Raw genomic sequence first — 119,722 nt, forward strand, 5'->3', positions numbered from 1 at the left:
GATGTTTAGTGATGGTAACAAAGCTATGGTGTTCTTAGTGTTTGCCTCACACACGAAATTGCTCAAACTTTGAGAGATCACACCAGCTACTAAAGGCCTTTGGATGCCTTGGTTAGTAAGTTTGAGGGAAACACTGAAACTGAGAAACAACAGGAAAGGCATGCTAAAGGGTGAGTTTAACATGTTCAACCATGTGTAAGAAGAATCGGTTACAAGCCTCATCCATAGATTTGAAACATTGATTACCAAGATCAAGAGTGCTGGAATTGATTATGACTAGATTGAAATCAATGCCAAGTTGTTAAACTCCCTTCCCCGTATACCTGGAATAGCAGTGTGATCACAATTAAGAGGACAACCAACCTCGAGATCACTACTCTTGTTGATTTAACATACAACATTAAGTCATTTGAGATGGATGACAAACTCAAAATGGGTAATCACATCAGTTCTCATAATCAGGCAGGAATATCCACTGGGTCTGGAGTAAGTACAACTTTTCTGACATGCACACCCTAATGTTCACGCTGTTAATGGATTCAACAAATTAAAGTCAGCCAGCTTTTAACTCTGCCTACAAGACCACTGCAACTCCTCAAGCACCTTCACGTTCAAGCTCTTTCAAGAAGCGGTTGATAAAGCTGCTGAACAAGCTTTGAGAGTCCATAGGATCAAGAAACCTGTTAGGCCCCGTTACCGGTGCCCTACATTTGGTGTTGGATTCCATCATAAACACAGTTCTTAAATATCATAGTTGATTAAAACATTCACGGAATATTAAAAACTTTCATAAACATTACAATCAAATCCATTACTTTGCCTTTAACGAACATATTGTCTTTCGAATCAAAAATTAACTAAAAACGTCTTAGGTCTTCAGATGCCAGACTCTTATTCTTCTGCCATGTGCCCCCGCTCAAGCGAGCTGTCTAATTCTACTCACCTGCGTGCATACTAAAAGTCAGCTACGCTGAGTGAGTTCTAGTTAATCATACCACATATAACACATTCATAACTACATACTTTCGTACATACTTCATACTTTCATATTTGCATAACCATACCTTACGTTTTAAAAAGCATTACGCCCCTATAACCTTCGCATATATTATTAGGGTATGCAACCCTTTAACCTTCGCATATATTATTAGGGTGTGCAACCCTTTAACCTTCGCATATATTATTAGGGTATACGTCCCTTTAACCTTCTCATATATTATTAGGGTATGCAAACCCTTTAACCTTCGCATATATTATTAGGGTATACGTCCCTTTAACCTTCTCATATATTATTAGGGTATGCAACCCTTTAACCTTCGCATATATTATTAGGGTATGCAACCCTTTAACCTTCGCATATATTATTAGGGTATGCAACACTTTAACCTTACCTTACCTTTCATTATCATATCCATACATTTAATATCATACATATCATTGTCGTACATACTTCCTTATTCACATACACATATCATACATACTACACTATACTTGCCTTATCAATATGTGCAATACCCGGAGGTCGCTCACGTACTGTCAAGCATACATACATAACTATCACAATCGTCATTAAGACATACACTTACCATTTAAGGTAAGTGTATTAACATTCACATCAAGTATGCACACAGCCCCGAAAAAATAACAAGGAAATGGGGCTAGAAACTCACCTGAATGCGGTTACGTTCGTCGTTTATGGTTATTCCTTTCTTGAGCTGTGCACGACTAATTGTATAAAAATTACACGTATCAATTAACTATCACTACCCATATCGTCTTTCTAGTCTTAATTATTACCCTCAACGAACGGGGTCCGAGGGCAGCGTCCCTGACAGCAGGTTTCTAGGGGCGGCCGCCACTAGCGGGTCCAAGAGGCAGAGCCCCTGGATGTGGTTAAGCTGTCAGGTCAGCTTGGAAAAATTTTATTTCTATTAACTGTCTAAACATATTTTCCATTAGGATTTTGAATAATTTTATAATTCATTAACTTCTTTGCTATAACGAATTAAGCTTGATTCGTTAACTAATTCATTACTTTCATAATCTAGTTCGTTAACTGATTCGTCATCTGATGATCATCTGATTCGTCATTCCAATTGGTTATCTGAACAAACTGTTGGTGCATGATGTCAGTAGTTCAGTGTCGAGTATCTGTAATCGTGTTAGTTAGATTTGAGTTTTTGTATGTAAGCGAAGTTACTAACAAGTTCGCTTATATGGGCGAACTTGTTAGACAAGCGAAGTTAGGGACAACTTCGCCTGAACATGCCAGGAGAAGTTGTCGTGTCTATATAAGCTAATTGTTTACGGCTTATTCGATGATTAGAGTTTATTCGTATATTCGAGTCAGAGAGTTTTGTATCAGTGATCATAGTATCACGTGTTTATGGTTGGAATACAACGTGTGTTTGATTATCGTATCGTGTGTAGCTCGTATTGTTTTCTATACTCGTAACGTCTTACGTAGGGATCCGCACCTACGTAGAACGCGATATCTCGTATGGATCCGGCTGGGAACCTACAATTGGTATCAGAGCATTTGCTCGATTGTGTGGTTCGGGATTATCACGCGGGTATAGAAATCGTTCCGTTCGACTTTTCGCGGGACGAGTCTTCTGAGTTTTTGTGCTATACTCTCCTACTACAATCATAAACAACCCATAACACCTTCACAAACCTCGAAAAACCCAGAAATCTAATCTGCAGAAAGTTCGTGTTCATCAGGCGAAGTTGCCGTCACTGTTAGTAGGGTTTCGGCGAAGATATAAGGTTAAGCGAAGTTATCCACAACTTCGCCTACCTCTTCAAGTTCGCTTACCTCAAGCGAAGTTACCCACAACTTCGCCTACCTCCCAAGTTCGCTCAACTTAAGCGAAGTTATTCTCAAGTTCGCCAATCCGGCGAATTTAAGAAAGTGAGCGAAGTTACAAATTCACGCGAAGTTAAGTTTTAAGCGAAGTTATCCACAACTTCGCCTACAGTGCTGTTTGAAAATAAAATTTTTATTTTCGGATTTCTTTGAGTTTAGAAAAAGATGTCTTCGATAAACATTACCGAACTGGTAAAGATGGAAGTAGAAGCGGGTTCAGCTACAAAGGCACCTAAGATGCTTAAGAAAACTGATTACGTAGCGTGGAAAGATCGTTTCGAACAATATGTCAAGTATCAAGATGCCAAGATGTGGGTGTGCATACAAGATGGTTACATTCCACCTACTGATGAGTATGAGGGTCGTGATCAGATCAAGAAATACAAAGAGATGGAAGAAGAAGAGAAGAAAATGTATGAGGCAGAAAGCAAAGCTCATGCAGCAATTACAATGGCTCTTCAACAAGAGATACTTCACACCTTCCGAAAGTATAAAACTGCTAGAGAGCTTTGGGAAGCACTTGAGAACCGGTTTGAGGGCAATGTGGGAATTCGTGCCTCGAAAATTAAACTTCTAAAAACCCAATTCTCGGTCTTCAAGTATCTGAAACATGAATCACTTGATAATATCATCACTAGATATTATCATCTGATGACTGAACTCAGCAACTATTCAATTGCTTACAAAGAAGATGAGATTGTTGAAAAGCTTCTTGATGCTCTCCCACCGAAATGGGAGATGTACACTGTGTTGATGAGAGAAGACAAAGACTTTGCTGACTATGACCTGGAGACAGCAGTTAACAAGCTAAGAACGTTTGAACTGAACATGGTACGAAAGGAGACACCTACCGATCAGGTTCAAGATCCGGGTATGTATGGTGCAAAGGTTAACTCTGGATCAAGTTCGAAAACTGAATCATCTGCTTATTACTCTAAGGGAGAGTCAGGCGCTAGCTCAACACATGAAGGACATGTATCTCTCAACATGAACGGTGATATGTGCTTTGTAGCTGGAGGATCAAATGCTTCTCAACCTCAAGCGACCAAGAGTAGTTTTTCCCCAAGTGTGTCAAACAACAACTACTCGAAGATGCCCATGAGTGTTAAATCTACTGAACAGCAGTTTGTTCTCTATGCATCTTTTATTGCTTCGTATGAGAACTACATTCAGGGTAAGATTGTTGATCCTGCAATTTTGGATGAAGATTATGATCAGATCGATGCTGATGATCTGGAGGAGATGGATCTGCTGTGGCAGATGGCTATGATTGTCAGAAGAGTTAAGAGGTTCATGAAGGAGACTGGCAGGAAGTTTGTCGGAGAGAGGCCAGGGTTTGATAAGTCGAAGGTACGCTGTTACAACTGTCAGCAGAATGGCCACTTTGCAAAAGAATGCAAAAATGAACGTGTAGAACGCAGTCAAAACAGATCTACACAGCAAAGTGGTAGTGGTAATGACTATAGAGCCATGATTTCCAGACAGAATGAGGAGTACAACTGGAATCTGCATGTTGAAGAAGTATTTGAACAGGCCAATTTGGCAAACATCGAAACTGCAGATAGTGAGAAGAAGGGAACTGGTGAAAATGAAGCTTACATGGCAGATGTGGCAGACCAGCTCTCCGAGGTAAGTACCGAACTCTCTTGTACTAAGTGTGAACATCTGTCTGAACAACTTGAACAACTGACAACTATAACTGATCAGTTTGTTAGTTTGGATGCGCAATTTAAAACTTTAAAAGAAGATCATCATTTCACTAAAGCTAGAGAAAATAGTTACAAAGTAAAAATTAAAGCTAGTGAGAAGGATATTAAAAGTCTTAAAGCAAAGCTTGCTGAAAAAATTCAAGTGAATGATCTTAGCTATGAAGTTCTAGAAGAGAAAACCAAACTAATAGCTGAAAGGGAAAAACAGATAGCTGATCACCAGGTAAAAGTGGTAGAACTTAACCGGAAACTTGAGCAATTCAGAAATTCCTCCGCTATACTTGATCACCTTGTTAGTGATCAAGGTTCTCCAAAAAGGGGAGGAATTGGTTATCATGAAGTTCCACCACCTTTCAATCATAATTACACTTATGACCCTAGTAATCAGAAATCTGTTGATGTTGACTATGGTCAGACAGTTCCAGTTCAAGTTACTACTAAAGAACCAGAAGTTAGTAAGCCTGTTGCAAGTGTTAAGATTTCTTCTCCGAGTCCTGTCTCATCTAACTCAGACAAGTCCTCTGAGTCGTGTGAGACAAAACAAGAGGAAGTGTTACCGAAAAGTGGAGAGAAAAGTAAAACACCTGAAAAGAAGTCTCCACTAAACCTGTATGTCCCACCATATGTGAGACAAACGGGCAGTAATACAGCCTCAACATCTAAGACAACTATTGATAAGAAAGTTGAACACAGGAGTTGTTTTAGATGTAATCAAATAGGACACCTTGTTGCTGATTGCCCTCTGAAGCAGAAATTCAGAGGTGTGAGGACTTCAAAATCTGAGAAAAGAACTAACGGTAATCAATATAATGGTAAAAATGAAAACCCATCAAATTTCAGAAAATGGACTAATTCAGGTTTTCAAAAAAATAGATCTCAGTTTTACACTGCTAACAACCAAACCTTAAGTAATAATTCTTTTAATTCACGAAGATTTGGATGGCCTCATAGTCAATCCACAAGAAGGTATCCTGTTAGGACTCACAGAAATTATTATGATACTAACTTTAGACAGCCAAGGTACGGAATGTATCGACCCAAGACCAATCGGTCTTGGGTCCCCAGATTTTAATCATCTGCTTTAATCGTGCAGGAATAGTTGAACAGGGCTGCCAACAATCAATGGGTTGTGGATAGCGGCTGTTCCTGGCACATGACGGGTAACAAGAAATTGTTACACGACTTGAAACCTGTTCAAGGAGGAAGAGTGAGTTTCGCAGGAGAGAGCGGTGGAAGAATTACAGGAATAAGGACGGTGTCGAATGGAAAGATGACATTGGAGAAAGTAAATTTTTTTGAAGAACTGAAGCACAATCTGCTGAGTGTTTCGCAGATTTGTGACAAAGACTACACCGTACATTTTACAAAGAATGAAGCGATTGTGTTGTATCCTGGTTTTAAGATACCAGAGGATTGGATTGTTATGAAGGCTCCAAGAGTGAAGAATACGTATATCATAGATATGAGATCGACTGAGATGGCCACAGAAGAATCGTGTCTTCTGTCAAAAGCAACTGAATCGGAGTCCGAGTTGTGGCATAGGAGAATGGGGCACATTCATCTTCGGAAAATGAACTACCTTGTCAAAAATGGGCTTGTGCTGGGTGTTCCCTTGAAGAATTTCAACTTTGAAGACAAATGCCTATCATGCAAAAAGGGAAAGCAACACAAGAAATCCCATCACACCAAGAAGGTCAATTCAATTGTCAGTACCCTAAAATTACTTCACATGGATCTCTTCGGTCCCGTGAATGTAAGAAGTCTATGAGGAACATCGTATTGCTTGGTGATCACTGATGATTTCTCTCGATATTCCTGGGTATATTTCCTGAAGTCAAAGGATGAAACAGTGCAGATGGTAAAGAATTTGATTACCAAGGTTGAGAATATCATGGGGAAACGGGTTAAATTCATCAGGAGTGACAATGGAACTGAGTTCAAGAACTATGAGATGGAGATCTTCTGCTTACAGAAGGGGATAGAACACCAATACAGCGCACCGTATATACCGCTACAAAATGGAGTGGCTGAGAGGAAGAACAGAACCTTAATTGAAGGAGCCAGAACCATGCTGGCTGATTCGAAACTTCCCGTGGTGTTCTGGGCTGAAGCTGTTGCTACAGCCTATTATATCCTTAATAGAGTGCTAACTGTTAAAAGATTAAATAAAACCTGTTATGAACTTATGCATGGGAGAAAGCCAAACTTGAGTGGTCTTGAACCATTCGGGTCCCCATGTTCGATATTAAAGACCAATTCTAAATTTGGTGAAGTAGCCGACGAAGGAATCTTAGTCGGATACGTTGTTGGGACTCCCACAGACGAGTCTTTAATACATCGAACAGCAAGGTTGAGGTGGTGTGTAACACTGAAATCACAAGTTACAAATCACCAAAACCAAGCTCGGGACCCGCTGGGGTTTTCGACTATGATAGACTTTTTAAATCTTTTAACATATCTTATCTGGATTTTGCAGAAGTTGAGGAAAGAATTGCTACGAAGATGATATGCGATGAGGAAGACACTTTGGTGCAACGACCACAGTATGATGAATGTCAGCCTTCCTCGTCAAATACTGTCAATACCCCTGCTGCCTCTACTGAAGAGGAATTCATCAATCCGTTTCACTCTCAACATCAATCACCCATTGATGAGCTATCTTCGAACTTGGAAGATAATCTGAATGTCAGTTCGGTTCCGACTACGAGAATTCACAAAGATCATCCTTTGGAGAATGTGATAGGTGATCTGTCCGCCGGTGTACAAACAAGACAAAGCTTGAATGAGCACACCTGTGTTTACACAAGCATTAAAGAATCAGGCATAATCAACGAGTGCTTGTACACCTGCTTTATCAGCCAGATTGAACCAAAGAACTATCAAATGGCTCTTAAGGACAGCTCGTGGGTCGAAGCCATGCAAGAAGAGTTAGCTCAATTTAAGAAAATGGAAGTATGGAACTTGGTTGCAAAACCAAGAAGTGTGCATGCGATTGGCACGAAATGGGTCTTCAAATGTAAGAGAGATGAGAAAGGGATTGTTATCAGGAACAAGACGAGGCTGGTTGTTAAAGGTTTTAATCAGCAAGAGGGGATTGATTACAATGAGGTGTTTGCTCCTGTGGCAAGATTGGAAGCCATTCGGCTGTTTTTGGCATTTGCTGCTCATAAGGAGATGAAGGTCTTTCAGTTGGATGTGAAGAGCGCGTTCCTAAACGGTAAAGTCGATGAGGTTGTGTATGTTGAGCAACCTCCGGGTTTTCCTGACCCTGACTTTCCCGATCACGTGTACAAGCTAAGTAAAGCGCTGTATGGACTACATCAGGCACCTCGTGCCTGGTATTCAACCTTATCAGATTACTTGCTTGAGAATGAGTTTGAAAGAGGTAAAATTGATAGCACATTGTTCTTCAAGAGAAAGGGTAGCGACTTTCTGCTGGTGCAAGTCTACGTGGACGACATTATCTTTGCTGCATCAAAGGTCGCCATGTGTCAGGAGTTTGAGGCCGTCATGAAGAAGAGATTTGAAATGAGTGCTATGGGTGAACTAACCTTCTTTTTAGGATTGCAGGTTGATCAGAGGAAAGATGGGATGTTCATTCATCAGACGAAGTATGTCCATGATGTTCTCAAACGCTTCAAGATGGAGGACAGCACTCCATATGATACTCCAGTCTGCGTCAATCACAAATTGGGTGCTGATTCAGACAACGATGCAGACGTGGACCCAACCCAACATCGGGCTATTATAGGTTCTTTAATGTACTTAACTGCTTCAAGGCCTGATATAATGTTTGCTGTTTGTCTTTGTGCACGCTTTCAGGCAAACCCAAAAGAATCTCATTTGAAGGGTGCGAAGAGGATACTGCGGTATCTCAAAGGCAAGCCGAAGCTGGGGTTGTGGTACTCGAGAGGAGGAGACTTGGAGCTAGTCGCTTACACAGATTCTGATTATGGAGGGTGCAATCAGAGTCGGAAGTCTACAACTGGTGGATGTCAGTTTCTTGGTGGCAGACTAGTGTCGTGGCAATGCAAGAAGCAGACCTCAGTCGCAATTTCAACCTGTGAAGCAGAATACATGGCAGCATCCAACTGCTGCTCCCAGGTTCTTTGGATTCAACAACAGTTGCGCGATTATGGTCTGAATTTCTCACTTACTCCTATTTGCATTGATAACACTGCTGCTATCTCAGTAACTAACAATCCCGTGAAGCACAGTAAAACTAAACATATTGACATACGTCATCATTTTATACGGGATTGTGCTGAGAAGAAACTGATTGAGCTCGAAAAGGTTGACACGTTAGATAATTTTGCTGACTTGTTCATGAAAGCATTTGACAAAACTAGATTTCAAAACCTTGTTGAGCTGAATGGGATGATCAATCCCGAGTAACCATGTCATATCGCTTAGACTTATGTCACTATCGCTTAGACTTATGTCGGTTGCCTCAGTTTGAAGGACATGTCTTCGGATATGTTTGATCCACATTTCTACTTGTAGAATATGAGGATAGCCATTAACCAGATGACTGAAAGTGACCACGGCGGTTTATGATGAGTTTTCATTCTTTCGCTGAAAATTAGTCGATCATACTTAGTTAGAAGGACACATACTAGTATGTGGTCGGTCCAGCTGATCCATTGGATCTTCGGGATAGCCGTTCACCTGAAGACTTTGATTTGGTCGGGGCGATTGATGTTAAAATTTTTTCTTTTCGGGAGATGAAATTATTTTTCAAGTCTACTACTTCGTAAGAAGTTACTTTACTATGATTAACAGAAAATTGATCCAACCTTGGAAAATGATAGATATACTGATTCTGTGTGCTTAACTAGTGAAGTTATTAGGCCTAAAAGACTTTAGAACAGTCATTGTATGTCATGGTAGCTTTTTATGGTGCGTAAAAGTAGAAGTGATACTAACTAAATCTACTCGATTTTATGTGGAAACTCCTTAAGAGTTGTGCATGTCTTCATACATATCTTTCCAAATGATAGGCAGAAAAGCGATTACCCAGTCATACACGAGCCCGTGAGTGTTCTGATTCCCGTGAAGATAGAGTGTCAAGACGCTGCAGTGATCCAGATTCGAGACTTGCAGTTATTTTCTACTTGAAGTTGTGTATATACATGTTAAAAAAAAAAAAAAAAAAAAAAAAACTTCTAGAGTTCATAATGTTAATGATTGTCAATCAAGACGCAAGAAGATGAACGGGAAGCAGAGTCTAAGATCGAAGAGTAATTACTACTTAATCAGACACTACGGGTCGAGGTCAATTCGGGGTGACTTGGGGAAAGCCAAATACGCCTTGAGAATAGATAGGAGGCATCATAATCTCTGAGTTGTTGCCCACTTATGTTTTTGAGCTTAATTGAACCTAACTCGTATCACAGAAATGAAAACCATTTTAAGTAGATTACCTGCTTACAACCTGTTTCTTTATGTCATAATACAGCTGAACACGGATCTGTGTGACAGTCACGTAATTAGTATGATTCCTGTTCGGATCTTCTCTAAAACATGGTAGTCCCTGTCGAGACTGAAATTTGATCCCGTGTACATTAATTTTTCAAATTTTCGTTACTTATGTAGTGGTATGATTTTATACGTGGTTACTTGGTCTTGATCGTATCATTTAACGCTTTAAAGGATGTTTTTAAAACTTTATTGAAAATTGTTAAAAGTATAGGGGTTTGTTTTGTAAATACAGGCGAACTTGTTCATAACTTCGCCTGGAATAGGCGAAGTTATCGTTAACTTCGCCTGTACTAACTTTGACCCTATATAAAGAAGTTTATAGGTCAAACAGTTTCATTATTCCACATTCAGCGAACTTATACTCTCTGAAACATCAGCGAACTTATCGATATCAATCATCTGTTTTTGTTACTTCGATTCTAATCAAATTCAAGGTGTGTAGGGTTTGTTTATCATATTATCAATGTCTTTTGAGGTTAATCATCGGTTGTTTCGACTCGATTCTCGACCTCGTCTTTCGAAACCTTAAACACCCGATTTCAAACTTGTTTTTACGTGATAGTAAACTACTTGAACGTCTAAAACTTCATAAATTCATGTATTTCGGAGTCCTCGATCTCCGAAATCATCATCTACACGTCGTTCGTAAATCCTAACTGTTGCCGATTCAAATTCGGCGAAGTTACAGTTTAGGCGAAGTTATCCGTAACTTCGCCTGAGGTTTAACTTCGCCTGATTATTAATTTTTGAAACAGTTTATGAGGCGATGTTGTGATTAGGCGAAGTTATCAGTAACTTCGCCTGGACCATTTTACTTAACTATTATCAGACGAAGTTCAAGTTGAAGCGAATTTGTTTCCCAACTTCGCCTCACCTTTAACTTCGCCTATACAGAATTGATCACAACTTCGCTCATGGTAACAGGCGAACTTGTGATTCGCTTTGACGTTTATCTAACTTAACTTGTTTGTTGCAGATATGGCTGCTGTTGCTGGAGCAGGTGGTGCAGGCGGTGATGACGGAGGTGATCACCAGAGACAGTTCTTCCCGGGTCATAACATGTACATTACATTAGACCCGGAGGCGAGCGGAGTTGATGATTTCCGCGAAATCATCACATTTCTTTTACGCTCGAGGATATTCCACGCTATTACTACAACTCTGCCAATATCCTTGCCCAATATTGAGGATTTTTGGCAGACCGTGGAATACGATTGTAGGGTCGAGCCCCCGGTGATGCACGCAACAGTCAACAATCAGATTGTTCAGTTCTCTTCTGAACAAATCCGGGCGGCTTTACGATTTGGGAATGAGACAAGGGATGACCCAACAGAGTTTGTAGCTCCTTTCCGTGATGGAGCGTTTTTGAGAATGGGATACTCTGGTCCCTTGGGGGATACGCAGAGGAGGAAAGGCTTTTTACTTGACCAGTGGCGCTTTCTCATGCATGTCATGATTGTATGCATGTCAGGGAGAAAGGCGGGCACTGATGGCATGGGCGCGACCATGCAGTCAGCGATGACTGCTCTGACTTACAACAAACGATTCAGCTTTAGTCAGATGGTCTTTTATGAGATTGATCGTCAAAGAAGAGCGATGGCGCGTGAGCGATTCATCATGTATCCAAGATTCTTACAAATAATCTTGAATCATGTTGCTCTAACGCTTCCTCAGCGCCGTCCGATCCGATACGTTGAGAGTGTGAACAAACGGATCTTCGCCCAATGTAGATCCTCCAGTGCGAGGAGCAAACCTGAGCTCCGTCCTCGACATACTCCACTCTTTGGGTACTTGATCAACCCGGGGTATGTGCCTGCACGAGGGGACGAGTTTAGCGACCCGGCACCACAACAGGCAGGAGCACCTCAAGTTATACCTGCTGCACATGTTGTGTCACCGGAGGAGAACGTGGACCTTGATGCAGAATTTGGTGGTCAAGGCTTCGTTGATATGGATCGGGTGGATCCAGAGGAGAACGTACAGGTTCCGGTTGAACGTGCTTCGACTGTGAATGTTACTAGGACAGCTGCTACGGTGGCTGGTTCTGATTCTGATGATGAAGTGGCAGAGGCAAGAAGGATTATGGTAACTCGAGAAAGACTACATGGGAAGAGAAAGAGAACTGTTGATGACAGCGAGTCTGATTATGAGGAAGAGGTACAACAGTTGATCCGGAGGTCAAGAAGGGAACGGATAGGTGCAGGATCAGGATCCGGTGAGAGCTCTAGGGTGGTACGTTTCACTCCACCAGCACTATCCGGTATGACAATGGTTCCCTCATCACTACAGGTTACAAGGCCAAGCGCTACGGGTGTTCCCGTGGTGGCAACCTCGTCTACTTTTGGCTTCCCACCCACTACCTTCCAACTTTCGACTCCTGAGATCGTTTCATTGCCGCCTCCGACCGTTACTCCATCGGAGGTCGTGGCACAATTTATAGAGTCGACTGTTGTGGCCACTGCAGGGCTATCGGTGACGATACCACCTGCGGTTACGTCTATTTCTACTTCTGAGGTCCCGGTGACATCGGAAATCCCTCCTCAGTACACTCAAGATACATCACATATGAGGTTCGATTTCGATGCAACCCTATCAGACTCTGAACGAATAGCAGCACTGGAAAGGGTCGTGGCAGAGCAGTCAAGGATTAATCTTATCCAGACCCAGGCTATTCAGCGCCTAGTTGTAGAGAATCAGATGCAGTCGTCCCTGCTGGTACAACATGGTAAAATCATAGATGCTTTCAAGGAGTTCTTGGCATCTCAGGGGGAGACGAGCTGTAAAGGCGATGAGTTGAGGACCAAGAGACGAAATGATAGAGACGATGATCCCAATGCATCGAAAGATGCAGGTGGTGAGTTGCCAAGAACTGATCAAGCTCTTGGAACTTCCACAACTCAGGGGGAGTCGACAACTGCAGCTGGTGGTGATGATGTGGTGGTGGTGGATGTAGAGGAGATGGATGATGTTTTGGTTGGTGATGATGATGTACTACCGAGTGATGTGATAGAGAAGATTGGTGAAGAGATTGTGATTGATACAGAGATAGAAGAGGGAGAGATAGTAGAGGATAATGTGGAGCATGAGATACCGCAAGTCGAGAACGTAGATATGAGTCAACAGATTGGGAATGATGAGTCTGAATGGGAAGAGCAGCCTAGATGGAAGGAAGGCTATGCTCAGTGGTTCGTCAAAACGAAGAAACCGGCGGTTCCTACAATGTTTAAGAAGAGTTACAACATTAAAGGCTATGCTGAAGCGAAGAAAGGAGTTATTTGCTGGATATATGATGAGCAGTTGAGGCTCTTCGTGATTAAAAGGTATGACGGTGTTCAGTACTTTAGAAGGATGTTAAGATCGTTGAATACACTGCCAGAATGTGAAGTGAAAGACTTAGCCAGATTGGGATTGATAAACAGAAGTGGCGATAATATAGCTAGAGTCATTGGGAAAATTGTGTGGAAAGAGAGTATAAAAGAGAAGAAATTTGAGCTGTTGAAACCACAAAAGGGAAAACTTGTTGAAGACAAGGATGGAGGTTTGAGAGCTGATGGAAAGCCTTGGATGATTATGAAGTATAAACCGATCCGGTGTTTGAAAGAAGTACCAATGAAGCCAATGCCCAAGGATGTGCTTAAAGACCTGAAGTGGTGGTTTGTAGATTGTGAGACAGCTGAGGCAGTGATGGAAGACGAAGATGAACAAGAGCTGCTTAGAGTGTACGATCCGATGCAATTGGTAAACTTATCGCAAGCTGATTTGCAGGTGTTGAATGACAAGAAGATATTTTATATTCCTGCTTGGAAAGACGAAGCGAGGAAATATCAAAGAGTTGTCTCGGTTTGTGTTCGAGAAGGAGTGCATGCTTGAAGATAGAAGATTGAAGATTACAAGACACGTGTTTGAAGCTAAAGAGATGAAGCTACTGCCAAGGGGGAGTCTGTTGGTGCATGATGTCAGTAGTTCAGTGTCGAGTGTCTGTAATCGTGTTAGTTAGATTTGAGTTTTGTATGTAAGCGAAGTTACTAACAAGTTCGCTTATATGGGCGAACTTGTTAGACAAGCGAAGTTAGGGACAACTTCGCCTGAACATGCCAGGCGAAGTTGTCGTGTCTATATAAGCTAATTGTTTACGGCTTATTCGATGATTAGAGTTTATTCGTATATTCGAGTCAGAGAGTTTTGTATCAGTGATCATAGTATCACGTGTTTACGGTTGGAATACAACGTGTGTTTGATTATCGTATCGTGTGTTAGCTCGTATTGTTTCCTATACTCGTAACGTCTTACGTAGGGATTCCGCACCTACGTAGAACGCGATATCTCGTGTGGATCCGGCTGGGAACCTACACAAACCCCGATTCGCTACCTTATTCTTAATGAATTGGCGAGTAACGAATCACTTGATTCGTTATCTGGTTCGTTAGCTGATTCGTGATTTGGTTCGCTGTCTAGTTCCTTATTTGGGCATAACGAATGGGTGAACTGATTCGTTGTTTGAACATAACGAATTGGCAACTGATTCGTTATCTTGCCTTAACGAATTGGTTAGTTGATTTGTTACCTTACACCAATCTTATCCAGACTTTGACTCAGGGTCAAAATCAAAATTGCCAAGAACACCATAACAGTCAACAGATTTCAGATTTGTGATTAAACCCCTAATTCTTAACGAAATAACATGATTTCGGTCTCGTTGAACTCGCAATCCTATCGCCTACAAAACCCAGTCACCCAAACACCCAAATACTGCGTTCTAATGGGTGCGATTAATGCATTCATATTACGAGTTCTATTAGGTTATCAATTAACCTAGCAAACGTTTTTGGATTTCAGTAGGATTTGTTGTGTTGGATTCGTTTTTAACATACTAAAACAGATCTATGATTTCCCAAACCAATCCGAGTCTAAACGAATGATTTCTAGTTATATACGTACCTTAAATTAACGAGTTGAACTACGAACACAAGGTGATCCTTGATGTAGGTTTGGTTCGTCACAACGTTCTAGCACCAAAATCTCGGTTTTCAACTTCGGTTCTAGGCTTGGATTAAAGGAAAATGTTTGTGTGTGTTTTACAAGGTGTAGGCTATGGTGTAGAGATGGATAAAATGGAAAGGATTAGGGTTTAAGGGTATTTATACTCCCTTAAGCCTATGGACCTAAAGCCCATTCCATCTCTTATTCCATCTTCTAAAGTCCAAGCCCGCCTTCTATTAGTTGATTGTCTAAACCAATAAACGACACACTATCAAATAACGAAATTTCATTTATTATTATAACCGAAAGTAGGTAGTTACACCCCCCCCCCCCCCCCACAAGCAGCTCATCCTACACTACTCCTCAAACTCATCAAGTTGATGACTCCAATTTGGCACTGCTTCAGCCTTTATGGCAAGCCATGAGGATTTGTTGCAAGGAAAACTGCTTCCTTCCTTGTACGAATGTTTGGAAGATCTTCTCAACACAAATCTCTCTCAAATTACGAATATGAAATGGACGGATGAGTTACTAGACATATCTGTCAAGTTCTTGGACATTTGCAGCAATACAACTGATGTTTTGTCACGGATTAAACAACACGTGAGTGAATCAGGGTGTGATCTTAGGAGACATGGAGTGTGCAGCATTGAAAGCATCACTGTCAGATACATTGCATTCAGAAATAAACTGAAGAAGGACATCAAAGAATCAATGGCTTATCTAAAGCAAGTGGAAAGCATTATATGCAGCTGTCCCTTCATGGTATTTAAGGAAGTTGCAGAATGCAACGCTGTTATTTTCCTGCTCTTTCTTGAGTTCTTGGCTGAGCCGCTTTTGAAGACAAACCGAAAATGTTGATGGAAAGCCGTCTCAAGATTTCTATCCAGTGGTAAAGTGCTACCAGAAGAGAAAGCTTATACACATGTCAATGAGTTGCAAAGCCTTGATGATGCGCGCACTATTGAGATGCAGTACAAGTGAGAAACATGAATTTATTCAACTTCTACCCAACAAGCTAGAGGCCTTGGAGGCAACACTTGAAGGCATCGACTGTCACCTACAACTGTTGTCAAGACGCCTAATTGCAACCCGAGTCTCTCTTCTTAACATGGTCTCTTTTTACTAATCGAAACCTTGCTATCTCATTATAATTTAGGGTGCCTATTTGTATGTACATATATTTTGGATGCTAGATTGAATCATTCGAGTATAAATAGGATCCCAATTTGGGATGTAAGTCTCGCATAAACATTTTTTGATGTACTTAACCAACACATTTTGATCCTCCAGCTTGTGTATAGCATTTTGCCTTTGTTAATTTCCAATTCATCTATTACTTACCTTTCCCAAGGCTATCTTTTTGTTGTTAGCATGATCCAGCCCTTAGAACACTATGGGCACAGCCAAATGAAACTTTGAAGATGTCTTATTGATGTTGTCACGAAAAGCTCATATCTAATGGATTACTTAAGATAAAAAAAAGATATCTAAATAAACATGAATTTAATTGTGGCAGTATACTTAAATAATTATTAACTGCAAAATCATATCCAAAATGGTTTGCATAGGGTCAGATATCACCTTATATGTTTGATTACTAACTAACTGACTAATTGTAATACATACTTAATAAACTTCAGCAATCCGTAAAGGGTGAACGGCAAATATACATATTCATAATCAACTTGGTTAATCAAGATTAGGTTTGTGTATATGTATATTGGTTAAATGATTAACCAATCTAAACACAATGGAACCCAATGTTTAACTTTCCAAAGTCAAACAGTGACTTTGTACAAGATTAACCAAGTTGATTATGTATATGTATATTGGTTAAATGATTAATCAATGTAAACACAACTTTTGACTTTCCTAAATCAAACTATGACTTTGTTTGATTTTAGGTTTGACTTTCCTAAGTCAATCTTAAACTTTGTACAAATGCAGTTTCTTATTAAACTCAAATTCATACATACATATATGCATGCACACATACATACACACAAATTCATATATACCACACAGATACACATATACATTTATATACATATGCATATACATACATACATACATACATACATACATACATACATACATACATACATATATTTACACAGTCACAAATGAATAGACAATAATGCCCCTGACACACATGTACATACATTAACATTGCTTAAAAAAATCTAATAGTTAACTATTTATCAAATGAGTTTATTGTTATCTACTAAATAATGCTGCACATACATAAACAAGCATACACACACAGACACACATGTGCATGCAGAGACACACAACATAAAGATTGTCATTGCACTTATAAAATAACTAAAGATTGCACATATAGATGGCAGTCAACATCAAGTGAAGCAAAAATACTAATAGAGGGTGAATCTGGGTTGTGAATTGAGCCACGTCATATATCAATTTAGAAGTAATGCTAATTTTGCACACCGATTGTACGAACAACATACAACTTTTATTACCTGAACATGTGTGTGATGTTTAAGAACATGGATGGATATATTAGTCTTCATTAACGTCAAAGGACATGTATTTCATTAGTATTGCATTTGGTGTTCACATAAAGGAGCATATTTATTCACGTACTATTTGATAAACATATGCGCATTAGACTTGCTTTTTCAATACCATTTCAATGCAAACATTCTAGCAATACATTTCATGTTATCACATAGGTAATAATACATGATAATATTTATTGGTTGTCATGACTTGAGATTGTTAAGCATGATCAAATTTGCATTTAGGTAATTGCAACTCAATGTATAACTTGATTTTTTTTATTACTTCTCTAGTATGTTCTTTCTCGAGGTATCCTTCAACTCGTTTGACCTGAACAAATTTGATACTTTTTTTTTCTAGAACGGGCCATTTTGACTCAAAATCATTTTGCTCAAACTCATTCTAACTCACCGTCAAACCTACAAATTCCTACAAAACCGGTTCAACAGATATCTTCAAAATTCTTTCTCCAGAGTCCAAACTAGTTGGAAAGGGCATTCCTATATTTGAAGAGTTCAATATAATTTGAGCATAAATACTATTAGTTGCAATTAAATAAACAAAACAATTATTGACACACAATCTAATCTATTTATATCAATATTGTTCATTGTTAAAAAACATTGCTTATTCAACCTTAAAACATGTAGTTAAAACAACAGCTTGTTCAACATGTTTTTCTAATTAGAACTGCTTGTTCAACCATAAAAAAACACTGATATGTTTTTTGTTAAAACATCAACCAGTTTTGACACTTTTTGGGATAAAACACTAACCCATTTCAACCTATGAAACAACACGTTTCCAGTTTTTTTTTTTAATTTACGCATATAGAAACCATCTTGACATGTTTCTGGTTAAAACATTGTTGGTAAACCATAACAGATTAACAGGGGAGGCTCGGAGGGTGTGCGATGCACCATCGGCCGGGACACATAAGTTTCAGGGGCACAATTTTTTTTATACATATTACATATATACGTTATTTTGCAATGGTTTATTAGATAATTACATGCTCGGTCGATAAAAGTTTTATCCATGTATGTTAGCGAATAAAAAAATTTCATTAAGGCCTACGAGCCTTTTTATTTTGGCCCGACCGAGGTATTTAAATTTTCAGAGATGACCCTACAGATTAAACAAGATGAAAGATGATGAAAAAAATATTACTACTAACCTTGTTCTTCATTCAGCTTTTGTGGAATTCGGAAACCATTAAAATCGGTGAGTATAAATGGATTGGAATAAATTAAAAAAATCCAACTTGTTTTATTGGGTTAAATCTTTAAGTTGGCAAATGGAGAAGGTTGATGTGCGATTAGTTCCAGGGATGAAAGAAACTGAAAAATATACCAAACAACAAAGTAATCTCATAGTCATAACTGTAATGATATGAAAATCTATTTTCTTGAATATGTGTTTGTACAAATCTTTTTTTAATGGTTTCACAACCCCAACAGTATTTCCATTGCTTGAATTAAAAATCTATGTTAGATGCGAATGAAAACATTAAGGGACAAATGTACCTTCACAAATTCCAAGTTGAGCGTAAGAAATTTGACATTATGGAACTGTTGAAGCAGACGGACAATTTTATGTACCTTATCTTCACGGGAACGTTGAGCACATATATCCACCTTCTCCAAATGAAGAAGGTCTGTAGAAAACTCGAAAGATAAATTACCACCTCCACAATGCAAAGAGTAAAGGTTGGGTGCAGTAACTAGATATATTATTGCCAAAGATGTTATACTCAGATTTTTAAGTTGAGGTGTAACCTCATTGACACCCTTACAACCGCCGTTTCCTTCAAGTACTGTTAGACTAGTTAATCCAGGATGACATATATTGAAGTCATACGAGCTCGTCATATTGCAACTTTTTAAGATTAGATTCTTCAAGTTTGCACAGTTAGAGAAAACACCATCACGCAATGCAACTTTATGTAGATCCAGTGTTGTTAAAGTTGTTGCCTCCCAAGTAGGTAGGGTCAAGGTGAAAAATCCGCTCAAAGTGAGATGTTTGAGGGACTGAGAACTAAAGGTTGAAAGAGGGAATTCAAAAGACTTTCTACGCAAGCAAGTAATACTCAATTGTTGGACATTGTGGGAGATTGCAAAGTCGATAATTCTTTTGATAAGCACATGGCTAACAGTGTTATGAAAAATGACACTGATAGAATGCACGTCTGTTTGATTATTGCGTTTGGATAGGACATGTCTAATAAACTGGGAAAACTTGGAATACGTATGAAAATCCTCACTTGAGAAACTGAGACATGGCATTGAAGTCCACGTATACTTCCATCTAGATGACAACACACTTGTTCCGATTGTTTTTTTAATGCCATTCAAAGCAAGGATTTTATGGATAAGATCATCCGGCAAGCAAGTAATACTCACCTTCGACATTTATTCTATTTGTATCATGCCCAAAATCCATTCTCTCCCGTACCTTGACAAATGTACCTTCACAAATTCCAAGTTGAGCGTAAGAAGCAGACGGACAATTTTATGTACCTTATCTTCACGGGAATGTTGAGCACATATATCCACCTTCTCCAAATGAAGAAGGTCTGTAGAAAACTCGAAAGATAAATTACCACCTCCACAATGCAAAGAGTAAAGGTTGGGTGCAGTAACTAGATATATTATTGCCAAAGATGTTATACTCAGATTTTTAAGTTGAGGTGTAACCTCATTGACACCCTTACAACCGCCGTTTCCTTCAAGTACTGTTAGACTAGTTAATCCAGGATGACATATATTGAAGTCATACGAGCTCGTTATATTGCAACTTTTTAAGATTATATTCTTCAAGTTTTTAATAATAATAATAATAATAATAATAATAATAATTCATACTCCAAATGAAAATGAAAATGAAAACTAGTGGTTTTTTTCACACGAAGCCTAAAACCAATTATTTTGGTGGCACCTTTGAAAATAAATTAAATTGTGGCGGCGACTGAGGTTTTATTTTTAGGAAAATCACATGTTTTTTTGTAGTGAGAAACTGAAAATACCCTTACTTAATTGCAAAATCATTTTCAAACTCGTTTTCTCCGTCATTTATTATTTTCACAACACGTTTGGCCTCAGACACGTTTTTGACTACCTATGATACGACCTGTATACCCGCTGACCCAATCCAGCAGACCCGGCCCAATGACTCAGTTAAAAAAGAGTGAATTAGTCAACAATCATTCCCTTAAATCATGCATGCATTATAAGATTAGATATGCATGTTTACATTTTCTCCTTGTTTAGTTTATTCACATGCTTGCATTATCTCCATGTTCCACCATTCACGTTATTTACATTCTGCATTCCTTAACGTATTTAAGTTGAGTTTAAGTTAATGAAAACAAGAGAAAATTGTTCCAAAAATCTTGTCTTCGAATTTCTTATTTATCTTGGAGGTTGACCCACTCAAGGGTTACACTGACCTCAAACGCATCTTTGACAACGTGTTTGACCTCAAACTCGCCTTCCATGGCATGTTTGGCATATTATTTTTATGTATATTATATTATTATAATTAAAATTTACTTATATTTGGTTTTTTATATAACTTTAAATATATGAAGTTTTATAAAATTCTGAATATACCGTGGAGACGTTTTTATCTAAGTGCAAACATAAATTTTGTTCAAAACCGAGCCGGATCAGATTCATATTGAGATGTTTAATAAAAATTGACCCAAATCGGTTTTAAGTAAAATTTATACAACGTGTGAATGAAAAGAAGCATGTCTCAACAGTATATTCAAAATTTTATAAAATTTTATATTTTAAAAGTTATAAAAAAGAACTAAACATGAGTAAAATGAAATAACATTATATTATATTCAAAGTTAAAACTTCAAAATTTTGGAATCAAGTCATGAACGCCGGAATTGAGTTCGAAATTGGTCGAGGACACAACTTTTTAAGCTAGCCAACATGTTATAGTTGGTTTACAAACGAGGCGGCGGGAATAACAAACACGATGTGGACGAACACAAAAGGATATTTTGAGAATATTCTCTTTATTTCCTATGAAGTTAAAGTATCGTGTCCATGGTTTGCTTTGATTCTATATCTAGTTCTAGTTAAAAATAATATTTTTTTTACCTTTTTAGGGTAGTTTTCTTTTTTCTTCATTCATTCAATAACTTAACACCGTTAGTTGTTGTTGTTAACTTTCATCAATATGTCACTCACATGATTGGTATCTTTGTAATTTGAATTTCCCCTTATTTATTTAATATTAACATTAGTTTATCCTAACCACAGTAACCTTGTTTTATCTTTTTTTATTTACAATAAAACCCTAACATATGTTTAAGACTCTCATCTTGTAAATTTTGTCCCTCTTCTCACATGCCAAAATGAATTTTAGGCTGCATTTTTGTAGCAATTTAGCTAGGCCAGTAAACGAACCATACGAACATAAACATTGTCATGATTGCGTTCGTTCATTTAACTTTAAACGATCACAAATAGATAATCGAACAAATATTTTGTAAGTTTATCTAGTTTGTTTGCATGTTTAGAAGTTAGGAATCTGATTAAGTGTATGTCTAGTTTGAGTACAATTAGTAAGGCTGATTTTAGTATAAAATATATATGTTATGGGTTATTGTAAGTTGTTTAAAAATAATAACAAACAAAAAGAGTCGGTTTTGGTTGAGATAAAATTTTGTGTTCATGTTCTTGGGTGTGGCCTAATTTCCAACAATGAAATTATAAAGCTTTTTAGTTTTGCAAAAAACTCATTCGCCTAAACGCAGGTGCTAATTCGATTACCGTTCGGTCAATTTGGTTATTTACTCACCAGTCATACAGACTTAAATATAAATGCATGTAATATGAAATTTTGGACATGGTGATGTTCACATAAATATCCATAACTATGTTTAAGAACATTGATACATTAGTCATTACTTATGGCCAAGGACATGTATATCACTAGTTATGCATATTTGTGTTTAAATAAAGGAGTCTTTGTGGTTTGCGAAAAACTTGCTTTCGCAATTCCAATTCGTTGCGAAAAACTTAGCAAGACATTTCATGTTATCACATAGGTAATAATCATTATGTTATGACCTTCAACATATGTCGTCGGGACCAATAATATTTGGATAAATAAAACAGCAACACAAACTTGGTAACTGGAACGAGTCATTGACACTGACCATTCTCGGTTAGTCAAATAAAAAAACAATGTTTGTGTTTATTTATGTTCGCATGTCCGATAAAAGCTTTAACAACAAACATGAAAAGGCTTTGTCCGCTTCGGTTTGGTTCGTTTACAGCAGCAAGACCGTATATTTTTTCAATGATGAAAAAAACACACAGAAACCGAATTCCCCAACTTAATTAAAAATAAGCAATTGATTATGAAGCAATCGAACAATGAACAAAAATCAAATGATTACGTACCTTAATAATAATAATAATAACAATAATAATAATAGATCAGACTTGGAACTGGTCTCATACTTCAAATGGAAATGAAAATGAAAACTAGTGGGTGTTTTTCACACGAAGCAGAAAATCAATTATTTTGGTAGCACCGTTCAAAACAAAATTAAATTGTGGCGGCATCTGAGGTTTTTTTTTGTTGAAAATTACCCACTTTTTTTGTAGGGAGAAACTGAAAATGCCCTTAATTGCAAAATCATTTTTAAACTCGTTGTCTCCGTCATTTTTTATTTTCAAACATGTTTGGCTAGACACGTTTTTGACGACCTATGATACGACCCGTATACCCGCTGACCCAATCCGCAGACCCGACCCAGTGACTCAGTTAAAAATGAGTGAAGAAGTCAACAATCATTCCCTAAAATCATGCATGTATTATAGGATTAGATATTGTACGTCCCAAAAAGACCACGAACGAATTTTGCACTTAATAAATGTTCGAGACGGGTGCGGTAAATCACACGACCGATCATAAATAATATAAAGATAACATATAAATGACTTATCTCGTTGTCGGTTCAAAGATTGATTACATTAATCATGAACCGACCCACCCAGGGTGATCTCCCTTTGTGTGGATGATTTACACCATGAAAAACACACACGTACAATAATACATAAGACTTATATTTATAGCTTAACATTATCTTCAAGAAGCCTTATCCCTATTGAAGCTAAGCGTGTGTCATGAAGCTCTCGCTCTCATTTCGTGTCTGGTTTTCTCGTCGGCTTTAATTATTAGCTTGACCATAAAATATATAACGGGTTTCGTAATTTGATACCGTTAGTCATAACTTTTTGGCCTTACAATCACCCCTTGACTTATGATATCAAAAACTTTGTTGAACCATGTCTCCCATTTTCGCAAATCAACCCAATAAAGCCGAAGCCTCTTCAATCACCCCTTAAATGTATGATCCACCTAATTCATTCATGAAGCAGTGAACGCTTTTTTATCCATCTCGTATCTTTAAGCAGTATAGGTTCGGAAGAAGTACCGGGGACAACGATCAAATGACAAAGCTTATTATTTACCCTTTTAAGCGCTTTGAAAATAATATGGAAATAAATGTTTTGAACACGGTCCAACAATGACGAAAACCAGAACGCATTTGACTTTTTTCAGTTTGGTCAACCCCGAACATATAATTATTTTCTTGGCCAAAAAAAGATTTTTTTCACAAACACATGCCCCATTCTCACAGCATACCAACTACTTTAGGCCCAGATCAGTTTTGATGAAATCCAGCCCGAACCAAGTAAAAACAAATCACATATGACCCAAAAGTTGGTCCATATGTGGCAGCACACATATGTTTTGAGAGCCCAACGTGTAATAACAACAAAATACCAATGTGATATATTATTTTGAGCAGTTGCTGCTTACTAGCCGCCACAAACATTATGAACCCTTCTTGTCGGAAAACCGGGTTTTAGTGCCGGCTACCGGATAAAAAACGGATTCCGGCCATCTCCAAACATGTCCACTATCCTTCAACACATCAACACCATTTCCAGCCGCCACAACCATTACCCCAGCCACCTTCGCACGGCCGGAAAAGAAATAAAAAGGGCTACTAGAAAAGTGTTGTCGCCGGAAAGACGACTTCGGCCACCACCGCTGTCATGTTCCACCTGCAGCCGTCGTTCTTCATCACCTACAAACGTCGCCATCTTCTTCTTCTTCCTTTCTTTCTCGCCGAAAAAATGTTGGCCGGAAAAACGTTTTCTCCAGAAATTGAAACCCTGATAGCCATCATATACTACCGCCAGCAGTTACCGAAAACCCGTCGATCACATCTTCATCCATTAGTTTCTATGACCCGAAATAACCGAGACTCGTGCGTTGGAGTTTGATATCTTACATCTTCAACTTCAAACTTGTCTCTGAGAAGAACCATAGGGTCGCTGGATTTTCGGCGTATGGCAGAACGGTTCCCGAAACTCCCGGATTGGGCACTTGTAGATCCAGAACATCCGAATCTACAAGAAGAAGCTTCAAACACGTTTATTTCCCACTTTATTATCAAACTTTAACAGGTTTTAACGTCTTAGTTCGGGTAATAGCGGAAGTAGAACCTGAATATCAAGAGCAAAGTTGAGTCATAAAATTCGACTTGCTCAGGTACCAATTCTAGGTTCCAAAACGAACACTAACGGATTTTTCACTTGATAAAGGTTCGAGACGGGTACGGTAAATCAAACGACCGTACATAAATAATATAAAGATAAGATATAAATGAACGATCTCGTTTTCGGTTAAAAGATTGATAGCATTAATGAAGAACCGACCCACCCAAGGTGAGCTCCCCTTGTGTGGATGATTAACACATAGAAAATACACACATACAATAATACATAAGACTCATATTTATAGCCTAACACTATCTTCTAGAAGCCTTATCCCCATTGAAATTAAGCACGCGTCCCGAAGCTCTCGCTCTCGATTCGTGTCTGGTTTTCTCGTCGGCTTTAATTATTAGCTTGACCATAAAATATATAACGGGTTTGGTAATTTGATATCGTAAGTTATAACTTTTTGGCCTTACAAATATGCACGTTTACAATATTATTTGATTGGATTCATCCATTTGATTAGATTATTGTGCCATTCGATTACTTTACACTTAAACATTTTTTCACAGAAGCTGCTTAGTCATTCAATTACTTGGTCATTCGATTACTTTGTATTCGATTACTTTGGACTTTTTTTTACCAGAAACTGTTTGAACTTTGTGTTGATCATGAGATTGTTTTAGCAATGGCTAATGCAAATGAGGAAGTTAAGAATGAGGCTATAAGGAGTTACATGATATGTGAGAATGAGGCTGGAACTACAACTAAGCCTCCTAAGCTACTAGGATGGGACAATGCTTTTGAAGAATTCAAGCAGTGTTTCAAAAACTACTTCAGAATCCTTGATTATGGACTTCTTAGACCCATTGAGAATGGTTCACATATTCCCATGTCTACCATAGCTGATAGCCAAGTTCCTAAGCTTGTGACTGCTTATGATGATGAAGATAAAAAGATGTTTAGTGATGATAACAAAGCTTATGGTGTTCTTAGTGTTTGCCTCTCACACGAAATTGCTCGAACTTTGAGAGATCACACCACTACTAAAGGCCTTTGGATGCCTTGGTTAGTAAGTTTGAGGGAAACACTGAAATGAGAAACAACAGGAATGGCATGCTAAAGGGTGAGTTTAACATGTTCAACCATGTGTAAGAAGAATCGGTTACAAGCCTCATCCATAGATTTGAAACATTGATTACCAAGATCAAGAGTGCTGGAATTGATTATGATTAGATTGAAATCAATGCCAAGTTGTTAAACTCCCTTCCCCGTATACCTGGAATAGCAGTGTGATCACAATTAAGAGGACAACCAACCTCGAGATCACTACTCTTGTTGATTTAATATACAACATTAAGTCATTTCAGATGGATGACAAACTCAAAATGGGTAATCACATCAGTTCTCATAATCAGGCAGGAATATCCACTGGGTCTGGAGTAAGTACAACTTTTCTGAGCCATGCACACCCTAATGTTCACGCTGTTAATGGATTCAACAAATTTAAAAGTCAGCCAGCTTTTAACTCTGCCTACAAGACCACTGCAACTCCTCAAGCACCTTCACGTTCAAGCTCTTTTCAAGAAGCGGTTGATAAAGCTGCTGAACAAGCTTTGAGAGTCCATAGGATCAAGAAACCTGTTAGGCCCCGTTACCGGTGCCCTACATTTGGTGTTGGATTCACTCATAAACACAGTTCTTAAATATCATAGTTGATTAAAACATTCACGGAATATTAAAAACTTTCATAAACATTACAATCAAATCCATTACTTTGCCTTTAACGAACATATTGTCTTTCGAATCAAAAATTAACTAAAAACGTCTTAGGTCTTCAGATGCCAGACTCTTATTCTTCTGCCATGTGCCCCCGCTCAAGCGAGCTGTCTAATTCTACTCACCTGCGTGCATACTAAAAGTCAGCTACGCTGAGTGAGTTCTAGTTAATCATACCACATATAACACATTCATAACTACATACTTTCGTACATACTTCATACTTTCATATTTGCATAACCATACCTTACGTTTTAAAAAGCATTACGCCCTATAACCTTCGCATATATTATTAGGGTATGCAACCCTTTAACCTTCGCATATATTATTAGGGTGTGCAACCCTTTAACCTTCGCATATATTATTAGGGTATACGTCCCTTTAACCTTCTCATATATTATTAGGGTATGCAACCCTTTAACCTTCGCATATATTATTAGGGTATGCAACCCTTTAACCTTCGCATATATTATTAGGGTATGCAACACTTTAACCTTACCTTACCTTTCATTATCATATCCATACATTTAATACCATACATATCATGGTCGTACATACTTCCTTATTCACATACACATATCATACATACAACACTATACTTGCCTTAACAATATGTGCAATACCCGGAGGTCGCTCACGTACTGTCAAGCATACATACATAACTATCACAATCGTCATTAAGACATACACTTACCATTTAAGGTAAGTGTATTAACATTCACATCGAGTATGCACACAGCCCCGAAAACATAACAAGGAAATGGGGCTAGAAACTCACCTGAATGCGGTTACGTTCGCCGTTTATGGTTATTCCTTTCTTGAGCTGTACACGACTAATTGTATAACAATTACACGTATCAATTAACTATCACTACCCATATCGTCTTTCTAGTCTTAATTATTACCCTCAACGAACGGGGTCCGAGGGCAGCGTCCCTGGCAGCAGGTTTCCAGGGGCGGCCGCCACTAGCGGGTCCAAGAGGCAGAGCCCCTGGATGGGGTTAAGCTGCCAGGTCAGCTTGGAAAAATTTTATTTCTATTAACTATCTTAACACATTTTCCATTAGGATTTTGATTAATTTTATAATTCATTAACTTCTTTGATATAACGAATTAAGCTTGATTCGTTAACTAATTCGTTACTTTCATAATCTAGTTCGTTAACTGATTCGTCATCTGATTCGTCATTCCAATTGGTTATCTGAACAAACCCCGATTCGCTACCTTATTCTTAACGAATTGGCAAGTAAGAATCACTTGATTCGTTATCTGGTTCGTTAGCTGATTCGTGATTTGGTTCGCTGTCTAGTTCCTTATTTGGGCATAACGAATCGGTGAACTGATTCGTTGTTTGAACATAACGAATTGGCAACTGATTCGTTATCTTGCCTTAACGAATTGGTTAGTTGATTCGTTACCTTACACCAATCTTATCCAGACTTTGACTCAGGGTCAAAATCAAAATTGCCAAGAACACCATAACAGTCAACAGATTTCAGATTTGCTATTAAACCCCTAATTCTTAACGAAATAACATGATTTCGGTCTCGTTAAACTCGCAATCCTATCGCCTACAAAACCCAGTCAGCCAAACACCCAAATATTGCGTTCTAATGGGTGCGATTAATGCATTCATATTACGAGTTCTATTAGGTTATCAATTAACCTAGCAAAAGTTTTCGGATTTCAGTAGGATTTGTTGTGTTGGATTCGTTTTTAACATACTAAAACAGATCTATGATTTCCCAAACCAATTCGAGTCTAAACGAACGATTTCTAGTTATATACGTACCTTAAATTAACGAGTTAAACTACGAACACAAGGTGATCCTTGATGTAGGTTTGGTTCATCACAACGTTCTAGCACCAAAATCTCGGGTTTTCAACTTCGGTTCTAGGCTTGGATTAAAGGAAAATGTTTGTGTGTGTTTTACAAGGTGTAGGCTATGGTGTAGAGATGGATAAAATGGAAAGGATTAGGGTTTAAGGGTATTTATACTCCCTTAAGCCTATGGACCTAAGGCCCATTCCATCTCTTATTCCATCTTCTAAAGTCCAAGCCCGCCTTCTATTAGTTGATTGTCTAAACCAATAAACGACACACTATCAAATAACGAAATTTCATTTATTATTATAACCGAAAGTAGGTAGTTACACCCCCCCCCCCCACAAGCAGCTCATCCTACACTACTCCTCAAACTCATCAAGTTGATGACTCCAATTTGGCACTGCTTCAGCCTTTATGGCAAGCCATGAGGATTTGTTGCAAGGAAAACTGCTTCCTTCCTTGTACGAATGTTTGGAAGATCTTCTCAACACAAATCTCTCTCAAATTACGAACATGAAATGGACGGATGAGTTACTAGACATATCTGTCAAGTTCTTGGACATTTGCAGCAATACAACTGATGTTTTGTCACGGATTAAACAACACGTGAGTGAATCAGGGTGTGATCTTAGGAGACATGGAGTGTGCAGCATTGAAAGCATCACTGTCAGATACATTGCATTCAGAAATAAACTGAAGAAGGACATCAAAGAATCAATGGCTTATCTAAAGCAAGTGGAAAGCATTATATGCAGCTATCCCTTCATGGTATTTAAGGAAGTTGCAGAATGCAACGCTGTTATTTTCCTGCTCTTTCTTGAGTTCTTGGCTGAGCCGCTTTTGAAGACAAACCGAAAATGTTGATGGAAAGCCGTCTCAAGATTTCTATCCAGTGGTAAAGTGCTACCAGAAGAGAAAGCTTATACACATGTCAATGAGTTGCAAATCCTTGATGATGCGCGCACTATTGAGATGCAGTACAAGTGCGAAACATGAATTTATTCAACTTCTACCCAACAAGCTAGAGGCCTTGGAGGCAACACTTGAAGGCATCGACTGTCACCTACAACTGTTGTCAAGACGCCTAATTGCAACCTGAGTCTCTCTTCTTAACATGGTCTCTTTTTACTAATCGAAACCTAGCTATCTCATTATAATTTAGGGTGCCTATTTGTATGTACATATATTTTGGATGCTAGATTGAAGCATTCGAGTATAAATAGGATCCCAATTTGGGATGTAAGTCTCGCATAAACATTTTTTGATGTACTTAACCAACACATTTTGATCCTCCAGCTTGTGTATAGCATTTTGCCTTTGTTAATTTCCAATTCATCTATTACTTACCTTCCCCAAGGCTATCTTTTTGTTGTTAGCATGATCCAGCCCTTAGAACACTATGGGCACAGCCAAATGAAACTTTGAAGATGTCTTATTGATGTTGTCACGAAAAGCTCATATCTAATGGATTACTTAAGATAAAAAAAAAAGATATCTAAATAAACATGAATTTAATTGTGGCAGTATATTTAAATAATTATTAACTGCAAAATCATATCCAAAATGGTTTGCATAGGGTCAGATATCACCTTATATGTTTGATTACTAACTAACTGACTAATTGTAATACATACTTAATAAACTTCAGCAATCCGTAAAGGGTGAACGGCAAGTATACATATTCATAATCAACTTGGTTAATCAAGATTAGGTTTGTGTATATGTATATTGGTTAAATGATTAACCAATCTAAACACAATGGAACCCAATGTTTAACTTTCCAAAGTCAAACAGTGACTTTGTACAAGATTAACCAAGTTGATTATGTATATGTATATTGGTTAAATGATTAATCAATGTAAACACAACTTTTGACTTTCCTAAATCAAACTATGACTTTGTTTGATTTTAGGTTTGACTTTCCTAAGTCAATCTTAAACTTTGTACAAATGCAGTTTCTTATTAAACTCAAATTCATACATACATATATGCATGCACACATACATACACACAAATTCATATATACCACACAGATACACATATACATTTATATACATATGCATATACATACATACATACATACATATATTTACACAGTCACAAATGAATAGACAATAATGCCCCTGACACACATGTACATACATTAACATTGCTTAAAAAAATCTAATAGTTAACTATTTATCAAATGAGTTTATTGTTATCTACTAAATAATGCTGCACATACATAAACAAGCATACACACACAGACACACATGTGCATGCAGAGACACACAACATAAAGATTGTCATTGCACTTATAAAATAACTAAAGATTGCACATATAGATGGCAGTCAACATCAAGTGAAGCAAAAATACTAATAGAGGGGGAATCTGGGTTGTGAATTGAGCCACGTCATATATCAATTTAGAAGTAATGCTAATTTTGCACACCGATTGTACGAACAACATACAACTTTTATTACCTGAACATGTGTGTGATGTTTAAGAACATGGATGGATATATTAGTCTTCATTAACGTCAAAGGACATGTATTTCATTAGTATTGCATTTGGTGTTCACATAAAGGAGCATATTTATTCACGTACTATTTGATAAACATATGCGCATTAGACTTGCTTTTTCAATACCATTTCAATGCAAACATTCTAGCAATACATTTCATGTTATCACATAGGTAATAATACATGATAATATTTATTGGTTGTCATGACTTGAGATTGTTAAGCATGATCAAATTTGCATTTAGGTAATTGCAACTCAATGTATAACTTGATTTTTTTTATTACTTCTCTAGTATGTTCTTTCTCGAGGTATCCTTCAACTCGTTTGACCTGAACAAATTTGATACTTTTTTTTTCTAGAATGGGCCATTTTGACTCAAAATCATTTTGCTCAAACTCATTCTAACTCACCGTCAAACCTACAAATTCCTACAAAACCGGTTCAACAGATATCTACAAAATTCTTTCTCCAGAGTCCAAACTAGTTGGAAAGGGCAATCCTATATTTGAAGAGTTCAATATAATTTGAGCATAAATACTATTAGTTGCAATTAAATAAACAAAACAATTATTGACACACAATCTAATCTATTTATATCAATATTGTTCATTGTTAAAAAACATTGCTTATTCAACCTTAAAACATGTAGTTAAAACAGCAGCTTGTTCAACATGTCTTTCTAATTAGAACTGCTTGTTCAACCATAAAAAAACACTGATATGTTTTTTGTTAAAACATCAACCAGTTTTGACACTTTTTGGGATAAAACACTAACCCATTTCAACCTATGAAACAGCACGTTTCCAGTTTTTTTTTTTAATTTACGCATATAGAAACCATCTTGACATGTTTCTGGTTAAAACATTGTTGGTAAACCATAACAGATTAACAGGGGAGGCTCGGAGGGTGTGCGATGCACCATCGGCCGGGACACATAAGTTTCAGGGGCACAATTTTTTTTATACATATTACATATATACGTTATTTTGCAATGGTTTATTAGATAATTACATGCTCAGAATGGTTTTTGCTTATATTAAATCGGTCGATAAAAGTTTTATCCATGTATGTTAGCGAATAAAAAAATTTCATTAAGGCCTACGAGCCTTTTTATTTTGGCCCGACCGAGGTATTTAAATTTTCAGAGATGACCCTGCAGATTAAACAAGATGAAAGATGATGAAAAAAATATTACTACTAACCTTGTTCTTCATTCAGCTTTTGTGGAATTCGGAAACCATTAAAATCGGTGAGTATATAAATGGATTGGAATAAATTAAAAAAATCCAACTTGTTTTATTGGGTAAATCTTATAAATAGGTTAGTGTTAAATCAAAATAACTCGAAACAAATCAAAAAAACTAAAATAGCTCCTTAAAATTCGACTTGATCCATAAACGGGGAAACATCGTCTCGCCACAAATATAGCGCCTCTGCGCACGCCCTGAATGCTTACTGTGTGTCAAAGCCTTTCATATAAGTATCACAAATATATCCTAAATAAGAACAAGTTTGAAAGGATCAAATATCACCTTACACATTACTAACTAACTGTAAAACGTACTTATTAAAATTCAACGTTCCAAAAGGGCGAACTTTAGGGAAATTGATGGAACCTGAAAACAAATCACCATGAAATTAGGGTTAAAAGTAAAAGTTTTATATAATAGTAGTAATTTCATTTTTCAAATGCTGAAAAGTGGAATTTGAAATAAACAATTTGTCAAGAAGACGGTTGTGATGTGGTAGCAGGTTGATGAACGTAGAGTCTTGGTTTCTTGTCACATTGGATCTTCACATGATCCGCCATATCATCCAAGAGAGTCTCAGCATCATCACACAGCCTAGAAAAACTTGCTACCAACTTAGATTGATGTGATGATGTAGGTATCTTTGTAAGTATTCCTTCAGTCTCCCGCAGGGTAGAAACTATACTTTTATACACTTTAGCAAATTGCTCATTGTTATCTGTCATCCTTAACCAAAAATTCCATTTCATATTCGTGACTAGTGGTTCTCAGCTTCTATTGGTGCCTTGTCTTGCTTCAAATGAGTTGTGTTTGTTTCACTATTTTCTTTCCATTGATATATTAGATGATAAATTAAACTTAATATTATACTTATGTTATTATTATTATTATTGTTATTATTATTAGATAGATATATAGATAGAATATGGCGGCTGGCTGTGTAACCGGTTATAAACGGTTAACCGCCATTTTGCTTGTGTATAAATATGTCTATTGTAATAATGTATCAGGCACCAAGATATTCAATAATATCCACTTTCTTCGTATATCATTTTGTACATTATCTGTTTGTTCACACACACACATTCATACACAGAAACATGAACAACACGAATTCAATTATGATGTTAACGATGATAACGGCTTCCGCTAATATGATATAGTAGCACCTGCAGTTCTCTCATAAGCATGCGCGCTAATGCAATATTCTGCACAGTCTTAGCCTCCTGCCCGGATCATATAATATGCATGAAGCATACAGATAGCTCCTAAATAAAATATCATTTCTTGTGGAACGTATGAAAGATAAGAATATACCTCATGTGAAACCATTGTGATGGTGGCACCCGGAGAACCATCTAACAAATAGTTTTTGACTTCCATAGACATGCTTACTTCCGTTCGTTCTTGCTCGTTCAGAGAAACATAATTGGGATAAATCTTTAAAATCTTTAAGTTGGCAAATGGAGAAGGTTGATGTGCGATTAGTTCCAGGGATGAAAGAAACTGAAAAATATACCAAACAACAAAGTAATCTCATAGTCATAACTGTAATGATATGAAAATCTATTTTCTTGAATATGTGTTTGTACAAATCTTTTTTTAATGGTTTCACAACCCCAACAGTATTTCCATTGCTTGAATTAAAAATCTATGTTAGATGCGAATGAAAACATTAAGGGACAAATGTACCTTCACAAATTCCAAGTTGAGCGTAAGAAATTTGACATTATGGAACTGTTGAAGCAGACGGACAATTTTATGTACCTTATCTTCACGGGAACGTTGAGCACATATATCCACCTTCTCCAAATGAAGAAGGTCTGTAGAAAACTCGAAAGATAAATTACCACCTCCACAATGCAAAGAGTAAAGGTTGGGTGCAGTAACTAGATATATTATTGCCAAAGATGTTATACTCAGATTTTTAAGTTGAGGTGTAACCTCATTGACACCCTTACAACCGCCGTTTCCTTCAAGTACTGTTAGACTAGTTAATCCAGGATGACATATATTGAAGTCATACGAGCTCGTCATATTGCAACTTTTTAAGATTAGATTCTTCAAGTTTGCACAGTTAGAGAAAACACCATCACGCAATGCAACTTTATGTAGATCCAGTGTTGTTAAAGTTGTTGCCTCCCAAGTAGGTAGGGTCAAGGTGAAAAATCCGCTCAAAGTGAGATGTTTGAGGGACTGAGAACTAAAGGTTGAAAGAGGGAATTCAAAAGACTTTCTACGCAAGCAAGTAATACTCAATTGTTGGACATTGTGGGAGATTGCAAAGTCGATAATTCTTTTGATAAGCACATGGCTAACAGTGTTATGAAAAATGACACTGATAGAATGCACGTCTGTTTGATTATTGCGTTTGGATAGGACATGTCTAATAAACTGGGAAAACTTGGAATACGTATGAAAATCCTCACTTGAGAAACTGAGACATGGCATTGAAGTCCACGTATACTTCCATCTAGATGACAACACACTTGTTCCGATTGTTTTTTTAATGCCATTCAAAGCAAGGATTTTATGGATAAGATCATCCGGCAAGCAAGTAATACTCACCTTCGACATTTATTCTATTTGTATCATGCCCAAAATCCATTCTCTCCCGTACCTTGACAGAAGCTGCAATTTGATGGTGTGCAACAGTTAGCACATATATAATACAAACTAAACACTCGAAGATACAAGGGTTATCATACTTACATTATTTAAAATTTAGAGAAAGTTCACTTTTAGTTTCTATAAGTAAACCTTTCATTTTTACTTTGACTGAAAATTGCAACATTAATATTAGACTACAATTAACTGTTTGATTAGTTATATGAATTTGGGAAACTGCCTAAACATCCAATTTGTGGTAACAATTGTGGGCTGTAAACTAGGAAGCATGGGAATGGTAGTTTACCTGGAGTATCCGTCCCGGATCGAGTTAATGGGGATAGATCCAAAATGTTTTCGGGTTAATGGGGACAGATCCAAATCATTTTGGGGACATTTCTATTTATTTTTAGTGCTAGCCAGAGAAAAAGTGTACCTGAACATCCGCGGGAGGGGGGGGGTTCAATTTCTGCTAGAAAGAGAAAGAATAAGAAACGGCCGAAAATGAAGAAGATGGAAGAGAGCGGCGTATTGAAGTCTTAACCTTCGTTTTGTTATTTTTAGGGTTATTTAGCGTTTTTTTAACAATTAGCCTCGCTCTTTCACTCGTTACATTTAGTACCTCAAGTTTATTAACTTTTACCTAAAACTATTAAAAAGTGTAAAATAAACTTGTGTATTTTAACAATTAACCCCTTATATTTTCACTAGTTTACATTTGATTCTTAACCTTATAAATTATAAAAAAATATTAAAGTAACATTATATATTTAAATTTTTATCTTCTTGTTGTCATACATCTATCTTGGAATTTTGATTTTTCTGTTCTCGTACCCGTATCGTCCCCGTACCCGTTCCCACGCTACATTTCAGCAAACTGTTTGTTAACTGTTCGGCGGGAACTTCGTTTATGTCCGTCCGTTTAATAATTGAATAAACATGAACAAGAAATTACATTCGATTAACAAAATGAATGAATAGTTCAGTTGTGTTCATGAAAGTGAAATAAGGTGTTCGTTTAAATCCATTGATGTTTGCCTGTTTTATGTTTGTTGATTAAAAGTACTTTGTATATTTTTTTTAATGATTTTTCTATTCTCATCAAATAAATATAAGCAAAATTAACTATTGGAAGAATATACGAGTTTGGGGTGTGCATAAACCAAAAACCAAAAACCAACCTGAAATCGAAAAACCAAAAAAAAAACAAACCAAAAGAAAAAACGAAGGTTTGGTTTTATGTTTTTGTAAAAAAGCAAACCGAATTAACAAATTTTCATTTTTTATTTTAATTAATTTATAAGAATTAACAAATATGTAAGTCAAATATTTTTAGCCTAAATGTATAATAATAAATTAGTTATTAATTAAGAAAATGATTTGTGCCCAAATTCATTGATTTAGGCCAATTGTTTTTTTCCAGCTCAAATTTTTAAGCTCAAATGATAATCTAAGATGAAAATCAAAAAACCCAGAAACCAAACGGTTTTCAAAAATTCAAAAACCAAAGGTTTAGTTTTAGTCTAAAACCAAACCATGCACGCCTCTTATATGAGTTGTAAATAATTACCTTAAATGTAGATTAACATATGAATAAATAAAACACCAACACAAACTTGGTAACCGGAACGAACCATTGACACTGACCATTCTGGGTTAGCCAAATTAAACAAAACATTGTTTGTGTTTATTTGTGTTCGCTTGTCCAATAAAAGCTTAAACGTCAAAACATGAACAACGCTTTGTCTGGTTAATTTGATGGTTTGTTTACAGCAAGACCGTGTATTTTTTCAATGATGAAAAACACACAGAAACCGATTTCCCCAACTTAACTAAAAATAAGCAACTGATTATGAAGCAATCGAACAAGGACAAAAAATCAAATGATTACGTACCTCGATGATGATGATGATAATAATAATAATAATAATAATTCATACTCCAAATGAAAATGAAAATGAAAACTAGTGGTTTTTTTCACACGAAGCCTAAAACCAATTATTTTGGTGGCACCTTTGAAAACAAATTAAATTGTGGCGGCGACTGAGGTTTTATTTTTAGGAAAATCACATGTTTTTTTGTAGTGAGAAACTGAAAATACCCTTACTTAATTGCAAAATAATTTTCAAACTCGTTTTCTCCGTCATTTATTATTTTCACAACACGTTTGGCCTCAGACACGTTTTTGACTACCTATGATACGACCCGTATACCCGCTGACCCAATCCAGCAGACCCGGCCCAATGACTCAGTTAAAAAAGAGTGAATTTGTCAACAATCATTCCCTTAAATCATGCATGAATTATAAGATTAGATATGCATGTTTACATTTTCTCCTTGTTTAGTTTATTCACATGCTTGCATTATCTCCATGTTCCACCATTCACGTTATTTACATTCTGCATTCCTTAACGTATTTAAGTTGAGTTTAAGTTAATGAAAACAAGAGAAAATTGTTCCAAAAATCTTGTCTTCCAATTTCTTATTTATCTTGGAGGTTGAACCACTCAAGGGTTACACTAACCTCAAACGCATCTTTGACAACGTGTTTTACCTCAAACTCGCCTTCCATGGCATGTTTGGCATATTATTTTTATGTATATTATATTATTATAATTAAATTTTACTTATATTTGGTTTTTTATATAACTTTAAATATATGAAGTTTTTTAAAATTCTGAATATACCGTGGAGACGTTTTTATCTGAGTGCCGACATAAATTTTGTTCAAAACCGAGCCGGATCAGATTCATATTGAGATGTTTAATAAAAATTGACCCAAATCGGTTTTAAGTAAAATTTATACAACGTGTGAATGAAAAGAAGCATGTCTCAACAGTATATTCAAAATTTTATAAAATTTTATATTTTAAAAGTTATAAAAAAGAACTAAACATGAGTAAAATGAAATAACATTATATTATATTCAAAGATAAAACTTCAAAATTTTGGAATCAAGTCATGAACGCCGGAATTGAGTTCGAAATTGGTCGGGGACACAACTTTTTAAGCTAGCCACATGTTATAGTTGGTTTACAAACGAGGCGGCGGGAATAACAAACATGATGTGGACGAACACAAAAGGATATTTTGAGAATATTCTCTTTATTTCCTATGAAGTTAAAGTATCGTGTCCATGGTTTGCTTTGATTCTATATCTAGTTCTAGTTAAAAATAATATTTTTTTTACCTTTTTAGGATAGTTTTCTTTTTTCTTCATTCATCCAATAACATAACACCGTTAGTTGTTGTTGTTAACTTTCATCAATATGTCACTCACATGATTGGTATCTTTGTAATTTGAATTTCACCTTATTTATTTAATATTAACATTAGTTTATCCTAACCACAGTAACCTTGTTTTATCTTTTTTTATTTACAACAAAACCCTAACATATGTTTAAGACTCTCATCTTGTAAATTTTGTCCCTCTTCTCACATGCCAAAATGAATTTTAGGCTGCATTTTTGTAGCAATTTAGCTAGGCCAGTAAACGAGCCATACGAACATAAACATTTTTGTAGCAATTGCGTTCGTTCATTTAACTTTAAACGATCACAAATAGATAATCGAACAAATATTTTGTAAGTTTATCTAGTTCGTTTGCATGTTTAGAAGTTAGGAATCTGATTAAGTGTATGTCTAGTTTGAGTACAATTAGTAAGGCTGATTTTAGTATAAAATATATATGTTATGGGTTATTGTAAGTTGTTTAAAAATAATAACAAACAAAAAGAGTCGGTTTTGGTTGAGATAAAATTTTGTGTTCATGTTCTTGGGTGTGGCCTAATTTCCAACAATGAAATTATAAAGCTTTTTAGTTTTGCAAAAAACTCATTCGCCTAAACACAGGTGCTAATTCGATTACCGTTCGGTCAATTTGGTTATTTACTCACCAGCCATACAGACTTAAATATAAATGCATGTAATATGAAATTTTGGACATGGTGATGTTCACATAAATATCCATAACTATGTTTAAGAACATTGATACATTAGTCTTTACTTATGGCCAAGGACATGTATATCACTAGTTATGCATATTTGTGTTTAAATAAAGGAGTCTTTGTGGTTTGCGAAAAACTTGCTTTCGCAATTCCAATTCGATGCGAAAAACTTAGCAAGACATTTCATGTTATCACATAGGTAATAATCATTATGTTATGACCTTCAACATATGTCGTCGGGACCAATAATATTTGGATAAATAAAACAGCAACACAAACTTGGTAACTGGAACGAGTCATTGACACTGACCATTCTCGCTTAGTCAAATTAAAAAAACAATGTTTGTGTTTATTTATGTTCGCATGTCCGATAAAAGCTTTAACAACAAACATGAAAAGGCTTTGTCCGCTTCGGTTTGGTTCGTTTACAGCAGCAAGACCGTATATTTTTTCAATGATGAAAAAAACACACAGAAACCGAATTCCCCAACTTAATTAAAAATAAGCAATTGATTATGAAGCAATCGAACAATGAACAAAAATCAAATGATTACGTACCTTAATAATAATAATAATAATAACAATAATAATAATAGATCAGACTTGGAACTGGTCTCATACTTCAAATGGAAATGAAAATGAAAACTAGTGGGTGTTTTTCACACGAAGCCTAAAATCAATTATTTTGGTAGCACCGTTCAAAACAAAATTAAATTGTGGCGGCATCTGAGGTTTTTTTTGTTGAAAATTACCCACTTTTTTTGTAGTGAGAAACTGAAAATGCCCTTACTTAATTGCAAAATCATTTTCAAACTCGTTGTCTCCGTCATTTTTTATTTTCAAACATGTTTGGCTAGACACGTTTTTGACGACCTATGATACGACCCGTATACCCGCTGACCTAATCCGCAGACCCGACCCAGTGACTCAGTTAAAAATGAGTGAAGAAGTCAACAATCATTCCCTAAAATCATGCATGTATTATAGGATTAAATATTGTACGTCCCAAAACGACCACGAACGAATTTTGCACTTAATAAATGTTCGAGACGGGTACTGTAAATCACACGACCGATCATAAATAATATAAAGATAACATATAAATGACTTATCTCGTTGTCGGTTCAAAGATTGATTACATTAATCATGAACCGACCCACCCAGGGTGATCTCCCTTTGTGTGGATGATTTACACCATGAAAAACACACACGTACAATAATACATAAGACTTCTATTTATAGCTTAACATTATCTTTAAGAAGCCTTATCCGTATTGAAGCTAAGCGTGTGTCATGAAGCTCTCGCTCTCATTTCGTGTCTGGTTTTCTCGTCGGCTTTAATTATTAGCTTGACCATAAAATATATAACGGGTTTCGTAATTTGATACCGTTAGTCATAACTTTTTGGCCTTACAATCACCCCTTGACTTATGATATCAAAAACTTTGTTGAACCATGTCTCCCATTTTCGCAAATCAACCCAATAAAGCCAAAGCCTCTTCAATCACCCCTAAAATGTATGATCCACCTAATTCATTCATGAAGCAGTGAACGCTTTTTTATCCATCTCGTATCTTTAAGCAGTTTCCTTCAACACATCAACACCATGTCCACTATCCTTCAACACATCAACACCGTTTCCAGCCGCCACAACCATTACCCCAGCCACCTTCGCACGGCAGGAAAAGAAATAAAAAGGGCTACCAGAAAAGTGTTGTCGCCGGAAAGACGACTTCGGCCACCGCCGTTGTCATGTTCCACCTGCAGCCGTCGTTCTTCATCCCCTACAAACGTCGCCATCTTCTTCTTCTTCCTTTCTATCTCGCCGAAAAAATGTTGGCCGGAAAAACGTTTTCTCCCGAAATTGAAACCCTGATAGCCATCATATACTACCGCCAGCAGTTACCGAAAACCCGTCGATCACATCTTCATCCATTAGTTTCTATGACCCGAAATAACCAAGACTCGTGCGTTGGAGTTTGATATCTTACATCTTCAACTTCAAACTTGTCTCTGAGAAGAACCATAGGGTCGCTGGATTTTCGGCGTATGGCAGAACGGTTCCCGAAACTCCCGGATTGGGCACTTGTAGATCCAGAACATCCGAATCTACAAGGAGAAAGCTTCAAACACGCTTATTTTCCACTTTATTATCAAACTTTAACAGGTTTTAACGTCTTAGTTCGGGTAATAGCGGAAGTAGAACCTGAATATCAAGAGCAAAGTTGAGTCATAAAATTCGACTTGCTCAGGTACCAATTCTAGGTTCCAAAACGACCACTAACGGATTTTTCACTTGATAAAGGTTCGAGACGGGTACGGTAAATCAAACGACCGTACATAAATAATATAAAGATAAGATATAAATGAACGATCTCGTTTTCGGTTAAAAGATTGATAACATTAATGAAGAACCGACCCACCCAAGGTGAGCTCCCCTTGTGTGGATGATTAACACATAGAAAATAAACACATACAATAATACATAAGACTCATATTTATAGCCTAACACTATCTTTTAGAAGCCTTATCCCCAATGAAACTAAGCACGCGTCCCGAAGCCCTCGCTCTCGATTCGTGTCTGGTTTTCTTGTCGGCTTTAATTATTAGCTTGACCATAAAATATATAACGGGTTTGGTAATTTGATATCGTAAGTTATAACTTTTTGGCCTTACAAATATGCACGTTTACAATGTTCGCATTATCTCCATGTTCCACTATTCACGTTATTTACTTTCTGCATTCCTTCATGTATTTAAGTTGAGTTTGAATTAATGAAAAAAAGAAGAGAAAATTGTTCCAAAAATCTTGTTTGCCTATTTCTTATTAATCTTGGAGGTTAACCCACTCAAGGGTTACTTTGACCTCAAATGCGTCTTTGACAACTTGTTTGACCTTAAACTCGTCTTCCAAAACATGTTTGGCATATTATTTTTTATGTATATTATATTACTTGGTTATGTACTGTGTGTAACACGGGTTGAAATAAAGAAATTTATTCAAAACTATACAATTTGAAATACAAAATATATGTTAAAGTTATAGAAAATGCATTATACACTATAATAAATTACACCAGGCTCCATTGGATTATACACGTTGTCCCTGGTATATAAATTTCTATCTCCACTACTAATACTTTTATCTTTATTAGACCCAAATTTATAACAAATTAAAAGATGACCATACATCTGTAGAACTATAGGTATCCAAATGATTGATAACATGATTCACGTGAATTGGCCATCAAAACTGGCGTATCATAGACTACTGATGTGCTAAAAGTAGTCAAATAAAAATACGCTAAACTGAAACTAAGTAATACTCTAGTCTCGTAAACTTAACTTTAACTACTAACCGGCAAGTGTACCGGTCGACTCTAGTACAGCCAAATAAGTCATGATATCGAACCCATGAGACTATTTAAATTACCAATCTAGCAAATTAGACTCAACTAAATGACACGACTATTTATTAATATTGTCTAAGGGGGGGGGGGGGTTAAACTAAATAATACTAAACTATAAACTAAACCCTAATTAATTAAATAGTAATAAACTCTAATGATTACTTAAACCTGATTAATTATTATATTAATAAACTTAAAACCATAATTAATTAAAATATAATAAACTATTAAATTACTTAGATTAATTAAGATGATGAAAGTAACTACCTAGCCTAGAATCTCCTAAGTTACGGCTATCAATTAACTGTGAAACTTAAGTTATGGAGCTGGGCTCGTAAGATAAACCCTTGACAGGAAACCCGAACAGGACCCTTGAACCTTCAAGAAGAAACCTATGAGTTTCTATAAGTTTTAAGACACACCAGTTTTATATATTAAACTTCCTTACGGTTATTTAATTGTTTTATGTCTAAGTATCTTTATGGTGAAATCCTACCTTACAGCGCAGAAATCAAAGATAGCTAAGCACAACTGACTTAATAGACTAAGTTGACAATCAAACCTAGACGGACTCCTTACGACGAACTAAATCTAGCAATCCTGACCAACAAAGATCTATCAATAACCTATCACCTTACTAGGGTTGTTCAAAACCGGATATCCGAACTTTCGGATATCCAAAACTGGATATCTGAACCTTTCGGATAGTGAAAATCACTATCCGAATCTAAATCCGAAACTTCGGATATCCGAGGTTTGGATATCCGAACCTTGAATATCCGAATATCCGAAAAGGGACTGACAAAAACGGTGGCTGACTGGACGATGGTGGATGGCGACGGTGGCTGACTGGACGATGGTGGATGGCGACGGTGGCTGACTGGACGATGGTGGATGGCGACAGTGGCTGACCATAAGATGGTGGATAGCGACGGTGGGTGACTGTAAGATGGTGGATGGCGACGGTGGCTGGCTGTAAGATGGTGGATGGCGACGGTAGCTGGCTGTAAGATGGTGGATAGCGAAGGTGGGTGGCTTTAAGATGGTGGATGGCGAAGGTGGCTGGATGTACGATGACGGATGGCGACGGTGGCTGGTTGTACGTTGGCGGATGGCGACGGTGGATGACTGTACGATGGTGGATAGCGGTGGTGGCTGACTTTACGATGGTGGATGGCGGCGGTGGCTGACGGCCCGTGACTCATGAAGATTAGTGTGTGAGAGAATGAGAGGAGAGGCTGCTCTGTTTGTTTGTTATGTTATATTGTTATGTAGGGTTTTGTTATTTGGCATTATATAAAATATAATTAAAAAATATTAAAATTAAAATACCGGATAATTCAGATATATCGGATATCCAAAAAATCTGAAAACTGCTATCCGAATCCGAATCCGAATTTTTGGATATCCGAAAATTCGGATAGTTCGGATACAGATAGTCGGATAATTCGGATACCCATTCGGAATCGGATAATTTTGAACACCTCTACACCTTACAGCTTTCTAGGCTAGCAGCTCACTTTTATTTATTTAATTAGTTTTATTGTTTTTATGATCTTATTCGAATTCAATCACAAGCTTTTCAAGAACACACAGTAAATGATCTAACAAAACCCTATCCTATAAAACGATCAACAAGGGCAATGTGAAACAATAAATCAAAGCAAATAAAACCAAGTAATCAATACACATCAATTCATGAAACTCAACAATTTACTTAAAGCATAAAATCCATAACGAACAAAATCCCAATTAAAATCAAACCAAACAAAGGTTCATCACGACTTAGGTAGTTTATAAAGTTTAGCCTAGCATCATGTAATCAAAATCAAACAAAGTAAATAAATCCGAAAACATGGTGAAATAATGAGAAACGAAAGATTAAAGGCGATAAAACCCGTAGTCTTCGATCTTGAACGTATATCTCTTCACCGGATGCTCTCGTGCCTTCAAAAACCACCAAGAAACTCGAATAATAGCTCTCATATATTCTAAATTCGTTTGGTGGCACCAGGGTCTTGTTCAGGTTAAGATTAGGGGTGTTTATATACTGAAATAGGGCCCAACACTGAACAAATACGCAAAACTTTTTTGGAAATAATAGGTGTAGGCGCCGCGTGGCCATGGTGTGCCCCCATGGTCGCGCGGCGCGGCTTCTGGGGGTGGGGGCGGTCAGACCGGCCTGGTCTAACCGGTTCTCTTTCCGGTTCCTTCCTAACGTGTTCCGATTTCTCGTACTGGCTCGTTTTGACTCGTGTTTCGCTCTTTTGATCACGATCAACTCACAAAGCCTACAAAACATAATAATGTTAGTAGTATACAAATATTTACTAAAAACAAAAAAAAAACTAAATAAATATTAAACAAAATATACACGGAAAATATGTATATTTAGCATTATATCAAAATCCTCACACTTATTCTTTTTCCGTCCCTGAAAAAGTCTAATGCAGTTGGATCAGAATCGAAAAATACAGTCTTAAAAACATATAAATTAATGTAAAGCTCGGATAAACGCAAAAACCTTGATCACCAATATTGTTGTCCACTTAAACCCATGCCTTAATATTTACCGGGACAAATAAGATCCACAATTATAATTACTCAGTGGCTCACACAATTAACACTCGCTTATTTTCGGCTTTTACCTAACCAGACCACCCCAACTTGACTTAAACCTCAAAATTAGCAGATTTAAAAATTTTATTGCTCTATTTTTTTACATGAATAGTTAAGACGATCAAGTGTATTATTTATCCACCTAAGTTTAAGCATCAAAGTCTACCAAGCAACCATTAGATACGATTAAGGTATAATTAATCAATAGCTAGTGTTTCCCACAACATGACATACCCCCGTTATCAAGCAACACCCCAAACCATCACCATAGGTGAGCATGCAATTTCATCTATAGGGTTTACATGTAGCATGTACCTTGCGGTCCGTTTCTTAATGGTAATTAGACGCGAGCAAGGGGACCCCACATGGCTAATAGCGTGGATGATCAAGTCACTAGTGTATTTGTACTTTAAGTACGTAGTGATCATGTTTATTGACTTATGTGGCATAAAACTGCAGGTTTGCTCTTTTTTAGATTTATTTTAAATATTCACAGCCCCACTTAGGAATTGTGAATACCCAGATGAATAGATTGCATACAGACCCATGGTCTCCGGACCCGAGGCATCCCATCAGTACAGGAATTAAAGTTATAAAACCATACGCCAATGAAGTGTAAAACTCTAAAACTAAGCAGTTTAAGATTTATATTAACGTTAAACCTACCCAAGCATCATATGATAATGTATTCAAATTTTTAAAATTCATAATATTTTCACATTTCATACCAAAAATTGAGGCTTGAGTATGACCCGAACTTTCATTACTTATCTTTCACGGACAAAACGTTTTACCCACAAAAGATTTCCGTTTACCCATTTTATTAAATTGCCCTTTCATTCTCAAGGCTGAGCCTACCAATACATCCCAAGTAAAGTGCATTTTCTTTTATATTATCTCATATTATTAGTAGTTTGAAAAACAAAATTTCCGATAAGCATCATCATCTCCCACTTTAACGCAGAAAACTATATTCAAGGGACATTTTTTTAAAATATTTTTCACAATTTTTTTAAACCAACATCATCTCACAATTTTTTAAACGCGAGCAAGGGGACCCCACATGGCTAATAGCGTGGATGATCAAGTCAGTAGTGTATTTGTACTTTAAGTACGTAGTGATCATGTTTATTGACTTATGTGGCATAAAACTGCAGGTTTGCTCTTTTTTAGATTTATTTTAAACATTCACAGCCTCACTTAGGAATTGTGAATACCCAGATGAATAGATTGCATACAGACCCATGGTCTCCGGACCCAAGGCATCCCATCAGTACAGGAATTAAGGTTATAAAACCATACGCCAATGAAGTGTAAAACACTAAAACTAAGCAGTTTAAGATTTATATTAACGTTAAACCTACCCAAGCATCATATGATAATGTATTCAAATTTTTAAAATTCATAATATTTTCACATTTCATACCAAAAATTGAGGCTTGAGTATGACCCGAACTTTCATTACTTATCTTCCACGGACAAAACGCTTTACCCACAAAAGATTTCCGTTTACCCATTTTATTAAATTGCCCTTTCATTCTCAAGGCTGAGCCTACCAACACATCCCAAGTAAAGTGCATTTTCTTTTATATTATCTCATATTATTAGTAGTTTGAAAAACCAATTTCCGATAAGCATCATCATCTCCCACTTTAACGCGGAAAACTATATTCAAGGGACATTTTTTTAAAATATTTTTCACAATTTTTTTAAACCAACATCATCTCACAATTTTTTTAACGCGAGCAAGGGGACCCCACATGGCTAATAGTGTGGATGATCAAGTCAGTAGTGTATTTGTACTTTAAGTACGTAGTGATCATGTTTATTGACTTATGTGACATAAAACTGCGGGTTTGCTCTTTTTTAGATTTTTTTTAAATATTCACAGCCCCACTTAGGAATTGTGAATACCCAGATGAATAGATTGCATACAGACCCGTGGTCTCCGGACCCGAGGCATCCCATCAGTACAGGAATTAAAGTTATAAAACCATACGCCAATGAAGTGTAAAACACTAAAACTAAGCAGTTTAAGATTTATATTAACGTTAAACCTACCCAAGCATCATATGATAATGTATTCAAATTTTTAAAATTCATAATATTTTCACATTTCATACCAAAAATTGAGGCTTGAGTATGACCCGAACTTTCATTACTTATCTTTCACGGAAAAACGTTTTACCCACAAAAGATTTCCGTTTACCCATTTTATTAAATTGCCCTTTCATTCTCAAGGCTGAGCCTACCAACACATCCCAAGTAAAGTGCATTTTCTTTTATATTATCTCATATTATTAGTAGTTTGAAAAACAAAATTTCCGATAAGCATCATCATCTCCCACTTTAACGCAGAAAACTATATTCAAGGGACATTTTTTTAAAATATTTTTCACAATTTTTTTAAACCAACATCATCTCACAATTTTTTAAACGCGAGCAAGGGGACCCCACATGGCTAATAGCGTGGATGATCAAGTCAGTAGTGTATTTGTACTTTAAGTACTTAGTGATCATGTTTATTGACTTATGTGGCATAAAACTGCAGGTTTGCTCTTTTTTAGATTTATTTTAAACATTCACAGCCTCACTTAGGAATTGTGAATACCCAGATGAATAGATTGCATACAGACCCATGGTCTCCGGACCCAAGGCATCCCATCAGTACAGGAACTAAGGTTATAAAACCATACGCCAATGAAGTGTAAAACACTAAAACTAAGCAGTTTAAGATTTATATTAACGTTAAACCTACCCAAGCATCATATGATAATGTATTCAAATTTTTAAAATTCATAATATTTTCACATTTCATACCAAAAATTGAGGCTTGAGTATGACCCGAACTTTCATTACTTATCTTCCACGGACAAAACGCTTTACCCACAAAAGATTTCCGTTTACCCATTTTATTAAATTGCCCTTTCATTCTCAAGGCTGAGCCTACCAACACATCCCAAGTAAAGTGCATTTTCTTTTATATTATCTCATATTATTAGTAGTTTGAAAAACCAATTTCCGATAAGCATCATCATCTCCCACTTTAACGCGGAAAACTATATTCAAGGGACATTTTTTTAAAATATTTTTCACAATTTTTTTAAACCAACATCATCTCACAATTTTTTAAATTCGAGAAAGGGGATCCCACATGGCTAATAGTGTGGATGATCAAGTCAGTAGTGTATTTGTACTTTAAGTACGTAGTGATCATGTTTATTGACTTATGTGACATAAAACTGCGGGTTTGCTCTTTTTTAGATTTTTTTTAAATATTCACAGCCCCACTTAGGAATTGTGAATACCCAGATGAATAGATTGCATACAGACCCATGGTCTCCGGACCCGAGGCATCCCATCAGTACAGGAATTAAAGTTATAAAACCATACGCCAATGAAGTGTAAAACACTAAAACTAAGCAGTTTAAGATTTATATTAACGTTAAACCTACCCAAGCATCATATGATAATGTATTCAAATTTTTAAAATTCATAATATTTTCACATTTCATACCAAAAATTGAGGCTTGAGTATGACCCGAACTTTCATTACTTATCTTCCACGGACAAAACGCTTTACCCACAAAAGATTTCCGTTTACCCATTTTATTAAATTGCCCTTTCATTCTCAAGGCTAAGCCTACCAACACATCCCAAGTAAAGTGCATATTCTTTTATATTATCTCATATTATTAGTAGTTTGAAAAAACAATTTCCGATAAGCATCATCATCTCCCACTTTAACGCAGAAAACTATATTCAAGGGACATTTTTTTAAAATATTTTTCACAATTTTTTTAAACCAAACAAGGTTAGTTAAACTTGTGTCCCATCCCCACACTTAAATTTTGCATTGTCCCTAATGTAGGCATGGGAAAACGAATCAATAAAAATAAAAAAAAAAACCTTAAAAATATAAAAGAAAAACAAAAACCTAAAAAATAAAAACATAAAAAAAATAAAAAATAAAAAAACAAAAAAACAAAGTACAATGGAAAAGACTTAGCTGGTAATATGCGAAACTATCAAAGTGCCAGTCTATTTCCATTGGTGCTCTCCTTACCGGCCACTCACCATGATTTAGCAACTTATTCTCTCTTTCTGAACAGACACAGTCACTCCTCTCGACATACCTAAGTGACATCAAACACAATATCTAGAAAATAAAGGTTACTTATAAGTCTCAAACAGTCACCATACTCCAACCCTCCGAACCAACCAACTAGTCTAGAATTATATTGACGAAATAAAAATAAAAACATCATAAAAAGAAAAAAATAAAAAGATCCTAAATAGATAAAAGATACAAACTCCCAAAGCTGGTGCGTCGTCCCCTCACTTAGTCTTCGTCCTCTTCCTCCTCCTCCTCTTCTTCCTCCTTTGAACTCTGCTCATACGTCTAAAACGGCTCTGCATTATCATAACCCGAACCACCCGGGGCACTCGAACTACTTGGAACCGCAACCTCTGGCTGTTGAAGATAATCAGGCAAACCAATGCTCAACCCAGTTATCAAGTGTCTCAACGTGTCATCCTGCCTCTGCTAATTTTCTCTCATAATCCGCCTCAAATCATCGCACTGTTCAGTCATATATCCTTCATCTGGTCAAACCCAGACTTCATCCAGTCATACAACGACTCTGTAGTAATCGTCTCATGGTGAGGCTCTCTAATCGGAAACTGAATACCCGGGCTCTCAAACCTATGTAACGGCCTCTGATTTCGTGTGAGCAAACCGACTCTCATAGCCGCAGCAGCCTCGGTATCTGGCGGTGGATGAACTTGTGGACCCGCTTTAATATCTTCACACGCTAACGAGTCACTCAGCTTCAAAATCCATGTATTCCTCAAATCTTTGACTCAACAAACTCCTTCGCGGGCCCCTTTCTCATATAATCTGATTTAAACGTCGGAACACGCCCAAATTTCTTGCAATAACTGTGATATACGGGCCCATATCAACCTTTAACCTTTGCTTTGTTTCACCTCGTCTCGCGCGATGAAAAGACCATGCCAAAATACTAGCATAATTAACTAGCCCTTTTTCCACCATCGCTAACAAACAAAACAAATCTAACAAATTCACCTTATTCTCACCCGAAACTCGACCAATAAGCGTGTTCACCAAAATCCGATGAATATAACGAAGCACTGGGTCTCGAATATCCGAACTCACCATACTACCCGAAAACGTACAAATCGCAATTTTATCCCAAAATCTAGCCAATTTCACCTTATTAAAACTTGTTGGTCTTGGTTTCGAGAAAGCACCCCGTATACTCGTCCTAAACACCGGAAATTGAACCTCCTCAACCGAGTAAAAACCACTCGCTATCCTAAACTACAATATATTCATCTCATACGTCTTCCTACCAAGAGCAAACGAAACCGCATTCAGTTGATCAAAATTACCATCCTTATATTGAAAAAGTACTTAAAAACTCCAACGTCAATTCATGGTATTGCGGCTCGTTAAGACACAACATCACCTTAAACTTAGGACCCAACAACTCCTCCACGCATTCTCTATGACCAATAACATCCAATCGATAGTCTTGAAAGTGAAAATATCCGAATTAATGAGATTATTCATTCCAATATATTCCGGTGAATCTTCCGCAAATTTAAGTAAAGAACTATCGCAAAGATTTTGACTTTTTCTTCTCGTCTCGATCGTGTTACTTTGATACTCAATACGATGAGTATTCTGCTTAGCAAAACCACCTCGGCCGGCCTCGTGGCCACAGAGCCGGACCTCTTTTTCGCTTTCCCGCTGCTTTCAACACTTCCATATCTGACATCCTAGAACACAATTAAACAAGTAAACAAACAATGGGAGTAAGTAGGCAAACAAATAAAAATAAAATATTGTTGTAATTTTCGGATTATTTTTTTACTTAAAAACTGAAAATAAATAAAGTTTGAAAATCCGGGTTATAAAATATTTCAAACCGAACTCGTCTGAATGGGAATTGAGTACGAACGAAAGGTTTTATTTTCTAATAAAGTTAACAGAAAACCAAATTTAAAAGACTTAGTTAGTTTGCAAAACCCCAAAAAGAATACAACAAAGACTCAATGTACACTGCCTCCTCCCGGCACTTTAATTGTCCCAATTAAGCCCAAGTGCCAACAACCTGAACATTGAGTCAAAAAACGAGCGGGGAAACCAAAAATTTGGCAAAATATATATTTAATAAAAATCGTTTTCCATCTCGTTTTGACCACTAAAACCTTTATGTCTAACATCCCAAACTAAAACCCCAACACTAGATACACTCGGTTAAACCCAAACTGACCCAACCGCAACCGTGAAAACAATCTTTCAACAATTTTCAACCGCACCCAACAAACTGAAACAATCTACTAAACCTTACCAACCTGCACCCAAAAACTAATTCTTACAACTAGTTCCTTACCAAACCTGACAACTAATTAACCAAAATAAAGTAAAAACTAACACTACATATACATAAAAATTACAAGAATACAAGAAACCATACCTTTGAGTGATGTAAAACAAGGATTAAAGTTGCAAAGGTTGGAATTCAAGTGTGTGCAAATGACTTGATTGGTGAAAAATGGGTTAAAATTAATGGTGGGTTATGATAATGTGATGATATTATGATGATTTGAAGGTTTAAGTTGGTAAAAAATGGTGAAAAAATGATGGATTTGATGAAGAAAGGGGTTAAGGTTCGTGGATTTTGGGTGAGGAAGAAATGGGTTTTGAAAATTAGGTGTAAAAATGTTATAATATGGTTTAAAAAGAAAAAAAAATCTGATATATGCATATAAGGCCGTGCCGCGCGACCTAGGAGAGCCCAGGGTCGCGTAGCGCGGTGCCCTCCTTAGCCGTCCCTCCGTCTCCGCGTTGCGTGGGCAGTGGTCACATACCTCGTCGCAGCGCAACAAGGTGTTTTTAACAGAAAGTTTTGAGAATTTGAAGCCTCTTTGCCTTAGAAAAAAATTTTCAAAAAATCTACCAAGTCTTTTTATGCTCATTTTATGTCATTTTTACATGCAAAACTTACCTAACCTCTTGAATTCTCGTCAAATCCTCTCTCCAGGATGGTGATGATTCCTTGAAATGGCCCAACGACACAACAAAACTAAAAAAAACTAGTGTTAGTGACTCAGGGGAAATAAAATAAAATAAAGTAAATTATTCAAACTCTACACTTGAGTTTTCACTTAAGAACCCCTTCGATGATTTAATTCAATGGATCGAGGGGAGTTTCCTCTACCTCAATTGAATCATATGGCTCTCCAAGATAATGCTTTAAACGATGGTTGTTTACTTTATCTAACCCCTCGTCATGAACATGTTTCGGAATATCCAACCCCCACACATCTTCTAAGAATCCGGTCACCACCAATCTTAAAAACAAAAGGATCATCCCAAGCATACCGAGTCACATTCCGATAAAACTTTTTATATTGTTGCGTAGTCATCCCCTTCAACACAAGCCCAGTAGATAAATAATTTGAAAAATCAGTGAACCATGGCATACCTTGCTTTTCAGACGCAACAAAATCAATCGACTCATGTGGGAATCTATCTCCAATCTCTTCCTCACGAATCTATTCTCTCTTCGGATCTTCTAAACGGGAAAGATGATCCGCCGTAACATTCTCCGCCCCCGTCTTGTCTTTGATTTCTATGTCAAACTCGGAAAGTAAAACAATTCACCGTATGAGAAGAGGCTTTGCATCTTTCTTGTGAAAAAGAAAAGGCAAAGCTGCATGATCGGTAAAAATGGTGGTCTATGAAAGCACAAGGTAGGACCGAAACTTGTCAAATGCAAACACAACGGCTAAAAGTTCCTTATCGGTGGTAATGTAGCTCTCTTGGGCATCATTCAACGTCTGTCTTGCATAATAAATTTGGTGAAAATGTTTTCACGCCTTTGCCCCAAAACTGCCCCTACAGTATAATCACTCGCATCGCACATGAGCTCAAAAGGCAAGTTCTAGTTGGGAGGCACGAGAATAGGGGCACTCATGAGTTGCTCTTTCAAGAACTTGAACGCCTTCAAACACTCTTCATCGAACACAAAAGGAACATCTTTCTCTAATAATGAGGTCATCGGGCGGGTAATTTTTGAAAAGTCTTAAATAAACCGCCGGTAAAAACCCGCATGACCAAGAAAACTTTATATAGCCTTAACACTTATCGGTGGAGGAAGTCACTAATCATATCAATCTTCGCCCGATCCACCTCTATACCATCTCTTGAAATCTTATGACCCAACACTATCCCTTCCGGCACCATAAAGTGACACGTTTTCAATTCAACATCAACTTCGTCTCAATGCACCGTTTCAACATCCTCTCAAGATTAACCAAACACCGATCAAAAGAATTACCATACACCGAAAAATCATCCATAATTACCTCCATGGGCGTCTCTGTCATATCCTGAAAAATTGCCACCATATAACGCTGAAAGGTAGCCTGAGCATTACACAACCCAAACGGCATGAGACGATACGCATATTGCCATACGGACATGTAAAAGTTGTCTTCTCTTGGTCTTCCGGTGCGATTGGAATCTGAAAGCAACCTGAAAAACCATCAAGAAAACAATAAAATTGCTGACCTACGAGAAAACATTTGATCAATAAATGGCAACGGGAAATGGTCCTTCCCAGTGGCATCATTCAACCTCCGATAATCAATACACACGCCAACCGGTAACCGTACGCGAAGGGATAAGTTCATTCTTTTCATTCATGACAACCGTCATCCCCCCTTTCTTTGGAACAACTTGGGTCGGACTTACCCATGGAGAATCCGAGATCGGGTAAATCATCCCGTCATCCATCAACTCAAGAACCTCTTTCATGACAACCTCTTGCACATTTGGGTTAAGACGCCTTTGGGGTTAAACCACTGGTTTATACTCATCTTCCATCAAAATCTGGTGGGTACAATAAGCAGGGCTAATACCTTGAATATCTGAAAGTCTCCATGCGATCGCCCCTTTATGAAAATTCAACATCTCTATCAACTTTGACTTCTCTTCCTCTGTCAACTTAGAAGAAACAATAACAGGCAAATTCGATCCCTCTTCAAGGTAAGCATATTCCAAATGTGACCGAAGAACCATTAATTCCAACGGAGTGGGTTTTTCTCCATCTTTTTCACAAATTACCTCACTAACCTCCACAATCTCCACCAAGTAAGAAACATCATCCACTACCTCCTCCTCCAACTTTTTATCCATATCCATCCCAGCAAGATCATCCCCCACAAATATAATCAAGACACGTATCAAAACCTGGAATAAAAGAGTTAAGAAAGTAAACCGAATGGCATGGACCATTAAAATCGTCATGATCACCCGGGTACTTCATTGACTTAGCAACATCGTAGGTAACACTCTCATCATCAACCCTAAGCGTGATCCTTCCATCATACACATCAATAAGAGCCTTCGCCGTTCTTAAAAATGGGCGACCAAGAATAATGGGGACCCTTTCATCGGCATCCATATCGAGGACCAAAAAATCCACCGAAAAAACAAATTTGTCCACTTTCACAAGTAAATTCTCAACAATTTCCCGCGGAAATTTGACCGAACGATCCACCAATGACAACGACATGTGAGTCGATGTAAGCTCTCCCAACTCCAACTTCTCATATAACGAATATGGCATAAGATTAATACTAGCACCCAAATCCGCCACCGCTTAACTCATCATATCACTTCCGAACATACACGAGATCGTAAACACACCCGGATCCGACAACTTTTCCCGGACCCGATTCAACACTACCGCCGAACAATCCCTGCTAAGTGGAATAGATGAAACTTCACCCAACCGATCTTTTCTCTTGAGCGAATCTTTCAAAAATTTAGCATACTTTGGCATGTGTTGGAGAGCTTGAATAAACGGAAGACTGATCTTCAACTGCCGGAACATATCTAGAAAATGCATGTATTCCCTCGTGTACCTTTGATGCTTTAGACGAGCGGGATACGGGACATGGCAAGATCAATAATGGGTGGTGGCCGGACTTCAACCGGCTTTTTCTGAACTTGTGGCTCAATGATTGGTGTTTTACCTTGTATATTACCTGGAACTTCCATCACAATCTCTTCATCTACCCCTTCCTCCTCTTCAACTCCAACCCTTTCTTTAACCACCTTGGGACCCAAAACCCTTCAGCTACGAGTAGCAATGGCTTTCAATTGTGCGGCTGGATTCGGTTGCGTAGTACCAGAAAACTGTCCATGAGGCCTTTCCTCAAGACGCCGAGCAGTATCGCCCACGGACCTTTGAAGGTCAAGCAACGATGATTGTTGATTCTTGAAGAGTAGGTCGTGCTTGAAAAACTTTTTCTGTGTAGCTTAATCTCTCTCCAAGATTTGCTTCATCATATCCTCTAATCGTCCCAATCCACCATTCGAATCCTGCACATTATTTTGAACATTAGTACCATTGTTATTATTATTATTATTGAAATACTGACCTTTTCCTTGATTATAAAAACTTTGAAAGCCAGCTGGTACTCCGAACGAACGCCAGTTGGAGTTGTTCTGATTTGGGTTCTCGTAGGTGTTCCAATTTTGATTGTTGTTGTAATTGTTGTGAAACCTATTCTGACCAGCAAAAAAATCGACCTCTTTATTCATTAACGGACACTCCAAAGTACCATGCCTGCCCCTACAAAACTCGCACTTATCCACCTTTGTCTTAAGTTCCTTCACATCTCTAGTTAGTAATTCCAAAGCAGCAGCCACACTAGTATCCAGATTAACCTGGTGTACACCTCGAGCAGATGAGGATGTGCTAGTGACGGGAGTGGAATTCCCACGATGTGGCCCTTTGTCGTATTCCGATTGAGCAAAGCTTTCAAACATCTCATTACATTCGGTGACATTATTCTTAGCCATTAGATTACCATCCACTGCTGTGTCGAAACGAACTTGGGTTTCGTGGTTCAGCCCATTGTAAAATTTCTCCACGAGAGCCCATGGTGTGAGACCATTCTGTGAAAGGTGTGGATCTGCTCACGAAGATACGCTACTTTAGCAAGTGGGAAGTATTTCTTGATAAAAGCTTAACGCAGAGCTTCCCAAGTGGTGGACGTGCCATGTGGCTGAGTGTCAAGCCAAAGAGTTGCCTTACCTAGAAGTGAAAAAGGAAAGAGATGTAAGAAAATAGCATCTTCAGTAGCACCATGAAAATTAAAAAGTTTTAAAACGCGGTGGAGCCGGTTAATGTGCGCGGGTGCATCCTCGTCATCACGCCCATGAAATTGGTTATTTTGAATGATAGAATTCATGACGTATGACGGAATCTGCCACGAGTTGGGATTGTTGATCTCGGGAATGATGATGCATGATAGGTTTCCGGTTAAGCCATCGAAGGCTTGTGCAACAATCGTTCAATCCTCGGCTATTTGAACTTCTGGTTGACTTCTCGGACTTTCTGGTGGTTTACTATGTGGTGATGACTTTGATGTAGAACCAGCTTCTGACGGTTGTTTCTCTACTGACGAACTAGCCTCGGTCTTCAACGGAGAAAATCCTGAAAAACGCAACAGACCAAGTAAGTAGACTAAAAATAAAAATTAAAAAAAAATTAACTAAAATTAAATTAGACTCCTACGACTCAAACGAAACTAAAACAAATAGCACGTATGTAGCAAGTAAAGTCCAATCAAAGCTAATAACGCAATCACCAAGAGTCCCCGGCAACGACGCCAAAAACTTGATGTGCTAAAAGTAGTCAAATAATTATTAACTAAAATTACGCTAATCTAGATACTAAGTAATACTCTAGACTCTTAATCTTAACTTAAACTACTAACCGGAAAGTGTACCGGTCGACTCTAGTACAGCTAAATAAGTCCAGATATCGAACCCACAAGACTCTTTAAATTACGAAACTAGAAAAATAGACTCGACTAAATGACACGGCTATTTATTTATATTTTTAAGGGGGGTTTTAAACTAAATAATATTAAACTAAAATCAAACCCGAATTAATTAAATAATAATAAACTAGAATGATTACTTAACCCTAATGATTATTATATTAATAAACTTAAACCCTAATTAATTAAAATATAAATAAGCTAATAAAATACTTAGTTTTATTCAGATGATGAAAGTAACAACCTAGGCTAGAATCCCCTAACTTATAGCTATCAATTAACTAGAAAAACTAAGTTATGGAACTGGGATCGTAAGATAAACCGTTGACAGAAAATCCGAACAGGACCCTTGACCCTTCAAGAAGACACATATGAGTTTCTAACAAATTTTAAGACACACCTGTTTTGAATATTAAACTTCCTTACGGTTATTTAATTGTTTATATCTAAGTATCTTTATGGTGGAATCCTACCTTGCAACGTGGAAATCAAAGATAGCTAAGTAGACACAATTGACTTAATAGACTAAGTTGGCAATCAAACCTAGGCGGACTCCATACGAAGAACTAAATCTAGCCTAACCAACAAAGATCTATCAATAACCTATCACCTTACAGCTTTCTAGGCTAGCGGCTCACTTTTATTTATTTAATTAGTTTTATTGTTGATATTAGGGATGAGCAGAAAACCGAAAATACGGAACCGAAACCGAATTAACCGAAAAAACCGAACCGAAGCATTAACTGACGGTTTTTTTGGTTTTTCTGAAAAACCGAAATTTCGGTTTCGGTTCGGTTACCCATTTCAAAAATACCGAAAAAACCGAACCGAACCGATTAACTTTAAATATTAAAATAAATAATTTAAATGATTGTTAATATATTTATACTAAGCCATATGCGACAACAACCGAAACAAATTAGGAGTTTGTTGGTTCAATAGATTTGTAAGGGAAATTAGAGTTTGTAAAAGGAATAGTAAATGTTAATATGTATTTTTGTACGTAGGAACTAGTCGCATAAAACAATTAATAGAAAAAAAAACAAAACAAAAAAAATAAAAAAAACGAATATAACCGAACCGAAACCGAAATACCGAAAACCAAAAAACCGAAAAACCGAAACCGAACGGTTTGTATATATGAAAAAACCGAATTTTCGGTTTCGGTTTCGGTTTCACCCAAAAATCGAACCGTGCTCAGCCCTAGTTGATATGGTTTTATTCAAATTCAATCACAAACTACTCAAGAACACACAGTAAATGATCTAAAAAAACCTTATCCTATGAAACAATCAGCAAGGGTAATGTGAAACAATAAACATAAGCAAATAAAACAAAGTAATCATACGCATCAATTTATCAAACTCAACAATTTACTTAAAACATAAAATCCGTAACGAAAAATAATCCCAATCATAATCAAACCAAACAAAGGTTCGTCACCTGAGGTAGTTTATAAAGGTTAGCCTAGCATCATGTAATCAAAATCAAATAAAGTAGATAAATAAGAAAACATGGTGAAAATATGAGAAACGGAAAATTAAAGGTGATAAAACTCGTAATCTTCACTCTTGAACTTATGTCTCTTCGCCGGATGCTCTCTTTCCTTCAAAACCGCCAAAAAAAAACTCGAATAATAGCTCCCGTATACTCCAAATTCGTCTGTTGGCACTAGGGTATTGTTCAGGTTAAGAGTAGGGGTGTTTATATACTTAAACAGGGCTCAACACTGAACAAAAACGTAAAACATTCTGGAAATACAAGGGCTATACGTAGCGCGGCCATGGTGTGCCCCCATGGTCGCGCAGCACGACGCATAAGGAGAGGGAGGCCGGTCAAACCGGCCTGGTCTAACCGGTTCTTCTTCGGTTCCTTCCTTCCGCGTTCCGGGTTCTCGTTTTGACTTGTTTTTCGCCCTTTTCGATCACGATCAACTTCCGGAACCTACAAAATATAATAATGATAGTAGTATAGAAATCTTGACTAAAAACGAACAAAAGCAAATTAAATTTAAATAAAATATACAAGGGAAATACACACACATATATATATGTATCACACCATGTGAACATGGATGGGGGGCGAATGCGGAGGAGGATGAGCATCCAGACCATGTAGTTGAGGCATGTTTTCTTACCGTTTAAATTAGTCTGTATCTTCTAAATATCAATGTTTACTTATCGTGTTGATATCAACCACGGGTGCCGCATCACGTTCCGCGTACATATCGCACCGTGTGTTTAGATGCTGCGACTGACGCCCGACTATAGAGCTTAGAGCAGAGGATGCAGCGTCAGATGACCTGGGTTGTTGATGTTTTGGATGTCGGCCAGTGTGGTGAGGTGTACAGAGTACCACCGCCACCTTTTAACCACGAGACGAGCTCATCAGGCGCTAGAATTAGTCGCGAGGACGACGAAGACGCTTATGACAAACCGGGCGCCAGACGATGCTGACGACGCCGACACTGGTGACGTTGCCATTTAGATAGATTTTTACATTTTGTTTTTATTTGTATGAACTTGTTATAATGGTTGTGTATCTATATATAAATATCGTTTTATTTATATTGTTTTGTTAGAATTTTAAAATCGAGCCAATTATTGATAAAAAAAATGTATACCCGATTGTTTAAGCTAAAAATAATTAAAAAACTATTTTTTAAAATCTAATTATTGGTAAAAAAACAAAAAAAAAACAGAAAAACACAAAAAAAAATCCTCTTGAGGAGACATCGGCCAATACGCGGCACTACATGATTATACACCACGTACTGACCGATGTTTTCCAAAAAGGGTCAGTATCCGGAGAAAATCCCTTTATTTAACCTACCAAATAGGGTTCTCTATATTTTTCTTTAACCCATTCACAAACACTATTTTTTATGTTTCTTAAACACTCACTTTAGAGATCACGAATAGATTATCAATATTTTAAACATTCACAACATATATTTTATAATATGTAAGTGGGTTCTCTATATTATATAAAGTGGTTGTGAATGGATGAGATGGAAAACGTTACTGTTTATAAGTAAATTTGAAAAATCACTTATTCACACTCTATATTTTTTTTAATAATTGTTGAAGTGGTTACAAGTGGAGCAACAAATTGTTACGAGTGGAGGGTGATGGTCGGTTAATTTGTATATGTTTTAGTTCGTTTATTATTTAGTTTTAACTGTCTATTCGAGAACTATCGATACTTCATACGTGTTTTATTGGATTTAAGGTCATAGGCGTTAAAGTACTCAGTATGGACCTGTTGTGACACGGAATGAAGACCCGGGATGTCCAGCACGCAAAACGAGAAAAAGAATGAAGTTTGATGTTCCAGAGTCCCATCGCGGTACGCTATGGGTTTGCTGAAGTCCCCATCCCGCACCGCGATGGGTGATAAAAAATATGTTGACTCAGGGGTTAATCGCGGTACGCGATCGACTCATAAGAAGACCCGTCGCGTACCGCGACGGGAGTGCAGACGGGATTTTTAGTTTATAACTTCTTTTTCATCAAGAAAAAACCCTAACTCCGTTTTGACGAACGATAGACGATTCCAGCAGCTCCAAGAGGCGATTTCCACCATTATAGCTCGTGCCAAGACCTTCCACATGATCCATATCATCCGTATCGAAGATTTGATGATGTCGCGGCTCGGCTAATCTCCTAGAATCGCACCCGGGATGTATAGTTTGTAACCATTTACAGTTTTTCTCATGTGATTAAGAATACTTATGTTTTGATTATTGAAGATTGATATATGATTATTGATGTTTAGTATTTCTGTGTGTTCGGTCGGTTTAGGTTTACGTTGGTCTGAACGATCTGTTACCAGTTGCTAGGTAATTAGTCATATAACTGTTTGGTTAGATTGAATACGATAAAACGTACAATTACCCTTAACTGAGTCACACTGGCAAGGACTGTTTGATAACCAGTGTCGTGTGTAAAGTAATTGTTGACGTCTAAGGTTTTGTCTGGTTGATCAGTTTTTAGTTAATAGTTAATAATAAATCTGTTAGGTTGCATGAGATACTGTTTGGTTGCTTACTTGAATTCCCGGGTGTGGTTTGCTTTGTTAACTGCTTATTACTCGTTTACTTATTCGTTGTTTAGTTCTTTTAATTCAAACTATTGCTTGTGTGATCAGCACTAAAACTTGTTACTTCATAATATAAATTTGTTACACGAATTGCATTGACCACATACTCCTTGTGATACGATACCCGTATTCGCACTTGATTGATTTTTCGGCTGTTGGCGGGTCTATTGGTGATGGTACGTTCGATCAGAATGAAGTCCGGTTGCGGTTATTCCAGTTCTCATTAAAAGACAAAGCGAAACTGTGGTTTAACTCGTTACCAACACACAAAATCAGAAACTGGGCCGAGATGCAACAAGTCTTCCTAAACGAGTTTTATTCATAGTAGAGGACTACCGAGGCCCGTTCAGACATTTGTCACTTTTCACAGTTACCAGGTGAGTTATTCCATGAAGCTTTTACCATGTATAAGGATATGATCAGAAAATGCCCACATCACCAAATCAAACTGTGGGAACTGGTAAAGTGCTTTGTTAACGGTTTGACATACGAGGACCGAAAGCATTTTAAGGCCTCGTGTAATAGTCAGTTGTTGAATCAGCCTGAGGAAGATGATTGGGAATATTTAGAGTTCATGTGTGAAGATTCCAAGGCAGAAGCAGCAGCTGAAAGACGAAGACGTGGTAATTCATCCAGATCGGTTAAGTCAGTCACGAGTGAGTCTGAAAGAATTGCTGAGTTAGAACGTGAACTGGCTGGGTACATAAAGGGTAAGAAGAAAGAGGTCGGGAAAGTTGGTGTTAAATTCCCGGTTTGTGAAGATTGTGGTGAACTCGGGCATAAGGCAGAAAATTGCCCCGAGTTTGATGATGATGAGGAGGATGACACCGAGGAGGTTAATTATGCTTACGGGGATTCCAAAGGCCAAGGATTCAATTCGAACACATATCACCCGGGCCTGAGGAACCACCCGAACTTTTGTTACGGAAACGCGTCTTCTCAGTTGAACCCGAACTTTCAAGGATCGAGCCAGAACGGGTCGCAGGGTAATTACCACCAGGGTGGTTATCAGCAGCAGCAAGGTTCGTATGATCAGAATCGGGGGTATAACGGAGATGGTAACCGGGGTGGAAATTCATCGGGAAATCAGGACCAGCAGAGGGGGTCCTCGAGAAATGCAGATGAGTCGGTACACTCAAAGTTGGATGCATTGATGAAGTTTATGACATATCATAAGGATGAAACGAAGAAACAGTTTGAGTTACATGATAAGTCAGCAGGGGCAATGTCAAAGCAAATTGGTCAGCTCGCAGCAGATATGGCAAAGTTGCAAAAGAGTGCAGGTCAACTCCCGAGTGATACTACAGTCAACCCGAACCATTACTACTCAAGCTCCAAGAAGGGAAACAATGTACACATCAATGTTGTAAGTCTTTTACCTCATTTTGAAATTTCTAGTGTTGAAGTGGATTCACCACCACAATTTGTTGAGGGGGGGGTGGTGGAAGATGTTAGTGGTGAGAGTGATTGTGTCGGTCAAAATGAATCAATTTTCCAAAATGAATCAGAATGAAAAACATATGAAATGTCTTTTTGTGAAAATTGCACATTTGAAAAATGTTTAAATGGTAAATTGACCAACATGAGAGATGAAGGGGTGGAGAATAATACCACCTCAAGTAAACTCCAAGACCTGGGAGTGCCGCTTTTATCTATTCAAATTGGGGAATTTAAAACTGATCGTGCACTTTTAGATCTTGGAGCATTTGTTAGTATCATGCCTGGTAGTTTATATGATCAGTATGAATTTGGCCCGTTAGAAAGGGTAAACACCACCGTGGTGTTGGCAGACTAAACTCATACACTTCCTCGAGGCATGGTGACTAATGTCATGGTTCAGGTGGAAGAATTTTTCTACCCAGTTGACTTTCTTGTACTTGACTATTCAAAACGTGTGAATAATACACAACCACAAGTCATATTGGGTAGGCCATTTCTTGCCACAACACATGCGGTAATTGATTGTGCTAAGGGGGTTTTGAGAATCAAGTGTGGAGACCGTGATAAACGGTTATTATTGTTTGAAAATGCTATTAACCCTCTTGTTGACAAGTGTGTATCCTTGGACAAGGATCACACAAAAGAGGAATGCTTTGTGATTGACAGGATAGATAAGAAGGGATTTGAGAAACAACATAGTGAGAAGGTGGAAGAGAAAGGTAACCGACCAAAGAAGAAGAAAGTGAGACATCCACCCGACCAAAATGATCAAGAGTGGAGATCGAGGATGTTCGAGCCAGATCATGGCCTATCGGAAGACTGGCAACAAATGATTGAAGAAAAGCGTGCCTATAATGAGAAGGTTGCACGGGAGCGGGCCAGACGCCCACCTTGAATGCCATAAACGTTTCAAAAGGGTGGTAATTGTACATTTTGTATATTTTTAGTTTTGCATTTTGTTTTAGTTTTCATATTACTATTTGTATTTTAAGTGTACCATCATAGCAAAAGCTAAGTGTGGGGATAACTCACAAAAAAGTTTGGATTTTGAGGTGTCGATAAAGTATTTGTCAGAAAACGAGGTTTCAGTTCAGTTAAGTGGCCCAGAGTGCTTTCATGTTCATTTTGCTGTGGTTAATCCAGGTACGTGTATATTTTGGTATATTTGGAACTTTGTGGGTGTAGTTCACTATAAACCCTCACGAGACCCCACTCGTCCTCTCGGGCTACCGGGGGGTTTACAGGGCTTGTTGCATATGCTAAATGCAATCGTGATTCCTACGAAAGTGAGTTAGGTCTTTTAACGTTTTTAACTAACTTAACAGAATTTATTATGAAACGAATTAATTTGGCTCGGTAATTTTTTTAATAAAATTAACACATATTCATTTGCATAACTCTTAAAAGACCTATGTCTTACACTTGTGAGAAGCTTGCTTCTACACATCTCGAGATTTTGCAGGTTCGATTGTCAGTTTGGTAATTGGATGAGACGAGAGTACACGAGTGTTTTTGAGAGTTCACGAGCCGACTGGTCCTTCTCCAGTCACGTTGATATCAGGTGATTTCGGTTTCATAATTTCATTTTGTTTATTATTTTTAAACGTTAAAAGTGTAATTGTATAATTGTTAGTAGAACCGCCTCACATAAGCCCCGAAATTTATAAATTGCTTAATAGTCAAAAGGTCAATTTCAGCCTCGTCCCTCAAATGTTCATTAATCGTTATATCATATTTAACTTTGAGGACAATGTTAAGTATTCTTACATTGAGGACAATGTAAACCTCAAGTGTGGGGATGGGGGAAATTTGAAAAATTTTAAGCCCGATAGTACCTCGAAGAGTGTTCAGAAACCAAAGTTGTTAACTGTTAATTATTGCCATTAATGCCAAGTCATAGGTTTCTGGTCATGGTTGGTTTTTCAGCGTCTCATTAGTCTTACTCACAAATATTTTATAACGAGAAGTTGAAAACGCGGTCGTTTAGGCGGGGATAACGAGTCATGGGGACAGGTACACATGTTTATATCGTCAACCCTATTCCTCCGGTACGTGTGTGAGTTGACCCAAATATATATAATACACATATAATATATAGTACACACATGTCATTTGAGTGCTTTCACTGATGTTCATGGATTACGGGATCACAGTTGGCAAAATGCAAAAGTGATAGAGGCAACTAGGTTAAGCCTCGTCTGGATGAGCGTGAGTGTGGGTACTGGGGGGTTGGGGCCTCATTATTACACATATGAGGTGAGGTTAATGTGAGGGGCGGGGGGTTGGGTCCCTTAGAAAACATTTCTTGGACTTATTTTTTTCGTTTGTTTAACCCCGACATTATGTTACGAGACGATCCGGCTTACTAGGTTTATTTGTATTCGTAATTGTATTTGCTTTTGTTTTGTATTTGTATTTATCTCATTGTTAAGCATCACATTATTATGCTTAAAAAAATGAGAAAAAGACAAAAAGATGTCTGTTTATATTCTGTTATGTATTCTAGAGTTCGTTCGTTAAAGTTCGTTTATGTAAAAAAAATGTGAAATCAGTATGTTGATAGTTTGCTTATTTAGATGTTTATAATCAGTCAGTTAGTTGTAAAGTTGTTTCGTTTATTTAGATGTTTTGTAATAAGCCGGGTCGGATCGTTTGAGCTACTTAAATATTTCCCTTCCATGCCCTTACACCTGGCCCTGTTACAACCCTTTTAAAGACCTCTTGATTTGCATTTGTGCCAAAGCAGCTTGATGGATTAATATGTACTTATGAGTGATATTGAGAGCTGAGTGATACTGGCACATCTTTTGCTAGTCCATATATTAAACCGAGAGGAGAGATGTTATATTACGAGTGGTATGAGCATGTGTGCCTTAACTGGAAACAAAGTACACCTGTCTGGGCGGCTCTATTGTTTTAGTATAGCATTTAACCGTATTTGTGAGATGTCAATCTAAAAACAGTGTCAGTTTGGGAAACTGGGTATGACCTTAAACCTTACTATTATTAATGGCGATAATCTACATACCTATGATGGAGGTCGATGTTTGCTTTAGAGTTTTGCTTGAGGGCAAGCAAAAAATAAGTGTGGGGATGTGATGGTCGGTTAATTTGTATATATTTTAGTTCGTTTATTATTTAGTTTTAACTATCTATTCGAGAACTATCGATACTTCATACGAGTTTTATTGGATTTCAGGTCATAGGCGTTAAAGTACTCAGTATGGACCTGTTGTGACACGGAATGAAGACCCGGGATGTCCAGCACGCAAAACGAGGAAAAGAATGAAGTTTGCTGTTCCAGAGTCCCATCGCGGTACGCGATGGGTTTGCTGAAGTGCGATGGGTGATAAAAATATGTTGACTCGGGGGGTCAATCGTGGTACGCGATCGACTCATAAGAAGACCCGTCGCGTACCGCGACGGGAGTGCAGACGGGATTTTTAGTTTATAACTTCTTTTTCATCAAGAAAAAACCCTAACTCCGTTTTGACGAACGATAGGCGATTCCAGCAGCTCCAAGAGGCGATTTCCACCATTATAGCTCGTGCCAAGACCTTCCACATGATCCATATCATCCGTATCGAAGATTTGATGATGTCGCGGCTCGGCTAATCTCCTAGAATCGCACCCGGGATGTATAGTTTGTAACCATTTACAGTTTTTCTCATGTGATTAAGAATACTTATGTTTTGATTATTGAAGATTGATATATGATTATTGATGTTTAGTATTTCTGTGTGTTCGGTCGGTTTAGGTTTACGTTGGTCTGAACGATCTGTTACCAGTTGCTAGGTAATTAGTCATATAACTGTTTGGTTAGATTGAATACGATAAAACGTACAATTACCCTTAACTGAGTCACACTGGCAAGGACTGTTTGATAACCAGTGCCGTGTGTAAAGTAATTGTTGACGTCTAAGGTTTTGTCTGGTTGATCAGTTTTTAGTTAATAGTTAATAATAAATCTGTTAGGTTGCATGAGATACTGTTTGGTTGCTTACTTGAATTCCCGGGTGTGATTTGTTTTGTTAACTGCTTATTACTCGTTTACTTATTCGTTGCTTAGTTCTTTTAATTCAAACTATTGCTTGTGTGATCAGCACTAAAACTTGTTACTTCATAATATAAATCTGTTACACGAATTGCATTGACCACATACTCATTGTGATACGATACCCTACTTGCTCTATCTATTTAAAATAATTAGGTTTTTGATTGACTCAAACGACGGTCATCAGAGGGGATATAAAAGGTAATGATAAATGTATAAAAATATTATTTAATTGAAAATAAGAGAGAAAACATAATGATTTTTAATGTAATTGTAAAGATAAAGATAGAGAAGTTATCGAAACTGCTTGAAAATTATTATTAATCAAACTCTGTATTTTAGTGATACAAATAGAGATTATGATGAAGATACAAATTAGAGAAAGTCTATATATTTTAAAGACAGATATAGACAAACAACTGATGTAGGTGCACTTATTAAATATATATAAACATTTAATATATTAAGTGTTTGTAAAAACACTCCGACTATCTAAAATCCACTTTGTAATAAACATATAGCAAAAAAATAGAGAATACAATAAAAACATCCATTTATTGGAAATTTGGAATAACAATTCTTTTATATTTATTGATAAAAAAATAACTCTTGTTTATATGGTTATTATTCATCAATCTATACAAATTTAAGAGTGTATAAAATTAAGACAAATCAATATAATAATTGTTTATAAGTAAGATAGCTCTCTATAATTGTTTATTTGTCAATCTAATTTTTTTTTTTGATAAAAAATAACTCTCTATATTTGGATAGCTGGTGATGGTCCTTTGCCATTGGGTTACCTCGTACAAAGAATCTAGGCATTTTATGTTTGTTGACCGTTCAAAAAAGAAGAATTAGATGTAAAATGTTTTCAAAAATAAACAAAGTTTAAATAAAAATGGAGATGGATACTCTTAACAGTCTAACATGAATGCTCTATATATATATATATATATATAAAGTTTGATATAACTAAAAGTTGCATGCCGTCCAAAAGAAAAGTGAGAGTTGCATTGAAAGTACTTTTGACTTCATTTCTATTGACTTAGATCTTAAATTTTAATTAATTTAAACACGTTTGCAAACGTGTTTAAATTACCAAAAGAGACTCAAACCAAATACTACCCAATATACCAATATACAACACTAGTTAGGTGAAAGTTCAACTTTTAATTGACAATCCCAACACCTCTGTTATCAAAAATCAAATCTTTTCAAAAAGATATCTAAAAAATTATGATAATAATATTTGTGTGTATATATTTATTTGCTCGTATTAATAATATACAAGAGTTTGTCAATATGGTCACCGAATAAGATAAATTATTTTGAGTTCACTCATTATTATATTAAGTACTAGCTATATATGTTTATTATATATATGTACTTTCAAGTAATATTTATTTATTTTATGATTTTTGGTGAGAGTAGCCCCTCTGATAAAGAATATCAAAGATTTTAGATCTAGAGTTAGAGAAAACAAGGATTTGAAAAGGATAAGGATGAAAGGAAGATGGGAGCACCCTATTTATACATATTGCAATTAATGCGATAGAAGGGGTGCCAGCGGAGAGAGAAAGTATAACCAAATCAGAGAGTGGCACGTCAGGCGGGAAAGACGAAAAAGCAAAAAAGACTTTAGAAAGACGTCAGATACGTCTTATCAATTGTCTTGTAACAGTTTTTTTTACTTCGCCACGTCATTACTTCTCTTTCACTTGCAAAATTCAAAATATCTCAAAGAAAAAATATCTTTAAGTATAAACTACAAGATGATATAAGATCCAAAAAAATGCCAGAAGATTTCTTTTATTCATATTAAAAGTATGATTACAAAAAGATGAAACAAAAATTACAGAATATTGCCTATTCTATGGGTCTGGGGCAGATGTGTCCTCTGGAGGTGTTGGCGGAGTGTCTTCTGACCCTTCTTCAAGATATTCCTTAAGGCGTTGCACGCCATCATCCGTTGTTGCAAATTCAAGAAGCATGTCCTGCAGTGGGAATGACAAATTGTCATATTCACTAAGGCGCGTTTTATACTCTTGAGTAGTATCACGACCATGCAGCGGATGTTCTTCAAGGGAGCGGTCAGCCTGGGCATATGCGATTCCCTCATTGAAACCCACCAGGCGGCCCGACTGAGAAGAAGTGGTAAGGAGGAAGGCAAGGTTGTTCGTCAACTCAGGTCCTTCTTTGATATGCTTGATAACCTGTCAAGAAAGAGAGACTTGTAAACGTTGGTGACTTAATAAAAAAATTAATTAAAAGAAGATAAGTAAAGGCAACATACCGAAGCTAGACCTTGCTCTAGAAGCCACTTCCGCTCCTCTTCCGCCCGAACAACACGGGCTTCCGCGGCATCACGCGCTTGCAACAAAGAGCCATAGGCGGCCTGCATATCTGCAGTTGTTTTCTCCATAAGTCTCGCCCGCTCATTTTGCAATTTAGACTCCGCCTCAAGATTTTGAATGATAGCACCTTGGCGGGTCACTTGGCTTTCTAAGGCAGAGTTTGCATCAAGAGCCTTAGCCAAGTCTTCTTTCTTCTTCTGCGTTACATCCCGGGCAGCTTGAAGGACTTCGTTTTGTTTCTGACATGATTCCTTCCACTGGCGAGCAGCGGTAGCTTGCCTGTCCTTCTCAGCTTTCAGAGCGATTTCAGCATTTGACAACTTCCACTTTGCAGTGTTTGCTGCCACATGGTACTCATCAGCCTCCTTCTTAGCTTCTTCAGTTGTCCGGGCCATCTCGCTCCATCCTTCCCCCATCGCCAGTCTCATAAAATTTATTGTCCGTTGGCCAAGGTATTGACCAGGACCGTAGAAAAATCTGTATGTAGATCGTAACGAAGACGGCCACGCTGGAAGGCCCGTTCCGCAAGCGGAACACATTGGCTGATAAAAGTAGCACAAGCGTCTGGGTCTGTGAAACGGGAACCTTTTGTAATATTCCAATGAGGAATATACGTATGACTATCCTCCCCCGGATTGGGCACACCATAATAATCAGAATTCGATGTTCGAGGGCGTATCGGGGAGGAAAAGGATAAGTGAGGTGGCGATTGATGTGACACATCGTGCGTCACCAACCCTTCATCCAACGGCAAGCGTTGGGAATGAGATTCCTCCCCTCCACCCGCCAGAATTGATGTCGTGCAAACTGAAAATAGTGGCAAAGACTGGGGGAGAGGCACAGAAGATGGACGTGGAGATGCTTGCTTCTTGGGCATCTCCACATCCGCAGCTGGTTCCTTGTCCTTGGAACTTGACGCATTGGTCTCTGGTGGAGGGCGCGGAGCTTCTTTATCCCCCTCCGGCAAGGGAGATGGTTCTTTCTCTTTCTCTGGTGGTGGAGACGGCGGTTTCTCCAGCGATGCACCTCCACCAACAGCCACAGTTGGCTCTGCAAATAATGAAATTACTTTCAAAAATATGTAAAAGATATAGAGGAGAGACGGAGTTTCAAAAGGGCTTACCATACATTACTTTAATGTGGTCGAGAAGGCTGGTCTTATGTCGTTTTGGACGTTGCGTCCTAGCCTTCTTTGTCGGTTTACCTCCGACATCTGCTTCGAAGAACTGGAGCTTCCGCTTCTGCTCCAATTCTACCAATGCATGAGTGACAAATGAGATTTCAGAATCAACATAAGAATCAGATTCTTCCAATGGCAATTCTCACTTGAGGTCAAGATAACAATCACCCCATCAGAGGAGAGAGCATTAAGCGGGCGAGGGTTAAAGATGTGCGCACCTGTTTGAAAAGTAGCCTCTGAGGCTATAGGTTCCGCGCGCACCTTGCTAGGAAAAAGGAATTGGTCGCGGATCCTATCTAAGACAGGCAAATCCTTCGCATCGCGGATGTGTTTCCGCGGACAAACCCTGTCTGGGAAAAGGGCGTTCAGCATCATTCCTTCACCTAAAAACATATACAATAAAAAGAAAAATTAACACAGTTTAAGGGCTCCAAATCAGGGAATGGCCACAGGCGGCTCATACCCGCCCAGACTAGGGCTTCCTCCGGCATGGCCCGTATCGATGAAGGGTTCGTTATTAACACACGGAACCACTCTTGATTCTCATGTGGAGCAGTGATAATCTCCGGCAATGCCTCATTGGCCGGACGACGAACCATGGTAATTGGGACAACATCCTCTGAAATCCAGAAGAATCTGGTCCGCCATCCTGGCGCACCCTCAGTTGGCGCAATACCGATAACCCTATCGGTTATCGGGCTAGCCTTGAACCATCCGCCACGGTTGGCCATCAGGTAAAAGACCGGGAACTGGTCAACGCGGGGCACCATCCCCTTTGCTTTTTCAAGAATTCTAAGTGTCGAATTCGTGCAAGCCCGAGTGGGTGTAACTGGGATAGATGAATCCCATAGGCGCTGAGCACCTTCATCAGAAACTTCGTTATTGGAAAACCAAAGGTTCCCATGGGTAAAATAATTGTCATATACAGCCATTTTGCTGACAGGAGGACGGCTAGAAATAGATCCGGCAGCAGGGAACTCTGGTCCCCACTCCGGTAGAATCCCATACGTATGGATCAATCGTTGATAGTCGATCATATTCCAGTCTATTACCACGGATTCGATGTCTGGTGAAGACGACATCCTATCACCAACTGATGGATCAACGGTAAAAGGGAAGCAACGAGCAATCTTGAAAGAAATGGAAAGCTCAGAAGTTTTGAAGGAAAAGATGAAGGAAATTCAAAATCAAAGCCGATAGAACTTCTGAAGAAAGATAACCTCTCTTATTTGTACTCATCGCAATTCATGCGATAGGATACGAACAATATAGAGAGAAATACGTCGTCCACTCAGTAGACGCCACGTCACGCGGCAAAACCGAGAAAGCGAAAAAGTTGTACAGACGAGTACAGTAACAGCCGTCGCTGACGTCAGATCACCTATTCACACGCCTGCAAGTTGTCAAATTCGTCCATCTCATGGTTATCCACACCACAACAGAAGATGTTTCCAACAAAGCTTCAAAATTCAAAAATCCCCAAATATACCCTAAGTCCAAAATATCACCCGTATAAAAACTTCACACGGAGAAACAATGGACTGGGGGGGGGGAGTTATAGAGGTAGGGTACCAAAAAGACCCAAATACCCTTAGTGTTGCCCTCGGGTCAGAGGAATACTCCTCATAAGATACCCGTGGGACATATGGATCACCCGCACAACTCAATAAAGGAGGAACAACCTTACACCATGCGCGGAAGCATCCGGACACCCTCAAAAGTCATCCGCAGGGAAGTATCCTTACCCTGCCAGAATAGCCAGAAGACAATGTCACAGGACAGCTGTAATTAACTAATTACCTTCTAGAAAAAGTACCAATATCCTTTCTTGGAGAAGACTGACCCATCAACCAATGAATGGAGGACAGCTGGCCAGGTTGTTATAACCATGCACATGGGGCGTATAGCTCAACCTATTACACGAGGACACGTGTCCAAGCGGTTACAGGAGCATCTTCTAGAAAGGGACAGCTGGCCCAATCACACTCCCACACTCTTCGGCTATAAATACCTTCAAAATCTCTTTGAGGTATTCATTCACTCCCAACTATCTACTCTAAATACTTCAGTACTTTCTCTTCATTAGAACGGTACTTATTCTCACGCCGGAGGGTGGTTACGGGAAGACCCCCTCTTGTCCTTCCCGTAACAAGCTCACAGTGTCTGTTTTGCAGGTTTCTGTCACTGGACTTTGGGAGATTAAGCTCATATGGTTGTTGGCTATTATCGTATCCTACCCTGTAGACTCATTGGATCTAGGACCCATCAAGAGAAGTAGATTCGTGTTTCTTCAGAAGACTATGTTGGACGTAATTTCAGACTTCAAGTCACAAGTCGGTGAACCTGAGTGACCAATATTGACAAGTAGGTCATAGTGGTTATATTTCCTAATTACATTATGTTTCCTATTTGTATTGTGATTATAATTGGTGATGTCTTGGCTAGCAAGTTAAGTTAGTCTATATAAACATGTCATGGTTAGACATTATAGGGTGTGATGTGAGGTGTAACCGATTTAGGGTTCATCTAGAGACACACACGAGATGTAACCGAGTTAGGCTTCATCTAGATGCAACCGAGTTAGGGTTCATCAAGAGTCAAACCGAGTTAAGGTTTGATAGATATTGTAATCAGTTTTTGGAGTTAGATTTTCTGATTAATATAAACGAGAGTTATTCGTTTAATTCGTGTGTTGATTATCGATAAGGGACTTGAATAGATATTGTAATCAGATTTCGTGTTAGGGTTCATCAAGAATAGATATTATAAACTCGGGTTCATCTAGATGCAACCGAGTTAGGGTTCATCAAGAGTCAAACCGAGTTAAGGTTTGATAGATATTGTAATCAGTTTTTGGAGTTAGATTTTCTGATTAATATAAACAAGAGTTATTCGTTTAATTCGTGTGTTGATTATCGATACGGGACTTGAGACTATCTTGATTGATGAAGTTGATGTTCAAAAATCTCTCATTCTGAATTGAAGCATAATTTGGTTGATGTTGCCTATGTTGATAAAGATCCAATTGAATCTTCAAGTAAAGCCCGTGCCCGTCATGAAACCAATCAAGATCTGAAAGTAATTGTCAAGAAACTCAACTACAAAGCTGGAAAATAATTTATTTTGCCAGATTTGAAATCGTTACTTTTCTTATCGTCGTTATTTTCTAAGTTATTTTCTAAGTATCGTTTAGTTTGTTTCCTGTTTTGAACTTAGTATCTTCATTCTTTATTATTTTCTCAAGTTAACTTATTTGAACTTTTGATTTACAAGTGTTTAAATAAAGAAGGTTTATTTCCATTTTATATATGTTTTTTGATATCCATGTAATAATAACTCAAATCAATCCAAATCAATTAAGTATTAACGATACAATTGCTATCAACAAATTGCACATGTTTTGTCATTGAAGTCGTTGAATACAACAAATTTTTATGTAAGCCTGCTTTAAATAATTCTTTACACTTATATAATCATTTTACTTATTGTCTTGTGAGTTGTGAAAAATGTGCCTTCATTCAAAAATTATTCAACCGAAATGAATGATAAAACGAATTATATGTTAGTCATTACATTTATATAGATGGAATTAACATATATAATGGGGGTGAATTGAACCACTTTTGCTCCACGTTATCAAGTGGATTTTGTTTATATACTATAACTTTTAATTATGTATTATTCGTTCATCTTATATATTGACGATATGTTGATGTGCTTTCGTGTGTTAAACAAAAAAGTTAATGACAATTTTTTTACATATTCTCGTGTAATACACGGGTTTATAACCTAGTGTATATATAAATAAAGTTTGATATAACTAAAAGTTGCATGCCGTCCAAAAGAAAACTTAGAGTTGCATTGAAAGTACTTTTGACTTCATTTCTATTGACTTAGATCTTAAATTTTAAATAATTTAAACACGTTTGCAAACGTGTTTAAATTTCCAAAAGAGACTCAAACCAAATACTACCCAATATACCAATATACAACACTAGTTAGGTGAAAGTTTTGCTTTTAATTGACAATCCCAACACCTCTGTTATCAAAAATCAAATCTTTTCAAAAAAGATATCTAGAAAATTACGATAATAATATTTGTGTGTGTATATTTATTTGCTCGCATTAATAATATACAAGATTTTGTCAATATGATCACCAAATAAGAGAAATTATTTTGAGTTCACTCATCTATACTATATATAAAGTATGGATTAGGGACCTTTTAAATTTTAAAAGATACAAAACTCATTGCTTGATATACAACACATATTGCATCTAAAATATAGTTATTAGGGGCAATTAAGTCTTTACTCACACAAGTATTTGAGAAATATTACGTAAACTCATTTTTCCAAATACACTTACAACTTTGGTCCTTTAGCTTCACTCATTTTTTTGTAAATTTTAAAAATAGTTACACAAATACCCCTTAATTCAAAACCAACTACCCCACGACTTTTTAACGACCATAATTTTTTCAGACGTTATTATTTTTTCAAAAAGATTACACCATATAAACGAGCATTTTATTCTCTTTAATTTGAGTATGATATTGCTATAGTTTTTTCATTTTTTAAAAATCAACATGTTACGTGATTAACATTAGAACTGGCAATATATCGAGTCGGCGAGCCCGGGCTATTTATAAAACTGGATATGAGTCGGAACGAGTCGATACAAAAAAGGGTTAATAAGGTTTGGGTCGATAAAAGTTCGAGTAGTAAGAAGCCAGGTCAGAATGTTGTCGAGTCGGAACGGTTTCGGGCCAAAACAAGTTGGTTTAAAAATTAATTATTTGAAATTATTGTATGGTTACGCAAATGATGTTGTTTACATGTACCGAGGCCGATAAAATGGGTGTCCAGCAGTGGCGAAGCTTAGACTGGAGCACCGGGGGCCGAACTTAAAATGTATACAAAATTTCACAAACGAGAGGGGTCGGGCTCAAATTTTCGGCCGAAAAAGACTAAACTTACACTACGTATAAAAATTTTCGGCCAAAAACAAGTAAATTTACACTACTGCGCAAAAAAACAAGGGGGCAGGGGCCACCCCATGCCTCAGTGAAGCTTCGCCCTTGGTGTCCAGCACCACGTAACGCACATAGTCCATCTTGGTAAGCGCTTAACCCAGCGCCCGACGCTGGTAATTGGCATGAATTACACACCTGGTGTTGGTTAAGCATTTTTAATTTCGGTAATGTGCTTTCCGGTCCGGTTACGCATGTTAATTCTGTAGTTACACGCAACAGGCCTTGTACGAGCTACGCGTCAAATTTCGGTCTACGTGCGCACTATCATTAGGTGACTTGTGTATTGATAATGCTTATGCATTCGATGTCGAGTTGAGTGCACACCTCGCCGCATCGCGCGGGCATTTAGCTAGCTATTATATTATTAAGTACCGGCTATATATGTTTATTGTATATATGTACTTTCAGGTAATATTTATTTATTTTATGATTTTTGGTGAGAGTAGCCCCTCTAATAAAGTTTTACTCTATATATTAACACGTTTGTCTCATTGTTAATCTAAGTCATAGTTTTCACACTTATTTTCAATGAACAACGAAACACGGTGTCACATAGCACTTTAAATATCTAATTATTCGTCTAATTGTCATTAACTTTTAATAAGAGTATAAAGTTAGACAAGTGGTCAACCTTGAATAGCATAGATAGATAAACATATATAGTTGATTAATGATTAAAAAAAAAAGAATAGAATATTATTTCCCCTATAAAAAGTATTAAAAAACCGTTTCAACCTCGATCACAAAACATATCCTCCTATATATTATTCACCATCTTCCTAGTGCATCACTACACGACACTACTGTTGATCTAACAAACCAGATCTCCACTATTGAAACCGAATCAAACCTTTTTATTTATATGTTTAATGTTTTGATATGATGCCAACAACTTCTATAATAACTACACCAACACCAGAACCTCCTTTTGGTTCTCCAAAACCCTTATCACCGGCGAAAAGATCCGGTGAACTTGCCACCAAGGTTACTGCAGCCGGTGGTGTGATTTTACCGGCGAAGAGCTCTGTTGGAGGTGTTGATAAGGTCAGCACCGACGGCGATGAGGTAAGTAATGTCTATTTTAGGTTTTTTTTTTGTATTATTATTATTATTATTAGTATTTTTTATAAATATAGATATTTTTAGAAATGCATGAGTTGATTTGACAAGTGTTTTGGAAGTTTGGGTTGTGACAAGTTTATTGAATTGAATTTAGATCTGATGAACAAGATACATATATTTAGCATATATATAATAATATGACAATTTAACTAATAATAGTTATAATCTTATTTTGATAATTTTAATGTAATGGAGAAGTAATTATATTATGTTTGCCTCTAATAAGCATCTAAAGATATCTTTTTTTCTTATCACAACTAGAATAGCGTAAACCGTTTTGAGACGTAATATACTTGATAGTTGGTACTTGGGAGTAGACAAGTTACATTGTCGATCAGAATGTAGTATTATTATCCACATATGTGTTATATTTTAAATTATTAAAATTTAGTTTATCTATATGCTATATTAATAAGCATTCACATTAGAATTTCTATCAAATCTCATTCTCAATCCATATACCTATCTCACTCACAGATATTTATTTTATTATTTTTTTTCTTAGATATCCATAATATTATATAGATAATAAATTGTGAATCTCTTTATTTAGAATGTCACTATTTTTAAAACTACGTTTCTTTAGACATAGAGATTGTAATAAGGAAGTAAAATAGAAAAAATCTCTAAATTTAGAGATGAATATAAAGATAAAGATTGTATTGTGAATATTTTTAAACATTTGAGTTAGCGGTGATATCGTTTTTATAATTTCTTTTTACAATTTGTGTAAAATAAGGATTGACACTAAATCTCGATACTCAACACTTGGGTCCGCATGTGTGAATTAGAATTATAGAATTACTGGAAGTTGGAATGATTAGATTTTTAGAACCTTAAAGTGATATAAGCATGCTCATATGGGAGCTTTTTATCATTGTGTGATCACTTGAAAAACTATTTATTTTTTAATGTATAATAAAAGGTTGGATATAAGTAACTATTAAACAATTCGTGCTAAAACATATTATGTACTTTATATTAACATAATGAGTCTAATAAGACAATATATCCAGAAGTAAACAAAAATAAAAAAGTTAAATTTCGAGTTACTTATTTGGGTTCGAGAATGACATTTCATATACACCCGATACCCTAGTATTGGAATGTCGTTTAGCTTTTAAGTGGTTGGAACTTGGAAGTGCCACCACACACATAGTTTAACAACAAAATTTGTCAAACCAAACACTACCATAATCATCAAATTAAGGGCTTTAGCCTTATGGGCGAATCTACCATAGGTTGAGGGATGGCTCGTGTTATCTCTTAACTTTCTTGACGAAATACATTTTTAGTGTAATTTTTTTTCTTCGTTATTTTACGTGTTGGCCACCCCTGAAAAATATTTTTTTTTGTCACACTACCCTTTAACTTTTCTTCTAGACCCGTCACTGGTTAGCCCCATCTCCGCCATCCTCCTAGTGCTCTCCTACTCATTGGTTTATTGGAGTCAACTTTTCTTGATCAACTATGCAAACACACGTGCGCGCACACATTTATTTATCTCTCTTTATATCTTAGTAAAACCACAACGTGATTGTTAAAATATAGGTTAGTTAAATCATAACCCAATGTCTACGTGACAATGATATGCATTTGAACTATTACATAGCAGTGTAGCACACAACACATTCTAGTTAAAGTTTATGAATTTTCAACTAAAAATTAAGTTGATACTTAACCTATAAAATATCACCAACTCATATGTGGGTAGGAATATATAATTATTTTAGCATGAAAACAAGAAAGTAGTAGGCCCAGCCAAAATGAAGTTGTGGGGGACTACTTGGAATAATGTTAGGAAAAATGATAGGTGATAAGGTCAAATTGTCACTTAAGCGTGCAATTGCGTAAAAGTTTCAATATCTTTTTAGTCTTCTCTATGGGTTGTTGATATTATTATATTCAAAGGCTACACACTTTACCGACATTCGGTTTAATTTGATGGGCGATTTATTTTATTTAATTTTTTACTTTGTGTGGAGACACCTATTTAAAAAGATATAAAGAGAGATTCTACACTCGTGTACTAAGCATGCGCGAATATAATTATAGTCGTTGAAATATGTGTACGAGAAAACCGTTAAAGAACTTTTCTTCCATTCTCATTTGATCAAATGTTATAGGATGCGTTCAAATTCGGCTACCAAGAGTTCAAACTCATGCTCTGTTTTACTGGCTAGTTGAAATTTGTTGATGCTTCTAATATAATATGAAAATTATTATTCTTTTTTGAATGCTAAATGTTAGCATCTGTAGAAATTAAACACTTGACCCTCTATTCTATACCTTATACAATACCACATCAATAAAGCGGGAATGAGTGAAGGTCAACATGAAAGAAAAAAAAAAGTAAGTGTGTTTGTCTAGTAAATTTTTTTATATTTTACTATTTATATATTATTTATCATCTTATTTGTTATTATGATGAATTTTAAAATATTTTCTCGTTTTACATTTTCATTTTTTTATCTTTTTGAAACCACATGTGTTTTTGGGTTTATCTTTTGAATTTTTTTAAAAAAAAACCCTTACGATATGTATAGCTCACCATTCTGTAATGTAAAGTACTAAAGTGTAAAACCATTCATTTGGTCTCCTTGTTGTCGAGTTCCCTTTTCTTTTCCATGATTTTTCTATTTAAAATATACGTTGCCATTTCTCCTAGTTATATATAGCTAAACCATTTAATTTTACTAGCTTTATTCGATTAATTAGACTATAATCTAATCTAATCTAACTATACTAATAAAAAATAATAAGGATGATGTTACAATCTCACATTCATTCGTGGTCTAATATCTCTTCTCATTTATTTAACTATCTATGGGTTATGGAGTAAAACCATTTTGACAAACGTGTTATAATAACAATTTTTTAATCTTTCATCTCATTCATCTTAGTTATATATGAGTCACGGGTCAAAATAATTTTGGCAAATGAGTTATAATATCCTTTATAATTCTCTAATTCCTCAGCTTATTTATCCTACATATCCATGGGTTATGGGTCAAAACAATTTTGACAAATGAGTTATAATTCTCTTTCCAATTCTCTAATATCTGATCTCATTTATTATAACTATCAATGGGTAATTGGTCAAAACAAATTTGACAAATGTTGTATAGGGTCAAGTTATTCTATAAAGAGGGACAAAAATAAGAATGATGAGAAGAAATTCTAGCCACAAAAAAATCCTTGAAAATCATAACTCAAAATTTTATTAAAAAAAATGAAAAATGTAAAAAACGCAAAAATGTTTCCACTGGCTTACTTGTTTTAAAAAAAAATCACGTAAAAGACACAATGCTGAGAAAAAACATCGTTGTGTCTTTTTATTTATTATTGTGTTGTGTGTTTATTTTCGTCATTGCCTGTGTCTTTTTTCCTTGACATTGTGTCTTTTTTTTATTGTGTTATATTTTGTTCGACATCGTGTTAAATTTTGCGACCTATTGTGTCTTTTTTTTATTTATCATTGTGTTGTTTGTTCATTTTCGACATTGTGTCTTTTTTCTCGAAATTGTGTCTTTTCGTCGGTGTTTTTTTTAACGGGAATGACGAGAGAAACATTTTGGTTTTTAATTTTTTTTCGTTTTTATTTATATTTTGAGTTATGATTTTATTATTATTATTATTTTTGAATTTTTTATTGAGGGTTTTTTGTGTGACCATAAATCCTTCTCATACTTCTCATTTTTGTCTGTCTTCGTATTTTAATTTTACCCAAGTTGTATATATAGAGATTTTTTTCTATTTTATAAATTTGAGTTATAGACTTCTTATTATTTGTAATACATATTATATTTTCCTTTTACCTTTAATTTTGTTCAGTTCTTTCAAATAATGATATTTATATTTTTTATTTGACAGGTCTCGTATACTACACGGGTTCAAAAGCTACTATATAATAAATACTTAATTACGTTTCATTAGTGTAAATGAAATACTCTTTTCATCGATCAATGTCTTGAAATCTTTGTTAGAGGAATTTTTTAAAGGCAACATCTTTTCATTACCCGAAATCATAAATTAGTACGTCTATTTTACAAAGAAAAGCATTGATGATGCTATCTCCACTCTTCTTTTATGAATATCGACCCGAAAACTCCTCCGCTATCAATCCGATTAATAGAAAGTTATGTCGATAGGAAGTTTAGTAGACCATTCGGATCTCACTGTAATTCGCTAATGTTAATTCTTATGATATATTATGACAATTCTGATTTAATGTGATTAAAGTTACCACACATGTATACACTAAAATCATTTGTCTTTTTTATATATCCCAACTAGTATTTTTCAATCATGTCGAAAGACTTTGTGGTTCCATCTTGGGTGGCACTTTGTACACATTATAATTTCATGAATCATGTACATTAATTGATAGGACCTTGTAATTATTTATTTTATGCATTCCCATCTTTTGCTTTTTCAACAAAGACCCCATATTTCCCGTCTTTCTTTCAATTTTGCTTCAATCTCACATCATAGCTTTAATATTATAAATATGCTCTATTTTTTATTCAAAAAAAATCCACATCTTTCTATAATTATACATAATATATTTTTAGTCATTTAAATTTTTTATTAGTACAAACAATATTATATTATTATAAAATAATATTAAATGAAAATATATACTAAAATAATATATTACAAATGTTTTTAGTCTTTGTAAAGAAATATACAAAATAAAACAATAAATGCGAATTGTGTGATGTTTAGAGTTACACAGTACCCATAACAAACTTTATCTATCTAATGAATTCGCATTCAGTCCAGTGGTATGGATGGCAATAAAACCTGAACCCGATAGAAATACTTGAAACCCGACATAATCGGGATGATAAAACTCTTCCTATTAAGGTTTGGGATTGGTTTTGAAATTTTTCATGGGTTTGGAACGGGTTTGGGATTTATAATATATCCGATTACCCGACTCATTTACCCGATAACACTAACCCATTTACCCGATTATATACCCGACATAACTCGTTTTATATAAATAAAATAAATATATAAAATGAAAAACTGAAATTCCCACTCTACTCCCCGCATCCTAATTTCCCTTTCCCTGGCAATGTTACCCTCCCATTTGATTTTGATTTTTGATTTTCACATATGCATACATCAAGACTGGTTGTGTTACTTTGAGTTGAAGTATATGGATTGTATCATATTTGTATTAGGATAAAGTGCATGTAAATATACTGGTTGTGTGTATATATTAGGTTGTTGATATATTAAAAATAAGTATATGTTTTAGGCTATTTGAAGAGGTAGGTCCCAGCAGAGCCCAGTTAGACCCGCAAGACTCACCTCAAAGAAGGAAGCCTGCGTAGTTGAACCCGCAAGACTCACCTTCAACAGGGACGTCTGCGCAAAGGCTAAACTCGCAGAACTCACCTTGAAGAGGGACGTCTGCGCAGAAACCAACTGGATCCGCAACACCCACCATGCTCAGAGACGTGACGTCCTTACGCGCAGTACGCAAGCTGTTCCCGCAGGAAAAGCCTCCCAATGGTGAGGTACCCCGCCTGTTCCCGCAGCTGCGGATACAAGCCATCAAGGAAGGCTACCCGCGCAGCAAAGCTACACGCACAAGGCACTTAACTCTTAAATAATTCAGTAATGTCACCTGAAGGAGTGAGCAAGCCGGGAACACTCCCGCACAAAGCCGGGAACACTCCCGCACAAATGAGCCAGTCCATACGATACTGGAGGATCTTTTGTACTGTACCTGACGAGGTATGGACAAAAGATCTGACCAAAGATACGACAGCTCACTGACAACAGTATGACGAGCAGCACGCTCTTGTACTGTATCACTATTAGCCGCTGCCTACTCACCAACCTGTCGGAGGACGTGCATAGCCTGCAGTTGGTGGAACAGGAATAGTACACAGCCGGCCTGGTCACTATCAGCCGCTGCCTACCCACCAACCACCAGCATGGCATGTGCGTAGCCCACAGTTGGCAGAACAGGAACACTATTCAGCCGGCTGTACCTGCTTGGAAACCTACCTTCGGCTATAAATACTCCAACATTTTGGAATGGTATCATCTTATCTCATATCTCATATCTTGATATATTAACTGATATCTGCTCTAGTCATTCTCTTAATATACACTTATATTCAAGAGCAATCTAGTCTGATTCTCACGCCGGAGGGTGGTCACAAGGAGGTACCCCCCCTTCTCAGTGACGAGCTCACGGTGTCTGTTTTGCAGGTTATCAGAAGAACCATCTTTGCCGGACCTAACCCTCGTGGGAACATCTATTTAACCCCCAGATTATCCGTAATCTGCCCGGGGTCGATTAGTGTTTCTTCATTGGCGCCATCCGTGCATAAAAGCTAGAACTAATTTATTCAGTTTTTTCAAAACCTCCGAAAAGATGGTTAAGATTACTCCGTTGCCAAAGCCAGCGAATGACCAAGAAACCCCGGTAACCACAACCCCAGCTACTGTGGGGAACACCGGCGAATACACACATTTTACGAACACTACCCCGGTTACCCAAGCCAGGGCAAGTGCAGTAAATTTTACGAACACTACCCCGGTTACCCGAGCCGGGGCAAGTGCAGTAAACAATCCTCCCCTGGGATTCATTGATACCCAGGTGGAAAGACAACAGACGAGGCCCCCCCCGCCAAACACTTGAACAAGTTAAAGCGTGGGCGGAAAAACGTCAAAGGGAATTCCAAGCTGAGTTGGATGAACGCTTGCGTTCACTCCAACAGGCTGACGAATTCGGAAGAACTCAACAGCTCAACATGAGCAATGAGTGCGAGTACTTGGACGATGATTCGGAGGAATCCGACACCGACGCAAACCCTCGCCATAGGGCGAAAGGGAAGCGTAAGGAAACGGACTTCCAACCGAGAAGGAATTTTGGAGAAACCTTCAAACCAAAAAACGCGGGTGGAAACCCACGTGACTTCTCTAAAACCTTCAGACCAACCGCTGCAAATGCGGGAACCTCCAAGTTTGCAAGGGACATTGCGGAAGCAATCGCCCCAAGAAGTGCCAAACAGATGTCAAACATCGGCACCTATGATGGTATATCTGACCCAGACGATCATTTGAACAGATTCATAGCAGGGGCAACCGTCAGCAACTGGACGGAACCCACGTGGTGTTATATGTTCCAGATGACGCTGGTTGGAGCAGCCAGAGCGTGGTTCGACCGTCTACCGGTCCACCACATCTACGATTAGGCAGATTTCCAACAGAAGTTTAGCCAACACTTCAGCCAACAAAGAAAGTATACCGAAGAGCAATGGACAATCCTCAATTGCATTCGAGAGGAAGATGAATCTTTGCTAGACTTCATCACTCGCTTCAACTCAAAGAAGCTAAGTCTGGGTAATATTAGCGAAGATCTTGTTCGCGCTGCTTTCATCCAGGGCACAAAAGACCCAGAGCTCATCCGCACCTTAACGGGTAAAGATGGCATGCCATCCACATGGGATGCCATCATGACAGCAGCTAAACGCTTCGCGGAAACGGAAAAACAACTGGGTAGAGATCTTCCCCAAAGCACAAACCTCTACACCCAGAAAACAAGAGAAAACAATGTCCTTACCGCCCGACTAAACAAAAAGAGGAAGCTAGGCATTTGGCAGTCAAGGGTAAACTTTGACACCTCATCCGGCTCGCACCCTCGGTTAGGCGGAAAGGATAACATGCCGTCGTCAAACCGGAACTCCAGATGGACGCCACTCACCAAAAGCGTCACCGAGAGACTCCCATGGCCAAAGGCTCCAATAATCCGAGAGCGTCATAACGCTGATCAGAGCAAATTCTGTGACTTCCACAGGACAAGAGGCCACAACACCGAGGAATGCGTAGACTTGAAGGAAATCGTCGAAGCATTTGTCAGAGATGGGACGCTCACGCACCTCGTGGCGTAATGAACGCTGAGCAGGCTAATGCGTGTAGAACCCCAGTTGGGGAAAACACGAATAAAACTGCAGCTTCAATGTCGGAGACTACATACTGCGTAAACAACGAGATTCCGAACCAAGTGCATATCGGCTCGAAAGGCTCGATGACACTCCTAAGAAAATGGAAGGGAGCTCAATTACACAGTCTGCATGTAGATCAATTCCAAACTTGTAAAAGAAAAGGCCCAGAGCCACTTCTAATGGAAATGATTCTCCTTATCACATTGACGCTGATGGTCTTACATTTATACTTAATGAACTTTCCACACTGATATGCCGGTCTTCACCGCGTACATAAGTGGGAAAACAAGTCGTTGCATGTGGAAGGCGGCAAAACCCGCATAGACACAAAAAACGGCAAACCTTCACGCAGGTCAGTCATAGGTAAAGTTTGATCATCCTACTAAATGAAAGTGCCGGTCCTAACCGCACAAATCATGATAGAGGACACCGAACTAATCTATTGACAACCGCGCGTCGAACGGTTAATTTATTCAAAACACTGATGCCGGTTTTCACCGCATAAATAAGTGTGAAGAAATCGTTGCGTGTGGAAGGCGGCAAAACCCGCATAAACACAAAAAACGACAAACCTTCACGCAGGTCAGTCATAGGTAAAGTTTGATCATCCTACTAAATGAAAGTGCCGGTCCTAACCGCACAAATCATGATAGAGGACACCGAACTAACCTATTGACAACCGCGCGTCGAACGGTTAATTTATTCAAAACACTGATGCCGGTTTTCACCGCATAAATAAGTGTGAAGAAATCGTTGCGTGTGGAAGGCGGCAAAACCCGCATAAACACAAAAAACGGCAAACCTTCACGCAGGTCAGTCATAGGCAAAGTTTGATCATCCTACTAAATGAAAGTGCCGGTCCTAACCGCACAAATCATGATAGAGGACACCGAACTAACCTATTGACAACCGCGCGTCGAACGGTTAACTTATTCAAAACACTGATGCCGGTTTTCACCGCATAAATAAGTGTGAAGAAATCGTTGCGTGTGGAAGGCGGCAAAACCCGCATAAACACAAAAAATGGCAAACCTTCACGCAGGTCAGTCAGGTGAAGTTCGGTCATCTCACTAAATGAAAGTGCCGGGCCTAACCGCACAAATCATGATAGAGGAAACTGAACTTTAACCTATTGACAACCGCGCGTCGAACGGTTAACTTAGAACACTTAGAAAATATCTCCAAGTAAAGAATGAGGAAAACCTCAACGCAGGTCAGATATAGGTAAAGTTTAACCATCCTACTAAGTGCAAGTGACGTTCTTACCCGCACAATCACGAAAGAGGAAGCAAAACTTTAACCTATTATCTGCCACGTTGATGGGTTAACTTATTTTAAGTACTTAAGAAATTGCTAAGTTAAACTAAAGTATGCACAAGAGAATCATATATTGTTTATGCGGCAAAACAAGTGCCAAATTAAACTATAATATGCATGAGCAAGTCGTATAACGTTTATAAAACAAGAGTGACGGTCCTACCCGCACAAAGGATTTACATTCCATAAAAATTGAAGTATTACAAAAATGGCCGGGTATCTACCCGCCTACAAGAGTGTAAATCTATACAAAAACATAAACCTATCCTAACAGTGGGAAGGGATCTAAAGGTTCAAGCTTCAGGACCCCTCCCTCCAAACCCACTTGTACCCGCACCATCAGTTGGCTGTGGCGGTTCAAGGAAGGTCTTGAGAATGGTTAACCCATCATCAGCAGCAGCAACTTCGTTCACCTTCTCCACCACTGGATGCGGGAAGGCAGCATACTGGTTCACTGCTTGGTCATAAGCAGCTTCAGTATCCACATCATATAAAGGGAAGTTGGAAGGCGGGATGCCCTTCTCAATGAACCCTAGACCAAGCAGGAAGCCAGCCTTTTCCCCATCCTCATGAGAAGCGTTGAGGGCTGCGCTCATGGCATCGTCGTATGATGTGTCCGTGAAGACCCGATGCACAACCTACAAAACAAAATACAAGTATCAAAACCTTTTCTAAGTATAAAGAAAAGCGTGAAGACATTATGAAGCTAAGCTTACCTGCGACAACGCTTCTCGTAGAAGCCATTCCTTGGTAACCAGAGCCTCCTGGAGGGCAGCTTGAGCTTGGTTACGGGCGCGTTCGGCTTCACTTTTATTAAGGTTGGCAAGCAACACTTCTTTAGCCGCAGCCTCTTCGACGCCCTTAAGCTTACGCTCAGTATGGTCAAGCACGCCCCTCTGGTCCAAGATCTCCTGGAGCTTCTTGGCGTCTTCCATGGCCAAGGCATCATGAGCCTGTTGGAGCCTCTCTAGTTTGGCTTTAAGTTCCTCATTCTCGAGGCGTAGAGGCTCAGCAACAGCTTCAGCCTTGGTGGCCCTCTCAGTTGCGTTCCGTGCAGTTTCCTTAGCCAGCCGAAGTTGTTCGTTAACAGCTTGGGCAGCCTTGGAACGGGCCTCGAGACGGGCCTGAACTTCAACCTCAAGGGCCTTGAAGGCCTTCTCCTTCTCCGCAGCAACAGCGGAGAGCCTCCTGTTCTCCTCTCGGACAGCCCGCGCCTGAGCTACTTCTTGGATCCGAGCTGCTTTTAACTTGTCGTTTTCACGACAAAGCAGCTCGACGCGCGACTGCATCCGGGCTAGGAGAATCCGGAGCTCATTTGTCAACCTACCCTCCTGGTAGCTTGACATTGCTTCCCCCAGCGCCCCCCTTGGGGTGGCGTGGCGCGCCCACTCGACGCATTCCACAGGCGTCCGAAGGGTTGTTCCTCGGCGGATGTTCCATCGTGGAACATACACTTCATTGGAATCCGACACTGCAAAAGCAAAAAGCAGTTAGGAAAAGATGATAACAAAAAATAAAAAAATATATATATATAAATAATAAAAGGCCAAAATAACCCTACGCACCTGTAGGGTCGACGACAGGCCTGTAGCCGCCAAACCCATCACCCGAACCTAACGGATATCCATTCAAGAGGTCAGGCAGATGGGAAGGAGGCAGAGATTGGCTTGACGCCCCAACCCCGGACATACCTGAAGGACCGGCCGTAGTCGCCGGCGCCGGAGGAGGCATAGCGGAGGCCGCCGTGGTAGAAACCAACGGAGGTGAACTCACCGGAGGTGAACTCACAACCGCGGCCGCGGCTGTGGAAGAATCCACAGAAACACTCACCGCCGGCTCAGTGAAGGAATCAGTGAATATGGCACTGACAGTCGGCGGGGACGTCGTCACAGTTGGAACAGTTGGCTCAACCGGGTGAGCAACTGAACCAACAACTGAAGCAGGCGCAGTCGCCTGGGTCATCGCCTCAGGTAGGTTGACCAAACCTACCTTCATGGGTCCAGAGCTGCTCCCTCCCGCTCCACTCTGGAATGCCGTAGCATCCACGCCTGCACGAAGACAAGATATATTAGTATAATGGCGGAAAGATATGAAGTTAAAAGTAAAGGAAGTTTGTACTTACGAGTCCTCTTGAGCTTTAAGGTATGAACAGGCGGGGACGAACCCGATGGAACCGGCCTCTTTACGCCGGTCACTGTCGCTGTACTGGTCTGCCCGGAGGTGACAGCCGTCTCAACCTCCGGAGCAATGGTCTCATCACCACCAGGGTTCCCCGCCACCTCCTCGCTTTCGGTCTCTGAGTCAGACCGATTCACCGGATCGGCAGTAGAGGCAACCTTCGCCTTCCCCTTCCCGCCGGCAGCCTTCTTTTTCCTCGCCAAGAAAGGACCATCTGCGGATTCCTCATCAGAAGATGACAAAATTAGAGGAATTCCCGCAGAGGTTTGAGCATTGAGAGGGCGAGGGTCAAAAAGTTCTTTACCTGGCCGCCTTGCGCTCAGGATCTCGTGGCCTGGCGGGTAGACCTCCACGAACCGATCTGCCGTTTGCTCAAGGATGGGCAACTCGTTCTCATCTAGAGCACGAGTACCCATCCGAGCGGGACCATCACTCTCCCGCGGCTGCAGGAGAGACTGCAAGTCGTTTCCCTCTGTAAACAAAAAGAAAAAACGGTTAGAACGAAAACCATAAATTAACGGATAATATGAAGCATACCGTAAGGGACAGAGTTCAAACCGTATTCAAGGACGATGGGAATCTGTGACGCCTCCTTCCACACCCGGCTCATCCCGAGCATCACCATCCCGGACTCCGCAAAGCGGTAAACCGGAGACTGGATCCGGGAAACCTTGGAGAACCATTCCGCCTCCAGGTAGTTGGAGGCGTGAAGGTTCGGGAGAGGTCTCCCGTTCTTGAACGTCATCGCTATGGGGACGACGCGAGCGGAGATATAGAAGAACTCCCGCTTCCAAGATCGAAGACTGCGCTCGGTAGCGCAGATCTTCAAACCCTTGATCCGATTGACCAAGGTATACCACCCCTGGATGCACCTCCAGGAATAGAAGGTCATCAGGCGGTCAACATGGGCCTCCACACCCAGAATGAGACACACCCACTCGAAATGGCGGATTTTGGCAATCGCCATTGGGTGTACCTCAGTCAGATGCACACCGTGTCTCTCCAGAACACGGTATACAAACTTCGTCAATGGGAACCTGAGATTCCCATAGACGAAGAATGCAGCGTACACCCCTATCTTGCTCTTGGGGGCATCGTACACCGTCTGATGAGGTGCAGGAAACTCAGGCTCGAAAGGCTCGAGCATGAACTTCCTGACGACGTACTGATAGAGGTCGGCCGGAAGAGCACACTGGCACTCGCCAGCAGTACTCTTATCATCCTTGTCCGACGTGGACGACGGATTCTCGGCGTACAAGTCAGACTCCTCGACGATAGCTTCTGGATCATGAGTAGACGACATGTTTGGAGGTAAAGAACGATTTCAGAAAGAATATACGCCGGAAATCGCTTAGAAGGAGAAGATAGAAGTGAAAGTGTGGATTACAAAGGACCCTCTCCCCCTTTTGTATACTCATCGCAATGAATGCGATGAATTTAATGCAGAGGAGAGAGAAAAGAGTTGGTGCAATGAAACTATGACACGTGGAAAAAGCAAGCTGGCAATACTGTTGACGGGACGCGCGCCGTAAAATCCGCACCCACGCGCCCAAAAAATCGCGCCCACGCGCCTGAAAAAGCGTCTGGAATGACCATGTACTGTCACGTCGCCATAACTTCCTGCACGTCCTGACACTGTCAGAAGAACCCGTCGGACGACGTTTCAACAGTTTCGACTGTTCTTATCCTTTCACCAACTCTTCGAATTTCAAAAAGATTCAAAAAGATTCAAAAGTAAGCGGGAATATACCCCTTACCTTGGCAACCAAGTAACTATAAGACAGGTGCGAGTACAGTGTTAAGGCAAAACCCTTCACATACTTAGCGCCTGCAGGGAATTGAAGCCAAGAATACCTCGGCAACTAAGTAACCATAAGACGGATGCGAGTACAGTGTCAAGGCAAAACCCTTCACATACTAAGCACCCGCAGGGAATTGAAGTCAGGAATACCTTGGAAGTAAAGTAACTATAAGACGAGTGCGGGTACAGTGTCAAGGCGAAACCCTTCACATACCTAGCACTCCGCAGGGAATTGAAACCAAGAAGGATCTTCTGGGCCATGCTTGCGGAAACAGGAATAACATCCCCGCATAGCAGGAACGTCGAGAACTAGATTGTTTGAAGCTCCAAGATGGAGTTGGTTGTTTAAACATAATTGATCACTACGTTCAAAACTACCAAAACCTCATGGAGAATCTACACAAGTGGAACTCAGCGCTTCTGACTTGCGAGGAGGTTACAGACCTACCCGCATCACACCCAAAGATCAAGCAGAAAAGTCGGGAATTTCTGCACGTGACATTAGGACTTCCGCGGGAAGAATCCCCATGGAAAACCTTAAAACTAAACCCTTTTCAAAACCCTTTGCTTAAGTCCAAAAGTACACCTCACTTATTAACAATTCATGAGAAGAACATTGGACTGGGGGGACTTGAAGAGGTATGTCCCAGCAGAGCCCAGTTGGACCCGCAAGACTCACCTCAAAGAGGGAAGCCTGCGTAGTTGAACCCGCAAGACTCACCTTCAACAGGGACGTCTGCGCAAAGGCTAAACTCGCAGAACTCACCTTGAAGAGGGACGTCTGCGCAGAAACCAACTGGATCCGCAGGACCCACCATGCTCAGAGACGTGACGTCCTTACGCGCAGTACGCAAGCTGTTCCCGCAGGAAAAGCCTCCCAATGGTGTCCCGCCTGTACCCGCAGCTGAGGATACAAGCCATCAGGGAAGGCTACCCGCGCAGCAAAGCTACACGCACAAGGCACTTAACTCTTAAATAATTCAGTAATGTCACCTGAAGGAGTGAGTAAGCCGGGAACACTCCCGCACAAAGCCGGGAACACTCCCGCACAAAGCCGGGAACACTCCCGCACAAATGAGCCAGTCCGTACAATACTGGAGGATCTTTTGTACTGTACCTGACGAGGTATGGACAAAAGATCTGACCAAAGATACGACAGCTCACTGACAACAGTATGACGAGCAGCACGCTCTTGTACTGTATCACTATTAGCCGCTGCCTACTCACCAACCTGTCGGAGGACGTGCATAGCCTGCAGTTGGTGGAACAGGAATAGTACACAGCCGGCCTGGTCACTATCAGCCGCTGCCTACCCACTAACCACCAGCATGGCATGTGCGTAGCCCACAGTTGGCAGAACAGGAACACTATTCAGCCGGCTGTACCTGCTTGGAAACCTACCTTCGGCTATAAATACTCCAACACCTTGGAATGGTATCATCTTATCTCATATCTCATATCTTGATATATTACCTGATATCTGCTCTAGTCATTCTCTTAATATACACTTATATTCAAGAGCAATCTAGTCTGATTCTCACGCCGGAGGGTGGTCACAAGGAGGTACCCCCCCTTCTCAGTGACGAGCTCACGGTGTCTGTTTTGCAGGTTATCAGAAGAACCATCTTTGCCGGACCTAACCCTCGTGGGAAACATCTATTTAACCCCCAGATTATCCGTAATCTGCCCGGGGTCGATTAGTGTTTCTTCACTATTGTATTGTGTTTAAATACGTATATATATTATGTCAGATGATGCATACATATAGTTCATGGAAATGATTCAACCAAGCTGATTTTTATTTGACTCAATGGAAAGTTATTGTTTGGGAACTATTACTAGTTTACACTCATAGCATTAGATAGTACAAACAGAAATCATATCGAAGAGTCGACATTGAACAAATAAATTGCAGGAAACAATTTCTCAAAACCCAATATGAACCCGAAATTCGATGGGTATCTTCGAAACCCAACAAGTAATTACCTGATAATCACCCGACGGGTTTTAGATGCACTTTAATAATCAGGTATGAGTTTGGGAGTATCTAAACCCATCCCAAACACAACCTATTGTCATCCCTATCCAGTGGCATGGGGTGATGATTATAATTGAAGATATTTATAAGTTCTAACCTTTGGTTCGAAACTTGACTAAAAATAATTTCCCGTGATAATTGGTTTAAAAAAGAGAAAACACCTATTACAACATATACTATTTGCAAAATCCCTTTTAGTACACTTTAAAGCAAACTATTTCAAAAACATATATCTTTAACGATGAATTTCTGTCATTTGGGAGACTTGAACTTAAGACCTTCTAACTTTTTGGTGTTTTAAAAGCTTTGCCTGTTAATACAGGCCACCGTTTCCATTGGTAAAATTCTTTTTTACAACAATGACAATCTTTAGCATGACTGGGTCTTGTTGGGTCAACTCCGGTTTGTTACCCTAGAGAGTCTCTCCCGATAGACATAACCCTTGGTACCCGGGTCCTCCTCACGTCCTAAGAGAGACCTTTTCCAGTTGTGCCGCCACAAGAATCAAAACCCTCATACGTAACACAAACAAGATAAAAACCCCATATAACTCAAATTCAAACCGACTACCTTCCAAAAAAAAGACTAGTTCTTATTTTCATTATCACAGTCAACTAGCTAGCACATAGCCCATAAGGTTAAACCCATTGGTAAATAATATTTTATCGACTCATCTTAAATCATATATCAATATTTTATTGAAACATTTACGTGGACACTATAATTTAACTTTATTAACACGTGCTGTTTATTTGTATCTGTCACGCTCATCTCTAATTATCTAACCCCACACACCTTCTTTATTATCACTCGAATCAAACGCTGCTAAAAGTAATCAACAGATCGCCATGAGCATCATTCACTCCATCTCCTGGTTCGTAAATCATTACTTCTTTACACTCTTTTATTTACCCCAACTGTCGGCTTTAACTTAATACTCTAGATCTGCAACTGTTAAAACTATTATTATTATTATATTTGACCAATACATCTCTGTCTGTCACTTTAATTATTAATTATATCTGCAGTTTATGTGCAATTTGTCTGCATACAATGTTTATTTGGTTCCATTCACTGTGAATGTAAAATTGATTTCGAATTTTAGATTTTGCTAAACTTTCTAGGTTTCGTATTAGTTGCTTGAATTAGTTAATTGAGATCAATTTGAAGGGCTAATCTTGATAATTGTTTAAATTATTAGAGTTTGAGTCAGTTATTTAAGTTTATTGAGTTGTTATAAGTACTTTAATTATCTTTTTATTAGGATAATAAGTTTATAAGAGTTCGAGTTTTATTACAATAAAGAAAAGAGTCGAACAAGTTGTTCAATTTGTGTGCTTGATCCAATTAAGTCCAACACAATTTCACTCAATTAAGTTATTATTAATTTATTAGTTGTTTGAATTAGTAAACTGAGATTAATTGTACTCAGATTAAGTGTTTATTAGTTGTTTGATTTCACTCAATTAATAAACTAAGATTAATTTCACTTCATTAAATGATTATTAATTGCTTAAACTGAGATGATTTTTGACTCATTTAAGTGATTATTAGTTGCTTGATTAAATTTCACTTAATTAAGTGATTAGCCGTCTTGACTTCCTTAATTAACTGCAGAAACTGAGGGATCCAGCTGATAAACCATCATCAATCGCAATGGGGCAGCATGATGATGTCGAATACATCGGGATCAACGATCCACCTTCACCTACAGGTGCCACTGGTCACAATAACATGAAAGGTCTCTCCATTGTACCCCTTATTTTCCTCATATTTTACGAGGTTTCCGGAGGACCGTTTGGTGTCGAGGATAGTGTTCAAGCAGCTGGACCTCTGTTAGCCCTGATCGGGTTCTTAGTATTCCCGTTCATATGGAGTGTACCGGAAGCCCTAATAACTGCTGAAATGGGTACAATGTTCCCTGAAGATGGTGGTTATGTTGTTTGGGTATCGTCTGCTTTAGGCCCGTTTTGGGGGTTTCAACAGGGTTGGATGAAATGGCTTAGTGGTGTTATAGACAACGCGTTATACCCGGTTTTGTTTCTTGATTATTTGAAATCGGGTATACCGGCTTTAGCCGATGGGTACCCACGGGTTCTAGCCGTCTTAGCCTTAACCGTTGCCTTAACTTACATGAACTTTAGAGGGCTAACCATTGTCGGGTGGGTTGCGGTTCTATTAGGCATATTTTCTTTAATCCCTTTTGTAATCATGGGTGTCATTTCAATTCCTAAAATTGAACCCGCAAGATGGTTAGTAGTTGATTTACATGTGGTCGATTGGAATTTGTACTTAAACACCCTCTTTTGGAACCTTAATTATTGGGACTCCATAAGTACACTAGCCGGTGAAGTCGATAACCCTAGAAAAACCCTCCCGAAAGCGTTGTTATACGCTTTAATCCTAGTCGTTGCAGGCTATTTTTTCCCTCTTTTAATGGGCACGGGTGCAGTCCCACTGAACCGTGACCTATGGACTGATGGGTATTTCTCGGATGTGGCTAAGATTGTTGGCGGTGTGTGGTTACGATGGTGGATTCAGGCGGGTGCCGCCATGTCAAACATGGGAATGTTTGTAACCGAAATGAGTAGTGACTCATTTCAGCTTCTCGGTATGGCGGAACGCGGTATGATTCCCGAGTTTTTTGCCAAAAGGTCTCGTTACGGGACGCCTTCGATCGGTATATTATTTTCTGCGTCAGGTGTGCTTTTGCTTTCGTGGTTAAGTTTTCAGGAGATCGTGGCTGCTGAAAACTTTTTGTATTGTTTTGGGATGATTTTGGAGTTTATTGCTTTTGTGAGGTTGAGAATGAAGTATCCTGCTGCTTCCAGACCGTATAAGATACCCGTCGGTACAGTCGGTTCGATTCTGCTGTGTGTTCCGCCGACTATTTTGATATGTGTCGTGTTGGCTCTTTCTTCACTCAAGGTCATGATCGTTAGTGTTGTCGCAATAGTTATCGGGTTAGTAATGCAACCGTCTTTAAAGTTTGTGGAAAAGAAAAGATGGTTTAAGTTTTCAACTAAAGAAGACCTGCCTGATCTTATAAACGCTGACGAGAATAGTGAGACTTTGGTTTATTGGTAAACATTAAGGTGGTGTTGATTTGGGTGTGTTTTAAGTGGATGGTTAGATGTGGGTTCGGTGTGATGGTAGGTTGTTAACGGTTTGCGGGTGAAGGTTTGCGGGTGAAGTTGGGTAGTTGCTGTGGTTGTCTTCTGGTTTGTTAGTATATAGTTTTCAACATGTTGTTTTACTTGGTTGGAAACTGTTCAGTAATTATTATACAAAACTCGGTTGATTAATCTAAATTATATGTTCTAAAATGTGTATTTTGGATGTGATGATGATGATGAAAAACATGTCATGTCCGATCATAAAACAGCATACTGGCTACTGCACAAATTGTAGAGTAAGGCTCCGTATATCAGATTACGAAGCGATCCAACCCCTCCGAGGACCATGTGCAAATTCGGAAGCTAAGCCAAGCACGGGGCTAAAATAAGATATACCTCAAAAGATTTTGAAAATAAAAGGGTAACTAATAATCCTATTGACTGCATAACGTCCTTTTTCTCAAAACATGTATGAGATTTAACATAGACCTATCTAGTCTAAACTGAACTCGAATGTGTGAACTTATGCCTGCCCAGATCTTTAAAAGACCTTGATAGGTACATGTGAGTAGAAAAGCCGAACCATAATTGAAGTAATTAAAAGATCACCGATGGAATAATTGATGCTCTGGTTATGATTTGTTTGTTAGCCTATTTTTATGGTTCATTTGCGTTAACCAATTTTTATACTTCTTACAGATACCATATTACACAAATAACATATAAGTTGTCATATAACTAATATTTTATTCGGTCTACGATATAATTGGATTTATGAATTGCAAAAACTCACCTGCATCCAAAGCTGATGGTTAACCAAACAATCTTTTTCAGTTACAAACTAACCTAACCGTTTAACGTGAGAATTGTAAGAAACATTAGCCTAGTTATGCTAACACTTGAGTAACTATTCTTACGGTATGTAGTTTTGAACTAGGAGAAAGGTTCAAATAAGAAGTTTGTTTTTTCTAAAAAGGCTAGGAAGAAGGGTATTTTAGTCTACTATCTTAATATTGAAAACCCACTTAATTTAATTTAAAAACACACTTAATTAATCTTAGAAACCCATATAAATTTTCACTCATCTCCTACAACCACCACCGCCCACCGCCACCCACCGTCATCTTGCCAAAAAAGTCTTCGGAAACCCGAAAATTTCGCCGGAAAATTCGTCGGAAAGTCACCGGTAAACAATCCCCGAAAATTTCACCGAAAAAATCGCCGAAAAATTTACCGAAAATTCGTCGGAAAGTCACCGGTAAACAATCCCCGGAAAATTTCACCGAAAACTTTACCGAAAATTCGTCGAAAAACAATTACCGAAAATGGCTATTGGAAAAAACACAATGGAAAACACTATGAAAAAACACAATGGAAAAAAAACTATGAAAATAAAAACAAAATGACAAAAACATAATGAATAACACAATTAAATAACACAATGTAAAAAAACTCAATGCAAAGAGCACTATGAAAAAAAAAACACAATTGTATAACACATTTTGTAAAACACAATTTGTAAAAAACCTACGATTTTTTTTTTAATTTTTTTATAGCAATATGGTACTCATATAAAAGATAAAAACGTTCGTTATTAAGGTGAAATTATTTTAAAAAAAAAATGTCGTATAAAAAAGTTATGGACGCTTTAAAATGATGGGGGAATTTAACATGTGTCTTGCATGTAGAGAGAGAAAGTCAACAAATGTGTTATCCCTATTATGCCCATACACTTGTTTTACACTTTATTTTCTCTCTAATCAAATATCAATCATTCAGGTCTAAAATGAATTGACAAGATTATTTCTTATCATTCTTACAAACATTTATCTTCTTATTATAACTCCACCAATAACTACTCAAGTTTATTTTATTGTAGTGTAAATGTGTAATAACAAATCACGCTACAAAAGATGAACTAGAATTACTCTAATTCAAAACTATATATTGTTAATAGTTACTCTAGTATTATTATAATTATTTTAATACTTCTTACGATTCTCACGTTAAAAGTTGTTTTTGTTTGATTCTAAAATTTTTGGTACGATTATAATAAAGCAATAGTTTCTTTTGATGAGGTGCCAAAATCCAGTATTTCCAGTAGTGTATGGTCAACAAATATCAAGAAATGAGTTAGGTAGGATCCGGTATTCCGGTCTGGGGTATTGTCGCGTATTTGATAAGGTTTTGGTCGGGTCCTGGTTTGGACTGGGTATAGGTGGAACCGGTTCCGACATGTCCGGGTTTGGGTACGATTACTCTAAACCGGTCTGTACCCGCAGGTCGGTAGTGTCACACCCCAAAAACCTTAACTTAAAAGCGGAAGACTTAATCAACTAATTTGGGCGATGACAAATGCTGTTCAGCCAATCATATTCAAAATAATGAACCATTAGTTGGACTTTATTAAATATCAGAGTTTTACACGTGTCAAACATGCACGGTTATATTTTAAATTACAAGTCCAACTATCATTCATTCAAACGCACAACACAATTTTCCCGAATCCTTCACGAAGCATCCATTTTCTTCATTTACCTGAAAAGTATGTTAAAATAATTTTGACAACACGAATGTTGGTGAGTTTCTCAATTAAAAACCGGGATGTAACAATTCTTAACTTTACTCCCATTTATTAATCATTCTTATCAATGATAATTTTTATTATTCACCATTCTTTTCAATAGGAATTTAATTTCCACTTTTTCAAACATAGTTATATATTTCTTAAACAAAACGTGTTAGTTGTAAACGAGCAAAGAGTACAACACATGTATGACTATCATTATAATAAACTCGAAACATATCAAAATCAAAATATTCCCACCTTTTTAACCAGAGCGACCGGAAGAGTGGGGACGTCGCCCCGATAGATATACCAATATTTTTAGGCCATTTTCCTAGGTTAACGATTTTTCCTTTTATAATGACTCATCCCATTTAACACAATTTGTAAAATATATAGCCCTTTTCTTTACATACTTTTCCCCCAAAAACATTTATAAATCAATAAAACTAGGGGATTTATGAGAAAACTCACATTTAGCGGTATAATGTCGGTAAACATCCAAACACTTGTGTCCTATAAATATAGTACAAGTTTTAATAATCTATTCACACTTATATTATAAGTTGTTCATCCGACTTAAAGTGTTCACCCAAATGTTTTATTCTTTAAAAACGTTTATTTATTTTCATTACTTTATTATTTTTGTGTTCAAACGACCGACTGGCAACCTTTGGTTCGGTTAAGTCCAAATTGTTTATTCTCACACAAGCACACAATATTCTAATATATTATAAAAACCTAATTCTCTAACTATTCATTCCTATGCACGTAAAACACTTAATAATTAAACAAGTTGATGCACATAGATATTGCTATTAATTACTTAATAATACTTATATTAATTAAAGATTATATATTTTTATCAAACTCAAGTTTAAGTATAAATTTATTATTGAAATTATACATAATTTTATTCCGAGTTTTATAAACTTTATGTTTTTAAATCATTTTTCCGGTTTTGTCGGTCTCGCGCCTAATGGCGAACCGATTAACGTTTTTGTATAAACATTTTTGGTTTTAGGTATGAAAACACTCTTTATAGTTAAAACATATAAGTTTTGTGATTTAGTTTATAAAAATATGTTCGTCTTTGGTTCCGTTACATTTTTCATAGAAACGGTCATTTTTAACGTTTCCGCGTCGTCTCTCGCGACGCGACTTGCCTATTGTCAAGTTTTATCATTTTAACCTCATAATATTTATTTTCTTATGTAATTCATATGAGCTTTTGAGTTTTAGGGGCTGTTTCAAAACACCACCTAAAATCTCGTCGGTTTTATGTTAAAAAGCTGATTTGCCGACACTTAAATTTCACCATGCTTCTGTGAAGCATGTACTCCATACAGCACATAAAAATAAACAACTTTAAACATGTAATACTTGTAATATTCCATATTTGATTATTTATCATTAAATACATTTTTATTAGTTAAAGTGTGCACTTTTTGATGTAGCACTTAGTCTTTTTGTCACACTCTTACTATGTTGACTTTGTAAATTATTTTAAATAATTGTAACACATTTTATTTCATAAAAATTCAGATTCCATATAATCATCTTACTTTTATACGTGTAACAAAATTAATTTTTAAAAATTTTTGACTAACAAGCTTTTGTCAACTATCAAGTATGTATAACAAGTTCATCACATCATCTTCAAATGGTGATTATGTGACATGCATGTATGTATCTTCAAAATGTAAGTGGGTTTTCTTTTACTTCAAGAACTTAACTACTTTCATATCTTTACATTATTAATCTTACAAAATCAATCCTACCTTTTAACAAAATCAAGCATCAACTTCAAGATTAAGCATGCATATAACATAAAGCACTTGAACACACACATTCATACTATCACTCTCTCACACAAGGATTTCTCTATCTCTACAAACTCATTTAACCTTTCAAACCTCAAGACTCATCATCACACCATACATTATCAATCTTAAGAATGGAAGCAAAATACATGCATGCATGTATGTATATGTGTGTACGGCACACATACTCACACACACATACACCTCACGACTCACACACATGACACACACATCATACCATTGTTCCATTTTTACAAGTGTTTATGTGTTGGCATGTCTATGTGAACTCTTTAATGATGAATGAACAAGATGTAGCTTCAAGACTTTAAGAAATTAAAAGTTATGGTGGTGGATTTTTACCCTTAGATCTAGTGAGAATGAAAGAGATGGTTTCTTGAGTATGAGTTTCTTGCTTATAAGCTTCCAAATGCTCATAGAACTTCCAACCTTTGATATAGTTTTAGTGTTTGTTCTAGATTTTGCAAGAGGTTCATGTTATGGTGAAAAAGGATGATGATTAAATGGGTGAAAGTCCCAACACTTGGCATGTTGCATGTTCAAATGGACAAATGGGGTGTCCAACCTTCTTCTACCAACACACAACATCACTTTTTATGTCCCCTAGGGTGTTTGGGACGGCTCACGGGGTTGGGTTGGGTTGGGTAAAATTTTGAATTAATTTGTTAAAACTTGTTAAATCATATACCCACTTTGTCATATTTTGTAAAATACAAATAGTTAGGAAGTGTTTCGTACTAAACCAATTACATATTTGGATTCCTCATAAAATTCCCTATAATACCCTATAAAAATATATTTTTTTTGAGATAGTTGGGTTCGGGTCCCTACGGTGTCCTGTACCGGCTTTTACTCGCTTAATTTCTAAGTTTCACGAACCGAAACCTCTAAAATAAGTTTATGACTTATTATTAATGTTTTCACTAATAATATATTATTTTAGATCATTCTCGATGTTTTGGAATATTTTTGGACTTTTCACTATACCCGGGTCGCTGCCAGTGTCAGTTTTCTCTACGCGCCAAGACTTAACTTTTCGAACACAATAAAATATATCTCATATATTTTTGGAGTATTTGGACTAAAATAACTTTATAATATTTTATTCACATTATCACGGATTACATTAGTACTGGATTTGGCTTAAAATAGCCGGGTGTCACAGGTAGGGTCGGGTCCGATTCCGGATAGGAACGGCCGGTTTTTTCCCACCTCTAGCACGACACGAGCTATCCAAAGTTAGTATATAAAGTTGGGCTGAAGCCCAGTCCAAACTCCGAAAGCCTTCGGATATCTTTATAGCTATTAACCGAAACCCGACCCGACGACCGATATAGTCATCAATCAACCCGAGATTCGTTTCTTGAGCAGAAAGCGAGATCAACAACAAAGGGGGTTTGTTTATGTGTTGGCTCCCAGTTGAATTGAATTGAATTGAATTGAATTGAATTGAATAATAATAGAGTGATGGATGTGATAAAATCTCAGCAGTTATCATCACGGGCGATCGAGAAGGTGGTGGTACACCCTCTGGTACTCCTCAGCATCGTCGACAACTACTACAGAGTCGCCAAAGACACTTCCAAACGTGTTGTCGGTGTTCTCTTAGGCACCTCTTTCAAAGGCACTGTTGACGTCACCAACAGCTACGCAGGTTAGGCTTTATTATTATTATTATTATTATTATTATTATTATTATTATTATTATTATTATTATTACCTTTTCATTCCAATCCCTAAAGTTAATAATAATAATAATAATCTCATTGTTTGGATCTGTATATAGGTTTGTGTTTTGTATGATTATTATGTAATTCTGATGTCATTTTTAATTATTTAAAATATAGGCTTGTGATGTTCGTGTTAGTTTGTTTAACTTTAACCGACCAAATTGTCGAACAAGGACAATCAAATGAACATGGTTTTCTTATTTGTGTTTGTTAATGTTTATTAGACGTATTAATGAAAAGTTCATGAATGTAATTGAACGAACATAACTGAGCTAAAACTAGTTGAAAACTTTTGTGTAACAAAATATGTAGAGCCGAAAAGGTTATCATGACTAGACTAAGTTGTAGTGGGCAAATATTTATAAAGAATATATTAACGAACGCAAACAAACATAAACTGAACAAACAAGGCATGTGTTCATCTTTGTTTGTCTAACTAAATGAACAAAATTTTATGTACATGTTCGTTCGCTTATTAAATAAACGTTCATAAACGAAATTCCTGTCGAATTGTTCACTTGTTCGGTTCATCTACATGTCTACTAAAAGATCATGAATGTTTTTGTTCACATATGCATATTGACCGATACTTGCAGGGTATCATTTTTTATATTAATGTTAAAATTTATTTATTTGTTTATTTTTTGTTTTATGTATTATGTAGTACCTTTTGAGGAAGATGACAAGGACCCCAGCATTTGGTTTCTTGATCACAACTATCATGAAGCTATGTTCTCCATGTTCAAGAGAATTAATGGTAATCATTAGTTTTAATTGAGGAGTTTTGTAGCAAATGTTTCACGGTTATACTTTCTTTTGGTTCTTTAAAACTCATTTAGACATTATATTTCATACCAACTGAGTGACCAGCATTTTTATGCCTGATTTTCGTTGCTTTTGTGCACTTCTTTTGATCCTTTCTAAATTACTACAATTCAAGGACCAAGTTTTTCCATTAAGATTAAAATGAGCGTAAATGGCTTGATATTACAATATCAACCTTCACTCATCTTGGTAAAGAACGTCTTATTATGCTTCCCTTCGAGAATTTCTTTCAGATTTCTCAATACCTGCATGATCACTAAACGATCATCTTAATACACATAACATCTCATACTTTCAACTCAATTAACATTCAGTATGTTTCATTTTATCTTTGGGGGCTCCATTTTTATGTTAAAATATCGAAATTCTGAGCATAAACATCTTTTTATAGTTTGGGATATGAGAAAGCGATTATGTAATGTTTAACATAATTAGTTTTAATAAAAACTATGTAGGAGATATTGTTTTAATTCATGCACCATGTTTTAAGAAAACTAATTATACGATTATGGTTATTCAGCATCACATAACCGCTTTCGCTTTTTACAATTTCCGATATTCAGTCATATAAATGGGACCCAAAAAGGCAATTTGAAGCACAACATACTGAGAGTGAATTGAGATCGAAGTTTGAAATGTTATTGTAATAAGACGATCTTCTAGTTAGGCGTTTAGAAATCTGAAAAAAATTCTGGAGGGGTTTTTATGGTGAGAAGTTCTTTACCAAGACAAGTGAAGGTTAATGTTGTACATTCGAGTAGTTTATGCACATTTTAATCTTAATGACCCAAAACGGTTTGTAGAGTTGCAATAATTTAGCAAAGATTGGAAGAAGTGCACAAAATCAGGCATAGAGAATGCCGATGGGTATGAAAATTAATTTTTAAATAAGTTATGTAGAACCAAAAGAAACTAGATTTGTCAATTACAGAAGAGCCAACAGTTTGAAATTTTTTGTAGCTAAGGAGCATGTGGTAGGATGGTATAGCACCGGTCCAAAACTAAGGGAAAATGATCTTGACGTTCATGCTTTATTTAACGAGTAAGCATTTGGCTTATTTGATGCGTTTCTACTCATTCAACTTATATAATTTTTTATATTTATATATCTAAGTTGGCATTAACTTTGAGTGATTTATTTTATTACTGCAGCTATGTTCCGAACCCCGTATTGGTGATAATCGATGTCCAACCCAAGGAATTGGGAATACCCACCAAAGCTTATTATGCTATTGAGGAGGTTAAGGAGGTAATATAATTTTCTCAATTTTTATCTTGTATATATGCAAATTTACTTTGATTAATTTATATTAATATGCAAAAGTAAACATGTACCGGCATTCGTTGCAGAACGCTACTAAAAAAAGTCAAAAGGTTTTTGTTCACGTGCCATCTGAAATTGCAGCTCATGAAGTTGAAGAAATTGGTAAGGTTTTGATTTATTTATGTTTGAATAAATTACATGAATAGTCCCTGTGCTATCTTGAAATTTCATTTTTGGTCCTCAAGTATGTGAAAGCATGCTACTGGTCCACTTATGTATAAACGTGACACAATTGGTCTCTGATAGGGGTTAACCTTTTCTATTAGATACATGTGAAATGACTAAACTACTCTTGAATAAAAGGTTAAAACTCCAACCTCCGTTCATGTCAACGACCCTTTGTGTTATGTTTGTACATAAGCTTGGACTAGTGGTGTACTTTCTCATACTTGAGGACCCAAAGTGAAATCTGAGCGTACCATATGGACTATTTGTGACTTCATGTAGTCTAGTTGTTATTTTTTACCAGTTGAATTAACTAGTGAAATGCGTTAGTGAATTACTTGAGTTTTGCCTTTTTTTTCTACAGGAGTTGAACATTTACTAAGGGATGTGAAGGATACAACGATCAGCACTCTTGCAACAGAGGTTTTTTCTTTTCTCCTTTTCTTTTATTATATTTAATGCACCGACTTCTATGTTTAGGCAAAATCATTTTTGTTTTTCTGTTCTTTTGTAGGTGACCGGAAAGCTGGCGGCCTTGAAAGGATTAGATGCAAGACTTAAGGAGATTCGTGGATATTTGGATCTTGTCATAGATGGAAAACTTCCATTAAATCATGAAATATTGTATCATTTACAGGTATGCTTTCAAATAATGATTTATTTTCTTTTTATAAAGTTTGTATGCTCATTTCATGAAATTGCAGGATGTGTTTAATCTTTTGCCAAATCTCAACGTGGCCGATTTAATAAAGGCGTTTGCAGTCAAAACAAATGATCAGATGCTTGTTATCTATCTTTCTTCTCTTATCAGAAGTGTGATTGCACTTCACAATCTGATTAATAACAAGGTAAAATACAGTTGAAATCTAAAGAAGATTCGAATGTATAAAGATATTAAAATTGAGATTCAATTTATGTTTGTTGTTTATGTTTATTTCCAGATGCTTAACAAAGAACACGAGAAGGCTGAGGATGCAAAACCCGCTACGGTGCCACCAGTTGCTGGGAGTTAAACTAGTCGTGAGGTTATTGTATTATTGCTGAATATTGTGTTAGTGGAACTTTTATTTGTTATCCTGTTAAATGACATCTTGTTCAGTCAGATTGTTTTCATTTAAACATATAATTTGATTACTTTTAGAAAAATTGCTCGCATAGTTTATGTGGTATGTACACATAAATTTGAGATATCGGAAGCTTGAACCAAAACTATGCAACGGATGTTAGCATGTTTGCCACTAATGTATGAAAGGGACAGAAAGCCACGAGTTAGCTTATGTAGATGTTATGAGTATGGTGGACCTAAGAACGCTACATAGTTTGTGTTCGTGAGTTGGCAGGTTGAACCTGACGTAAGCTTACACTCGACATGAACCCATTAATCGTGTTAGAAACCCCAATAAAATATACGTATGTGCGAATTGACACGAGGACGGCTTCTTTAAACGAAACTTTTTTGTTATTTTTTCATATACATTTAAAAACAAGAGAGTATATTACATAAAAGGTCCTTGTGGTATGTGCATATCTTGGATTGGGTATCCAAGTATGGAAAATCACTTGTTAGGTCTAGCAAGTTTCCTTACAAGTAACATAAAGGTCCCTTGAATGGATGCAGTAAATTTTTCTTCTTAAGCTTTGACAAAATATTTAGTGAAGTCATAATGTTCAATCAAAAGTTGTGATATATAGAGAAATATCTATGGTTTAGCGTCATAAAAGGTACTTCGTAGACTTTCAAGTTTATCATAGAGTATTATGATACAAAACACACATAAAAAAACTAAATAAATAAACTAGTAAAGAAAAGTTAAGAAATATAGATAAATATTCGTTGTTTTGTCATAAAAGTTTTTTTGAAATATTTATGGGTTTTATTTAAAATATATTGATGCTAAACAATGTTAAATGAGTGGTCCGGTTGTTCTCGCAAACTTTTTTGGGGCCTTGATTGATTTAATGTCTAAGATTATTCATATATAATTCATTTAAAGATGCGAGTGATTATTTTATAATTTAAAGAATGATTTAAAGTATTGTGAATGGATGCGAGAAATACAATGACTTTTTGAAATATTTGAAAAGTTAATTTTTAATATATTTTGAAAGTGATTATAAATGAAAGATAGAAAAATAATAATAATAAAATAAAAATATAATAAATATTGTTTAAAAAAAACTGTAATGACTTTTAGTATGATTATATATATATATATATATATATATATATATATATATATATATATATATATGTGTGTGTGTGTGTGTGTGGGACCTAGAGAGAACTCCTCTTAAAGAGAGAATTAGTAAATAATTATTTTTAACTATTTTTTAAAAATTATTTTGTGATTTTTTTTCTTTCCTCCTAATAAGATGATATTGTTCCTAAAAAAAACCGTCGATGTAATGCGTATGTGCATTAATGTGTATTGTATTTATAAAATAGTGTTTTATTGCATATAATACAGCACAAATACATTATCTAATACAAACTATTGAATGTATGCAAATACGACACTAATAATTGTATGCAAAACACATTATTGCATATATGTAATGCAACACTAACGCACATATGCACTATATCAATTTTTTTTTATTTTTGTATATAATATAACACTATTGCAAATATAAAATACAAACAACTATATATATGATATTCAACACTATTTCAAATATCAAAATGCACAATATTGCACATATGCATTATAAAAAAAGTCGATGTATATGCATTACAACGTTAATTTTCTTTTCTTTTTTTTATTTTTATCTTTTTTTTGTGGTGAAGAATAACAACATATAAGAAGGATGAAAGAAAAAATATTTTTTTTAACTAAATTTAAAATACTTCATTATTAGTTCTCTAATTCTCTTTATAAAATGGAGTTCTCTCATTAAGTCATGATCCTCTCCCTATATATATATATATATATATATAGGGGAGGGTTATACTAAAAAGAAGTAGTTTCCTAGGAAGACTAGGAATAAATCATAGCCATTGGATTATGCTAATCAATGGTTGAGATTTAAAATTACCAAAAACCGACATAGTTTCCTAGAATTACTCTTTCATCACTATAACCGACATAGTTTTCTAAAATTGTTCTTTCACCATCATTTGTAATGCCAAATGTCAAAATTTTGTTGGTTCTTACCATTCCTAAGAAACTCCTTATTCTTATTTGAACTCTTTTCTATATATATATATATATATATATATATATATATATATATATATATATATATATGAAATAGAATGAGAATGTTATAAGTCTCAAAACCCTTTCGTACCCTTTATTTCAATTTTTTTTTTCATTTTTTGGCGTGGCATCGTGGAGCTTCATTTTTTGATGATATTTTTTTAACACTTTTTAGTTACTTTATTTGTACTTTTTTGTTTAAATATGTTAACTTGATAGATTTATTATTTGAATTTATTTTCAGTACCGTAACAAATATATCTAATACCGACCGAATTCGTGACTCATATCCGTTAAAATGTCTGGGTTTTATTAACAGAATAATCTCACTTTAATTATGTTATTTTTTGTATCATAAGCTATACAAGTGCCGTTATTATCATAGATGGTTGCTAAATTAAATTTTGGGTTTATTGCTTATAGACGTAATTACAATTTTTGTCCTTTAAATATATGCGATTTGTGGATCAGGTACTTTATAAAGTTTATTTACGCGAAATGTCCTTTATATGACAAAATACATTCGCTTTTTGTAATTTACACTAACTCTAATCCAAAAACTCAGTTAAATTCAAACATGCAAAGACTTAACGGGTTTTTGTTTAACATATTTTATTTATTTATTTTCCTAATAATATATTTAATTTTTTTAATTATAAATACTTAAATAGTATGCGTAAAAAGACTTAAATACCCTCACATGCCAAGACTTAACGGGATTTTTGTATGTGAGTTAGTTAAAAGGACGAAAATCAAACAAACATGTCATGTAAAGGACATCGTATGCAAATAAACTTTTTAAAATACCGTATCCATAAATTGTATATGTTTAAAGGAAAAAAAATTGTAATTCTGTCTTGCTTATATAGTAACGAACCTAATTAATACCGACTAAATTCGTATCGCTTGGATCAAAGTTGTGAATAATGATACTCTTTTGGACGTTTTGACCATATAATTAGCACGTTATGGAGTATATAACTATATAATTTCGTTTTCTTTTCGTTTTTTAAAGTACAACTTTAATCACTTTTTGTACGGAGTATTTAAGTTAAGGGTGTTCAGAAAATCCGAAATTTGAACCGAAACCAAAAATTGAGTAAACTGATTTGAATTCTTATATGGATCGGGTTGATCTTAGTATCCAAATAACTAATTCGGATTCGGATATGGTTATTAAAAAATTTTCAGATATTTGGAATATCTATTAATCCGAATAAAAAAACATGTTTTTAGTTTTATAAAAGCATTTCCAGCCTATCATCAATTCTCATCTCTATAATTACGCTAACAATCACTACATTTCTTTCTCCCGATTAATTAAATAGTACTTTTTATATATTTATCAATATATTTTCTTTCTTATCTACTTACAACCGCTTTCAATAAATACTAAAAAAATAAATTGAGGCAAAAAAAGCTTTCCCTAATTTATAAAAAAAATTACTACATTTTTCTCTCCCCCCGTTTACAACCATATTCTATAATTTACAAATTTCTCTCACAAATTTTTAGAGGATGAGCTGAGAATACTTTAAAGCTCGGTCCATTAACATTTACAATATCCTAACTTCCTTGTATGAGTATCCACCGTTCCACTTTAACATACATACGTAAAAATTACCATCCAACTCGACTCCACAGTCCGTCATCTGGCTTCGCCGACTGCCATCGCTACTCCATTTTTGTTTCAAAATCGGCGTCTTATGTTTTGATTTTGAGTATATTCCATTTGGTTGGTTGAGATTTTGAGTGTATTTTGTCACTACCAGGCTGTCTCCTAGAATTTAAATACCTCGGCCGAGCCAAAATAAAGGCCTGTGGGCCTTAAAGAAAATTTTTTATTCGCTAATATACATGGATAAAACTTTTATCGACCGATTTACTATAAGCAAAAACCATTCATAGCGTGTAATTATCTCATGAACCTTTGCAAATTACCTTATTTTTAACACAAAAAAACATCTATATGTATTATGTATAAAAAAGTTTGTATCCCCGAAACTTATGTGCCTCGGCGCGACTCGCACAATGGTGTGTGCCTCCCGTGGTCACTACTCTATTCAAGCCTCCCGTGGTCACTACTCTATTTGTGTTTCAAACTCGGTATACTAAGTAGACAAAGATCGATGGTGTATTGCTTTATTGCTTTATGTGTGGTTGTAATTAGACAAGGATTTTACTGTGAATTTGATGTACTTAATTAGACTTTTGTTTGTCTATTGTTTTATTTGTATTTTTATTATCATTTAGATTTTATCCAAAATTTGGCTAGATTCGGATTAGATTAAGAATATGGTATTAAAATTTTTAAATCCGAACAATCCGAACGTTATAACCTGTTATCTGATCCGATTAATACCCCTAATTTAACTATAGGGTATATAATCACTTCTATTTCTCTTATATCACATTTTACAGAAAATGTTAAAATGCAAAGAGAGATAAAAATGAAAAGTGTGATAAGGATTTGTGGTTATAAAAAAAGCCCCTAAGAAATTCAAAAAAATTATAATTCAAAGCATAAAAAACAAACGAAAAAAATTAGAACTAAAAGTTTCTCCGTCTTTCTCGTTAAAAAAAAAGACTAAAAATAGATAATGTTGAGAAAAAAGATACAATTACGAAATAAACAAAAAACACAGTAATGATAAATATATAAAGACGCAATAAACAAAAACATGATGCAAAGGAAAAACCACACAATCATCATCATCATCATCATCATCATCATCGTACTCAGTATATCCCACCAATAGCAAAGCTATGGTAGGGTCTGAGGAGGGTAAGATGTAGGCAGCCTTACCTCTACCCCATAGGGATAGAGAGGCTGCTTCCGGTGAAACCCCCGGCTCGATAGTAGTTTTGCATCAAGCCTTGGACATAAGGCACATAGCACTTAATCATCGGGACACCGGCTGATCGGTGCATGTACCCTTATCTTTCAGCTATCAACGCCACTACATGATGCCTGATTAACCGTCCGTCACTTTTAACGTTATTTTCACGAGATTAGTAAAATAACGTCAAAATTAGTGCAATTTCACTTTTGCCCACCCGAGGGTTCACACATATATACATCATATGTGCGCACCGCAAACAGGGTCATTGACAAAAATAAACAAAAACATAATGATAAATAAACTGACCCAATGATTTTTTTCGTCAATATTAAATCCTTTTATTTTCTTTTTTTTGAGAACGAAGAAGATGTGTGAGAAACATTTTTGTATTTTAACTAATTAAAAACAAATAAATAAATTAGGCTAGGATTTTTTAATTAATTTTTAGGGTTTTTGTTTAGTCACAAATTCTTTTCATCCGCCTTATTTATATTTTTCTTGATAAAATAACCTAACCCTATATTTTACGTTTACATGCATTACGTATTAGGCAATGTATAGTGGGGCGACGATTTGGGCGAAAAAGGGCGACATCATGGTGGAACACCGCCCCCGGCGATTTTTGGGCGAAAAGGGGTGGGGACGGGATGTTTTTGTCGCCGGAAGAGGAAGAGGAAAAGGATTATTATTATTATATTACTTTGTGCTATATATATATATATATATATATATATATATATATATATATATTATTACTATTTGTATCCCCTACACTATTACACCTCAAAAACAAATTCCCACCCCATGTTGACTGGACGCCACGTGTCACAATCCGTCCCATTTATAGCCCCTACACTACGCATAGTCTTATAGGTTATTCCTAAAATAGGTTCTAAATAGGTCCACTCCCTGACTAATTTAATACATTGTCTGTATTGCCCTATCACATAACCGATTGGCCAATTCATGGGTGTCCAACAAAACATGAGTTTCACGTGGAAATTGACATTAGTATTTGTCTCGTTTTAATAGCCGAAAATATTTGTTCCTGAATGGGATTACCCTGCCGAAGCTCCCAAAATATGTATGTGCATAAAGTGGGTGAAAGATGAGTGATATATGGATGGAAACGCGATGCAGCAAGTGTTTGATCACAGACCTTGATAATTACATAACAATTATGAGTGTTCATGTTTCGACAAAATATGTTACAAGATCCAAACACGACACGATGCTAAGTGGGTTTGACATGACAAGTATTTGGGTTGAGTTAAGGTTAAAATTAATTAGGTTATTACGATTTTCTCAAAGCCTTAGTATTTGAAATTATTAAAATATGGCCTGAATCGTTTAAAATTAAGTGTACGATTCCTAACAAATTCACTTTATATTTATTATTTCTTATGTATAAAGTTTAATATCATCCATATTAGACTTGCATGAATACGATGAGAAGAACAAGCAAGCAATTTGAAATTAATTCGATGAGAAGAACAAGCATGCAATTTGGAACCGAGTAATTTTGTTTGGTGTGTATGATCATCCATTTAATGTACAAATAAATGTGTACAAATTTTAGATTTATGTTATTTTAGAGAACGGTGTACAAATATATAATGATTTATCAAGCCAGTTAATTTAATGTCAAAAATTGAATTATTATGTGTTATGTTTAAAAAAATAAACGTGTCACTATGTTTTGTTTTGAATTATAAAAGTGAAAATTTAATGAGATTCTTGAAGTTTATTGAATACCGTAAGTTGAGTTGTGGTAATATTTGAAGGGCTTGTTTGTATCTTTGTGAGAAAAAATAGGTGGGTAATACCATCTTTTGTATTATGAGTGAATATTTAAGTTGTACATACATGCTTCAGTGCCTTGTATATTATAACCGACAACTCGGTATTGAATAAAATTTATATCAAAGCGTTAACAAATATTATCCCTCCGCAATGACAAGTTTTTATTTTTTTATGATATAATATATTTAAAAATACGGAAGAAAATAAAAAGGAAAATAAAGTTGTCGAGTAGAGGTTAAAGATGAGGAGGCGAATTTGTAACTATTTTTCACGTCACCAAGTTTTACAAATTATACCATAAAAACAAGCATTTTATTCTCTTTAACTTGAGTATGGTAATACTATATTTTGTTTTTCATTTTTAAACACATAACGTGTTACGTGATTACCAGTAAGGATCAGTAAACGGGTCGAGTCAGCGGATGAAAAGGGTTAACGTGTACCTGTCGTGAAAAGGGTTAACTATATTTAAGGTTAACCTAAAAGGGTTTCCAACTCCCGTCTTGATAGATGGATTGATGGAAACCCTACGTAGCGTTGATGTGAGAAAAGCTATTAATAAATTAAATTGCTAAAAAAGCAATTCAACACTAAGATTTAAAGAAAAAAACTAACTAAGCTCACACAATCAACAAGTGTACTAGTCGTGTGTAGTACAAATATAGGAAGTCTGAATATCGAACACAAGAACACGTTCTACAACTCCAAGAATTTAAACTAAACAAAGATTTAACCTAAATTTATTTTTAATTTTATTTGAAGGATTTGCTTTCTAAATATCTGATTAACTTCATCTAAATGAACTAAACTGAAGAACATGAGAAAACTTGACGATGTACTGATATAACTGAGATGAACCACCTAGATAAGGTATTTTAACGACTATTAACGAGGCCCAAGTGCTAATGAATATATGAAACTAGTTCCTAAAGATGAACTAACTAAACGACGCTAAAGGTAACTAGGTCCCCATGGTCAATTTCACTATACACCCCTAGTCGTTTCCAGAATGAACGATAATGCACTGTTGATTCTCTAAGTACCCTAATGTTTATTACTTGGTCCGTATAAAAATCACAAACTCCTCTAAGGCTCGTAATCCTAACAAACCTAGGTAATGAGGGGTAATTTAATATTAATGATTACATAACTCGGTTTACAAATTAACCTAATTAACGGTGTGACAACCAAACGAGGTCTCGCAAAGGTTAACTAAATTAAAAAGGCCAAAGAGATAAACCGACCCCTAATTCTTGGTCCAACTAAGAGGGGGTGGAACTACTGAACTATACAACTTTTACCAACCAAACCCTATGGTGATGTCTACCACAAACAACCAAAACACCGAGTAATTATTAAACATGCAACCCTAACCTAAACATGAAACTAAATCATGCCAGATAAGATCACACAAGGTTTAATAAGATCAAAAATCAATCATCCACATTAGTAAACATAGAATAAAGTTAATATAATATGAACTTGACAATAAACACTCGATCAGTCATTCGCTAAACACCCAAAATACTCTTAAAATCATCATTAAATAACCAAACCCTAGTAGTTCTAATAGGTTTAGTGATGTGCGTGAGACGTTATAGAAAAAGTATTAATTTTTCTGAAGGTTTTATTTACACAAGTCGAGTTTTAAGTATATAAAAATGATTATTATCTTTACTAAACCACACATAAATAGGCAAGTGTAACTATCGTATATTGTAACATTCGTTACTTTTCAAATCCGAAAATCCGACCCGTTTTAAATTTTTGGTTTTTATTTATAAATATATGTGTAAATATAAGTATATATTTCAAGTTTCGTCTTAAGTATTTTTACTATGTTTCAATGTATTCGCACCTTTCGCTTAGTATCTTTACAATATTCTCGATAATTCAAGTTATAAATAAATCGTTCACTTTTCGATTCATTTTCAAAACCTAGAAGTTAAAGTTTTACTTAAACGAATCACAAACTAACCGGGTATAAGATGAAAAGAATCCAAAACTCATTAACTTGAAATACAATTATAAAACAATTCATAGTTAAAGGTTCAATTTGTAAATACACTTTATAACATGTTTTTAAAGTAATATGAAACTTGGAGGGCCATATGTGTAAAATGTATTTAAAAAAATACAATTATGAAATAAACAAAAAACACAGTAATGATAAATAAAAAAAAACGCAATAAACAAAAACATGATGCAAAGGAAAAACCACACAATCATTGACAAAAATAAACAAAAACATAATGATAAATAAACTGACCCAATGATTTTTTCGTCAATATTAAATCCTTTTCTTTTTATTTTATCGAGAACGAAGAAGACGTGTGAGAAACATTTTTATATTTTAACTAATTAAAAACAAATAAATAAATTGAGCTGTGATTTTTTAATTAATTTTTAGGGTTTTTGTTTAGTCACAAATTCTTTTCATCCGCCTTATTTATATTTTTCTTCATAAAATAACCAAACCCTGTATTTTACGTTTACATGCATTACGTATTAGGCAATGTGTAGTGGGGCGACGATTTAGGCGAAAAGGGGCGACATCTTGTGGAACACCGCCCCCCGGTGATTTTTGGGCAAAAAGGGGCGGGGACGGGGATGTTTTTGATGTCGGAAGAGGAAAAGGAATATTATCATTATATTACTTTGTGTCTGTGTGAGTTATATATATATATATGGAATGGTTAAAGAAAGAAATGATATTATTGCAAAAAATGTAATAAATGAATATGGACCACTAGTTTTATTTTAAGCTTTAAATGCTTAGAGTTAAATAAAGAAACTATTAATTATTCTCGTTCTTCAATTAATATAACTAATAGACAATAATACTTATTTATTTAATTAATATAACTAACTAATTATTATAATTAGAAAATATTAAGAACCCATTTATTTTTATAACTTACTTTTTGTTTCTTGAATTTTTATCCTACACAAGTATAATTTATTTATACATTAAAATTTCTTTCTATCCAAAACTAATTTCTTCCAATTCAATGTATTAATATCCATAACACATACTTACATTATGATGAATAATACCAAAAAACAATTTTACATGTGTTTGCATTAGATATCAACAAAAAAACATACAACATACACAAAAACGTATAATCTACACTTGTTCTAAGAATAAGACAGCATATAACCTACACACGAAAAACATTTAACCTACACACAAAATTCATCATCAATAAAATACACACGCACACGAAAACATATAACATACACACTAAAAACATATAACCTACACACGAAAATATTTTCTTACACAAATACAATTTATTCATACATTAATTTCTTTTCAAAACCAATTTCTTCAAACTCAACATAACAATATCCATCAACACGTAGTTACATTGTGATGAATAATACAAAAAACTATCTTACACATGGTTGCATTAAATGTCAATAAAAAATATACAACATACACAAAAACATATAACATACACTTCTTTTAGGAATAAGAAAACATATAGCTTACATACGAAAAACATATGACCTACGCATGTGTAGGGTATGTGTATCTTTGTGTAGTTTATATAATTGTTGATGTCGAATTATATATGTAAGTTATATGCTTTTTGTATGTTGTACGTTTTTATTGTTCAAAACAAGTGTAGGTTATATAACGTTGTGTAGGTTGTATATTAATTGAACTTAAATACGTTGATATATGCTAATGTATTGAGTGGAAATTATTTTTTTTAATATAAAGAAATTGTATTTATGTTCAATAAAATGTAGAATGTGTAATATAAAGAAATTGTATTTATGTTCAATATAAAGAAATTGTATTTATGTTCAATAAAATGAAGTTCCGAGAGACCCAAAAGTCGCATATTAACCTACGTTAAACCCGTTAAATCATACCAAACGACCTCTCCATTAATTTTAAACAATAATCCGTAATTAAATTCTCCTTTAACGACCTAAATTAACTCTAATTAATCTCTAACCCGTCATCAATATTAATCAAATCCTATTAACGCGAAATAAGCACTAAACCATAATCTAAACTTGTACTAATCATCTAATCTCTCTAATATACTCTTTATTATTCCGAAATCATTCTTCAAAGTCTGTTTCCGGCTAAGCTCCGACCACCAGCAAACAAGAACAAAATCAAGTAAGTAATATATGTTTTCTAATCATGTTGATGCTTCTAACAAAACCCATAAACTAATTTAACAAACATGGGACGGATATACTTATTGTAATTCTAGGGTTTTGTTGAGGAAGATGATGAACTATTATGTATTATATATATTTTGTGTTTACATTCTCTTAACAAAAAGCATGTTGGTCCACTGGTTGTTTTATGTTAGTATGGGAAGAAGGACCCGGGTCAGGCCGTTTTCAGTTTTAATTTTCCTTTTTAAACCTTTTCTAATATGTATTAAACCAAATAAAATCTATAAAAATTATATAAATCAATAACATTATATTAAGTTAAATGTAATTAGTTTTTAAACAACATCTATGATTTTTCACCTAAAAAAAATCTTTCAAACTCGGCAAATTCGTTTTAAACTCGTTTAAATTATATTTATTATGTTTCGTTTGTTAAAGTTTATAATTCGTTAAACTTTCGTTTTCAAGATAAAATATATCGTTAACACCAATATTTCCGTAACCTTTATAATATCCAAACTTACCATTAATCTCGTAATGCATTAAATAATAACAAATCATTAAAATTCCGTCAAAGTTTAAAATAATATTATAATATCAAATGCTATAAAATATATAATATATATATATATATATATATATTACAATAGTGAAAAATATCTAAAAACAAGTTAATAAACTTTATAATTCAAGTAGCTAGTCCTTGATTATGTACCTTCGTTATTGTTTATAGTTCCGTGAGATTCGATCGCTTTGGTTTCATTTACGCGCTTTTGGTTTTATTTCAAGTTTGCCTTCAACTTCAAGGTGAGTTTCTCAAACCCGCTTTTTACATTTTTATTACTTTTGGGGGTAGCATATATATCCTATCCAAATTACAATTTCGTTTATCCACCAGTTACAAACTACAATTCGATACATAGACTTGTGTGTTACTTGTTACTTGCTCAAAATTACTTGCTCATGGATTACTTCACGATAATATGATCATACGGCTCCTATGCACTCAAGACTACGATGTTATGAGTGGAATAAGGACCCCGATCCGAACACTTACTTGCGCTATTATCCGAGTACGTTGGTGCACAATCCCAACTGGAAAGGACTTTACTTGCTCATTTACACTTGTTTATGGAATTGTAGATTTTTATGTACTTATATCAAAACTTGTGTGAACTCACCAACTATTCATTTAGTTGACATTATTTTATATATATGCTACAGGTACCTTATTTAAAGGATGATGCCGTGACAAGGACATTAGTACTTAGGATATTTAACTTAAATTGACGAATTGCTTAAATGTGTATATCTTTGTATTTTCCTTGTATTTCTGTTGCCAACTTGTGTACTTAATGTTTAAATTAATTAATGATAATATTGTCACTTAATAGTGTCACATGTGTTTTGAGCAATCTGTACGTCGCACTCGGGCGTATTCCGCTTTAGCCGGGTTGTTACATATATATAGTATGTAAGAACCAATTATCAATCCACATACACACTTGTTTGATTTTTACTACTAAATCGTTATATTTATTTTAGCTGGAAGTAAATGCCATATTGATTTTGGTTTGACTAGTAAGTTTTCTAAGAGGAATTTAATGAAATAAATTAAAAGACAATATTTGTAACACCCCGGCTAAAGCGGAATACGCCCGAGTGTGACGTACAGATTGCCCAAAACACATGTGACACTATTAAGTGACAATATTATCATTAAATCATTTTTTTCTAATAAAGATCGAGATGCATATTTCACATATCAAGCAAAACGATTACAATAAAGTGGCAGGTAAACGGGCAACAAGCTGCGCCGCAACCCCTTTTGAATAGCAAAGCCAATCCTACTAAAAACGAAACCTTAGGACTTAGGAGCTGAAGAGGTTCCGTGTACGACACGCTGAACCCTACTCAAAAAGTTCACAGCCTCTGGGCCAGAAAACCAAATGTATCAAAAGCAAATGTGAGGAAGACATGTTGATTCTCTAAACAAGCTTTCTCGTGTTTAACAACTTTGCCCGATTCAGCCTTCAGCGCAGCCTGACCCACAAAAAAACCCACGGTCTGAACCCAGCAAGAGGAGACACTCCTGTAAGATCTACACAGGTGTGTTTTCCCCATGCCCACCCGAACACAAGAATATCAGCTGGTCGTAAAGTAGACCTCCCTTCAAGAGGATCCGTGAGAAAGTTAACAGGGGCTTCCTTTTTAGCAGAAATCTCTGCCCGTTTAAGAACATCACACAGAATATCCCTAACCAAATCATGTCTGTATTTAAATCCAGGTAATTCTTTGCAATGCAACGCATGGTCTCCAAAAGAATCCAAACAGACTTTGCGAAAAATTGGGCAAGGCTCATCAGTCGGGAACATAGGGATCATTAACCAGTATTTAAGGATAGCCCGATACTCTAAACCCAACATATGTTGGCCCAATCCTTAAATGGGGATGGCCGTTAGAAAATCCTGAGCCCGAGGAGCCCGAAGGCATTCAAACACCGCCTTTTGACGAGGGGATAGATCAAACTTCACTTCTAAACTCTGGGCGATTCCACTAAATAAGGTATTCGTCACAACATGTTGGCTTTAGGGGGGCGGGGGCGGTGTCCTTATTAGAGAACCTGCTAAGATCAAAATCTGGAAGTGAAGTACGTAAACTATCCATCGCACACCCATAATCAGAGTCCAACCTATTAATATCACAACCCCAAAGAATATGGTCTTGCAAACACCACGATTGTGCTCTCGAAGCCACAAAAGCATATGTAGATACATCCTCGGCCGAACATAGACCCAACCCCCCAAAACGGGTAGGTAGTGATGCCAACCTCAATTGGAGATCCCCGAAGAACGGACCCCCACAAACCACGATGTCCTCAATCACCCTTCGAATACCATTGTCAAATATAGAAACAGCTTCCCCTACATACATAGGTTGACAGGTTCTCAAACCGAACAAAATCTTTGCGACTCCCATACATGAGCGAAGCAAAAGAAGCTCGCATTGAGGATCCCGAAGTCTTAGGAGACAGCTCATCAGTTCCACAGCGCTAGATGCCCTTTTCATAGCCAAACTGCTAATAAACCCCGCATCCCGGCTTACAGCACCACCAAGGATTTTCACACCAGCCCCGGCCTTGGAAGAGAAAGAAACAAAACAAACGTCTTCTTGTTTATTATTTAAATAACCTAACTTCTAGTGACTTCATATGTTTTATTCTCTAATAACGGTACCTGTAACATATATATAAAATAATGTCAACTAACTTAATAGTTGGTGAGTTCACACAGTTTAAATAATATATAAAAACCATACAATTCCATGAAAACTTGTGAAAAACACATAAGGTTTCTTTACACTAGAATCAATGATCCATGAGTGTAAAGAATAAATGAAGGTCTTTTCCAGTTGGGATTGTGCACCAATGTACCTAGATCGGAGTCCGTTTTCCACTAGAAACAATGGTCCATGAGTACAAAGGGGGGCGTATGATTATACTTATCGAAGAAATCCATGCACGTAATAATTGAGCAAGTAACAAGTAAAAACACAAGTCCATGATGCGAATTGTAGTTTGTAAATAATAAATAAATAAATTGCATTTTTGATAGGATATATATGCTACCCCCAAAATAGTTAAAAGGGGTAAAAAGGGGGTGTGAGAAACTCACATTGAAGTTGAAGACAAACTTGAAATAAAACCGAAAGTGCGTAAATGAAACCGAAACAATTGAACATCACGAATTAGAATTAAAAGTACAAACTCAATATTAACTAACGAATTATAAATAGCGATAAATCGGTTGTCGGGTTTTAGAAGTGTTGAATGTACATTTTATTATGGAGTTGGATATTATAATATTATTTTATACATTAACGAATGTTAAAGTTTAACGAACGGAAATATGTATACATATATATAAGTTAAGCTAGTTTTAAACAAACTTGACGGGTTTGAGATTTATAATGTTTATGAATTATGGATCTTAACGGAATTTTAGTTTTGAAAATAATTATGCTAACGTGTTATAAATTTTAACGAAATGTTAGTTATTAATATAATATTACTTACGAGATTAATATTAACTTTGAATATATTAATGTTTACGCCTTTTACCGGTATATTTTAGTTTAGTGTCGTTTGGAATTTATATAGTTTACGACGATATTGTATATATATTTATATATTTATTTCACGAGTTTTAACAAACGTTTCGGGTTGGAAAAGCTTGGTTTCCGGATGAGAAGGTTATAAAATAAACTAAAACAATTTTTATTTAATTATAAATGATTTTATTTGATTTATAATAATTTTTATAAATTTTATTTCGTTATTAAATATTAAAAGAAAGGTTTTTTAAAAATAAAAGAAACCAAAACAAAACAAACAATAGAACTAGTCCCCCGATTTACATGTTAAAGGACTAACTAGTTAGACCAGATCGTTTGTTTGTTAGGATCTCAGAAACAAAACAAATATATAAAACAAGTTATAGGTTCATCTTCTTCATCCAAACCCTAGGATTTCAATTCGCTCATTTGGTTCCATGTTGGCTTAAACATTGTTAGGGTTTTTGTTTTGTGGCTTAAAATGATTCAAAAAAATGTAACCATTACCT

At 36.7% G+C, this 119,722-nt stretch overlaps 4 protein-coding genes and 1 long non-coding RNA gene across 6 annotated transcripts; 4 read left to right on the plus strand and 1 right to left on the minus strand.

The window, feature by feature from the left end:
• Positions 1–15,450: 15,450 nt before the first annotated feature.
• Positions 15,451–15,900, plus strand: LOC143582742 (uncharacterized). Its single transcript, XM_077065235.1, has one exon. It carries the CDS (start codon positions 15,451–15,453, stop codon positions 15,898–15,900), a length of 450 nt encoding a protein of 149 aa, XP_076921350.1.
• A 13,227-nt stretch (positions 15,901–29,127) lies between these two features.
• On the plus strand, positions 29,128–29,577 carry LOC143582748 (uncharacterized). Its single transcript, XM_077065241.1, has one exon. It carries the CDS (start codon positions 29,128–29,130, stop codon positions 29,575–29,577), a length of 450 nt encoding a protein of 149 aa, XP_076921356.1.
• A 4,045-nt stretch (positions 29,578–33,622) lies between these two features.
• LOC143582744 (uncharacterized) lies at positions 33,623–34,219 on the minus strand. The gene is made up of 3 exons (XR_013144037.1): positions 34,160–34,219; positions 33,785–33,973; positions 33,623–33,693 (listed from the first exon to the last, which is right to left on the minus strand). It is a non-coding gene; the product is annotated as an uncharacterized LOC143582744 (long non-coding RNA).
• Positions 34,220–52,598: 18,379 nt separating this feature from the next.
• Positions 52,599–104,244, plus strand: LOC143582745 (26S proteasome non-ATPase regulatory subunit 7 homolog A). Its single transcript, XM_077065236.1, has 10 exons — positions 52,599–52,602; positions 100,529–100,715; positions 101,456–101,548; positions 102,577–102,658; positions 102,769–102,865; positions 102,967–103,042; positions 103,470–103,528; positions 103,620–103,742; positions 103,810–103,953; positions 104,047–104,244. The coding sequence occupies exons 2-10, from the start codon at positions 100,529–100,531 to the stop codon at positions 104,116–104,118; spliced, it is 933 nt and encodes a 310-aa protein (XP_076921351.1). The 5' UTR covers positions 52,599–52,602; the 3' UTR covers positions 104,119–104,244.
• Positions 75,813–94,891, plus strand: LOC143582738 (putative polyamine transporter At1g31830). 2 transcript variants are annotated; one of them, XM_077065226.1, is made up of 2 exons: positions 75,813–76,174; positions 93,156–94,891. In XM_077065226.1, the coding sequence occupies exons 1-2, from the start codon at positions 75,989–75,991 to the stop codon at positions 94,623–94,625; spliced, it is 1,656 nt and encodes a 551-aa protein (XP_076921341.1). In that variant the 5' UTR covers positions 75,813–75,988; the 3' UTR covers positions 94,626–94,891. The 2 variants fall into 2 exon arrangements, with proteins under 2 accessions (XP_076921341.1, XP_076921343.1); XM_077065228.1 differs by lacking the exon at positions 75,813–76,174 and adding an exon at positions 92,381–92,412.
• Positions 104,245–119,722: the final 15,478 nt, after the last annotated feature.

This window comes from Bidens hawaiensis, unplaced genomic scaffold (assembly GCF_021521415.1).
Source record: "Bidens hawaiensis isolate Kalapana, Puna unplaced genomic scaffold, B.hawaiensis_p1.1 tig00031915_1, whole genome shotgun sequence".
NCBI lineage: Eukaryota > Viridiplantae > Streptophyta > Magnoliopsida > Asterales > Asteraceae > Bidens > Bidens hawaiensis.

Bases quoted from the DNA above. Each gene is read 5' to 3' on its own strand.
- LOC143582742 (XM_077065235.1), top strand. From the start codon at position 15,451: ATGGCAAGCCATGAGGATTTGTTGCAAGGAAAACTGCTTCCTTCCTTG.
- LOC143582748 (XM_077065241.1), top strand. From the start codon at position 29,128: ATGGCAAGCCATGAGGATTTGTTGCAAGGAAAACTGCTTCCTTCCTTG.
- LOC143582738 (XM_077065226.1), top strand. From the start codon at position 75,989: ATGATGCCAACAACTTCTATAATAACTACACCAACACCAGAACCTCCT. The intron at 76,175-93,155 runs GTAAGTAATGTC...AATTAACTGCAG, and splicing joins TCAGCACCGACGGCGATGAG to AAACTGAGGGATCCAGCTGA.
- LOC143582745 (XM_077065236.1), top strand. From the start codon at position 100,529: ATGGATGTGATAAAATCTCAGCAGTTATCATCACGGGCGATCGAGAAG. The intron at 100,716-101,455 runs GTTAGGCTTTAT...TGTATTATGTAG, and splicing joins CGTCACCAACAGCTACGCAG to TACCTTTTGAGGAAGATGAC. The intron at 103,743-103,809 runs GTATGCTTTCAA...ATGAAATTGCAG, and splicing joins AAATATTGTATCATTTACAG to GATGTGTTTAATCTTTTGCC.